The sequence below is a fragment of the Lepus europaeus genome, chromosome 6 (genome assembly GCF_033115175.1).
Source record: "Lepus europaeus isolate LE1 chromosome 6, mLepTim1.pri, whole genome shotgun sequence".
In the NCBI taxonomy this organism is placed as follows: domain Eukaryota; kingdom Metazoa; phylum Chordata; class Mammalia; order Lagomorpha; family Leporidae; genus Lepus; species Lepus europaeus.
This window is the reverse complement of record NC_084832.1, coordinates 61,363,549-61,507,727: the sequence shown is the minus strand read 5'-3', so window position 1 is coordinate 61,507,727 and position 144,179 is coordinate 61,363,549. Positions and strand designations below refer to the sequence as shown.

The window sequence follows — 144,179 nt, the reverse complement described above, 5'->3', positions numbered from 1 at the left end:
CGCAGTGCGCTGGCCGCAGCGCGCCGGCCACGGTGGCCATTGGAGGGTGAACCAACGGTAAAGGAAGACCTTTCTCTCTCTCTCTCTCACTGTCCAAAAAAAAGATTGATTTGAAAGTCGGAGTTAATGCAGAGAGGTCTTCCATCCGCTGGTTCACTCCCCAGATGGCCATAACAGCTGGAACTGCGCCAATCCGAACCAAGAGCCAGGAGCTTCTTCCGGGTCTCCCACGTGGGTGCAGGGGCCCAAGGACTTGGGCCATCTTCTGCTTTCCCAGGCCACAGCAGAGAGCTGGATCGGAAGAGGAGCAGTCGGGACTAGAACTAGCACTCATATGGGATGCTGGCACTGCAGGCAGCAGCTTTACCTGCTACACCACAGTGCCAGCCTCAAGAATAGATCTTTTCAGAATTCCCTCGAGTCAGTCAATCAGGTTTTCTGTGCAGAAAGCATAATGTGACCCCCTCTACTGTGTAACAAGAGTTTCATTTTGATGAAGTATAAATTGTATCATAGGATTCCATTCCAAATGTCCAAGGTTTAAACAAATAGGCATGAGTGTAGCTGTCTTCAGGAAAAGCACACCCCATACTTAGGATGCTAGATATGTGCAAATCACAGTGACCATGTTGGTACTTCATGGGAGTGGCCACAGGCTACAAGTATCAGACAGACCCCATGGGAACCTTCAGGGACGGCCTTAGGCACATCAAGTTTTTTGTTTTTTGTTTTTTTTTTTTTTTTTTTTTGGGGGGGGGGGGTTGACAGGCAGAGTTAGAGAGAAAGGTCTTCCTTCTGTTGGTGGTTCACCCCCAAATGGCCGCTACGGCTGGCCGAAGCCAGCAGCCAGGTACTTCCTCCTGGTCCCCATGCAGGTGCAGGGCCCAAGCACTTGGGCCATCCTCCACTGCCTTCCCAGGCCACAGCAGAGAGCTGGACTGGAAGAAGAGCAACCGGAACTAGAACCCGGGGTGCCAGCGCTACAGGCGGAGGATTAGCCTAGTAAGCCGCAGCACCGGCCTGGCACATCAAGTTTGAGTGCCATGCTCTGAAGCCTTGGATGACCTCTTCCCTCAAAAGGTTTTCCGTTTATAAGCCAGCACAGACAAAAAAGTGTAACAATAAATACAAAAGAGAATAAAATATGTAAGATGAATATATAGATGCCTTCTAATGAGCATTAATAGAGCAAGGATTGGGGGGGGGGGAGGAATTTTACATACTCTTCTAAGAAATGAAGTCCAGTCTCACTTTGCACTTACATAAACAGCTCCATACCCTCCCTCCAAAATCCTTTTGGTCTAGTGGCAAGCTCTGCGGTGCAGCAGGTTAAGCCACTGTTTGGGATGTCTGCATCCCATACTGGAATGCCAGTTATAGTTCTGGTTATTCCATTTCTAACTGCTTTCTGCTAAGGTATCTTGGGAAAGTGGCGGAAGGTGGCTTAAGTGCCACCTTCTGACACCCACATGGGAGACTTAATTTTGAGTTCTGGGCTCCTGGCTTTGGTCTTGCTCAGCCCTAGCTGTAGGGGGGTGTTTAGAGTGAATTAGCAAATGAAAGACTTTCTCCCTCTCCTCTCCTTGCACCTCCTTGCCCTGCCTTTCAATAAGCCCTTGGTTCTAAGTGTATGTCAGAATCTGGAATTTTTTTCTTTTGTACTTTAGAAGAGTTAACAGTATTTATATACCACATGTGATATTAGTACCAGTGAGGTCTGAAGCAGAACGCCGTAAGGCAAGCACATTTCTTTAGCAGGAGCCAGTGACACAGCGGGTTAAGCTGCTGCCTGCTGGCAGCCAGTTTGAGTCCTGGCTACTTCACTTCTAATCCAGCTCCCTGCTAATGTGCCTGGGAAGGCAGGGGAAGGTTCTCAAGTACTTGGGTCCCTGCCCCTCACAAGGGAGACCTTGATGGAATTCCAGGTTCTTGGCTTTAGCCTGGCTCCCTTGCCCATTGCGGCCATCTAGGGAGTGAAGCAGCAGATGGAAGATCTCTTTTTCTGTCTGTTCCTCTCTCTGTGTCATTCTTCCTTTCAAGTAAGTAAATAAAAATCTTTAAGATGTTTTTTTCTTTACTAAAGACATGTATATTCTATGACCCAGCCTTTTCACTCCCAGGTTATATCAAACAGAAATAAGTTCACATAAGCACTATGTGTAACTTCATAATTACACTGTGTGAGTGAAATTTATCTAATTCTACTGAATTGATTCCCATTAACATGTACTCATGGCAGTTTTATTTGTAATAGCCCTAAACTGGAAACAACCCAAATGAATATCAGCATTAGATTAGATAAGTTTTGGTGTATTTAAGCAATGGAATACTACACACACTGAAAATAAATGAGCTACAGCTACACAGCATGGATAAATATCTGAAAAACCAATGCTGAAAGTTGCTAGATACAAAAATGCATGTTTTATGATTCTACTTGGAGCAGACTGAACCACGAATTCATCTATGATGAGATGCTAGTGGTTACCTTTGGGGGAGGATATTCCAGAGGTGCTGGTAAAATGCTGACCTAGGTAGGATCACACAAGTGTGTTCATTTCATATTATAATGAACTAATAATTCACTAAGATCTTATGTGCATTGTTATACTCAATTTAAAAAGTTTTAAAAAGCCTGGCCACTTTAATTTACTATATGTTTTTATAATTTTATCCTTCAAGTAGATGTGAATCTTTACAGAGCCCCACGAGTGTGCCAGCTACTGTGCTAGGCATTGAAGGAGCCCCAAAGAGCCTTACTCATTTAGTAGAGCAGATTGCTTAATAAAGACTTCCTCGTTACAGTTTGCCTGTATTGTTAGAGGCCACATGAAATGAACTCTCGGGATAGAATAAGCCACTGAGCTCCTGGTGTTTCCACCATGGTTCTAACAACGACTGCTCCTGGCTGCTCACTTCTGGCTGCTTGCGTCAAGCAGCCAGACCCCCATACTCCTCACCTGCGATGGCTCCTGGAGGAAATGGCATGCACAGTAGCTGAGTGTGAGGGTCAGCTCTCAGGACCTCACAATACTCCTGTATTCTGACCTGCTGGCCCAATCCATCTCTCTGGTTCCAAAACCCTTGCACAACTCCTTACCCCTTTTAATTCTTCGCTCCAGTCCTTGCCCAGTGTGACATCCTTTGTTACTGAACTTGTGGGCCACTTCTTGTTTCTCCTTCCATTTGAACCAACTCCTTGGCACTGGCAGAGAGTCATTAAGGCAGTAGGCCTGCTGCCTACTCAGAAACTGTCCAGGAAATGTAAACTCTCCCATCCTAGGGTTCCTGTACCAGTGCTGAGACAAAGGGGGGAAGCTATGTGTGGCTGAGAGCACTTGGTTTTTTTCACAGGTGGCAAGCACAGCAGGGAAACAAAAGGCAGATGTGTGTGTCCCACAGTTCTCAAACTTGTGAGCTTAATGCATCTTCTTTCACAGACAAGTCAAGCCCTTCCTCATATAATCTGGAAGGCCAAAGTCCACCCAGCTACTCCTTCAAGGCAGGCAGAGCCAGAACTTGGCTTCTATTTGCTGGTTTTCCAACTGTGCTCCTCTCCTGCGGTTGCCGAGAACATCTTCCAAGAATGTCTCTTTCTCTGGATCCCAGGTATCTTGTTGGTGGTGCTTTGTGAGTCAGATTTCTCTAATTCTACTGATCTGATAAATCCAAATCCCACTAACAAAGCATCACTTCAGAGTATTCTTAAGTACTCATCATCATATAATTATGAATTTGTTTCAAAAAGTTCATGGAAATTATAAAAGATAAGTATTTTAGTGCAAAAAATTTTTGAAATCCAGCAACATGAGGGCCTTCATAAAGGTCATGGAAAATGCATATAATGAAAACAATGTGCATGATTTAAACATTTTTTACACCAAAATACATTTTTAATTCCATTTTCCACAAACTTTGAAGTACCCTCATAGGTGCATTTTAAAATACAGAATCCACTATAAGGTACATCTCACATACATAACATGCATGTTAATACCTTCCTCTGTAACATAGCAACTTGCCTTTCTCATTCCTTGCCATTAGTAAGCTGGCATTTGGATTTCAGGGTCCCCACCTAGCTGTGGACTGTGTGCACATTTTTAGCCAGGGCATTTCCTCTAGGCTTATTTCACACTCTGGCCCCTCCCTCCCTACACTACCATAGAAAATTTATGTCCACACAAATAACTGGAATGCAGCATTTCTACTTGTCTCATTCTAGTCCAGGAAAACAGGTAAGAAATACTAGATGGTCATTTTTCAATCATCCAGTATATACTGGGCATTTTGTTTCCAGTCACCCCTCTGGCTGCAGGGTACATAATATGAAAGGTCTTCCAAAAGACCTCTTTTCATTTTTAAGGAGGACAGAATCTACTGCTTCGCAGATGCCTCAGAAGTGAATTCGACCCATTAGAAATGTTATCAAGTTACACAAGAAGACAAGTGGGTGATGCAGGGAGAATACAAGCGTCTCAGTCACATGTCATTTTCAGCCTAGAGCCATAATAATTCAAAGGCCACCTGTGGAGTTGAGACACAGTGAAATCAGTCACCGTGTTTCCATTACTTCACGTCTGCCTGGGTGAGTCCAGGTGGCTTTTCAGAAGGAACACGTGAACTGAAGTGCCAACAACAGGTAAGGGTGTGGTCGAGGCAGATGTGTGGCTCATGGGCCAGAGGGCAGAAAACAGCATGGGACTCGAGGAAGCAGAACTATGCCTCGTGTGCAGGGCGTGAGAAAGGGAGGGGTACACTGGGAGAGCCCTCCTGTGTCAAGTTAGGGACTTTATCCGACAGCCAGTGTGGAACTTCTTTATAAAGAAGTCTGGGAAGACAAGAAACATAAACAGTCACTTAGGAATAATTTCAAAAATAAATTGGAGCATTAAGATGAAAGTTTTATGTTATGCGTATTTTGCCATAATGAAAGATCAAAATTAGTCAATTGGAGGTTTAAAGCTGCAGTAAGGGCTGGTGTTGTGGCACAGCAAAAGAAGAAGCCTCTGCCTGCAACCGCTGGTATCTCATATAAGCATGGGTTTGAGTCCTAGCCGTTTCGTCTCTGATCCAGCTCTCTGCTAATGTGCTGGGATGGCAGCAGAAGATGGCCTGAGTGCTTGGGCCCCTGCCACCCACCTGCAAGACTTGCATGGAGTTCCTGGATCCTGGCTTTGGCCTGGCCATTTGGGGACTCAACCACTAGAAGATTTCATTCTATGTGTGTCTCTCCTCTCTGTCACTATGCCTTTGAAATAAATAAAATAAAACTATTTTTTAAAGCTGCAGGAACAGTGTGGGGAAGACCTAGCTCAGGTGAGAGGTGGCTGGGACAACATGATAGGGGTGGATTCAGAGACACAAAAGGAACAGAGAGGCTAGGACAGTGACTGCCAGGCACGGGGAAGAGACCCAAATTGGAGCAATCCAGCAGATGCTGGAGGCTTTTCCTGAGAGGAAGTTGTTTGGAGCCTGAATTTCGAAGATGTAAAGTCTCAGGTATGAGGCCTGCTGTGCAGCTGGGTCTGGGACTTAGCAGCAAGGGCTGGGCTGTGGGTAACGTCTGGGAGATCATTAAAGAATAGTTGGCGGGGCCGGCGCTGTGGCGTAGCTGGTAAAGCCGTTGTCTGTGATGCCAGCATCCCACATGGGTGCTAGTTCCTGTCCCAGCTGCTCAGTTTCTGATCCAGCTCCCTGCTAATGGTGCCTGGGAAGAAGTGGAAGATGGCCCAAGTGCTTGAGCCCTTGCCCAAGCCTGGCAGACCTGGCTGAAGCTCCTGGCTTCGGTCTGGCCCAGTCCTGGCTGTTTGGCCATTTGGGGAGTGAACCAGCATTTGGAAGATCTCTTTCTCTGTCTCTCCTTCTCTCTCTGTAGCACTCCCTTTCAAATAAATAAATAATTTTTTTTTTTTTAAAGAATAGTTGGAAAGTGAATTACTTTGAAAAAATAGAGAACAGGAAGTATCAGGTCACACTGAAGTTGGGGAAAAGTTTGGTTTCGGCTACTTTGTTCCTTTTCGTCATGAATTTTTCTGGTAAATGAAATGAAGGTTTGCATATAAACTAATTAGGGGAAAGCAGCAGAGGCTGATGGCCCAAGTGCTTGGGCTCCTGCACCCACATGGGAGACCCAAAAGAAACTCCTGGCTCCTGGCTTTGGCCTGGCCTGACCCAGCTCTGGCCATTGCAGCCACTTGGGGAGTGAACTACCAAATGCAGGGTCGGTCTCTCTCTCTCTCTGCCTCTGCCTCTCTCTGTAACTCTGCCTTTCAAATAAATAAATGTTTTTAAAAAACTAATTAAGCAATATCATTATAGAGAATGTCAAATATTTAAAACATGTTAAGTAAAAAAATAAGGTAAATCTGGAATAGGAATTTGGTATTAAAGAAGTATGGCAGAATTAATTTATGCTATAACAGAAGTTGACACAAAGTTGATGTGAAAAATCTTTGGAGAAGCTTAAGTTCAGACAAGATTTTCATTTGATTCTGAGGTACATAAAATGGAAGTCATAATACATATCTCCCCAATTTTAATAAAAACTGCACTTTTAATAAAAACACAATGAACTGTCTCACTTCTCTTGGCCTAGCATCTCAGGTAGAAGCCTGGAAAATGTTCCCTACTGGCCTGTCCTGTTCTCTCTAGCTGCAAAGACTGTCACAATATTTTACCAAAAAACCATTTTTTAAATCAAAGCAGACAATCAACAAACATGATACACCCTACAACAGGCATACCGTGTCTGAATCTGAACTACGGTATTTGCATTGAGATTTCTATTTGAACTCAAATACTACGGCACATTCTGCTGCCCCTATTCCATGTGTGCTGGCAGTGACAACCTGCAGAGTAAATATCACAGACACACAGGGAAGGCCGATTAACGGCCCTATCTCTGCTTGTCATATACTCTGTGTCTGAAATACAGTCCAGTGACACATTCCAGGGAGGCTCTCAGGTGCTGACTGAAAGGGAGGTGGGTATGTTAGGCACTGCAAACAACTGGCAATCATATGCAACGTTTTAGATACAGTACAGTCGTTTTGAAGTGCAGGTATTTTTTCATCCCCTAACAGATATAATTTTTGTCTTTTAAAGGGAAAAAACCTCAGGAACTCTTCTTGTCGCTTAGAGATGGTTTCCTTTGTATCCTACCAGATGGTCCAAATCTTCTTTGAATGGATCATAGCCTTGTTCCTTCAAACAGCGCAGTGCCCAGAAAAGCTGATCTGGTGGAGGAAATTCTTCCCAAGGAACCCACTGCCAGCCTGGAAAAGAAAGGGTCCAAATCAATTAACTGAGCTAACAGGAAGCAAAAGGTACTTACTGTGGTGAGCTTGCCCAGATTTAGAAAAAAGTAACTGAATTTAAATGGGTTGTGTACTGATAAGTTGAGTTGCGTGGCCGTGTGAGTTCTAACTTGCATTTAGGATGACTATTTCCAGGGGACGGTGACTACTTAAACGCTGCGTTGTGTGAATATGAAGTTGTATTCACAGAGGTCACACTGGTGAAACCCAGCCCAAAACTTATTCAATGTTTGGGATTTGTCCAGAAATCTCCAGGTTGTCTGTGCACTCACTCATTTAATGTCTACAACCACCCACCTGAGGTGGTTGTTGCTCTCACAGTTGAGGAAGGGGCCCAGGCATTACACAACATGCCCAGGGCCCTGGAGCTCTAAGTGGAAGAACCAGGAACAAACCTAGCGGTCCGGTTGCTGATACCCCTCAGGATTCAAGCCTATTTGGTATATGTCTATTGCCTTGGTCTGCTGAGGCTGCTGGAACAGACTGGCATTTACTAGGATGCTTAGAGACCTTAGAAGCAATTTTTCTCACAGTTCTGGAGGGTGTGACTCCAAGAAGAAAAACTGGAAGACCTGGTGTCTACTGGGGGCCTGTTTACAGGTTCATGGACTGCCAAGCTTCTCTCTGCATGCTCATATGGTAGGGGTCTCTCCAGGGTCTCTCTCTTAAGAGCACTAATCCCATTCCTGAGGTTTCTGCCCTCAGAACCTTATCACCTCCCAATGCCCCCACCCACCAATACGATCCCCTGGGAGGCTAGGATTTTAACAGAGGAATTCTGGGGGGACACAAACATCCAGATCGTCACATAAACAAAGGGAAGCTACTTTTTTTGTAGGGCAGCACAAGGTACCATTCCTAGCAAGAGGCTCTCCCCAAAGAGAAATGCATTATTACAGACAGTTCTCTTACTTTCATTCTTTTCAGGTTCTACATTCTTTGGTTCTGAATCCCGAGTCACGTCCACCTCTCCTTTCATCAGTATAGTCACATAATGGTAATTCTCTTTTTCAACGAAAGAGTTCACAACCGAGGCAAAGCGAACATTGTTCAGGTGAAGGGCGGCTTCTTCCCAGGTTTCCCTCTGAGCACATTCTTCCCAGGTCTCACTAAAAACCAGAAATACATCAGTGTATTTAAGTCTATTCATATAATTTTTTTTGGCTATGAAATTCTTGGGTAGGAATTTTGAGGATAAAGCAAAAAGAACTATAATTAGTTCATGCCTTTTTTTAAAAAAAAAAAGAGATTTGTTTATTTGAAAGAGTTACAGAGAGGCAGAGAGAGAGAGAGAGAGCGAGAGAGAGATCTTCCATTCATTGATTCACTCCCCAGATGGCTACAACAGCCGGAGCTGCACCGATCTAAAGCCAGGAGCCAGGAGCTTCTTCTGGGTCTTCCACATGCAGGGGCCAAAGGACGTGGGCCATCTTCCACTGCTTTCCCAGGCCATAGCAAAGAGCTAGATTGGAAGTGGAGCAGCTGGGTCTTGAACCGGTGCCCATATGGATGCCAGCACTGCAGGTGATGGCTTTACTCACTACGCCACAGCCCACAGCCCACAGCGCCGGCACTGGTGCAAAATATTCTGAAATCCATGCACGTAAGGGGTCTTTTAAAAGTTCAAGGAAAATCTGTATTACAAAAGAACTAAATGGATTTCACTTTTTTGAACCAAAATAAACTTTTTTAAAAAAAAGATTTATTTATTTATTTGAAAGATTTATGGGGCTTCAGGAGTGGAGGGAGGGAGGGAGGGAGAGAGAGAGAGAGAGAGAAAGAGAAAGAGAAAGAGAAAGAGAAAGAGAAAGAGAAAGAGAAAGAGAAAGAGAGAGAGAGAGAGAATCTTCTATTTTATGGTTCACTCCCCAGACAACCACAACAGCTGGGGCTGGCCAGGCTAAAGGCAAAAGCCAGGAGCTTCTTTCACGTCTCCAATGTGGCATTTGAGCCATCCTCCATTGCTTCTCTCAAGCCATTAGCAGAGAGTGTGACTGAGAGTGGAGCAGCCAAGACTCAAACTGGCGCCCAGATGGGATGCTGGCATCACAGGTGGCAATTTAGTCTGCTATGTCACAATGCTGGCCCCAAATAAATTTATCCTTTAATTCCACTTTTCATAAACTTTTAGAATACCTTCATACAATCTAGCACTTAGTAAAAAGCTCATTAAAGTTCATTGGCTATGATCATTTAATATCTATGTCAAGACTTTACTACCTTCTTGTGTTATTAAGATAGCTATCTCTAGCCATTACTCTTGTAATTTATACATTTAACTGCTGCAACCACCAATCAACAAAATACAATATGTATAGCTATCTGGACAATTTTGTTGTTAAGAAACTTTATCAATTATAAACTGGCAGTTTATACTGATATGAAAATGATACATTTATTGATGCTTTTATAACTTCCAAAACCATTAAAAAAACTCACATGCTAAACGATCATAAGAATTCCATAGTTTATAAAAGGCAAAATCCAGGGGCCAGCACTATGGTGTAGCAGGTAAAGCCACCGCCTGCAGTGTTGGCATCCCATCGGGGCTCTGGTTCAAGTCCTGGCTGCTCTACTTCTGATCCAGCTCTCTGCTATATCCTGGGAAAGCAGTAGAGGATGGCCCATGTCCTTGGGCCCCTATACCTGTGTGGGAGACCCAGAAGAAGCTCCTGGCTTCTGGCTTCGGAGCAGCACAGCTCCGGCTGTTGCAGCCAACAGGGGAGTGAACCAGTAGATGCAAGACCTCTCTCTCTCTTTGCCTCTCCTACTCTCTGTGTAACTCTGACTTTCAAGTAAAACATATCTAAAAAAAAAAAAAAAAAGGCAAAATCTGATCAAAAGGCATTTAGAATCAAACCTCTAACTTTGACTACCAATAAGAAACATGTAGATTAGAAGGATATAGTGATAATGTGAGAAATTGTTCAGGACAAATGACCACATTCTTCAATAAATAAACGGCATAGGAAAAAAGGGGATGAAAAAGGGTTACTATCAGATTGAAAGACTTATAAACTTATCAATCAAATACAATATGTGCCCTTCCTTTGATCCTGATTGGTACAAAACACTAAAGACATTTTCCAGGTTCACTAATTGTGGCAAATAGTACAGACAGGATATCAGATGATACTAAAGAATTATGGGAAGGGGTGGGCATTTGGTGCAGTGGTTATACATCTCTGCTTGTCCCAGATTGTCTGGTTCAGATCTGGGCTACTCTGCTTCTGATGCGGCTTCCTGCTGCTGTTCACCCTGGGAGGCAGCAGTTGATGGATCAATTACTTGGGTCCCTGCCACCTACATGGGAGAGTGGATGGAGAGGAGTAATTTAAAAAGTAAGTCCAGGCCGGCGCTGTGGCACAGTGGGTTTAAGCCCTGGCCTGAAGAGCTGGCATCCCATATGGGCGACAGTTCTAGTCCCGGCTGCTCCTCTTCCCATCCAGCTCTCTGCTGTGGCCCGGGAAAGCAGTAGAAGATGGCCCAACCATTTGGGCCCCTGCACCTGCATGGGAGACCTGGAAGAAGCTCCTGGCTCCCGGCTTCGGATCAGCACAGCTCCGGCCGTTGTGGCCATCTGGGGCGTGAACCAGTGGATGGAAGACCTCTCTCTGTCTCTACCTCTCTCTGTAACTCTTTCAAATGAATAAAATAAATCTTTAAAAAAATAAAAATAAAAAGTAAGTCTACTAGAAATACAAAGATGGAAGTCTGCGATTTCCTTTAAACTTCTTAAAATAAGGCGTGCATGTGTGTGTCTGTTTTGGAAGGGAGGATGAGGCGGTCTGATGCAATGAGAACAAGCTCTGTGAGTGGGGCCCGAGGATTCACCACTTCCTCCACTTTCAGGTACATGTGAACATTTATATACCAAAGGAAGAACGCTCAGTCTGGATGCTTTTAGATGCTGATGTTGGTTTTAGCCTTGTTCTCATTCCAGAATCCATTTCCTAGCACAGGGCTCTCTGCACTGAATCTTAACTGTCCAGCTCCCTTTGTGGTCTGATGTATGATCAAACCAGAGTGCCAAGGCACAAACGAACCTTTAGAGTATTTTGCCCAGTCTCCATTTTCAGAATGTATCAACGCAGGCCCGGTGAGTTTCACTAGCCTGTTTGCTGGGTTAAGAGTGCAACACACACTACGCAGCCAGGACATCGGTGTGCATCTAGTCACAGGGAAACCTGCAAGTGTCTGACAACAACGGACTATTCCAGGTCTCTGAACACCCACTTTCCTCCTCTTGGGTGTAGGCACTAATGAAAAAAACATCTCAGAAACCAGCTCCCGGTTGAAGCCAAGCGCGGACAAAGCCCACAGGGCAGCGGGAAATGCTTCCTTACCCAGCACAGCGCCCTCTCCCGGTCGAGGGAAGGAACCGCGGGACCGCGCGAGAAACGACGCAGCGCCGGCGCGGACGTGCCCGCGCACAGGCCCACGCACGGCGCACGCACGGACGCACGAGCGCGGCGAGCTTGTCTTTCCCGCGCGTGTTCTCTGTGCTCTGGCGTTGGCCACTCGGTTGCTCACCCGAACTCCAGATGACCCCCAGGGAGCTGGAAACTGCCGGCTCCAAACGACCCTTTCCTCTTGCCCAGGAGGACGCATCGAGGATGCCGGCTGCTGGTCACCACTACGCCGACCCCGACCCCGGGCCGCTGCCCTCGCGGCTCCGCGACGGCCTTCATGGCGCGCGCGCAGGAGCGGCCGGGCCGCGGCAGGAAGTGACGTGTGCCGCGCGCCGCCCCGAGCGCTGTCCGAGCGCTGCCCGAGCTGGCGCGGGCGCCCGGCGGCGCATCGAGACGCTGCTCGGCTTTGCCGGCTGGGGCGCGGCTTGTGAAGCGCCGTGCCTCTTCCGAAGACGGCGTGCCGAGCAGGGCCGCTTATGTTGCACCTTGAACATTATCCACTCCCACAGTCTTCCAACCCCGCGTTTACGAGGCTTGCGCTCTTAAAACCCTCTGTGGGCTTGAGCGTTCTTTTTGCCCCGAATGACCGTCTCGGGCACCGTGAGCTCATTCGTACTGTAGCTCAAATCGGTGAGGTACCAGGGGCCGGGACAAATCGTATAGAAACATCCCAGTGTTAAAAACTGTGATTAAAGAGAGCTTACAGACGGCTTTGGGGACGAAATAAGGACCTGTCTGTAGGTTGTGCCGGCACGAGTTAGTGAAGAAAGATGATTTTTAGGCGTTGGCACACCATGCACCAAGTAGAATTTAAAAATGAAACACAAAGCCCAGCTGACTCTACGAGTTGTAAGTAAAATTAAGAACAAAAGGACTAGTTTCCGGATGGGGAGGATTGACTTTGTGTTAGAATAAGAATTAATTTTTACTTGTACCCTAGTAATACGCACATAATTTGAAAAGTCAAGTGGTGAAGAACTTCATTAAGAACAACCCTACCGAGATTGGCAGTTAAGACTCCTCCGTTTAGCATGGGAGTTTCTGGATTCGCTTCAGGCTCTGGCTCCTGACCCTGGCGTCTTGCTATTGTAGACCCTGGGAGGCAGATAATGGCTAAGTCGTTGGGTCCTTGGTACCCACTTTTGAGACCTGGGTGGAGTTTCCAACTCCCCCTTGGGGTCTTTGGGAGCAGCAGATGTGAGCGCTCACTCTATCGGTTTCTGTTACTCTTTAAAATACACAAGAGTCCTACATTCTAGCCTTGCTTCCAGAGTTAATCGCTTGTAACTCTTTGAACTGTTATTTCTGAAATTCACATACAGATTTCTAAGTAATTTGTTTATTTGCATGTTAGCAGTTCTAATATTTTTGGTAGCATATGTCTATATATCTATATCTATCTATCTATATACAATCATGTCTGCAAACAGGAGTAATTTGGTTTCCTTCCCCTTCCTGTTCTGATGCACTTTATTTTTTTCTCTTCTCTGGTTGCTGTGGCTAAGCTTGCTGATACCATATTGAATAAGAGTGGTAACAGTGAACAGCCTTGTCCTGTTCCTGATCTTAGAGGAAATGGTTTCAGCTTTTCCTTATTCAGTTATGATGTAGGCTGTGAGTTGGTCATATATAGCCTTTGTTGTGTTAAGGTTACATACCTTCTATACCTAATTTGAGGTTTTCTTTTAAAACCAGAAAGGGATATTGAATTTTATCGAATGCCTTTTTTTGCATCTATTAAGATGATCTTACACTTTTTATCCTCGTTTAGTTGATGTGATGTGTTTATGTATTGAGCGTATGTTGAACTATTCTTGTGTCCCTGGGATAAATGTCATTTGACCATGGTGTATAATCTTTTTTATGTGCTTTGGGTTCAATTTATTAATAATGTTGAGAATTTTTCTACCTATGTTCATCAGGGACATTGATCTATAGTTTTCTTTTGCTGTCAGGGCTTTGGTATCAGGGTAAAGCTTGCCTCACAGAATAAGTTTGGATGGGTTCCTGCCCTTTGAATATTAGAATAGTTTGAGAAGAATTGGTGTTACTTATTCTGTAAGAAGTTGGTAGAATTCAGCAATGAGATCATTTGGTCCTGGGCTTTACTGTGCTGGGAGACTTTGTATTACTGATTCAACCTTGTTATTTGTTGTTGGTCTGCTCAGGATTTCTCTGTCCTCGTGGTTCAATTTTGGCATATTATATGTGTCTAGAAATTTATCCATTTCTTTTTGCATTTTCTTGTTTGTTGGTGAGGCTGTTTGTAATAATCTCTAATGATTTCTGTAGTATTGGTTGTAATGTCATGTCTCCTCTAGTCCTTCTTATATGGGGCCTTCAAAAAGTTTATGGAAAATTATAAAAAAAGACATGGGTTTCAAATTTTTTTGCACTTTTAATTCCATTCTTCCATGAGCTTTTTGAATTGCGTTTGTATTCTTAAGGAAGAGATAAAGGTCTGAATTGAAAGTATATTGCCTTAATGTTAGAAATAAAATATTACATTGGTCTAATTCTTTGCATTCCTTCTATAACAAAGGCTAATTTGCACCCTGCCCTAAATTAACATGTTAGTTAAATATTAGCTTGTGATAGATAGAAGGAACTATTAGCCACATTTTTTTTTTTTTTTTTTTTTTTGCTATTCTGCCCTTTGGGAAGTGGAGTTTAATTTCCCTGCCTTTGAATCTGGGTTTCCTTTAGTGATACTCTGGGCCAACAGAATGTTACAGAAGTAATTAGATGTGATTTGTAAGGCTGGTTCATAAGAATCCTTATAGGTTTTCCCTAGTCTCAGACTACTCTAGGAATCCTGGCACCATGTGAAAAGTTTGATTATCCTACAGCTGTCGTATTGTAAGGAAGCTTAAGCTTGCCACCTGGAGAGGCCACACAAAGGGAGAGGGTCTCTTGACTATCACCAATTTTCCCAGCTATGCCCACAGTCAGATAAGTGAGTGAAGAAGCAGTTTTTGATGTTTCAGCCTAAGCAATTACAAGGGAAAGAACTGAAGACCTGGCAGACAAACTGAATTTAGAGACTGGCTACATAATGTGAGGGACCAAGTGCTAAATGTAAATGTGAGGGCCTTGTTAAAATAATTGTTCACAGAGTACTCTGATATGAGATGTTGTCATATCAAGTGACATCTTATCTAGTACATCAGATGCTTGCCCCTCTTTGAAGTATTTTAAGGATATTTCTTGGGAAATTTCACCCAGGGTGATTTTCCACACTTCTTTTATGTATGAGGGCAAGATAGCATGGTGGTTAGGAGTTCAGGGCCTGGGATTACATACTGGTTCTGTCACTAATTAACTGTATGACCTAAAATTATTATGCTCTCAAGATTTAACTTCTTTGTTTATAAAATGAGTGTTCTTGGGAAGATTCAACACTTAGAGTTTGGTACAAAGCAAGCAGTCAATAAATGTTAGCCATTGTAAAAATTAAAAAAAAAATTGTTCAGAGCTTGAAGGTGACATCAACAGAGAACCAAACTGGAAAGCAGAACTTTTATTGTTGAGTCAGCACAGCCATGATGCCACACCTGCTGCAGATATGTGACCTCTTTGAAGCCGTAGAAGCAAGCTCAAGTCTTTTGAGTCTCCTCAGGCATTGTAAACCAACATAAATTGTCCCTTCTGTGCCTTTACAGATAGTGGCAAGGACAGTCTTCCCAGTGGGCAGAGTTTTGGATGTTAACCTGACCATCCATTTTGTGTGAAGGAGAAATATCCCAAAGGTAGAGTAGACAGTTAGAATGCATATCCAGATGTCTTGGCTCACTGGGGGCCCTGAAAGGAAAAAGGAGGGTTGGAGACAAGGGGACCTGAGCTATGTTGGGTGACAGTTCTCTATGGGCCTCTCATGTTTCTTGGGAGAACAACAAGCTTTGCAAGGGTGGAAACACCACTGTCTATAACATACTATACTCATTGAATCAGAGACCTGTATGTGATGCTGCATCTCTAGTGTGAGGAATTTATACCTAGTGACATACCAGGAGACTGTCTTTCTGTTCCCCAAACTCTGGGCTCTCCCTGATTCCCAAAGGGGTGTACTCTCACATGGAGACATTGGAAAGCATTGTAGTGAATGAGAACCGTAGCAGCCTCCTGGGCACTTCGGTTTCCTTGTGTCTAGGGACCAGTTGGCAACTAAGTGAGTCTGATTATTGCCAAGAGTATTCTCTGACCCTCTTAGGAGGTGAGTTTGCTGTCATACAAAATGAGCAGGAAGGAATATGTATGGAATTCGGCTGACCCACTTCCATACCTCTTTTTTTGTTTTTTAAAGATTTATCTATTTGAAAGTCAGAGTTACACAGAGAGAGAAGGAGAGGTGCAGAGAGAGAGAGAGAGAGAGAGAGAGGTCTTCCATCCACTTGTTCACTCCCCAATTGGCTGCAATGGCCAGCGCTGCACTGATCTGGAGCCAGATGCCAGGAGCTTTCTTCGAGTCTCCCAGACAGGTGCAGGGGCCCTAGGGCTTGGGCCATCTTCTACTGCTTTCCCACACCATAGCAGAGAGTTGGATTGGAAGTAGAGCAGCTGGGACTCAAACCAGTGCCCACATGGGATGTGGCAGGTGGCAGCTTTACCCACTACACCACAGCACCGGCCCCTCCAAACCTCTTGAAATTTTCCTTGCACACCTGTGTTAAGAATGGGTAAGTGGGCCGGCACTGTGGCTTAACAGGCTAATCCTCCGCCTTGCGGCGCCAGCACACGGGGTTCTAGTCCCGGCTGGGGCACCGGATTCTATCCCGGTTGGCCCTCTTCCAGGCCAGCTCTCTGCTATGGCCCGGGAAGGCAGTGGAGGATGGCCCAAGTCCTTGGGCCCTGCACCCGCGTGGGAGACCAGGAGAAGGACCTGGCTCCTGGCTTCAGATCAGCAAGATGCACTGGCCGCAGCGGCCATTGGAGTGTGAACCAACGGCAAAAAGGAAGACCTTTCTCTTTGTCTCTCTCTCTCACTATCCACTCTGCCTGTCAAAAAAAAAAAAAAATTCAAAAAAAAAGATTTGACACATGATACAACCGGAATTAAACTTGAGGACGTTATAATAAGTGAAATAAACCAATCACAAGAGGAGAAATATTGTTGGATTCCACACCTATAGAGTACCTAAAATAGGCCAATTCATAGACACAGAGATTAGGATAGTGATTTCCAGGAGCTGGAATGAGGAAATGGAGAGTTAGTATTCAGTGAGTATAGAATTTAAACTGAGAAGGATGAAAGAATTCTGGATATGGATGTAGGTGATTGTTGGGCAACAGTGTTAATGTATTTAATGTTAAAGAATTGTATACTTGAAAATAGTGAATTTTCAGGGTGGACATTTGGTCTAGCAGTTAAGACTCCGGTTAAGATGCTTGCCGTTTTCTGTCAGAAATGCCCGAGTTCAAACCTGGCTCCTCTGCTAATGTTAAAAAAAGCAAACAAACAAACCTGGCTCCATATTTTGGAAAAGATTTATTTGTTTGAAAGGCAGAGTAGCAGATGCGTGAGGGGAGAGAGAAAGATCTTCCATCCCCTGGATCACTCCTCAAATGGCCACAGCAACCAAGTGTGGGGCCAGGACTAAGCCAGGACCCAAGAACTCCATCTGGGTCTCCCACATGGAGAGAAGTGGGTAACATTTCTGCTGCCTTCCCAGGCACAGTAGCAGAAAGCTGGATCAGAAGTGGAATAGCCAGGACTTGAGCTGGCACTCTGATATGGGACACTGGTGGTAGCTTAACCTGCTGTGCCACAGTGCTGGACTCATGGCTCCATTCTTGACTCCAGCTTCCTGCTGATGCAGACTCTGGGAGGCAATACTGATAGCCCAAGTGATTGGGTTCCTGCCACCCATGTGGGAGACCTGGACTAAGCTCTGGGCTCTTAGCTTCAGCCTGGCCCAGTCTTGGCAGTAGTGGGCATTTGAGGAGTAAAGTAGCATATGTTAATCTCTCCCCTCAACCACTGTGCACCAACTCCAAAGTAAATAAATAGAAAACTTCAAAAATGGTAATTTGTAAATGTTTTGTATATTTTACCTCATTGTAAGGACAGATTTTTAGGATGGAGAGGCTTGTATCTAGGTTCGACTCTGGAAAACAAGTAACTTGTCTGCCGGATGACCTTCTCCTACTCCTTGGGAGCCTAGCCAGTTCCTGGGGAGAAGGATAAAGGAATGTTTTTGATAAACAGGTGGGCATGCTTCGTGTCTCGTCTCTGGCCAAGATCCGAGCCGGACGCACTGCTTGCCTAAAATCTTGGCAATGAGCCACCTTTGTCCTTGGGGGCTTAATAGGGAGCCGGAGCAAGCCTCTGCTGCTGCTGTTTCATCCGGGGGGAACACGCAGTCAAGCTGAACGTTGAATGTGCCCATGATGATTACTGATGGTGTTTGGTTCTCAGTATGGATCCTTTTCCGGTGCTGTGTGAAGATTGCCTAGTGGTAAATTCCCAGGTTGAGTCCCCTACTCTTAGGGACTCCCCCCCCCCCCCCCCGCCGTTCTCTCTCTCTCCCTCCCTCTCTCTCTCTCTGTCTCTCTCTCTCTCTCCTGCTTCTTAAATTTCACTACTTAAATAAACTGCTTGTTTCTTAATATTACAAGGCTTGCAGTGTATTTCTTGCAGATCGAACTGAAAGTAACTAAGTCTGTGCACAGCAAACAGCTGAAAAATAATTTGCTGTCACACTCATTAACAACAACAACAACAACAAAGATTCATTGCCCAGACATGTGGACTGTGGCTAACTAAAAGTATCTATCTTATAGTCTCTTCAGGTTCACCTCTGTTTGAACTGTGGTCACGCTTATCTCACTGTGATCCTCATCCAGTGATTGTGGTCATCCTCAGAGTCAGCAGCACAAGCAGTTTCCACCCAGTGCAGACTTCCTCTGTTAGGTGATCTTTGCTCTAGAGCTCTTGGTTGGGTCTGCTATTTTCATGGCTTCCAGTCAGGTTGTAGTTTGACAGGGAACCTTTGTCCAATATTTCTGCCTTTTTCTCAACAATATTACTCTTCAAAAGAACTTTTGCACTCCCAACTCCATCTTCTTCAGGTGCCCATCCAATGCAATCTCCTTAAAGAGGTCTTCATTGTTTCCCTTAGAATTCTATGTAAACTAGAGTTCTCCTAATCCCCATCCTGCAGATTTCAACAGCATAATTATGTTGACTTTCTTTGTATTTTCACAATATAAAGTAAGGGATTCTTTCTTTGTTTATGTGTTTATTAGTTTATTATTTATTTCTCTCCTCAAGCCATGATACTATGAACTCTTTGATGACAGAAGCTGATTCCATCCTTTCAATATGGTCAACCTAAACAAAGTAAAGCAGCAGCAGATGGCCCAAGTGCTTGGGGGTGAACCAAGCAGTGGGTGGAAGATCTCTATCATTGCTCCTCTCTTTCTAACTCTGCCTTTCAAATAAATAAATAATAATTTTTTAAAGGGAGTCTTTGTTTCTCCTTACTAACTCACTTAATATTTTCTTCTGACTTGAGAATGTCATGTCCAGATAGAGACTGATCCTTCAGCCTGGGTCCTAGAATGAAAAGAAATATGAAGAAAGGCCACAGTCAACTCGCAACCCTAACATTGATACGAATGAGAAATAAACCACTGAGATGTTTGAGCCTGTTTGATATGCATCATGATCTAACTAAAGCAGGCTAATAAATTTTTTATATATAGAAGATCAATTTAGTATATATTAAGTAAAGATTTCAATGGTTTGCACCCTCACAGAAACACAAAGTGTAAAGTACTGTTTGAGTACTAGTTATAGCATTAATTCACATTGTACAACACATTAAGGACAGAGATCCTACATGAGGAGTAAGTGCACAGTGACTCCTGTTGTTGACTTAACAAATTGACACTCTTGTCTGTGGCATCAGTAATCCCCCTAGGCTCTTGTCATGAGTTGCCGAGGTTATGGAAGCCTTTAGGGTTCGCCAACTTCAATCTTATTCCAACAGGGTCATAGCCAAAGTGGAAGTTCTCTCCTCCCTTCAGAGAAAGGTACCTCCTTCTTTGATGGCCCGTTCCACTGGGATCTCAGTCGCAGAGATCTTTCATTTAGGTGTTTTTTTTTTTTTTTTTTTTTTTTTTTTTTTTTTTGCCAGAGTGTCTTGGCTTTCCATGCCTACAATACTCTCATGGGCTCTTCAGCCAGATCCAAATGCCTTAAGGGCTGATTCTGAGGCCAGAGTGTTGTTTAGGACATCTGCCATTCTATGAGTCTGCTGTGTATCCCGCTTCCCATGTTGGATCATTCTCTCCTTTTTAATTCTATCAGATAGTATTAGCAGACTTGTTTATGTGATCCCTTTGACTCTTAATTCTATCATTATGATCAACTGTGAACTGAAATTGATCACTTTGACTAGTGAGATGGCATTGATACATGCCACCTTGATGGGATTGAATTGGAATCCCCTGGCACGTTTCTAACTCTACCATTTGGGGCAAGTCAGATAGAGCATGTCCCAAATTGTACATCTCCTCCCTCTCTTATTCCCACTCTTATATTTAACAGGGATCAATTTTCAGTTAAATTTTAACACCTAAGAATAATTGTGTGTTAATTAAAGAGTTCAACCAGTAGTATTAAGTAGAAGAAAAGAAATACTAAAAGGGATAAAATAGTAAGTTGTTCCTCGACAGTCAGGACAAGGGCTGATCAAGTCATTGTTTCTCATAGTGTCCATTTCACTTCAACAGGTTTCCTTTTTGGTGCTCGGTTAGTTGTCACCAATCAGGGAGAACATATGATATTTGTCCCTTTGGGACTGGCTTATTTCACTCAGCATGATGTTTTCCAGATTCCTCCATTTTGTTGCAAATGACTGGATTTCATTGTTTTTGACTGCTGTATAGTATTCTATAGAGTACATGTCCCATAATTTCTTTATCCAGTCTACTGTTGATGGGCACTTAGGTTGATTCCAGGTCTTAGCTATTGTGAATTGAGCTGCAATAAACATTAAGGTGCAGACAGCTTTTTTGTTTGCCAATTTAATTTCCTTTGGGTAAATTCCAAGGAGTGGGATGGCTAGGTTGTATGGTAGGGTTATGTTCAGGTTTCTGAGGAATCTCCAGACTGACTTCCATAGTGGCTTAACCAGTTTGCATTCCCACCAACAGTGGGTTAGTGTCCCTTTTTCCACACTTGATCTTAGCCAAAAGGCTGAGAAGCGATAGTGTCCCTTTTCCCCCACATCCTCTCCAGCATCTGTTGTTGGTAGATTTCTGTATGTGAGCCATTCTAACCGGGGTGAGGTGAAACCTTATTGTGTTTTTGATTTGCATTTCCCTGATTGCTAGTGATCCTGAACATTTTTTCATGTGGCAGACTAATACATATTTCTGGTTCTTAGTCGTACTGAAACAGAATATGTCCTTGTAGACATCTCAACTAAAAAATTCTTGAAATTTCCTCTTTGAATTTCAAACTTTGAGGCTATTTGAAAACTGTAGTTACTTAGTTATTTCCACTCCAGGAGAATGTCTTGGTTAATTCCTAAAATGTCTTTCTCCCGTTATAAGCAACAAGCTTTCTTGAAGCCCTGAATCTTCCCTTTTATGTACTGTAGATGGCGTTTTGTGATAAATGTCAACATCAAATCACAAAGCTGGTGTTTTACATGTTTGGTTTTCCAACAACTTTCATTTTATTAAATGTGCTGTGTGTTAATTCACAAACACTGCATTGCCACTGAAATTATTAGAAATTGTTTCTTTTGAAGCTTTCCAATCCCTCTAGTTTGCAAGCAATTTTGCCCTAAAAATAACTATTGTGGGTTTGTGAGGAATTTAAAAGAGGCACAGTTTTTCTGTGCCTACAGTTTTTCTAAAAACTGAAGTCAGACATATTCCTCATATAAAATGCAGACATGAAGAAATGCACAGAGAAGAAAAAGTCAGTCTACCAGCCAGAGATATCTCTGTCAACATTATGTTGTGTTTCTTTCCAGTACTTCTCCTAAGATTAGCAAGCATCTTATCTAATCATGGCTGCTTCTTCCATATGAAACATAGGGTGGAGCCGGTGCTGTGGTGCAGTGGGTTAATACCCTGGCCTGAAGCGCTATATGGACACCAGTTCGAGACCCGGCTGCTCCACTTCTTATCCAGCTCTCTGCTGTGGCCTGGGAAAGCAGTAGAAGATGGCCTAAGTCTTTGGGGGTACCCAGAAGAAGCTCCTGGCTCCTGGCTTTGGATCAGCACAGCTCCGGCCATTGAGGCCAATAGGGTAGTGAACCATCAGTTGGAACACCTCTCTCTGTCTGCTTCTCCTCTCTCTCTGTGCAACTCTGACTTTCAAATAAATAAATAAATCTTTAAAAAAAAAAAAGAAACATAGAGTAAAATTAATTGGGGCCTGAACCTACCTTGAATTCCAGTGAGTACTAGTTATACCTTCTTCTGATAGCAGGCATTCTCTCACTCACTCTTTGTCTCCACTTCCACTATTTTAGTACTGCCCTGCCTGTGCTACAGTGCTTGAGAACTCACCTGGGAGGAGGCGTTCCAGGGTACCTTGCATTTCTGGAGCATTGAGTTCGGAAGTCAGGTGACCAGGGTACTTGTAAAAGTTCTCTTGAGAGAATAGACTTGAATTTATGTTGTGCTCCATATCTACCTTATTTCTACTTATGCAGATTTAAATGTGTAAAATTTCCCACCCATATCCCTTCTATACTAGAACTAGAGCAACAAGAAGTCTATTCTCATTTTTAACAAATATGTTCTAAAGACCTACTACCTGCTAGGGGTAGTGCTGGACCTTGAGGATAAAATAGTGACCAGGGCACCTATTCCATGTTTTTAGGTGTCTCTCAGTCTGCTGAGAAGACACAGTCTTATGTTTCCTTTTAGGTGAAAGAATATTCATTTATTAATTCTACCATATCCTTGGCTAATCCACAATCACCCTTTCTCTCCTTCCTTCCTTCCTTCCTTCCTTCCTTCCTTCCTTCCTTCCTTCCTTCCTTCCTTCCTTCCTTCCAAGATTTATTTGAAAGTCAGAGTTGCCGGCGCCGCGGCTCACTAGGCTAATCCTCCACCTTGCGGCGCCGGCACACCAGGTTCTAGTCCCGGTTGGGGCACCGGATTCTGTCCCAGTTGCCCCTCTTCCAGGCCAGCTCTCTGCTGTGGCCAGGGAGTGCAGTGGAGGATGGCCCAAGTGCTTGGGCCCTGCACCCCATGGGAGACCAGGAGAAGCACCTGGCTCCTGCCATCGGATCAGCGCGGTGCGCTGGCCGCAGCGCGCCAACCGCGGCGGCCATTGGAGGGTGAACCAACGGTAAAGGAAGACCTTTCTCTCTGTCTCTCTCTCACTGTCCACTCTGCCTGTCAAAAAATAAAAAAAAATTAAAAAAAAAAAAGAAAAAAAAAAAAGAAAGTCAGAGTTACACAGAGAGAGAAGGAAATGCAGAGAGAGAGAGGTCTTCCATCTGCTGGTTCACTTCCCAATTGGCTGCAACAGCTGGAGCGGTCCCAATCCAAAGCCAGGAACCCGGAGCTTCTTCTGGGTCTCCCATGCATGTGCAGGGGCCCAAGGACTTGGGCCATCTTCCACTGCTTTCCCAGGCCACAGCAGAGAGCTGGATTGGAAGTGGAGCAGCTGGGACTCAAACTGGCGCCCATATGGGATGCTGGTACTGCAGGTGGTGGCTTTACCCTCTACACCACAGCGCCAGACCGTCTCCCTGCCTATCCTTTCATCTCCTCTTAATTGATGTCTGCCTCTTCCTGAGACCAGCTCTTTCCTAGCCAGAGTCATAGCTGGCACCAGAGGGTGTGTTTGACAAATTGCCAGTCTTGTCATCATCTGAAACCACCCATCTACAAAGTAATGAATTTAAACGTCTGATCTGGGGCTAGCACTGTGGCATAGAGGGCAAAGCTACTGCCTGTGGCACCGACATCCAAAAAGGGTGCCAGTTCAAGTCCTGGCTGCTTTGCTTTCAATTCAGCTTCCTGCTGATGCACCTGGGAAAGCAGCACAGGATGGTGCAATGGCCACTGTGGCCATTTGGGGAGTGAACCAGCAGTTGGAAGAGCTCTCTCTGTGTCCCTCCCTCTCTCTCTTTGTTCAAATAAACAAGCAAAAAAAACCATTTTTATTTGCAATATTTGCAACTGTGCCTCCTCTCCCTACAGAACAAGCCAGATGCTGACACTGGGAGGATGGAAGCTGGGAGTGGGGAGGGTATGGGAAGAGGGCTGGGGCAGTGCCAATGATTAATGGGGGAAAAACAACCAGGACCCTAAAAAGGTGTTACTCTTACTACTTTATATGTCTTGGCTTTCCCAGCCTTGCTTGCCTGTTACTTGCTCTACTATTGTCTCACAATTTGTAGCATCACTAATATTGTTTGAAAAGTACTGTTTGGGGAATGTGTTCAGAGGTGGACCCACCACTCCACTTCCTCTAATTATTCTCCTGTCTTTCCTCTGCTTCCTGGGTAACCACTCTCGCTGTACTTGTTTTTCAGTCTCCTTGGGAAAGCCCACCCTGCAGTCAGCTGATAGTGCCCGCCCCCCACTTCCCTGGCCTGGAACTCCTTTTAATCTGTTAGGCTTCTCGTCTTGGATTCTGTGGTCTTTTATTTCAATATCATTCTCACCAAATACCCTAAACTTCTTTGACCTACTTCCACTTCCTCTTTGCAGTTTGGCAAAGTCCCAATCCTGACTGAGCAGCTTGGTATGCTCTCTCTGTGGTGCCCCTGAGCCTTTGAACCTGCCGGAGAAAAATTACACAATAGACCATCAGTGACCTCAGATGAGTTCTTCTTAACACAGCCCAGCAATCTTGCCTCATTTCTGTAAACCTGCTTTCCTGTACTCTGTGGTGAAAACTTCAAACCCACTCCACCTTCTTCAAATCTCTGAGTTCCTCCCTTTCTGCATTGTTTCTTATAGGTACTTTAATTCTGTTCCAAAGAGAGAATTCAAGCTTTTAGAGAGGAGTTCTTCAATTTATTCCCTCAGAACCTTTGCCCTACCTACTACTTCTATATATACTCTCTCAGTTTCCTTCTGTGGCCTTGTAACAGGTGTTCCTTGTCTCATTTAAGGTTAGTCCTTTCATTAGGGTTGCAGGATTCTTTCTATGCAGTTGAGAAGTATAGTCTATTATTTTATCTTTTTTTTCCCTCTTCTTATTTCACCTCTCCCACTCACCTGAATTTTTCAATCAAGTCTGAATCATACCCAGTTCTTTTCCATCTGAAAAACAAATAACAGAAAACAGAATAAAAAAAAAAAAAACGTAGGCCATGGTCCAGCTTTTAAACTGCTCTCATTGAGTGTGGTCTTCATCTACTGTTGAAATGAAAAAAAAAATATATATATATATATCTAGAACTGGCGGATGCTGAATATCAATTGCTTTTTGCTTCTGTACTGCGCCGCTTGCTCAATGACTTAATGCGGGCTGTCCAGCGTAATAAAGCGGGGGAGGATAATTGTACCTCCATGACAGGCTTCACAAACTCCAGGAAGACGGGCAGGCCCAATTCTTAGAAAATGAAACTTAGTAAATACTTCCTGAAATTAATGCTCTCCTACTTCCTTGTGTGACCACTTCCTTCTAAGACGCGTAGTCCCGGACTGCTGAGATGCACCAATAAAATGCTCACATTTAGGTAATTGACATATAAAAATAAGGAACTAGCATACGTGTGTAATGATGAATATACTTGTTTACTCAAGTGTATAAAAGCGCTGTGAAGGAGAGGGGCAGGGCTTCTCACCCTCGCACTGCACTATGTTGTATGTGTTGGTGGGGGCCCCAGCCAGCTGCAATAAAACAGTAAATCCTCTTGTCCTTGCATCTGTGACTGTCCTTTGTGGGTTAGTTGGGAAAGGTCTCGGATCCCATAATTCAACACTACAAAGTGCATATTTTCGTTTAACTCTTTCGTTGATGTGGATATTCAACTCATGTCAGCTTTTCCAATAGATGTCAATCTTGTGAGCAGCAACGCTGTTGGTTTTTGCTTGCCATTAAATCCACAATCCTAGAATAGAGTTGGCATTCAATCAGTAGTTATTTTTTGTTGAATTTCTTTATTAATTCAACACTTGATTTCCTACCAGCTACTAGGGACTAATTAATCACCAAAGATCAACAGCATAGACCTTGCCTTCAAGGAACTCAAGTCCAGAGAAGGACAGAGGTCAAACATTCCAGGGATTTCAATATAATGTGCTATGTGCTATGAGAGGTCATATTCAGCACAGTAGCTTTGGTCTCAGCCAAGGGGGAGTAGGGAATGGTGAGAGACAGAGGCAGTTGGCAAAGGGTTCCAAGAAGAGCTTCCAATTATATTGAGTCCTAAGAGTCAAATAGGAGGCAATGGAGTGAGTGATGGGAAACAAGAGGTGGCAGCACATGCACTGGCCAGTGCCATGACTTTTAACTCCTGTGAACTTTTAACTGAAAGTAATTCAGTGCATCTCCAGAGCATAGAAGGATGCAGGAGCTGGGAGATGAAGAGGTCTTGTATGCCAAGGAACCACCGAAGGTTGTGTTGGAAACAAACCATCCCTCTGAAGCTTTTATAATGTTGCATTTACTCTCATAACTATGGACTAAAGGGTGGCTGGAAGACTCTGAGGACAATCTTTTGGGTTCCCCTTTCACTGAACGTTTCCTTTGCATTCCTCTGGGGCATTACCAAATAGATGGTCTCAATGTGGTAATCAGGCTGCGGGCCATGTGTGTGATGACTATGCTTTCAGTTAATGCCCTGCATAATCTCACAGTCTTTGTAGAACTTTGACCTCAGCTTAATTTGTATAAGATATGTTGTTTCCATGTCTCTACTTAATAGAGAAGATCGGGATAGTATTCTAAGGAAAAACTAAATGTCTCCACAACCTGTCTGAGATGGTCTGTATAGGCACAGAGAATTTACTTAAGGTCAACAGGTTGACTTGATACCTAACTGGCAACATTAGAATGGCTTATTTCCAGGACAGACTATCAAATCTCAAGGTTTCTGTCTTTCAAAATTTATCAGATGTTCAAATCAGAAATAAATGATGGCCGGTGCCGCGGCTCAATAGGCTAATCCTCTGCCTGCGGCACTGGCACATTGGGTTCTAGTCCCACTTGGGGCGCCGGATTCTGTCCCGGTTGCTCCTCTTCCAGTCCAGCTCTCTGCTGTGGCCTGGGAAGGCAGTGGAGGATGGCCCAAGTCCTTGGGCCCTGCACCCTATGGGAGACCAGGAGAAGCACCTGGCTCCTGGCTTCGGATCAGCGCGGTGCGCCGGCTGCAGTGTGCAGGCCGCAGCGGCCATTGGAGGGTAAACCAACGGCACTGTCCACTCTGCCTGTCAAAAAAAAAAAAGAAAAGAAAAGAAAGAAATAAATGATGTTTTAAGGATCCAGTCTGTGGATGATGTTATTCTGGATGATTATTGCTAATGTCCTTTCACTATTCCTGATCCTGAATTATCTTTCCACTTCTCATTTTTTTTTTTTAAGATTTTATTTCTTTATTTGAGAGACAGAGTTACAGTAATGAGAAGGAGGGACAGAGAGAAAGGTCTTCCATCTGCTGGTTGGCTCCTCAAATGATGCAACAGCCAGAGCTGAGCTGATCTGAAGCCAGGAGCCAGGAGCTTCTTCCGGGTCTCCCACGTAGGTGCAGGGGCCCAAGTGCCTGATCCATCTTCCACTGCATTCCCAGGCCATAGCAGAGAGCTGGATTGGAAGAGGAGCAGCCAGGACTAGAACCGGTGCCTATATGGGATTGCAGCCCCACAGGTGGAGAATTAACCTACTGTGCCAAAGCGCCAGCACCCACTTCTCATTTCTTCTCTCCTCTTATATGCCATTTTGAATTCATGTTATATGTTTATGTGTATGTGTGTTTTTGTGCAGGTGCACATACATTTGTGTCCATGCACATTTGTAGCCACATGTGATTCAGAAATTCCCCTTCTAGTGTATATCCAAAAGGATTGACAGGCACTTTTACTTGTACATTGATGTCCATAACCACATCATTAGCAGTTACCAAGAGGTAGAGGCAATCCAAATGTCCTCCAACATGAATGGATCAATAAAATGAGGTCAACACTGTGGAATTTAACAATGATAAAACAAATTCTCTTAGTCAAAACCCTAATCAAAATGGAATAAGGGATTAGTCATAAAGGTGAATCCCTCATGCTTGCATTCCTGAAATCTTTATACAACTCTACCTGATAAGCAGAGCAAACAGAGCTTATCACAGAAAATTCTTCTGGACTATTGAATTTTAGATAAGCTACTTGGACCAGAACAATTGTCTACTGAAGGCTGTCTCCACCAATTAACAAATGTCAACTCTTGAAATGAGTCCCTTTGACCAATGAACTTTGTTCAAAGTAGTTTGTGTGGATTCCTTCTTTTCATCTTTCTATATTTTTAAAGATTTATTTATTTATTTGAAAATCAGAGGTACCCAGAGAGAGAGAGAGAGAGAGACAGAGAGAGAGAGATCTTCCCTCTGCTGGTTCACTCCACAGGTGACTAGAATGGCCAGGACTGGACCAATATGGGCTGCCAGTGTCACAGGCAATGGCTTCACTTGCTATACTACAACACCAGCCCCCTCTTTTCATCTTTAAAAAGTTTCCTTTTGTTTCACTTCCCTATTAATTCTTAATTAATTTTGTTTTGTTCTAGAAAGCCTGTCTCTGAGTGTCCTTTTTAAGGTTAATAATACAAACAATGGAATATTATTCAGCTTTAAAAAGGATTTTTCAATCTTTTTTTGTGATATGTACTGCAACATCGGTGGACATTTAAAACCTTATGTTCAGCGAGATAAACCAGATATAGAAGGACAAATATTGTATACTAAATGACATTCCTAAAGTAGGAGAATTCATAGAGACATAAAGTAGAATAGTGGATATCAGGGACTAGGTAAAGGGAGTGACAAGGAAGTATTCTATAATGGGTATTGAGTTTCAGTTTCGAATGATGAAAAAATTCTGGAGATGGATAGTGGTAATGGCTGATTGCACAATATCATGAATGTACTTAATGCCATTGGGTTATATACTTAAACATTGCTAAAATGGTGAGTTTTATGTTATATGTATTTTACTACAAAAATACTTGATTTAAACAAGAAAACAGTCAAAATAGATGTCTTTATGTAGCTTGCATTTTAACAGAAGGATAACAATGATAAGATACTCATACATAATTAAACTGTAAATATTATATAATGATAAGTGCTAAGGAAAAATATAAATGGGTATGGAAGATACAGTTTTAGAAGGGGCAGGCAAGAGAGGCTTCACAAAGCAGATGGTATTGGAATAAAGACTGGGAAAGATGAGACATTCTGTAATGTGTAGGGAAAGAGCATTGTGGGCAGAAACATTCCTGGCATGTTCCATGGGGAGGCCAGTGTTCTCCGATGGAATAAGCTAGGAGGAGTAATGGGAGATACAGCCATACTGACGATCAGGTCTAGACTCAAGGCTTTGTAGGCTATTTTCAAAGAATTTTGTTATTACCCTGACTCAGGCAGAGGAGTGATGTGATCTAATTCATGTTATAGTAGGCTCACTCTGGCTGCAGGGAGCAGGGAGGCCAGTTGGGAAACTGTTGCACTAACTCAGGTAAGTGATAAGGGTGGCTTGGATAAGAGTGGCATTAGTGCAAGTATTGGGAAGTGGTTGGATTTAGATAACAAACCTAGTAGAATTTGCTGATGGATTGGATGTGCAAGACGGTATGGGATATGAGTAACTAGAAAAATATAGTAGATTTTTTACTTTCAGGAGAAGCAGATTTGGGAAAGAAAATCAGGAGTTAAGTTTTAGAAAACCCATTAGACATGTAAGTGGAGATGCTGAATGGGTAGGGAGTAGTTGCTGAGTGTATGAGTTCAGAGTTCTGGGGCAAGAAAGTCTAAGTTGGAGATCTGAATTTGTATGCCAGGAGCATATGGGTAGTATATAAAACTAAGAGACTGAAAGAGATCACCAAGGGCATGAGTATATTCAGGAAAAAGAAGGGGTTCTAAGACTGATTTTTGGTTGGAGGGATGAGGAGTTATCAACAAAGGAAACTGAAGAGTGGCCAGAGAAGTAATGGAAAACCAGGGCAGTAGAATGTGCCAGAAACCAAGAGCAGGAAGTATCTCAAGATATCAAATATTGCTGAAAGGTGCAGGAAAGTGGGGACAGAGAAGTGGCCATTCAGTTTATCAGTGTGTAAATCAAAGCCACCTTGGTAGAAGCAGATTAAAGGACATGGAGGGAAGCTGGGGGGATTATCTGTGTGACTACAGTAATCATGAAGAATTAAGAATGAAACTGGACTGGGGAAGGAGCAGTGGACCTTAAGTGCTGCTGAAATCTTCAAGGAATCAGGGTGTTGATTCGAGGTAACATTAAGCTATTGTAATAAAAACAGTGAAGTGACTTCAAGAATAAGGATGCTTGTTTCTTTTTTACATAACAGTCTCAATGTGAGAGGTTGATGGAGTAGCTCTGATGCCTGGGATCTTCTAGGGACACTGGTCACATAGTTGCTCTGTTGTCTCCTTAAATATTGTCATGGTCTCTATAGAATAGTACTGAGCAGACTGCTGACATGTCTTGCCATATGTATCTTTTAAAGTTTTATTTATTTATTTGGAAGAGGTAGAGAGAGAGAGAGAGAGAGCGAGAAAGAGAGAAAGAAAGAGAATATGAATAATTCTCCAAGTGGCCACAATAGCCAGGACCAGGACTGGGCCATGTCAAGCAAGGAGCCAGGAGCTTCTTTCAGGTCTCCCATGTGGCTGGCAGGGGCCCACGTACTTGAGCCACCTTCCACTGCTTTCCCAGGTTCATTAGCAGGGAGCTGGATTGGAAGTGAAGCAAACTGGGATTCAAACCCATGCCCATATGGTTGCTGGCGTTGCAGGCGACGGCTTAACTTGTGCCATCACAACACTGGTCCTCAGCTTAGCCATCTTTGTGATGCAATTTTGCTTCGGTATTTCACTACCTTTGGAGAAAATCTCTCAAATTGTCAACACCACTCATGGACCAGGTTTTGAAATTCTCTCCGCTATGCTAAGGATCCTTTTAAATTTATTATGACATGGGATTTGAGGGTGAGGATCAACAGTTGACAAGCTACAGAAAAAGAAAGTATTGAAAAAGTTCACTCAAAATACGTATTAGGTTGGGGCCAGCGCTGTGGGTTAAAGCCCTGGCCTGAAGTGCCAGCATCCCATATGGGCGCTGGTTCGAGACCCGACTGCTGCTGCTCCACTTCCGATCCAGTTCCCTGCTATAGCCTGGGAAAGCAGCTGGGAAAGCAACTCCCACTGCACCCGCGTAGGAGACCCAAAGGAGGCTCCTGGCTCCTGGCTTCAGATCAGCACAGCTCCGGCTGTTGCAGCCAATTTGGGAGTGAACCAGCAGGTAGAAGACCTCTTTTTCTCTCTCTGCCTCTCCTCTCTCTGTAACTCTGACTTTCAAATAAATAATTAAATAAATCTTTTTAAAAAATACATATTATGTAAAAGCTATTCATGGGCATAAAAATTTTCTGCAGCAAAATAAACATCTTTTAATCCAATTTTTCTATAACTTTTTTGAAGTTTTCTTGCGTTGAGAAATAAGAGAGGGCCGGTGCCGCGGCTCAATAGGCTAATCCTCTGCCTGCGGCACACCAGGTTCTAGTCCTGGTCGGGGCACCGGATTCTGTCCCGGTTGCTCCTCTTCCAGGCCAGCTCTCTGCTGTGGCCCGGGAGTGCAGTGAGGATGGCCCAAGTGCTTGGGCCCTGCACCCACATGGGAGACCAGGAGAAGCACCTGGCTCCTGGCTTCGGATCAGCGTGGTGCGCCGGCCACAGCGCGCCGGCTGCAGCAGCCATTGGAGGGTGAACCAACGGTAAAGGAAGACCTTTCTCTCTCTCTCTCTCTCTCTCACTGTCCACTCTGCCTGTAAAAAAAAAAAAAAAGAAAAAAAAAAAAGAAAAAAAGAAAAGAAAAGAAAAAATAAATAAATAAGAGAAGTATGTCTTTATTCTATGGCTGATCAGAGTGGAAATGTGGTTTTCTGGGGGAGAATTCTGTACTCAGAAAGTCTGGTTTTGAATGCTAACTAGATCACTTATTAGCTAAGACTATGAGAAACTTATTCTAGGTAGCTCAAAGCATGTTCGCTTATATGAATGGCAAATAATGATAGCTTTATATAATGTGTTGAGTGTTGTAAAGATCAAATGATGTAATTAATGAGAAATCATGTTGTATGATGCTATATAAAAACAAAACTTTTTTGGTTATCAATACTTATAAGGATACTTAAAATATGCAAGAAAAATGGAATTAAAAGATAAATTTATTTTGGTGCAAAAAATTTTGAAATCCATGCAGTTTTTTCATATCATGCAATTTTTGAGAGCCCCCTGTGCAAGGATTTCCAAATTTCTGCACCAAAATAAACTTATCCTTTAATCCTGTTTTCCACGAAATTTATGAAGTAGTCTCATGTGGCTATGGGTTGAATAAATAGGCTACTTGTTTCAATAATAACTACTATAGGAATTAGTGGGATGATGTTCCTTGAGAAAGAAAATGTGCTAATGATACTTGTGTGTTGTGAAGAAAAGTCTGTAACTACTGCTCCTGCTTATAGAGGGATGGCTATACTGAGGTTTATCGATAGTTAGCTTGTGGATGTAAATGAATAGGGTAAAAGTGCTAATAGGCTTCTTGAACTGATAAATATAATTAGTGAAATTCATATTAATGACCAGGCTCATCCTTTGAGCTTATGCATCATTATTATCTGTTTTAGGATAAGTTGAACTAATCATTGCTGCTCAGATACTCATCAGTTGTTATTTAGACGGGTTGGAGATGGAAAAATGAGATTGAGGAAATATAACAATTAGGGCTATGATGGGTAAACCTATTATTGTATGGGTTATAAGGCAAATAAATTTTCATTCATTTCTTTTCTCATGGAATGTCATGATTGGTTAATTCTATGTCTTGGTGCTGGGCTTAGTGAATAGCTGTCTTAGGAGAATTTAAGTTGAAATAAGATTAATAATGCTTATATTATTGAAATGGTAATAAATCATGTTGATGTGTCTAGTTATGGCATTTCATTATGGAGAAGTTTTGGATACTCTTTAACTTAAAGGGTTAATGCTGTTTAGCTTCTCAATGGTCCTGTTGTGTAGATAATGATCGGTTTTTGGTATTTCAAAGGAACTAATTCAAGGACAATATGTATAAAGCTGTAATTTGACCCATAGATCTCAGAGCATCAGTCACAATATAAGCCAGGTAGAGTTGATGTGAGGGTTGCTTGGTGAAAGCATTCTTATAGTTTAACTAACATTTATAGCTTGAATAGTATTTCTTTATGCAATGTTTAATCTTGTGGCTTTCAAAGTGCAGTCCATAGACCTTTGGGGCCCGAGGTCTTTTGAAGGGGTCTATTAGGACAAAAATACTTCATAAGAATTCAAGGATATTTTTTGTTTTGTTTTTACATTGTGTTAATATTTGCATTAATGAGCAAAAGTGATGGTTGGGGTCCGTGTTAGCACAGTGATTAAGATGCTGCTTAACACTCTGGCCTCAGAATCAGCCCTTAAGGCATTTGGATCTGGCTGAAGAGCCTGTGAGAGTATTTTAGGCATGGAAAACCAAGACACTCTGGCAAAAAAAAAAAAAAAAAGAAGAAGACCTAAATGAAGGATCTCAGCGAGTGTGATACCAGTGGAAAGAACGGGGCCATCAAAGAAGGAAGTACCTTTCTCTGAAAGGAGGAGAGAACTTCCACTTTGACTATGACCCTGTGGGAATAAGATTGATGTCGGCGAACCCTAAAGACTTCCATAGCCTCGGCAACTCATGACTAGAGCCTAGGGAGATTACTGACACCATAAACAAGAGTGTTAAATTGTTAAATCAACATCAAGAGTCACTGTGTACTTACGTCTCATGTGGGATCTGTCCTTAATGGGTTGTCCAATGTGAAGTAATGATATAGCTAGTACTGAAACAGTATTTTTACACTTTGTGTTTATGTGTGGGTGCAAGCTGGTGAAATCTTTACTTAGTATATACTGAATCGATCTTCTGTATATAAAGATAATTGAAAATGAAAAAAAAAACTTGGTGTTAAATTAGAAATTACATAGAAAATTAATTTTTTAAAAAAATATCATGTAGGATCTCTGTCATTAATGTGCTGTACACTGTGATTTAATACTATAACTAGTACTCCAACAGTATTTTTTTACTTTGTGTTGCTATGTGAGGGCAAACTGTTGAAATCTTTATATATACTAAACTGATTTTCTGTATATAAAGAGAATTGAAAATGAATCTTGAAGTGAATGGAAGGGGAGAGGGAGCGGGAAAGGGGAGGGTTGTGGGTGGGAGGGAAGTTATGGGGGGGGGGAAGCCATTGTAATCCATAAGCTGTACTTTGGAAATTTATATTAATTAAATAAAAGATAAAAAAAAAAAAAAAGATGCTGCTTAAGATACCTGCATTCCATATCAGAGATCCTGGCGAGGGTCCTGGTTACTCGGCTTCCAATCCAGCTTCCTGGTAGTATAGACCCTGGGAGGCAGCAGATGCTGACTCAAGTACTTGGATCCCTGCCACCCTTGTGGGAGAACCAAACTGAGTTTCAGGCTCCTGGCTTCAGCCCTGGCTGTGCAGGCATTTGGAGAATGAACAAGCAAATGAAAGATATCTGTCTCTCTGCCTTTCAAGTAAGATGAAAATACATAAATAAAAAATTTAAAAAATCAGTGATGGGTAAAACTGCCAGAATTTAGCAAAAATCAAGATCATGATACTAAACCATAATGAATAATTATATTCTTCACCATAATGTGCATGTAGCTAACAACAAAGCACTTCAGTTTTACTTAAGATTATCTTTGGTAAAGCAGTAAAAGTAATGTCATGACATACCTATGAGTACACATTTTTTTAATATTCTGTGCCACAAAATAGGAAGTATTCATAAAGCACTTTTTATCTTCAACTGAGAAGATAATGGTTATCTTAAAGGAAAAGCAGTTGTGTGATTGAGTTTCAGATGAACTAGATGCTTTTGTCCTAGAACACAAACTGTGATTTTTAGAATTGGACATTTGATAGATATCATTTCAAAAATAAAGGAAATGAGCCTGTCATTTCAAGGTAAACAATTGGCACTATTTATTATCAAAATGGTACAATTCAAGCTTTCAAATAAACAGTGGAATTTTGGAAACCTTTTTATCTGCCACCCTGTGCTTGACAGCTTCCCAATACTTAACGAATTTTTTGGTGAAATGAGTGTTTGATATTAATGAATGTCATTCAAAAATTTTTCAGAATAAAATATGTCCACATTGGAAACAGCTACATATCTTAGAGAACTTTCCTAAGGATCAATATGAGCTGATACAAAAATCATACATGGAAAAAGATTGACTATTCATGATACCCCAGTGGACATTAAAGTGAAAAAGGATACAAAGTTTATTGATGTGATTTCAGAATCTACAATGTAGCAGATCTTTAAGAAAATACTCACTTGTCAAGTTTTGATATCAAATATCTATAATTAGCTGGGAGAATAATAAAAATGTCCCCTTCTTTTCCCTTCTTCATATAATTCAACCAAAACAGGCACTGCAACATACTGAATGCAGAGGCAGATATGAGAATTCAGCTATCTTTTATTTATAGCTCTTGATAATGAGCTCTGTGTGGTCTTCAATAGCTTGAATAAGAGTTGTAAACGATTTGAGAATTGCTGAGTTAAGCTGTTTTGCATTTCTAGTCTAGATACTTGCAAGGATTGCAACCTTTCCTCATTTGGAATTCTTAATGCTTAGCGGGACTTGAGCCAAAGAGTTGTGGCTTACACCAGATAGCACTGTTACTATTCATAGAAGAGAGAGTGGATATTTGAGTCTTCACTTCAGTGCCTTTCACTTAAGGTACTGATGGACCAAAGAGTGGAATATTCAGTCAACATAGATTGTAGTGAAAAGGTAGCCATCATCTACTTTAATAAGATTGATTTCAAGTCATAAAACTAGTTAAAACTGTGTTAAGGAGACTTTGCTTTCCTGAATAAAGGAAGAAGTTAAAGGCTCATTTAGAATCAGGATTTCTGTACAATTCTGATATCCCATACACTTAAGTATATGATCCACTTTGGATTAATTTTACTATAATGTGTGAGATGTTGATTAAGATTGGATTTGCTTGTTGAAGGATATCCAAGTGTTCTAACACCATATATTTAAAAGATTATCATTCTCTGTTGAGTTGCTTTTGCACCACTGTCAAAAATCTTATTATGTTCTTTCCCATTGACCTATGTGCTCTTTTCTCCAATAATATCACAAAGTCTTGATCACTGTAACTATACTTATGCAGTAAGCCTTGAAATCAAGTAGACTGTTTCTTTCTACTTTATTCTCTTTCAAAATTCTTAGCTACTCTATTTTCTTCTCCATATAATTTTAGAATATTATCTATATTCACAAAAATAATCTTGCTTTTTAATAGGAATTATACTACATGTATATATTAGAATATTAATTTGGGGAGAACTGACATCTTTACTATGTTGAGTCTTTTGATTTATGAACACGGTATGTATGTATCACTCTGCTTATTTATGTTCTTTGTTTCTTTTATCAGTGTTGTATAGTTTTCAGTATATAAGCACCAGACATGTTTTACTGGGTTACATCTAAGTGTCTCATGTTTCGAGCAATTGTAGGTGGTCTTGTATTTTTGTGTCCATACATTCACTGCCAGTGCATAGAAATACAATTGATTTCTGCATATTTCATATTTTTCTTGTATCCGGAGACCTTGGTGAACTCACATATCAATTCAAATTCTCTGTCTCCAATAATTTCCTTTATTCTGGATTACTTTGCCTGATATTGAATTAGGTACTCTTGCTTTATTTTGATTAATATTTTCATGACATATATTTTTGTTATCTTCTTCTAATCTGGCTACATCATTTTATTTGAAGTGATTTTCTTGTAGACAGCATATAGTTATGTTATATTTTTTAACTGACCCGCCAATTTGTCTTTTAATTGGTATGTTTAGACCACTTACGTTCCCCCCCCACACAAAACCTTTTATTTAAGGAATACAAACTTCATGCATTTCATAAGTACAACTATAGGAATATAGTGATTCTTCCCACCATAGCCTCCCTCCTACCCACTCTCTCCTCCTCCTCCCTCTCCCATTCCCAGTCCCATTCTCCACTAAGATCCATTTTCAATTAACTTTATACACAGAAGAGCAACTCTATACTAACTAAAGAGTTCAACAATTTGCACACACACACACACACGCACAACACAAAAACTGTTCCTCAGCAGTCGAGACAAGGGCTGTTCAAAGTCGTTGCATCTTGAAGTTAATTTCATTTTTTTAGAAACTTAATTAACTTTAAAGAAACACTCAAGAATGATATATCTTTTGCGAGTGCTGCGCTTAGACATAATACAACTCTTTGAGGACAGAGGTCCTGCATGGGAAGTAAGTGCACAGTAACTCCTGTTGTTAATTTAACAATTAACACTATAATGTATGATGTCAATGATCATCCAAGGCTCTTGACATGAGCTGGCTATGCTATGGAAACCTTTTGAATCCACAAACTCCATCAGTATTTAGACAAGGCTGTAAGCAAAGTAGAAATTCTTTCATCCCTCAGAGAAAAGTCCCTCCTTCTTTGGTGTCCACTTCTTTCCACTGGTAGACCACTTAAATTTAATGTAATTATTGACCTGTTAGGACTTGAGTCTGTCGTTTTCTTTTCTGTTTGTTCTCTGTGTTTTTAATTTCTGTTGTTATTTCCTTTTCTTTTGATGTTTTCTTTTTCTTTCTCCCTGTAGTTTAGTTGAACATGTTTTTAGACTTACATTTTAACTTATAGCATTTTTGAATGATTTTTGTTACAACATTTTAAAAATGGCTGTTCTTGGTATTATGCTATACATACATCACTTATCATAGACTAGTTGTGTCTTTTCAGGTTTTGTGAAGTATAGAAATCTTACCTCCTATGATGACCTTTACCCTCCCCTTTTAAATTTTTTTCTGTATATACTTAGACCTATACCTGGCAATGTTAGAGTTTTCACTTCAACCATCAATTTAGAAAACTCAAGAGATAATGTAAAGTCTGTTGTATTTACCCATTTTTTTTCTTACCACATTAATTTTACCTTCCTGGCGTTCCAAGGTTTCTTCTTTGATATTTTTCCTTCTGTTGAGAGAACTCCCTTTAGACCTTAAGAATCTGATTTGCTGGTGGCAAATTCTGTTTCTACTTCATTTGGAAATAGTTTGATTTCTCCTTCATTCCAGAAGGACATTTTCACCAGGAGTAAGATTTTGGGTTGATAGTTCTTTTGTTTTGCTCTTGAAAACTATTGTGCTACTTCCTACTGATGATGAATATGCTATCATTGAAATTGTTTTTACCCAACAGGTGGGAGTTATTTTTCTCTGACTGCTTTGAAGGTTTTTCTTTGTCTCAGTTTTAATAAATTTTATTGTGGTGCTTCTTGTGTAGATTTCTTTGAGTTTATCGTGTTTGGAATTTGCTGAATTTCTTAAATCTGCAGCTTTATGTCTCTTGCCAAATTTGGGATTTTTCCTGCGGTTCATTTCTTTGAGTACTTTCTTAGTCCTGCCCACTCTGTTCCTCTTCTCTCCTCTCCTCCCCTCTCTTACTTCCCCTCCCCTCCCCTCCCCTCCTATCCTCCCCTCTCTTACTTCTCCTCCCCTCCCCTCCCCTCCCCTCCCCTCCCCTCCAATCCTCCCCTCTCTTCTTACTTCTCCTCCCCTCCTCTCCTCTCCTCTCTTACTTCCCCTCCCCTCCCCTCCTCTCCTCTCTTCTCCTCTCCTCTCCTTTCGAAAAAGGGTTTATTTATTTATTTATTTGAAAACCTGAGTTGCACAGAGAGATATCTTCCATCTGTTGATTCACTCCCCAAATGGCCACATTATCCAGGGCTGGGCCAGGCTAAAGTCAGGAGCCAGGAACCAGGAGCTTCATCTGGATCTCCCACTTGGATGTCAGGGGCCCAAGTACTTGGCTTATCTTCTGCTGCTTTTCCCAGGCCGTTAGCTGGGAGCCGGATGGGAAGTGGTACAGCTGGCACACAAACCAGTGTCCATATGTGATGCTGGCGTTACAGGTGGTAGTATTAACTGCTACACCACAGCACTGTCCTCTATTTTTTTTCCTCTGGGATTTTGGTCCCAAGAATATTCAGCCTTTTCTGTTATAGTCCCATAGGTTTCTAAGACTTCATTCATTCATTTTCTCTCTGTTTTTAGATTGGGTAATTTCTACTGTTCTGTTTCCAACTCACTATGTCTTTTCTGTTCATCATTTCTACTGTTGATGCTATCACTTAGCTTCCTTACTTTACTTACTACATTTTTCACTTATAAAATTTGTATATGAGGCATTTGGCCCAGCTATTAAGATGCCACTTGGGATACCTATATCCAAGGTTTGAGTTCTTGTTTCACTCCTGACTCTACCTTCCTATTAATGCAGCAGGTAGTAGGTCAGGTAATTGGGTTCCTGCCCTGCCACCCATACAGGAAACCAAGATTGAGTTTCTGACTCCTGGCTTCAACTTGGCCCAATCCTGGCTGTTGTGGGCATTTAGGGGGTGACCTAGCAGATGAAAGATATCTTTCTGTCTGTCTCTGTCTCTTAGCCTTTGAAATAAATTTAAAAATTTTTTTAAAAATATAAAAATATTTTTGATCTTACTGATAGATATTTGTAAAGGCTTTCTTTTTTCACTTTTTATTTATTTTTTTAATTTATTTTTTAAGGAATACAAATTTCATAAGTACAACTTTAGGAATATAGTTATTCTTCCCACCATAACTGTCGTCCCACACACACTCCCACCCCTCCTGTAAAGGCTTTCAATTTTGTGTTTCAAGCATATTTATAATGATTTATTGAAACATTTTTGTTATGGCTGCTTTCAAAATTTTGTCAGATAACTTTAACATCAGTGTCATCTCAGTGTTGCATCTATTGATTGTCTTTTTTTTTCATTTAGTTTGAGATCCTTCTGTTTCTTTGTGTGATGTGTCACTGTGTATTGAAATGTGGGTATTTCTGTATTGTGTCAGGAGATTCTGGTCTTTTCTGAGCCTTCTATTTTCGCAATCTTCTGACACTGCCTTGGTAGGGGGAAGAAGAGCTGCTGCCCAGGTACTACCAGGTGGAGGTGCAAGTCCAGGGTTGCCTATTGACCTTCACTGACACCTCAGGTGTATGTGCAGGGCGCTCCTTGTTAGCTGGGTAGGGTGAGGGTTCCAGTTTCTGCTGACGTCATGGTGGGGTGGTTTGGTTACTGTTAGCCCTCTGCCGACACCACCTTAGAGGAGAAGTGCATCATTACTGATGGGGCTGGAGCCCAATCTCTCTCTGTGGTCTCCACTGGAGCCACGGGAGGAGGAGGCTCACTCTAGTCAGAGGGGATAAGATGCTCAGTGTCCTTCTTTGACACCACCTGTGCTAGGTTGTGGGAGTACTTATTTACGACCTTGCAAGGGTAGAAGTCTGGGCTCCACACTCCAACTCTGCTGGCAAGGAGTGGAGATGGGGTCATGGTTTTATCTGTGGCGTGTGGCCTGAGTGGAGCATTTGTTTTTGGTCTTCCCAGGTTGCACTTTTCTTAATCCTCCCACTAAAGAAAGCAGGTTTTCTTGCCCAACATTTCCCATTTGCTGGCTTTTTCTGCATCCATTCAGGGTAAGTAAGACAAAAAGAAAAGCCAGGGAACTCACTGCCTTGCTATTCCTTGGTTCCAGAGGTCTCTAGCTGGTCTGCCTTTCTCTCTCTTCCTATGTATCAGAGTTTTAAGTTTGTTTATATATATTGCTTAGAATTGTTAGTTGTACTAAGCGAAAGTAATAGGAGAAATTATGTCTATCCCCCCCTCACTGCGTTAACTTATTGTTTTACCCAAATTGTGTCAAAATGGGCCTTTTCATATTGACCTCTGTCAACTTTGACAGAGTCTTGTCATTCTTTGCCTCTTGCTCCTTTACCAACTACCCCCTTCCAATGAAACAGAGAGGAGAAGCAAGACAGAAGTGGTTGTCATCTCTGGGTGTTCGTTAGATAGTCTAGGGGAGCATCTACAGAATACTACTTTAGGTTTTATTCTAGACAATTGAATTTGATTCTTTGGTAATGAAATCTAAGAAAAGATAATTTTTAAAAAGCTTTAGAGGTAGGGCCGGCGCCGTGGCTCACTTGGCTAATCCTCTGCTGGCGGCGCCGGCATCCCATATGGGCGCCGGGTTCTAGTCCCAGCTGCTCCTCTTCCAGTCCAGCTCTCTGCTGTGTCCCAGGAGGGCAGTGGAGGATGGCCCAGGTGATTGGGCACCTGCACCCATGTGGGAGACCAGGAGGAAGCACCTGGATCCTGGCTTCAGATCGGCGTAGCTCCAGCCATAGCAGTCATTTGGGGGGTGAACCAATGGAAGGAAGACCTTTCTCTCTGTCTCTCTCTCTCACTGTCTAACTCTATCTGTCAAATTAAAAAAAAAAAAAAAAGCTTTAGAGATGATTGTAGGGTGCAGCCAGTGTTGAGAACCAGTGATGCAGTGAAACCAAGTTCATTTCATGTGTGCCATGTGTATGAGAAACATGATTCATCTTTCTACATTTGAACTTGAACTCTAGCATTAATTTTTCTTACATCAAGTACCAGAATTTCTATTAGTTGGAGATGTATGTTCTCCTCATCCTCCTCAGTTCCAGGAAATACACGTAGTGACAGATCAATGGGAAACATTTAGTTCTCGGTGGTGTTGCCTAACCAAGCTGGCAACTATTAACATGTCAATCTTCCTATGTGCTCTGGGTCACTGACCTTACAGGTTTACCCTTACGTTTCCCATCTGCTGGCTGTCTGTGCTCGTCTACATAACTCTCAAGGGTACTGGATACCCTTCCAGGTACTTCTAGCTCTGCTTTGTTCCCAGGGTACAAATCTTTGGAATATGATGCAGTTCCATCTACAGGTATGCCACAGGCTGCTAGAAATTTTGACTTATTCTGTGTCACTCATATGTCTAAAGGATTTTGAGATCTTGGTTCTCTCTCTAGTACTCTTTGTTCTAGATTTCCAAATCTCTCTAGGGGTGAACTTGCCCTTGGCCCTAGACACAATGGCCTTGGAGAGTATAAAGCACAGGGATCCTTCTCAAGGGACCATGACTAAATGTCCTGATTTTTTTCCCCCACTCTCCTCTCTCCATCCTCTTTAGGGGTGAAGTTAATTCTAGTGAAGGTTCCTTAAGTCCTCTGGGCTTTGACTTTGGAAGCTCAAAGTTCAGTCTCTTGCAAATTCAAAACCCTAGCATTTGTAATATACAGGATGTCCTCTGCTAGCCTGCTCATCCTTTCCTTTAGCTGATGAATCCTGCGAATTAGGTTGATTGAAAGATAAGGGGCTAAAGAAAATAAGAGGGTACAAATGTCAGTTATAATCTGAATTTCTCATCCTGTCCCCCAGAATTGGGTTAAAAAGCTATACTGCAGCAATCAGATAAAAGCTATGACACCAGGCAAGTTACTTGCATTTCTGAGCTTCAATTTCTCTTCTATAAAATGTAGACTTATCCCCAGGGTACAAAGGATTGCTAAGAAAATTTATGTAGGGGCTGGAGTTGTGGCATAGTGGGCTAAGTCTCCACCTGAGGCACCAGCATCCCATACGGTTGCTGGTTTGTGTCCCGGCTGCTTCTCTTCTGATCCAGCTCTGCTATGGCCTGGGAAAGCAGTGGAAGATGGCCCAAGTGCTCGGGGCCCCATACCCCCATGGGAGCCCCAGAAGAGGCTCCTGGCTCTGCTTCGGCCCAGCTCTGGCTGTTACTGCCATCTGGAGAGTGAACCAGTGGATGGAAGACCTCTATCTCTCCCTCTCTCTGTAACTCTGTTTCTCAAATAAATAAATAAAATCTTAAAAAATGTAGATGAATCTGCTACTACACTAAATGTTTAATAAGTGGCTATTTTTCTCAGCTCATGATAGAAGTAAGCAAGCAGATATAGTGAATGTTGTTTCTTTAGCATTTTGTACTTTGTGCAGTAAACAATAGGACACTTAGCTAAAGACTGTCTCTAGGCGTTGCAAAGTGGAGGGTATAAACACAATGATTTTGAAGGAGTAGGATGCAAAGCCTTCTCCTCCACAAGAAATGTCTTCTTCTCCCGCCCCCCACCCCACTCTCCTAGGAGGCTGAGGTAGAGGAAGTGGGACACTAAAAATCAAAGAGTGGGGATTCCATTGTTTGTGAAGAACACATCTCTGTCTCTTCCCCCTCTTTCTCTCATACAGCTGCCCCCACTGCCTCAGCATCAGTTCTACTTATCTTTTTTTTTTTTTTTTTTTTTTTTTACTTTTTGACAGGCAGAGTGGACAGTGAGAGAGAGAGACAGAGAGAAAGGTCTTCCTTTTGCCGTTGGTTCACCCTTCCAATGGCCGCCGCTGCGGCCGGCGCACTGCGCTGTTCCGAAGGCAGGAGCCAGTTGCTTATCCTGGTCTCCCATGGGGTGCAGGGCCCAAGCACCTGGGTCATCCTCCACTGCACTCCCTGGCCACAGCAGAGAGCTGGCCTGGAAGAGGGGCAACCGGGATAGAATCCGGCGCCCCGACTGGGACTAGAACCCGGTGTGCCGGCACCACTAGGTGGAGGATTAGCCTGTTGAGCCACAGTGCCGGCCTCATCAGTTCCACTTATCACGATTCTGCTGTCCTCTGCTGCTCACTGCTAGTTCCTAAGGTCCTCATATATAAAGGTGGCAAAAATTTTTGCTGTGAAAAAAGTAGCTTCTGGGTAAAGCAGTTTCAGGTTTTTTTTTTTTTTTTGAGGATTTATTTGGAAGGCAGAGTCACAGAGACAGAAGGAGAGACAGAGAGTGAGAAAGATCTTCCATCTGTTGGTTCACTTCCCAAATCCCAAATGTCTGCAGTGGCCGGGGATGGGGCAGGCTGAAACTAGGAGCCAGGAACCAGGAGCTTCTTCTGATCTCCCATGTGGGTGCAGGGGCCCAAGCAATTGGGCCGTTCTCTGCTGCTTTCCCAGACACATTAGCAGGAAGCTGGATAGGAAACGAAGCAGCCAGAACCAGTGCCCAAAAGGGGTGCTGGCACTGCAGGCAGCAGCTCAACCCACTACACCACAGCGCCGGCTTTGCAATTTCAGTTGGGAAGGCTGGCTGCCTAATGCCATAATAAGGTCAGCAGGTGCGAGGCCCATCTTCATTTTACCTTACTGAATTCTTTTACTGAGATATCAAGAGGTTCAGAGTCTTAGTCTGGGTTTACTTATGCGTCCTTTAAATATCTGCTCTTGAACTCACAAGGTTGTGATTACTCAATCACTGTCTTTATTATCAACCAAAAAAGAGTCTGCTAGACAGTAAGTACACCTGATTCATTTTTAAAAATTATTTATTTATTTATATGATAGGCAGAGTTACAGAGAGAGGGAGAGACAGAGAGAAAGATCTTCCATCTGCTGGTTCACTCCCCAAATGGCTGCAACGGCAGGAACTGGGTTGATCCGAAATCAAGAGCCAGGAGCTTCTTCCGGGTCTTGGGTCTCCCACGAGGGTGCAGAAGCCCACCCACTTGGGCCATTTTCCTCTATTTTCCCAGAAGAGGAGCAGCCGGGACTCGAACTGGCGCCCATATGGGATGCCAGCTCTGGAGACAGAGGCTTAGTCCACTACACCACAGCACTGGCTCCCACTTACTCATATTTGATGGGATAGGAGCTCTCAACAGAAGAGGACAGATGGCATCCTGGATTTACAACCAGACTGTTTAGATCTTTATCTGACTGGCTATGATGGGCAGTAGGAGGGCAGAGCAAGGGAACCTGCACTACCAAAGTCTGCTTCTCCCTTCCCTGTTTCTAACGCAGCAGAATGTCAGTCAGTGATGAAAGGGCCTTGAGGTCACTCCTCCACACAATGCAAATGAGAGGTCCACAGGAAGGTCCTGCCCTTAAGATCTTAGAGAACTGCCCAAAGCCCCTTTTCATTTCCTCAACCAACAGGCTGTCAAAGCTTCGTGTCCAGAGCCAGACTCCCAGTCACTTTTCCAGCGGTCAGACTCCCAGTCACTTTTCCAGCGGTCATTTTATGACGGGACACTCGTCATCTCGGAGTTTTCAATGCTCAGTGCGCTCAACTGATTCACCCAGAGCCCTCCACACCTCGTGTGGAGCCTGGGGATGGCGTATTAACAAACCTCCCCAGTGATGCCCATTTTACAGATGAGGCTACTGAGCTCAGAGATCACACACGTGGCAGAGCTGGTCACCTTTACATCGTCATTAGCTAGTTCTTGTCGTTTCCTGGTCGCAGGTCAGATGTTGAGACTGCGCTGCAAGTCCCAAAGATCAAGGTTTGTTGTCTCAGCCTGGCGTCGGCCCGGCAGAGCTCGCCCTACCGGCGAGGGCGGTCTGGCCGCGGCGGAGTTAATCCAAGGCTCCGCCCCCGACCGGGGGGGGGGGGGGCGTGTGTGCGTCGGGAGCCTCGGCGCCGCCGGCCGCGCCGCGCTTCTGCGCCTGCGCCGGGCGCTGAGGGGACGGGGTCGGACTCAGAAATGGCGGCCTCCATGTTCTACAGCCGGCTGTTGGCCGCCGCCACCCTTAGGAGCCACCGGCCCCGGACGGCGTTGCGGGCCGCCGCCCAGGTATTGCTGCCCAGCCCGTTCTCGTCTCGAGGGTCGGCAGGAGAAAGGGCGAGGTGGGACATCTGGCTCCTGTGGGCGAGGTGGGAGGGGACTCGGGGCCCGGCTCGGGGTCACTTCGCAGGCGGTGACATTTCCTGGGTGCTGTGCTGGGCTCGCGGGCGGCTTGCCCGGGAGTACTGCCCGCCAGGACTGCGAGCAGGACCGGGTTCGCGTCACTCTGCTCCGGCTCTCAGTCCTCGAGAAGGCCTTGGGGGCCCGGGCGGCGGCCGCTCTCTGTTTCCCAGGGGACGGTGGGGAGCGGGTGGGCTCCCTGTGGAGGTGAAGGGGTCGAAGCAGTTGCCGCGGCGGGCGCCGCGCCGGGCGCCCCGGGCTCAGGCTTCCGCGGCCCCTCTTCGGGCAGGGGGAATGCCCTTCATGCGTACTTTGCTGTCTTGAGAGCTGTCACAGATGGGAATGGCTTCTAGGTCCCGCAGTGCCTGCTGACCCGCCTTTAACGGGGGCGGCAGGAAGGTTTCCCCCTCCCCGGAGTAGCTGGGCGCTGTTCTGTTTGTTAACAGTGGTAATCCGATCATGCTTCTGAGCTTACCACTTGGGGAAGTAAGAAAGCGAGCATTCCGATTGCTTCATTGTTGGATAGATGATAGCGTACCGGCCACCGGTTTTTCTGTAGTTGCTTTGATTTTGAGTAGTGTCTGTCAGAAGTCGTGTTAAGAGCTTTACGTGTAGCCTGTCACTAGGCTTTTCAGCCATGCTGTGAGGGAGTCATGATACCGCACCATTGATGAAGATGGGAGAGAACAAGTGATTGAGGATAGGTAAGAGTAGGTGAGGTAAAGCTGAGGTTAATTCAGAGCTTTCTGGTTCCAAAGCCCATGTGCTTGAGTCAGCTCTGCAAGAACACAAACGTGGCCCTCTTCCCAGTGTTGTCTTAAAGAACTGTGGGCCTGCATGATTGGCTTCCGAAATTTTGTTATGTTCTGAAGTAACTCCTCAGACGTTCCATCAAGTCTTTAATTTTATTTACTTTTTAAGTGTTAAAGCTGCTGATACTTTCAGGCTAGGGGCAGTGAGTTCCATGGTTTTTGTTTCCTAATACTGGAAGTGATATCTGTCTCTGTATCTTGAACTTACTGATAGGAATCTTAAAAGGTGCTGTCTAGTTTTTAGAAAATGAGGATTTTGTGAACAAACATGTTTTCATTCTTTTTTTTTGACAGGCAGAGTGGATAGTGAGAGAGAGAGACAGAGAGAAAGGTCTTCCTTTTTGTGGTTGGTTCACCCTCCAATGGCCGCTGCGGCCAGCGCATCTCGCTGATCTGAAGCCAGGAGCCAGGTTCTTCTCCTGGTCTCCCATGCGGGTGCAGGGCCCAAGGACCTGGGCCATCCTCCACTGCCTTCCCGGGCCATAGCAGAGAGCTGGCCTGGAAGAGGGGCAACTGGGATAGAATCTGGCGCCCCGACTGGGACTAGAACCCTGTGTGCTGGCGCCGCAAGGCGGAGGATTAGCCTGTTAAGCCACAGCGCCGGCCACATGTTTTCATTCTGATAATAATCTTTATCCTTTGGAAATTTCTAACTTTTGTTTTTGTATTAAATGCGCAATATATTGTCTTAACAACAGCTGCCTCTTTTTTGCAGCTTTAGTGTTTGGAAGGAGCTTATTCTAACCACTTGGTTTTGTACTTGGGCACACAGAGGTGCATGGAGAAATTTGTTCAAGGTCACACGTTGAGTTTAACAATTCTCTCCAACACTTTGTTTAGTGCCCTGACCCTCTTCCAGTTTCTCTGTATCTTTCATGTAGATGGTTCAGGTTATGAGTGGATTAAACAGTTAAGAGATTTCCTTGGTTGCTCTCAATCACACTCTCCAGCGACTATATTCTTTCACTTTGAATATTTATTTTTTAATTAAAAATACATTCATTTGAAAGAGAGAGAGAGAGAGATAGAGAGAGATCTCTTTCAATTTACCATCCCCTGGTTCACTCCCTAATACAACAGCTGGGACAGGACCAAGCTGAAGCCAGAAGCCAGAACTCCATCTATGTCTCTTATGTGGCAGGGGCCCAAGTGCTTGAACCATCATTTACTGGTTCCCAGGTCCATTAGCAGGGAGCAGGGTTGGAAGTGGAGTAGCTGGGACTCAGTATGGAATGGGAGTGTCCCAAGTGGCGGCTTAACCTGCGCCACAACATTCACTCTAGTAATAAATACTGTTTAAATCAAGTTTGTAATTGGGTAGGCGATGGTATGGAGACTTAGCCAGGAATTGATAGCTGATGTTATTCTAAGTTACAACTCCTGATGGTGTAAGGATAGAATTATCAAAATACTTCAGACACTAAAAAAACAAACAAACAAAAACCTTCAAAGAGTTATAAAAGCTATCAGCATTACCTTATGTATTCTAATTCTTTTTTAAATAGAGTATTTGAAAGAACAAAAAAACGTCCTTAAGGAATTTGTGTCATTGATTTATCCTCAGGTATTTTTTTCCCCCAAATAGTTATTTGAGAGGCAGAGATGCAGAGACAGCGCCCTTATCTACTGATTTACTTCCCAGATGCTCCCAGTGGCCCCTGACTAGGACTGAAACTGAGAGCTAAGAACTAAATCTAGTTCTCGCTTGTAGATGGCAGGTTCCCAAGCATTTGAGCCATCACCTGCTGCCTTCCAGGGTCTGCATTAACAAGAAACTGGAGTTAGGAGCTGGAGCTGAGAATTAAACTCAGGTGCCTTTGATGTGGGAAGTGGATGTCTTAACTGGTAGGCTACATGCTGTTTTTGTTGGGGAGGGAATTTTTTTTTCATTTATTAAACTTTTATTTAATGAATATAAATTTCCAAAGTACAGCTTATGGGTTACAATGGCTTACCCCCTCCCATAACTTCCCTCCCGCCCACAACCCTCCCCTTTCCCGCTCCCTTTCCCCTCCCATTCACTTCAAGATTCATTTTCAATTCTCTTTATATACAGAAGATCAGTTTAGTATATATTAGGTAAAGATTTCAACAGTTTGCCCCATATAGCAACACAAAGTGAAAAAACTACCATTGGAGTACTAGTTATAGCATTAAATAACAGTGTACAACACATTAAAGACAGAGATCCTACATAATATTTTTTAAAAATTAATTAATTTTCTATGCCATTTCCAATTTAACACCAGGTTGGTTTTTTTCATTTTCAATTATCTTTATATACAGAAGATCGCTTCAGTATATAATTAGTAAACACCTCATCAGTTTGTACCCACACAGAAACACAAAGTATAAAAATACTGTTTCAGTACTAGTTATAGCATCACTTCACATTAGACAACACATTGAGGACAGATCCCACATGGGGTGTAAGTACACAGTGACTCCTGTTGCTGACTTAACAATTTGACACTCCTGTTCATGGCGTCAGTAATCTCCCTAGGCTCTAGTCATGAGTTGTCAGGGCTATGGAAGCCTTTAGAGTTCGCTGACTTTGATCTTATTCCGATAGGGTCATAGTCAAAGTGGAAGTTCTCTCCTCCCTTCAGAGAAAGGTACCTCCTTCTTTGATGGCCCCGTTCTTTCCACTGGGATCTCACTCACAGAGATCTTTCATTTAGGTCTTTTTTTTTTTTTCCATGGTATCTTGGCTTTCCATGCCTACAATACTCTCATGGGCTCTTCAGCCAGATCCAAATGCCTTAAGGGCTGATTCTGAGGCCAGAGTGTTGCTTAGGACATCTGCCATTCTATGAGTCTGCTGTATATCCCGCTTCCCATGTTGGATCCTTCTCTCCCTTTTCGATTCTATCAGTTAGTATTAGCAGACACTTGTCTTATTTGTGTGATCCCTTTGACTCTTAGACCTATCAGAGCCATCAATTGTGAGCTGAAATTGATCACTTGGGAGGGAATATTTTTAACTGATAGAAATGTTCCAGCAGTAATACAGTGAGCATATGTATTGCTTTGTCCTAAATTTAACATTTTGCCACATATGCTTTATCTTTAAAAACTTAACAGCATAGGCTGGCGCCGCGGCTCAATAGGCTAATCCTCCGCCTAGCGGCGCCGGCACACTGGGTTCTAGTCCCGGTCGGGGCGCCAGATTCTGTCCCGGTTGCCCCTCTTCCAGGCCAGCTCTCTGTGTGGCCAGGGAGTGCAGTGGGGGATGGCCCAAGTGCTTGGGCCCTGCACCCCATGTTAGACCAGGAGAAGCACCTGGCTCCTGCCTTTGGATCAGCATGGTGTGCTGGCCACAGTGCGCTGGCCATGGCAGCCATTGGAGGGTGAACCAATGGCAAAGGAAGACCTTTCTCTCTCTCTCACTGTCCACTCTACCTGTCAAATAAATAAATAAATAAAAACTTAACAGCATATATATGTATTTTATTTATTTATTTATTTTTTTGACAGGCAGAGTGGACAGTGAGAGAGAGACAGAGAGAAAGGTCTTCCTTTGCCGTTGGTTCACCCTCCAATGGCCGCCGTGGTAGCGCGCTGCGGCCGGCGCACCGCGCTGATCCGATGGCAGGAGCCAGGTGCTTCTCCTGGTCTCCCATGGGGTGCAGGGCCCAAGGACTTGGGCCATCCTCCACTGCACTCCCTGGCCACAGCAGAGAGCTGGCCTGGAAGAGGGGCAACCGGGACAGGATCGGTGCCCCGACCGGGACTAGAACCCGGTGTGCCGGCACCACTAGGTGGAGGATTAGCCTAGTGAGCCGCGGCACCGGCCTATTTTATTTATTTTTAAAGATGTATTTATTTACTTGAGAGGCATAGAGAGAGGGAGAGAGAAAGGGAGGTCCTCCATTCACTGGTTCCCTCTCCAAATGGCCACAATGGCTGGAGCTGAGCTGATCTGAAGCCGGGGGCTTCTTCCAGGTCTCCCAAGTGCTTGGGCCATCTTTTGCTTTCCCCAGGCCACCAGCAGTGAGCCAGATCGTAAGTAGAGCAGCCAGGATTTGAACCATCACTCATATGGGATGTTGGCACAACAGGTAGATGCTTAACCCACTGTGCCACAGTGCTGGCCGCCATGTGTGTTTATTTATACATGTAGATATATATATAAAATCACGTGTATTATTTATTTTTGCTGAACCATTTGAGAATAAGTTGCAGGCATCATTGCACTTCGGTCCTAGATATTTCAGCATTTATTTTTAAGAATGAGGACATCCTCTCAAGTAACCACAATATAATAATCATACTTAGGAAATTTATCATTGATATAACACAAATATCTGATTTACACTCAGATTTAAATTTCTGTCCCCAAAGTTTGCTTTTATAGCTGTTAGATATATTTTTATTCTTTAAAACTATTTATTTCAGATACAGAGGGCACGAGCAAGTGTGTGCACCAGACTGAACCTGTTCCAATCTACTGGTGCACTCCTCAGATGCCTGCAACAATCCTGGTTTCCCATGTGGCTGTTACCACTGACTCCCAGGAACTAGAGCTGGGCATGGAATCCAGATTCTCTGGTGTGGACATCTTAACTGGAATCTTAATGACTAGGCCAAATACCTGGTGTTCTGTTTATCTTTTTGAAAGAGTGAGAGAGAGAGAGAGAGAGAGAGAGAGAAATATTGGTCTTCCTTTTGCTGGTTTGCTTCCCAAATGTCCACAATAGCTGTGGATGGGCCAGGCCAAAGCTAGGAGCTAGGAACTCCATCTGGGTCTCATATGCATAGCAGGGACCTAAGTACTTGAACCATTATCTGCTGCCTATCAAGTTGCATATTATCAGGAAGCTGGATAGTAGGTGAAGGTGGGACTTTATTCAAGTGTTCTAATAAGGGATAGGGGAATTCTAAGTGATGGCTTAACTTGCTAGACCACAATGCCCCCTACTCCCCTACCCCTAGATTTTTTTTTTTGAAACTGAGATCATGCCTCTGGTTTTTTTTTTTTTTTTTTTTTTTTTCCTGATCTATTCAGCTAATTAGGTGCTTCCTAAATACTTTATTGCTATTGACCTTGTGCTTTTATATATATTTCAGTTGTTTATTTACATGTCTATGAACTGTGTGACTAGGACTAAGTTGGCTTTAATCTTTCAACTTCACCAATGTAGTCTAGTACATAGGCATTAAAAAGTTATTTGAGGGGCCAGCATTGTGGTACAATGGGTTAAGCTGCTGCATGTGATGCCAGCAACTCATATGGGTGCTGGTTTGTGTCCTGGCTGCTTTGCTTCTGGTCCAGCTTCCTGCTAATGCCAGTGGGAAAGCAGTGGAAGATGGCTCAAGTACTTGGGCCCCTACACCCACGTGGAGGACCTGGGTGAGTGCCAGGCTCTTGATTTAGGCCTGGCTCAGTCCCAGCCCTGGCTTTTGTAGCCAACTGGGGAGTAAACCAGCAAACAGAAGATTTTTCTCTCTCTCCCTCTAACTCTCCCTTTCAAATAAATAAATAAATAAACCTTAAAAACAAACAATCAAACATGTTGAGTGTATGACTATTTTTCCAGGTATGCTGGGTATTCCTCTCTTGTTAAATTTTGAGATATAATCTATGAATTATACAACTTAAGTGGAGAGCTGGATTAATTTTTGCATATGTATGCACCTGAGGTAGCCACCATTCAAATCAAGATATACGGTGTCTTCAGCCCTCAGAAGATTATCATGTCCTTCCTTTGTCAGTACTCACCAACTGTATATAGCCGCTAATTCTGACTTCTACTACCATAGGGTAATTTTGACTGATTGTGAACAAAATAAAATAAATCATACATTTTATTTTTTTAAAGATTTATATATATATTTATTTTTAAAGATTTATTTATTTACTTATTTGAAAGTCAGAGTTACGCAGAGAAAGGAGAAGCAGAGAGAGAGGTCTTCCATCTGATGGTTCACTCCCCATTGGCCACAACGGCCGGAGCTGCACCGATCTGAAGCCAGGAGCCAGGAGTTTCTATCGGGTAGAGGGACTCGAGGACTTGGGCCATCTTCTACTGCTTTCCCAGGCCACAGCAGAGAGTTGGATCAGAAGTGGAGCAGCTTGGTCTCGAACGGGCGCCTATATGGGATGCCAGCGCTTCAGGCCAAGGTGTTAACCCACTGTGCTGGCCCCTATTTATTTACTTGAAAGTTAGAGTTACACAGAGAAAGGAGAGGCAGAGAGGAGAGAGAGAGTCTTCCATCGCCGGTTCACTCCCCAGTTGGCTGCAAGGGCCAGAGCTGCGCTGATCCGAAGCCAGGAGCCAGGAGTTTCTTCCAGGTCTTGCACGTGGGTTCAGGGGCCCAAGGATTTGGGCCATCTTCTACTGCTCTCCCAGGCCATAGCAGAGACTCGATCGTAAGTGGAGCAGCCAGGATTCAAACTGGCGCCCATGTGGGATGCCAGCACTGCAGGCAGCGGCTTTACCCACTACACCACAGTGCAGGTCCCAGAAATCGTAAGTTTTCTTGTGTCTGGTTTCTTCCTCTCAACATGTTTGTGAGATTAATCCATTGGTATACAAGTAATATTTTTGTTGTTGCTCTGTAGTACCCTATTGTATGAATATACCATAACTTATCCATTCTCTTGATAGGTGGTCAGGCCATTTGTGTTTTGTTACAAATAAGCTTGCCATAGACTTTGTTATATATGCCTCTGGTAGCCATAAGGATTCATTTCTATTGATGTGCACTCTTATTATTGTGGCCCTGCCACGGAAAACTGAGTCTAGCCCTTGTACTATTTTTCTCTTTCAGCAGTGAGATGTAAGTTGGTAGGGGGAAATCTTATTTTTGTTTCCTGCATCTTTTTCTAAGAGTAATTCTAACTCATCTCTACTTAGGGGCAAATAGGTTTTTGTTTTTTCCCTCTTCTACTGTACAAAATAGCTCTCACTCTCATCCTTTATTTTCTACCTTTTCATTCTCTCTCACCACTGTCTGACATGCATTTATCATCGGTGCCCTCAACACCTCATGCACCCCCCCCCCCCCCACTGGCCCATAAAATACACACTAGAATCTAAGCTTTAGAGGGTAAGGTTATTTTGTTGGGCTCACTGCTCTTATTTCTAGTGCTCAATATATATTTGATTGATTAAATGAATGTTCTGTATAGATTGAAAAGGCGAAGAATTTCTTGAAAACTTTTGTAGTCTAGTTGTGCAGGGCAAACACCTGTGTGTAAAGGAGGTACCAGTTAAAGGAAACATTTACAAGGAATGCATTAAAACTGATATTTCAGGTCAGTTCTCTGAACTGGGATTTTCAGATTATGAGGTGGAAGTTGTGTGAAAGTGGTCCTTGGGTCCACACCTATGGAAAAATGAAGGCTGGAGAATTGAGGAGAGGGAGAAGGAGGACTGTAGGGCAGTTGCAATAGACATCTGCCATTCCTTTGGGACACCTGGAACTAGGATGGTCCTCTTAATTGTCCCAAATTGGGATGAAATGACAGGCTTATATCTCTTCTATTCCCATTATATCTCTTCTATCCCCATTGACAACAGTGCTGCCAATGAGAAAGAGATGTGACTTGGGGCAAGAAAATGCTCATGATAGGACTCAGCTAACCTTGTCAGCAACCAGCATTCCCAGCAGCTGGGACTAAAGGGAGCATCTGGGCACTGTACTGCACCATTTGCTATAGTTGAAACCAGGGTTTTGAGTCTTGAGTATGTGAAAGTGTAATGGCATTGCGTCATTGAATTAGCACACACCCACTGCCAAGTGATTTGTTAGCTGCAGGAGGAATGGTAGAAGAAACTCTGAAGGATTTTCGGTTTAGTGGAAACAATGAGATTGGTTTTAGATCTGTTGAATTTGAGAGGTAGAAATGTCCTATAGGTGATTGGAGATGTGATAATGAAGTGGCAAATGTAAGATAAGGGCTAGAGATGACAAGAAAATACTCAAAACTACAAGGGTAACGTTTGATACTTGGTAGATTAGCTTTTAGTTTTATTATGTACTTCACGTACTTTGGATGTTATGTTTTGATCATTTAAGTGTAACCCTTTTGTTATCATTATGAAGATGCTTATTCTATGTAAACAAAGTATTTTGAGGAGATGTTTTTAAGAAGAGTGACTGCCAAATCACTGTAATATATAAATGTGTCTCAAATTTCTCTAGGTTCTTGGAAGTTCTGGATTGTTTAATAATCATGGACTCCAAGTACAGCAGCAGCAGCAAAGGAATCTTTCACTACACGAATACATGAGTATGGAATTGTTGCAAGAAGCTGGTGTATCCGTTCCCAAAGGATTTGTGGCAAAGTCACCAGATGAAGCTTATGCAATTGCCAAAAAATTAGGTACTAAATTAAGAAAAACTTATGACACCTTGACATGAGAATTCTGATGTGAACTTTTTTTTAATTTTTTATTTTTTTTAAACTTTTATTTAATGAATATAAATTTCCAAAGTACCGCTTATGGATTACAGTGGCTCCCCCCCCCCATAACTTCCCTCCCACCCACAACCCTCCCCTTTCCTGCTCCCTCTCCCCTTCCATTCACATCAAGATTCATTTTCAATTCTCTTTATATACAGAAGATCAGTTTAGTATATATTAAGTAAAGATTTCAACAGTTTGCCCTCACATAGCAACACCAAGTGAAAAATACTGTTGGAATACTAGTTATAGCATTAAATCACAATGTGCAGCACATTAAGGACAGAGATCCTACATGATATTTTTTTAAGAATTGATTAATTTTCTATGCAATGTCCAATTTAAAAAACCAAGTTTTTTTTTTTCATTTTCAATTACCTTTATATACAGAAGATCGATTCAGTATATACTAAGTAAAGATTTCATCAGTTTGCACCCATACATAAACACAAGGTGTAAAAATACTGTTTCAGTACTAGTTATAGCATTACTTCACATTGGACAACACATTGAGGACAGATCCCACATGGGGTGTAAGTACACAGTGACTCCTGTTGTTGATTTAACAAATTGACACTCTTGTCTATGGCATCAGTAATCCCCCTAGGCTCTTGTCATGAGTTGCCGAGGCTATGGAAGCCTTTAGGGTTCGCCAACTTCGATCTTATTCCGACAGGGTCATAGTCAAAGTGGAAGTTCTCTCCTCCCTTCAGAGAAAGGTACCTCCTTCTTTGATGGCCCCGTTCTTTCCACTGGGATCTCACTCACAGAGATCTTTCATTTAGGTCTTTTTTTTTTTTTTGCCAGAGTGTCTTGGTTTTCCATGCCTAAAATACTCTCATGGGCTTTTCAGCCGGATCCGAATGCCTTAAGGGATGATTCTGAGGCCAGAGTGTTATTTAGGACATCTGTCATTCTATGAGTCTGCTGTGTCTCCCACTTCCCATGTTGGATCGTTCTCTCCCTTTTTGGTTCTATCAGTTAGTATGAGCAGACACTAGTCTTGTTTGTGTGATCCCTTTGACTCTTAGACCAATCAGTGTGATCAATTGTGAACTGAAGTTGATCACTTGGACTAATGAGATGGCATTGATACATGCCACCTTGATGGGATTGTATTGGAATCCCCTGGCACGTTTCTAACTCTGCCATTTGGGGCAAGTCCGATTGAGCATGCTCCAAATTGTATGATGTGAACTTTTTGTTTGATGACAAGTTTTAGCTTTTTTTGGCAGGGGAGTACACAGAGACAGGGACAAAGAAAAGGAGCTTCCATTGGTTAGTTTACTCTCCAAATGCCTGCAGTGTCCTGTTAGCCAGGAGCCAGGAATAGATCCAGGTTTTCCATGTGGGGGCCAGGAAACCAATTACTTGAGCTGTAACCTTTGCATCCCAGGTGTACATTAGCAGAAAGCCAAAGTCAGTAGCCAGAGATGGGTATGGAACTCAGGTACTCCATGTGGGAAGCAAGCGTTTCAACTGCTATGCTAAATACTTGTCTCTGACTTTTATTTAAAAAAAAAAATTTGCTTAGAAGAGAAGGCAAAAACTTTATGATTGTTGAAATTCTAAAATTATTAGGAGATGATTGTGAGTTTCTATAGTGCTAATGGCTTGCAAATCACTTATATTGTCATTAGGGAAGCTCTAGTTCTGGTTTTAGTTGGACTGTAATTATAGGGAAGGAAATTTTATTTGCTACCATAATCCTGTGGGTGGCAAGAGAAACTGAGTCAGTGTGGGGTCTGGGGCCTCTAAGCCCTATAGTTGGTGACTCCCCTGAAATAGCTTTGGCCTCTCTCCCCAGTATTCCCTACAAATGCTAATCATCTTCTCTATGTGTCGTAATGTGAAAAGTTTGGAAATGCTGTTCTGTTGTGTATAATTGAGGTTACAAATTGAAGTATGGTTATAAAGAAATCTAGTTCTAATGTTTTCAGAGACCATGAGAGTATGCTAAAATGAAGGTTGGTGAGCTGTGATCATGGAGAAGTTCATAGATTGGACTTTCAAAGAGTTGGTTGTTAAGCATAGAGAAGTGAAGCAATTATAATTTGGGGTCAATTCTAAGAGCAAATTATCATGTCTTATAGTTCAAGGAAATATGATTTCAGTAAGGCAGGTGGCAGAGTTTTTATAATTTCCTTATTGACGTTAGGAAGATAGTTTGAGTTTTAGTATAATGAAGGGAGAATCTCTGTCTCTGAAAAAACATGTAAATTAATGATTGTCAGCCTGGAAGGAGATTTGTAATGACTTTAGTATGTAGGATTTTACGTTCTCTTTTCTTTTCAATATTTTATTAGTTAGATGACTATATACAAGGAATGTTTAAAATGTTTGTGAAAGACTAAAGCTAGGAGGGATAGTGAATGTCTTTTAAAGAGAAGGTTGGCGGCCGTTCGCCGCGGCTCACTAGGCTAATCCTCCGCCTACGGCACCGGCACACCAGGTTCTAGTCCCGGTTGGGGCGCTGGTTCTGTCCCGGTTGCTTCTCTTCCAGTCCAGCTCTCTACTGTGGCCCAGGAAGGCAGTGGAGGATGGCCCAAGTGCTTGGGCCCTGCACCCGCATGGGAGACCAGGAGGAAGCACCTGGCTCCTGGCTTCGGATTGGCGCAGCCCTCCGGCTGTAGCGACCATTTTGGGGTTGAACCAACGGAAGACCTTTCTCTCTCTCACTGTCTAACTCTGCCTGTCAAACAACAACAACAACAACAACAACAACAACAAAAAACAGGGGTGAGATCCAAAAAAAAATCTTATCTGATGAGAGGCAAGTGCCAAGTTTAATAAAACTGTAAGCTCTGTGAGGGCAGATAGGAATCTTTTGCTCATTGTTATAGCTACAGAGCCAGAAGTTTTTGGTATGCAGATGAATCAGTAGTCCTCATAACAAGAGTGCTCAATAATGTATGTTAGGCAAGAGGACTTTCTGTTCTGATAGATGGACAGTATAAATCAGAATCAGTACTGGTAATATCCTCCAAGTGATGGCATATTTCTATTCAAAATAATGTTTATAACTCAAATTTTTACAAAAGCAAGTATACATTTAAGAGGGGAGATTTAGAAAGGTGCTTGAGTCTCTCTTTTATACTTTTAATACCTTCCAAGCTACTCGATGTTTAAAGTGTCAAGAAATTGTTAAATTATTTTCAGTATACCCTAAGAAATGGTTTAATATGGGTGGCTAATTTTCTAACTTGTGGATCTTGTAGACAGTGAATGTTCCAGTGTTCTAACCTAGAAAATCTACATACATAGAATGCCTCATTTTTTGACATGTGAATAAACAAGACTTTATAACAACTCTTAGTAAGTATGTTGAATAACAAGATGTGTGTTTTAAGCTGCTATATGCTTCATATCTAATAGAAGTGCTTTTCTTCTAGGCTCAAAAGATGTTGTGATAAAGGCACAGGTTTTAGCTGGTGGTAGAGGAAAAGGAACATTTGAAAGTGGCCTCAAAGGAGGAGTAAAGATTGTTTTCTCGTAAGTCTTTTTTTTTTTTTTTTTTCAAGAAAAATCTTCAATATTGAAAATTGAGTAAAGATTGCATTTTTAAAAATTATTTCTAAAGTTTTATTTGAAAGAGAGAGATGACACACTTAGATCTTCCATATGCAACAGCTGGGGCTGGGCCAGGCCAAAGCCAGGAATCTGGAACTCAATTTGGGTCTCCCACATGGGTGGCCAGAGACTCAAGGGCTTGAGCCATCATTTGCTGCCTTCTAGGGGATGCATTAGCAGGAAGCTGGAATCAGAAGCAGAGCCAGGAGAAGAACTTAGGCACTCTGATCCAGGATGCTAGTGTCCCAAGCAGTGTTTTAACTGCTGTGCCAAAGATTGAATTTTTCTTTAATTTTTAATTGACAGTAACTGTGCATGTTTATGGGGTTCAGTATGATGTTTTCACACATTTGTACATTGTATAATGATTAATTTAGGATATTGAGATTATAATCTCAAGCATTTATCATTTCTTTGTGATGAGAACATTGAAAATCCTCCTGTAACTATTTTGAATTATATGATACAATATTGTTAACTAGAAAGCAGCCTTGTTTGTAATAAACACCAGAACATGTTCTTGTCTTGATCTCTTACTTTTCCTTGCCCCCTCCCTAATCTCTTACTCTTCTCAGTTTCTAGTAACCTCTATTCTGTGTGAGCCCAGCTATTTTAGATTCTACATTTGAGTGAAATCATGTTGTATTTGTAAAGTTTGATTATGAAAGTGTTGAGAATACTGAGATTTAAATATTGAGATATTATTATATAGATTTGTTTTTCTCAATTGGAGGGGAAAATAGTTTGAATTCTTTTTTATTTTAATTTTAGTCCAGAAGAAGCAAAAGCTGTTTCTTCACAAATGATTGGGAAAAAGTTGTTTACCAAGCAAACTGGAGAAAAGGGCAGAATATGCAATCAAGTTTTGATCTGTGAGCGAAAATATCCCAGAAGAGAATACTACTTTGCAATAGCAATGGAAAGGTCATTTCAAGTGAGTAATTTGTAGACATGCTATATTAAGGATGTATTTATGAAAATTAATTTCAAAGTTGATTACTATTTCTATTTATGTGGAAAAGATGAATAAAATAAAATTTAGAATTTCGTGTATGTCAAGAGCATATTTATGTCTTTTTTAAAAGAGTTTATTTAAGGTATACAAATTCCATGTATTTCCTATATACAGATTCAGGAACATAGAGATCTTTTCCACCCATACTCCTGCCCACACTCCCGCCTTTCTTCATCCTCCCTCTCCTTTTCATATGTTAATTTTTACAAAGATCAGTTTTCAGCATACTTTATATTCATAATTAACTTTACACTAAGTAAAGACTTCAACAAGTAATGTGAATTTAAAAAAAAAAAAAAACACTGTTCCTCAGAAGTTGAGGCAAGGACTATAAACAATCATTGAATCACAAAATATCAATTTCACTTATATACATTACCTATTAGGTATTCTATTAGTTACCACAGCTCAGGGAAAACATCCGGTGTTCGTCTTTAGGACTGGCTAATTTTACTAAGTATTATGGTTTTCTTTTTTTTTTTTTTTTTTTTTTTGACAGGCAGAGTGGACAGTGAGAGAGAGAGACAGAGAGAAAGGTCTTCCTTTTGCCATTGGTTCACCCTCCAATGGCCGCCGCGGTAGCGCGCTGCGGCCGGCGCACCGCGCTGTTCCGATGGCAGGAGCCAGGTGCTTCTCCTGGTCTCCCATGGGGTGCAGGACCCAAGGACTTGGGCCATCCTCCACTGCACTCCCTAGCCACAGCAGAGAGCTGGCCTGGAAGAGGGGCAACCGGGACAGGATCGGTGCCCCGACCGGGACTAGAACCCGGTGTGCCAGCGCCGCAAGGCGGAGGATTAGCCTAGTGAGCCGCGGCGCCGGCATAAGTATTATGGTTTTCGTTGCATCTATTTTGTTCCAAATGAAATAATTTAATTTTTTATTTTTTTACCACTGAGTAGTAGTATTCCATATTGTATATATACCATAATTTCTTTATTTTATTTAATTTTTAAAATTGTTTTATTTTATTTATTTGACAGAGTTACAGAGAAAGGCAGAAGCAGAGTGAGAGGTCTTCCTCTACTGTTTATTCTTTAGCTGGCTGCAATGGCTTGAGCAGAGCTGATCTGAATCCAAGAGCCAGGAGCTTCTTTCGGGTCTCCCTTGTGGGTGCAGGAGACTAAGGATTTGGGCCACCTTCTGCTGCTTCCCTAGACCCTAGCAGAAAGCTGGATCAGAAGTGGAGCAGCTGGAACACGAACCAGCGCCCACATGGGGTGTTGGTGCCACAGGCCAAGTCTTTAACCCACTGTGCCATAGCACTAGCCCTATAATTTCTTTATCCAGTCTTTAGTTGATAGACATCTGGGTTGATTTCATATGTTAGCTACTGTGAATTGAACTGCAGTAAACATGGGGATACAGATCACTCATGTGCTAATTTTGTTTCTTTTGGGTACATTCCCAGGAGTGTGATTGCTGTGTCATATGGTAGGTCTATATTCAGATTTCTGAGGTATCAACATACTGTCTTCCACAGTGGCTGTACCAGTTTACATTCCCATCAAAAGTGGATTAGGGTACTTTTTTATCTACATCCTTGACAGCATTGGTTGTTTGTTGATTTCTGTATGAGAACCCTTCTACTGGGGTGAGGTGAAACCTCATTGTGGTTTTGATTTGCATTTCCTTGATGGTTAGTGATCCAGAGCATTTTTTCATGTGTCTGTTGGCCATTTAAGTTTCCTCTATGGAAAAATTCCTGTTCCGGTCTTTGCCCACTTCTTAACTGAATTGTTGTTTTGTTTTTGAGGTTCTTAAGACCTTTATAGATTTTGGATATTAATCCTTTATCAGTTGTGTAGTTTGCAAATATTTTCTTCTATCCCATTCTGCCATTCAACTGTTCACTTTGCTGAGTGTTTCTTTTTGTAGTGCAGAAGCTTGTTAGCTTGATGTAGTGCCATTTGTCAATTGTGGCTTTGATTGCCTATGCCTCTGGGGTCTTTTCCAAGAAGTCTGCCTATGCCAGTGTCTTACAGACTTTCCCCAATGTTCTCTAGTAATTTGATGGTATCAGATCAGAAATTTAGGTCCTTGGGGGCCAGCACTGTGATATAGCGAGTAAAACCACTGCCTACTTTGCCGGCATCCTCTGTGGGCACTGGTTCAAGTCCTGGCTGCTCCACTTCCGATCCAGCTCTCTGCTGTGTCCTGGGAAGGCAGTAGAAGATGGCCCAAGTCCTTGGACCTCTGCACCCACACGGGAGACCTGGAAGAAGCTCCTGGCTTTGGATCAGTGTAACATCAGCTGTTGTGGCTAATTAGGGAGTGAACCAGTGTATACAAAATCTTTCTCTCTGCCTCTCCTTCTCTCTGGTAACTCTTTCAAATAAATAAATTAAATCTTGAAAAAAATTTAGGTCCTTGATCCATTTTCAGTAGATTTTTGTATAAGGTGTAAGGTAGGAGTCTAGTTTCATACTTCTGCATGTAGAGATCCAGTTTTCCCAACACCATTTGTTGAAGAGACTATCCTTGCTCCAGTGATTGATTTTAACCCTTGTGTCAAAGATGAGATGGTTGTAGATTGTGGATTGATTTCTGAAGTTTCTGATAATTTATCTACATGTCTATTTTTTGCCAGTACCAGGCTGTTTTGATTATAACTGTCCTGTCCTATATGTCTTGAAATCAGGTATTGTGAAGCCTCCAGCTTTCCTTTTCTCTTATATGATTGCTTTAGCTATCCAGGGCTCTTTTGTTTCCATATGAATTTTAACATTGTTCTTTCTTGTTCTTTCTAGATCTGAGAAGAATGTCATGGGTATTTTAATTGGGATTGCATTACTTTGTAAACTGCTTTCAGTAGTATGGACATTTTGATGATATTCTTCCAATCCATGAACAAGGAAATTTTTTCCATTTTTTTGTGTTCTCTTTCTTTCTTTAATGTTTTGTAATTTTCATCATAGAGATCTTCGACATCCTTGGTTAAATTTATTCCAAGGTATTTGATTTTTTTTTGGTAGCTATTGGGAATGGGATTGATCTTAGAAATTTTTCTCAACCATGTCATTGTCTGTGTATACAAAGGCTTTTGATTTTTGTGTATTAATTTTATATCCTGAAACTTTACCAAACTCTTTTAGTGTAGTCTTTTGATCCCCTATATACATAAACATGTCATCTACAAATAGGGATAGATTGACTTCCTCCTTCCCAATTTATATCCCTTTGATTTCTTTTTCTTCACTAATGGTTCTGGCTAAAACTTGAATAGCAGTGGTGAGAGTGGACATCCTGTCTGGTTCCAGATCCTAGTGGGAATTCTTCTAACTTCCTCATTCAATAAGATGCTCACTGTAGGTTTGTCATGAATTACCTTGATTGTATTGAAGAATGTTCCTTCTATACCAGTTTGCTTAAAGTTTTCATCATGAAAGACTGTATGTTTTATCAGATGCTCTCTCTGCATATATTGAGGTAATCATGGTTTTTGTTTTTCAGTTTCTTAATATGACATATCACATTGATTTGCAAATGTTGAACCATCCCTGTATACCAGGAATGAATCCCACTTGGTCCAAATGAATGATCTTTCTGATGTGATATTGGTTTTGATTAGGTAGTATTTTGTTGAGGATTTTTGCACTTATGTTCATCAGGGATATTGGTCTATAGTTCTCTTTGTTGTTTCTTTTTCAGGTTTAGGAATTAGGGAAATGCTGACTTCATAGAAGGAGTTTGGAAGAATTCCCTCCTTTTCAATTGTTTTGAATAGCTTGAGAAGAAATGGAATTAGTTCTTTAAAGTTTGGTAGAATCCAGGAGTGAAATCATCTGATTCTGGGCTTTTCTTTCTTGGGAGAGGCTTTATTACTGATTCAATTTCCATCTTGGTTATTGGTCTGGTTTTCTTTGTCTTGATGACTTAAGTTTGGTAGATTGTATGTGTGCAGGAGTCTATCCATTTCTTCTAGATTTTCCAATTTGTTGGCATACAGCTCTGTGTAGTAATTCCTGATGATTCTTTTTATTTTTGTGGTATCTGTTATTACATTTTCTTTTTCGTCTCTGATTTTATTTATTAGGGTCTTCCTCTCATTTTTGGTTTTTGGGCCAGTGGTGCATCAATTTTGTTTATTTTTTCAAAAACCAGCTCTTCATTTCACTGATCTTTTGTATTTTATTGTTTCAATTTTGTTTGTTTATTCTCTAATTTTAATTATTTCTTTCCTCCTAATTTTGGGTTTGCTTTGCTATTTTTCTAGGTCCTTGAGACACATTGATAGCTCACTCATTTGGTGCCTTTCCAATTTTTTTTTTTTTGACAGCTAGAGTTATAGACAGTGAGAGAGAGAGAGAGAGAGAAAGAAGGGTCTTCCTTCTGTTGGTTCACTCCCCAAATGGCCACTACAGCCAGCACTGTGCCAATCCGAAGTCAGGAGCCAGGTGCTCCTCCATGGTCTCCCATGCAGGTGCAGGGGCCCAAGCACTTGGGCCATCCTCCACTGCCCTCACGGGCCGTAGCAGAGAGCTGGATTGGAAGAGGAGCAACGAGGACTAGAACCTGGTGCCCATATGGGATGCCAGCTCTGCAGGCAGAGGATTAACCAAGTGAGCCACGACGCTGGCCCCTCCAATTTCTTGATGTAGGCACTAAATGCTGTAAACTTTCCTCTTAACACTGCTTTGGCTGTGTCGCCTAAGTTTTGATATGTTGTATTGTCATCTTCATTCATTTTCAGAAAATTTTTTTTAAAGATTTATTTATTTATTTGAAAGTCAGAGCTACACAGAGAGGAGAGGGATGGAGAGAGGGAGAGAGGGAGAGAACCATCCACTGGTTCACTCCCCAGATAGCTGCAATGGCCGGAGCTGCACCAATCCAAGGCCAGGAGCCAGGAGCTTTTTCCAGGTCTCCTTCATGGGTGCAGGGGCCCAAGGACTTGGGGCATCTTCTATTGCTTTCCCAGACCATAGCAGAGAGCTTGATCGGAAGTGGAGCAGCCAGGACTCGAACCAGTGCCCATATGGGATGCCAGCACTGCAGGCGGTGGCTTTACCTGCTACGCCACAGCACTGGCCCCCATCCAGAAATGTTTTTATTTCTCTTTTCATATCTTCAATGACTCACTATTCATTCAGGAGCATATTATTCGTTTCCCATTTGTTTGCGTATGTTTTTGAGATTCTTGAGTTGTTCATTTCCAGCTCATTCCATTGTGTTCTGAAAGGATGCATATTATTATTTTCATTTTTTGAATTTGCTGAGACTTGCTTTATGGCCTTACATGTGGTCCCTCCTAGAGAAGTTCCATGCACTGATGAAAAGAATGTGTAGTCTGTAACTGAGAGATGAAAAGTTGTGTAGATATCAGTTGGGTTCATTTGTTCCATAGTGTCGATTAGGTTTGTTGTTTCTTTGTTGATTTTTGTCTAGTTGATCTGTCCATTGATGAAAGTGGGGTGTTGAAGTCCCCCATTACTATCATATTGGAGTCTACATCTCCCTTTAGATCCATTTCATTTAATTTTATTTATTTTTTTGAAAAAATATTTTATTTACTTAGAGAGAGAGAGAGAGACAGGGAGAGACAGAGAGAAAGGTCTTCCATCTGCTGTTTCACACTGCAAATGGCTGCAGTTGCCAGAGCTGGGCCAATTCAAAGCCAGGAGCCTGGAGCCTTTCAGGGTCTTCCACGGCATAGGTCCAACAATATGGTTTTAAAGAGGATGATGTGGACCGGCGCCGTGGCTCACTTGACTAATCCTCAGCCTGTGGCGCCGGCATCCCATATGGGCGCCGGGTTCTAGTCCCGGCTGTTCCTCTTCCAGTCTAGCTCTCTGCTGTGGCCCGGGAGGGCAGTGGAGGATGGCCCAGGTGACTGGGCCCTGCACCTGTGTCAGAGACCAGGAAGAAGTCCCTTGCTCTTGGGTTCCGATCGGTGTAGCTCCGGCCGTGGCGGCCATTTGGGGGGTGAACCAACGGAAGGAAGCCCTTTCTCTCTGTCTCTTCCTCTCACTATTTGTAACTCTTACCTGTCAAATTAAAAACAAAACAAAACAAAAAACAAACAAAAAAACAGCAAGGATGATGCTAGCTCTTCTCACTTTATGAAATCTAAAATTCAGGCATTGAACATGAGGCATCAGGTGCAGAGAAATCCTTTTGTAGATATGGTGCTTGAAGAGAGCATTGATGCTCATTTTAAATTATAATTAGTTTTTAAGTGTGCTAGATTTTATGAGTTGAATCTGTAAGCCAGTATTTTTGAAGCTTGCTGGGTAATTGTATATAATTTGCAATAATGCCTTGCGGCGCCGGCACACTGGGTTCTAGTCCCGGATGGGGTGCCGGATTCTGTCCCGGTTGCCCCTCTTCCAGGCCAGCTCTCTGCTATGGCCCGGGAGTGCAGTCGAGGATGGCCCAAGTGCTTGGGCCCTGTACCCCATGGAGACCAGGAGAAGCACCTGGCTCCTGCCTTCGGATCAGCGCGGTGTACCGGCCGCAGTGTGCCGGCCGCGGTGGTCGTTGGAGGGTGAACCAACGGCAAAAGAAAACCTTTCTCTCTGTCTCTCTCTCACTGTCCACTCTGCCTGTCCAAAAAAAAAAAAAAAAAAAAAAAATTAAAATAACAAATGTAAAGGGTTATGAAACAGAGAACAACTTTTTTTAAAAGATTTATTTATTTATTTGAAAGTCAGTTACACAGAGAAAGGAGAGGCAGAGAGTGAGAGAGGTCTTCCATCCGCTGGTTCACTCCCCAGATGGCCACAATGGCCAGAGCTGTGCTGATCTGAAGCCAGGAGCCAGGAGCTTCCTCCGCGTCTCCTACGTGGGTGCAGTGGCCCAAGGACCTTGGCCATCTTCTGCTGCTTTCCCAGGCCATAGCAGAGAGCTGGATTGGAAATGGAGCAGCTGGGAATAGAACTGGCGCCCATGTGGGATGCAGATGCTTTAGGCCAGGTCGTTAACCCACTGTGCCATAGCACCGGCCCCAGAACAACTTTTTAAAAAGATCAATTTTCTATATTGTGATTTTTTTTCTAGAAATGTTTATTTTTTTTAATGTTTTTTTTTCTTTCCATTTTTTTTTAAACTTTTATTTAATAAATATAAATTTCAAAATACAACTTTTGTGTTATAGCGGCATTTCCCCTCATAACCTCCCTCCCACCTGCAACCATCCCCACGCCCTCTCCCATCCCATTTTTCATCAAGATTCATTTTCAATGATCTTTATATGCAAAAGATCAACTTGATATATACTAAGTAAAGATTTCAACAGTTTGCAACCACACAGATACACAAAGTATAAAGTACTATTTGAGTAATAGTTTTACTATTAATTCGCATAGTACAAGACATTAAAGGACAGAGATCCTACATGGGGAGCAAGTGTACAGTAACTCCTGTTGATTTAACAATTAACACTCTTATTTATGACATCAGTAATCACCTGAGGCTCTTGTCATGAGCTGTCAAGGCTATGGAAGCCTTTTGAGTTTGCCAACTCTGACCTTATTTATATGAGGCCATAATCAAAGTGGAAGTTCTCCCTTCAGAGAAAGGTACCTCCTCCTCTGATGGCCCGTTCTTTCCTCTGGGATCTCACTAACACATCTTTCATTTAGGTCTTTTTTTTTTTTTTTGCCAGAATGTCTTGGCTTTCCATGCCTAAGAAACTCTCATCAGCTTTTTAGCCAAATTGGAATGCCTTAAGGGCTGATTCTGAGGCCAGAGTTCTAGCAGTGTTTAAAGCTAAAAATTGTCTTTTGCAACTTTTAATTTTTACAAGAAAGTATTTCATTTTATTTTATTTTATTTTATTTTTTTGACAGAGTGGACAGTGAGAAAGAGAGACAGAGAGAAGGTCTTCCTTTGCCATTGGTTCACCCTCCAATGGCCGCCGCGGCTGGCACGCTGTGGCCGGCGCACCGCGCTGATCCATCCGATGGTAGGAGCCAGGTGCTTCTCCTGGTCTCCCATGGGGTGCAGGGCCCAAGCACTTGGGCCATCCCCCACTGCATTCCCTGGCCACAGCAGAGAGCTGGCCTGGAAGAGGGGCAACCGGGACAGAATCTGGCACCCTGACCGGGACTAGAACCCGGTGTGCCGGTGCCGCAAGGCGGAGGATTAGCCTAGTGAGCTGCGGCACCAGCCCAAGAAAGTATTTCTTAAGGTGTAACACTAGATGGTAGTAAAAATCCACACAGAAAAATGTGATAAAAATATTATTTGATTCTTAAGTGATCCCTTTACCTCTATAGGTTTTTCTATGTAGTACAGTTTAGTTTTATGTTGTTTTAAAAATCTGATGACATTACCACACAAATTTGCATAAACTATATTTTTACACATTTATTCTTACTGTTTTCATTTATTTTACATATCATCATGTATCTTTTTTTTTTTTTTCTTCTTTGACAGGCAGAGTGGATAGTGAGAGGGAGACAGAGAGAAAGGTCTTCCTTTTTGCCATTGGTTCACCCTCCAATGGCTGCTGCGGCCAGCGCATCTCGCTGATCCAAAGCCAGGAGCCAGGTGCCCCTCCTGGTCTCCCAGGCAGGTGCAGGGCCCAAGCACTTGGGCCATCCTCCACTGCACTCCCGGGCCACAGCAGAGAGCTGGCCCGGAAGAGGGGCAACCTGGACAGAATCCGGTGCCCCGACCAGGACTAGAACCCAGTGTGCTGGCACCGCAAGGCGGAGGATTAGCCTGTTGAGCCACGGCGCCGGCCTCAATACAGTATTAATACATGGACAAGTAGAGATTTATCAAGGATGCATTCAAAAAGAAATATGGTGCCGGCCGTATCATTTTGTTTTGTTCTTTATTTTTTTTAGATTATTTATTTGAAAGCCCAAGTGACAGAGATCTTCCATCCAGTGGTTCATTCCTCAAATGGCACAATAGCCAGGACAGGGCTGGGCTGAAGCCAGGAGCCTGGAACTCTATCTAAGTCTCCTATACATGTGGCAGGGGCTCAAGTACTTGGAGTATGTCCTTCATTGCTTTTCCCAGGCACATTTGCAAGGAGTTGGGTCAGAAGTGGAGCAGCCAGCAGTCAAACTGGTATTCCAGTATGGCATGCTTAGGTCACATGGGGCAGCTTAACAATGCCAGTCCCAGTTTTGTACTTTCTGTTGCAGTCAGAAGCAAGGTGTAACTGCTCAAATTGAAATGAGTCCTATTGATAGTAACTCACTTTTATAATAGTAAATGTAGCAAACTGTGTTTGTACTTAGTAAGACTTGCTAGAGCATTTGTGAAAATGATTAAATTTGAATTCATTTTCAGAGCCTGAATTTTCAGAGAGCTATTTGACTCTTATGGAGGAAAAAATAATTTAATTTCAACTGCAAAAGTGATACATGATTGTAATAATTGTAACTAAAAATGCCATAATACTAGACGAACTGTTCAAAGACATAATGTTCTTCGGTGTTATCACACTAGACCAGTTAGAGTTGGTTGATGTTAGTTTTTAGAGAATAGTCTGCTTTTTTTGGGAATCCCTGTGGACAAGTCTGATACACAACAGAAAAATCAGTGAAGTATTTAAGCATTTTTGATTTAATTAATGTTTGTATGTAGACGTTAATTCATCATTAGAAACTGCTTTTTCTTTGTTTTTGGTAGATGTATCATAGACTCTACTGGTCTTTTTTTAGTACCTGTCACATAAGGATACCTAGGCCAGCTGCTACCCTGGGATAGGTGTGTTTTAAAATCAGTTTAAGTACCTTCTGTGTTTGATGCTTATTAAATCAGTTTTTTTTTTTTAAGAGATTTATTTTATTTATTTGAAAGAGTTACAGAAAGAGGAAGAGACAGAAAGAGAGTAAGGTCTTCCATCCGCTGGTTCACTACCCAAATGGCCCTAACTGCTGGAGCTGAGCTGATCCAAAGCCAGGAGCGAGGAGCTTCTTCCAGGTATCCCATGTAGGGTTCAGGAGCCTAAAGACTTGGGCCATCCTCTGCTGCTTTCACAGGCACGTTAGCAGGAACCTCGATCAGAAGTAGAGCATCCAGGACTTGAACTGGCGCCCATATAGGATGTCAGCCCTGCAGGCTAGGGCTTTTACCTGCTGTGCCTGCCTCTAAATCAGATTTCTTAACATTTGCCTAATGAATGTTTAATAGGTACATTTGGGCTGAGACAAATGTTTCTTAACAAATCACATGTGGTACTTTATTTTTCTAGTTAAACATTGCAGTCTGCTGAGAATGCGTGTTGCATTTAATTGTCAATTTTTTACTTTCTCTGAAATAGATATAAAGTATACTTACTGTAAGAATTCCAAATTTAATTTAGCATGATTTTATTTATTTATTTTTAAAGTCATGAGTCATCAGGATTTTTTTTTTTTTTTTTTTTTTGGACAGGCAGAGTGGACAGTGAGAGACAGAGAGAAAGGTCTTCCTTTACCATTGTTTCACCCTCCAATAGCCGGCGCAGCCAGCGCGCCGCGCTGATCCGAAGCCAGGAGCCAGGTGCCTCTCCTGGTCTCCCATGGGGAGCAGGGCCCAACCACTTGGGCCATCCTCCACTGCACTCCTGGGCCATAGTAGAGAGCTGGCCTGGAAGAGGGGCAACCGGGACAGAATCTGGTGCCCTGACCAGGACTAGAACCCAGTGTGCTGGCGCCGCAGGCAGAGGATTAGCCTATTGAGCTGTGGCACCAGCCAGGATTTTTTTTAAAGATTTATTTTATTTATTTGAAAAACAGTTACAGAGAGAGAGAGAGAGAGAGATCGATCTTCCATCTGCTGGCTCACTTCCCGAGAGAGAGAGAGAGAGAGAGAGATCGATCTTCCATCTGCTGGCTCACTTCCCAAATGGTTGCAACAGCCAGAACTGAGCTGATCCAAAGCCAGGGGACAAGAGCTGTTTCCGGGTCTTCCACATGGGTGCAGGTGCCTGAGGATATCTTTTGCTACTTTCCCAGATGCATTAGCAGGGAGCTGGATCAGAAGTAGAGCAGCCAAGACTTGAACTGGTGCTCATGTGGGATGCCAGGGCTTTATCCTGCTGTACTACAGCAGTGGCCCCAATTTTATTTTTTAGAAAGGATTTATTTTATTTATTTGAAGGGCAGAGTTAACAGAGAGAGGGGGTAAGGGAGGGAGGTCTTCCATCTGCTGGTTCACTTCCCAAATGACTGCAATGGCTATGGCTGGACTAGTCCAAAGTCAGGAGCTACTTTGTAGTCTCCCATGTGGTTGCAAGGGCCCAAGCATTTGGCTTTCCCAGAGTCATTAACTGGGAGCCAAATTGGAAATGGAGCAGCTGGGGCTCAAGCTGGTGCCCACATAGGATGCTGGCACTGCAGGTGGTGGCTTAACCTAATACGCTGCAATGCTGGCCCTATGATTTTATATTTTTAAACAGATCTTTATTATATTAAGTTGTTGCTTTCTCATGTACATTTAAACTCAAACATATTTTAAAGCAAAATTTTATATAAAATCAATAAAAGAAGAGGAATTTAAGGTATGGAAATGAAAATATGAACAGTATTAACTTTTTTGAAACTACAGCTACTTGCTAGAAGTTAAATTGTTCTGAAAGTTTATTACCAAAATTTAAAAGTTAAACCAACTTACGTGAACAGGAAACAACTATTCAGGGCCAGCTCTGTGGCGCAGTAGGTTAAAGCCCTGGCCTGAAGCACCGGCATCCCATATAGGCACTGGTTTGAGTCCCTGCTGCTCTACTTCCGATCCAGCTCTCTGCTATGGCCTGGGAAAGCAGTGGAAAATGGCCCAACTGTTTGGACCCCTACACGCGCATGGGAGACCCGAAAGAAACTCCTGGCTTCAGATCAGCGCAGCTCCGGCCATTGTAGCCATCTGGGGAGTGAACCAGAGGATGATGAAAGAGCTCTCTCTTTGTCTCTACCTTTCTCTGTAACTCTTTGAAATAAATAAAAAATCTTTAAAAAAAAAAAAAAAGGAAACAGCTGTTCATTCTGCCGCATTGACCAAATGCAAAGCTGTAGTCATTGCTTCAGCTGACCTCTGTTTGCTCATTCAGGTGGTTCCTTTTTCAGTTACTTGTCAGATTAGTACAAATAAAGTCTCTTTATTTAGTATCATTTCATATATTTTTTTCTAGGCCTTATCCCAGTTTATAGACAACTCTTAGAGACTTAATTGCTCTTTTAGTCAAACTTAATTTCCGTACCCATCCCTAGGTGCAGCCTTCTCTGTGGCTCTTCTTTTACCAGTTATTTACACAAAAAGAAAAGGAAAATATAGCTTAAATAAAATGTACAAATGCTTTAAAAGTTTGTTGGTCTTTACCTCTTCTGTTACATTTTGTAGTTATTTCTAGATTTAATTTATATTCTACTTCAGTAGCATGAGAGTAATTGTGCAGGCTCTTCTTAAATCTGAGTATTTTCCTGCTCTTTGGATCTTCATAAATGCTTATGATTGTGAACTACCTCACTAGAGAGGAAATGAAGAACATCTTTTTATTGGAAATTTATAGAGGTCCTTAAAATTAGACTATAATTTCAAATGTTTCTCCTTGCTTAGATCTGCTAGTGTTTTCTCCCTTAGTCTTAGAAGATTCAATGATTCTCTTCTTAAAAAAATTTTTTATATGTGTGTTGAGATGAGTTCTATCACAAAGTACCTGGAATTAGGCCAAACTTCAGAGGTTAAGGGCACAGTCCTGTATATGACTGCCCTTATTTCAGATACCATTCTGAAGTTTAGGGTCCCCATATCACCCTTAAAAATTTGGATGCTTCCACTATCCCTTTATGTTTGATAATGCCTTAGAACTGTTCACAGGAACATGCTACACTTAATGATTGTAGTTTGGTTACAGCTCAAGAACACAAATCAGAAGCAGCCAAGTGGAAAGACAAATAGTGTGGGGTCTAGAAGGTCTAGAAGACACAGGAAGCTTCCATTGTTCTCAGGGATGTGCCGCTCTCCTGGCATCTTGATGCATGACACAGCAGAGTATTGCCAACTGAAGTTTTTTTTTTTTTTTAAATTATTATAGAAAACATTTAATGGTACCCATTTTTTAATGTACTGAACAATAATGTTAACTACATGCATGTTTTGTGTCACAGATTTTTAAAACTTTTTAATCTTGTAAGACTGAAACTATAAATACTGAACAATATCATTCCCTTGTCACCTAGCCATTCTTCCTAGGACTTTGACTTTTTTTTTTTTGAAGATTTATTTATTTGCTTGAAAGGCAGAGTTACGTAGAGGTGGAGGGTGGGGTGGGGGGGGTCTTCCATCTGCTGGTTCACTTCCCAGATGGCTGCAATGGCTGGAGCTGTGCTGATCCGGAGCCAGGAGCTTCTTCCAGGTCTCCCATGTTGGTGCAGAGGCCCAAGCACTTGGGCAATCTTCTACTGCTTTCCTATGCCATAGGTGAGAGTGGGATTATAAGTGCAACAGCCCGGACATGAACCTGAGCCCATATGGGATGCTGGCACTGCAGGCAGCAGCTTTACCCCCCTATGTCACAGCGTTGGCTCCAGTTTGACTGTTTAGAGATCTCATAAGTGGGAGCATGTGGTATTTGTCCTTTAGTGACTGGCTTATTTCACTCAGCAGAATGCCTTCAAAGTTCATCCATGATTTAGCATGTGTTAGATTTTCCTTTCTAAAGAGTGAGAAATACTCAATTGTATGTGTGTATCACATTTTCTTTATCCATTCATTCTTTAGTGGAACCTCTACAGTGTTACCAATAGTGATACACCATTTTACATTCCAGTTTTGGTCAGTGGCACATACTTTCTGTATATCTGTTCTCACCAACACGTTTTTTGTTTCATATTTACATTTTTAGCTATTTATTTGAGAGGCAGAATAAGAGAGGAAAGAGCTTCTATCCATCCACTGGTTCACTCCCCAAATGCCGACAGTAGCCAGGATTGTGCTGGGCTAAAGCTGGTAGCCAACAATTCAATAATCTAGGTCTCCCGCATAGGTGGCAGTGATGTCACCCAGCTAACTTGAGCCATCATGTGCTGCCTCCCATGGTATGTTGATAGCAGGAAGCTAGAGTCAGGAGCTAGAACTGGGTATCCAACCCAGGCACTCCCATATAGGATGTGGACATGTAGACGTCTTTAACCTGTGGCTAAACCACTAGGCCAAATGCCAGTCTTTTTCTTTTCTTTTTTTTTTCTCTTGATACTGGCCATCCTAAAGGACCTGAGTTGATAAATATCTCATTATGGTTTTGATTCACATTTCCCTAATATTAATGAAATTGAGTATTTTTTAAATGCTTTTTGGCCATTTGTATATCTTCTTTGGGAGAATGGTCCATTTAAGTTCTTGGCCTATTTTTAAAAATACTAATTTCAGAAGGAGGGAGGGAGACAAAAAAGAGGGAGAGAGTGTATAAAGAGAGAGTGTTCACGAGGCTGGCCCCGTGGCTCACTTGGTTAATCCTCTGCCTGCAGTGCCAGCATCCCATATGGGTGCCGGATTCTAGTGCCGGCTGCTTCTCTTCCAGTCCAGCTCTCTGCTGTGGCCTGGGAGGGCAGTGGAGGATGGCCCAAGTGCTTGGGACCCTGCACCCGCATGGGAGACCAGGAGGAAGCACCTGGCTCCTGGCTTCGGATTGGCGCAGTTCCAGCTGTAGCGGCCATTTTGGGGGTGAACCAACGGAAGGAAGATCTTTCTCTCTGTCTCTCTCACTGTCTATAACTCTGCCTGTCAAATAAGTAAAAAATAAAATGACTGTTCCCTTCTACTATGTTCAGTCCCCAAAAGCTCTCAGCCACTAAGGGGCCCAAGCGGGGAACTCACTCCAGGTCTTCATATAATTGGCAGAAACCCAACTACTTGAACCATTACAGATGCCTCTCAGGAAGGTAGAAACTGAAGGTGCAGCTAGAAGTCAAACCCAGGCACTCTGATGTGGGAAGTGGGTATCCTAATTGGCTTAACCACTAGGCCAAATACCTACTCTATTTTGTCCATTTTTAAATTGGACTGTATGGTTTGCAAATATTTTCTCCCTTTCTGTAGATTTCTTTTTCACTTTGTTGAATGTTTCCTTTGCTGCACAGAAGTATTTAAGTTTGGTGTGGTCACATTTGTCTTGTCACATTTGACTCTTATTGCCTGTGCTTTTGGTGTTGGATGTAAGAAATTGCTAAACCTAGTGTCATGAAGTTTTCTTCTGGGAGTTTTATTGTTTCAGGTCTTACATTTAGATCTTTAACACATTGTGAGTTAATTTAAGATAACGAGGTCAGGGTCCAACCTCATCCTTCTACATGTAGATATTCTATTTTCCCAGTACCATCTGTTCTCCATTGGTAGCTTTGGCACTTTTGTTGAAGAATATTTAAGCATATAAATGAAGAATTATTTCTATGCCCTCTATTCCATTGGTTTATATGTCTGTATTTACGAGAATACATTATTTTTTTGCTTACTATAACTTTGTAATATGGCTTGAGATCAGGAACTGTGAGGTTGTTTTGGCTTTTCTGGGTTCTTTAAGATTACATGTGAATTTTAGAGTGTTCTTTTTCTCTTGCAAAAAAAACTGCCATTGGGACTTTAAAGGATTGCATTGTATCTAAAGATTGCTTCGGATAGTATGTACATTTTAACAGTATTATGTATCCTACTTCGTGAACCCAAGAAGTCTTTTTTGTGTTTTGTGTGTTGTCTTTAATTTCTGCCAGCAGTGTTTTTTAGTTGTCAGTGCATAAATCTTTCAGCTACTTGGTTACATTTACTCTTAAGCATTTTGTTCTTTTTTACGTTACTGTAAATGAGATTTCTTTTCCTCTATTTCCTTTTCTGGTTGTTCATCGTTAGTGTATTGGAATGCAATTGAGTTTTTTGTTGATTTAGTATCCTACAGTTGCTCTGACCTTGTTTAACATTTGGGTGTGTATGTGTGTGTGTGTAGTCTTAAGGGTTTTCTAGGTCATCTTGTCTGTGGTCAAAGGTAGACTTTTTCTTTTTCTCTATAGATCCTTTCTCTTTTTCTTATCTAATTACTATGGCTGGGACTTCTAACTCTATGTTGAATGGAAGTGGCAAAAATGGATATCCTTGCTTTTTTGCTGATGATAGAGGAAAAGTTTTCAGTTTTTGGCATTTGAGTATGATGTGGGCTACAGGCTTTTTATGTTTGACCTCTCATATATTGAGGTAATTTCTATTCTAGTTTTTTTTAGCATCATGAAAGGGTGTTGAATTTTGTCAAGTGCTTTTTCTATATCAATTGTGATGATTGTAAATTTTGTTCTTCATTCTGTTAATGTGGTATATTACATTGATTTTTGTATAGTGGGCAATCTGCACCACAGAAATAAATTCTGCTTGGTTTTTTTCTTTTCTTAAAGATTTATTTATTTGAAAGAGTTACACAGAGAGAGGAGAGGCAGAGAGAGAGAAGGGTCTTATATCCGATGGTTCACTCTCCAATTGGCCGCAACGGCTGAAACTGTGCTGATCTGAAGGCAGGAGCCAGGAACTTCTTCCAGGTCTCCCACGCTGCTGCAGGGGCTCAAGGACTTGGGCCATCTTCTACTACTTTTTTAGGCCATAGCGGAGAGCTGGATCGGAAGAGGAGCAGCTGGGACTCGAACTGGTGCCCATATAGGATGCTGGCACTGCAGGTCATGGCTTTACCCACTACGCCACAGCGCCAGCCCCTCTGCTTGGTCTTGATGTATAATCCTTTCTATATGTTGTTGAAGTTAGTTTGCTAGTATTTTGTTGAGGATTTTTATGACATTATTCATCAAGAGATCAGCCTGTAGTTTTCTTGTGCTTTGTCTGATTTTGGTTTCAAGGTAATGCTGGCTTCCATGGAAGAATGAAAAGGTTTCCATTCTTTTCATTTTTTCAACAAGTTTGAGAGGGTTGATATTAATTCTTACTGATATGTTTGGTAGATTTCTTCTGTGAAGCCATCTGGTCCTGAGCTTTTCTATCCTTGGAGGTTTTTGTTTACTGATTCAGTCTCGTTACTAGTTAGAAATCTGTTCAGGTTTTTTCCTCTCTCCATGATTCAATATTAGTTGGTTGTTGGGGCCAGCATTGTGGTATAGCAGGTAAAGCTGCAGTCTGTGATGCTGGCATCCTATGTGGGAACCAGGTCAAGTCCCACCTGTTCTACTTTTAATCCAGCTCCCTGCTAATGGGCTGGGAAAAGCAGGGGAGGATGGCCTAGGCAAGGTACCTGCCACTCATGTGGGAGATCTGGATGAAGCTCTTGGCTGGCTCAGCCCTGGCTGTTTTGATCATCTGGGGAATGAACCAATGACTGGGAGTACTCTCTCTCTGTGGCTCTTTACTTTCAAAATAAATAAGTAACTTTCAAAAAAAGAAATCTTGGTAGGTTGTCATGTTTCTAGAAATTTATCCATTTCTTCTAAGTTGTCTAATTTTTGGTGTTTAATTGTTCACAGTGATCTCTTAGGATCCACTGTTTCTGTGGTATCAGTTGTAATGTCTTTCATTTTTTATTTTTGTCATTTGATGTTTTTTCTTAGTCCTATTGAGTTTGGCAATTTTACTGATATTTTTAGTGAGCTCTTAATTTTGTCATTGTGTCTGTAATTTTTCTCTTCTTGATTTCTTTTTTTTTATACTCTAATCTCTATGATTTCCTTCCTTTTGGTAATTTTGGGTTTATTCTTTTTTTAGTTCTTTATGGCATAAATAAGTAGCTGAGTGCTTTTTCTCAATGTTCATGAGTGTGTTGGCTCCTTTCCAGGCTACTGGAAGTTTTCTGGTGCTTTCAAAAATTTCTGTGCTCTTGTTCTCACAAACCCCTAATACTCAAGGAATGCTGGTTTCCCATCAGCACTCAAATGAGACAGAAACTAGTTAGTTCCTAGGACAGCTCTGTGAAAAGCTGAAATGTTGGACATACGTTCCACTCTTCTGTTTCCCTCCCATATGTTCCACTCTTCTGTTTCCCTCCCAAGGAAGAAGGCTTGCCTTTTCTTAATCCCAAACTATGTCAATTTGGGAGGGCTGCTGTGGATGAAAAGATGACTTTTCATACCAGTTTCAGTGTGGGTGTTCTTGGCTTTGAGCATTCTTGGGGCACTGCTACTTTTCCTGATTGGTTGCTGCCATTGACATTGAAGGCTTTTTGGACTGCATATTGTTAAGTTGGTGTTTTGCTGGGGAACGAGGTCTTAAGCTTCCTGTTTTACTATTTACTGACTCAGTGTCCAGAATTTTTACTGGGATTTTGTGATGGAGATATCTTTGTTTGAATTCTTGGCAGTTTAACTGACCTGATCCTCAGGCCCTTTTCTACCATGTAGATTGGGCTGATTATCACATGGCTGAAAGCCTCAACCATCTCATCCTATTATTCTTTCTGGCAGGGCCTCTGGCTACCTGAGTCACATCTGTAGCATAATGTATCTAGGTGCTCACCATGAGTCTCCTAGTTAGAATACCTTAAAGGGCAGTTGGAGGATTTAGAAGTGACTTCCTATACACTGAAGATAAAGACCAACCAAATTCTTTGTTACACTTCTTTGTTGAAATATAATGATATAGTACACAATCTCTTTTCCCTAGATAATAGTTAATTCTCTCTCTCTCTCTTTTGTTTTTTTGACAGGCAGAGTGGACAGTGAGAGAGAGAGAGAGAGAGACAGAGAGAAAGGTCTTCCTTTTGCCGTTGGTTCACCCCCCAATGGCCGCTGTGGCCGGCCGGCGCACCGCGCTGATCCGAAGCCAGGAGCCAGGTGCTTATCCTGGTCTCCCATGTGGGTGCAGGGCCCAAGCACTTGGGCCATCCTCCACTGCACTCCCAGGCCACAGCAGAGAGCTAGACTGGAAGAGAGGCAACTGGGACAGAATCCAGCGCCCCGACCAGGACTAGAACCCAGTGTGCCGGTGCCGCAAGGCGGAGGATTAGCCTATTGAGCCGCGGCACTGGCCAATTAATTCTCTTAAGAAGTGATAGATTTTCTTCTTTTGGTTATTGTTTAAACTATATGAAGAACTGTTTTGTTCTCCAAACAGTAATGAATGCAACACTTTGAGGGAACTGTAAAAAACTGGTGGAAGAATAAAATAAAAATAAGTTTATTTTTTGTACAAAAATTTTTTAGAATTCATGCAGTTTTTTGCTATACATTTCCATGAACAACTTTTTATAATGAATTCAAATCTGATGATTTAAAATTTTTTTACTTATTTGAAAGACAGACACATATATACACAGATATCTTCCACCTCCTGATTTACTCAATGAATATTCACCACAGCCTAATCTGGGCCAGGCTGAAGCCAGAAACCCAGTACTTAGTCCCACATAGGTGGTCACAACCCAAGTTCCTGAGCCAACACCAGTGCCTCTCATGGTGCACATTTGCAAGAACTTAGAATTGGAGGCAGAGCCGGGACGGAACCCAGACACTGATTTGAGATGTAGATATCCCAAGTGGCATCTTAACTGCTGCACCATATACTCACCCCTTCCATGAACTCCCATGAACACCTCATATTCCTTTAAATTACCTTAAACGAATATGCTACTGAAACAGTTAGGATAGAAAATTGAAATTAGTCTTTAAATTTTTCTTTTTTAAAAATGAAAGTCATATTCTTTTTCTGAGTATAAAAGAGAAATGTTATCTTCTTAGAATTTTGTCTATGAAATACATGAAATCTATTCTCTTTATATTAATAAAAATTTAAAAAAGCTAAAAGGGGGCCGGCATTGTGGCATAGCAAGTTAAGCTTCTGCCTGTGACTTTGGCATCCTATATGGCTGCCAGTTTGAGACCTGGCTACTCTACTTCCCATCCAGCTCCCTGCTAAAGCACCTGGGAAAGCAATGGAAGATGGCTCAGGCTCAGGCTTAGGCCCCTGCAACCATGTGCGGAAAAACTTGAGCTTCTTAGCTTCAACCTGGCCCAGCCCCAGCCGTTGGGGCCATTTGGGGAGTGAATGAGCAGATGGGAGATAACCTCTCTCTCTTTCTCTCTTTTTCCTCCTTTCTCTGTAACTCTACCCTTCAAACAAATTTAAAAAAAAAGAAAGGAAGAGGAAAAAAATGTTTTTTGGTAAAAAATTATTTTGGAAAACAGTCACATTTAAACTAACAGAAGTCTTTTCATATTCATATTTCTCACTTTTGTTTTTGTTTGTGTCAATAGTGGACACATTTAAACTCACTTATGTTAAAAAAACCACTTTTGTTAGGGGCCGCCACTGTGGCTTAACAGGTAAAGCCCCTGCCTGCAGTTCCAGGATTCCCGTGTGGGTGCTGGTTAGAGTCCCGGCTGCTCCACTTTCGATTCAGCTCTCTGATATAATCTGGGAAAGCAATAGAAGATGGCCCATGTCCTTGGGCCCCTGTACCCGCGTGGCAGACCCAGAAGAAGTTCCTGGCTTTGGATTGGTGCAGCTCCAGCTGTTGCGGCCAACTGGGGAGTGAACCATCGGATGGAAGACCTCTCTCTTTCTCTGCCTCTCCTCTCTCTGTGTAACTCTGACCTTCAAATAAATAAATACATCTTTTGAAAAAACACTTTTGTTAATATCATCTAGGCCTTTGCATAGTTTTTTTCCTACATAACCCTACATATACATAACTCATTATATAACCTACTAGAGTTCATTATCTTCTGATGTTGTTAATCTTTAGTAATATGGTTTTATTATTTCCCTGTTTTTGCATGTTAAGATTATTCCCAGCTTTGCATAAGTTAGCAACTCTATTGGATTTTTTGTTTTAAATTTTTTTCTTTATTGATTTTAAAGTATTAAAAAGTTTGTGACTTCATTATTAGTGCTGTTTACTATCTGTATTGTTCATTATAATAGCCAGAGCTGTTCTTTCAAGGCAGTTAACATTCCTTTGTATTGACTTATAGTAGCCTGGAGCTTGGAAAATCTGGAACTTTTCCCCTTGATTTTCTCTTTCAAAATATCAAGTCTGTTTATATGGTTGTCAATATTTGTGCTTTAAGCCAGCAGTGGGGGTATGTCTGCCTGGTGTGCCATATAAAACCCATGAAATCATTTGGTCTGGTTCCTGTCAAAGCAGCCTCAGGCAGGACTCAAAATTCAGTAAATCTATAGCAGGCTAATTCTTTTTTATTTATTTATTTATTTAATTTTATTTTTTGACAGGCAGAGTGGACAGTGAGAGAGAGAGAGAAAGGTCTTCCTTTTGCCGTTGGTTCACCCTCCAATGGCCGCCGCGGCCGGCGTGCTGCGGCTGGCGCACCGCGCTGATTCGATGGCAGGAGCCAGGTGCTTATCCTGGTCTTCCATGTGGGTGCAGGGCCCAAGTACTTGGGCCATCCTCCACTGCACTCCCGGGCCATAGCAGAGAGCTGGTGTGGAAGAGGGGCAACTGGGACAGAATCCGGTGCCCCGATCGGGACTAGAACCCGGTGTGTCAGCACCGCAGGCGGAGGATTTAGCCTATTGAGCCGCGGCGCCGGCCAGCAGGCTAATTCTTAAGTTGATCATTTTGTATGACCTGTAATTGATGTTGTAGATATCTAAATGGTCCTTGACAGAAAAGAGGTTCCCCACCCCCTGCTTAAGAATAATACTTTATGGCCGGCGCCGCGGCTCACTAGGCTAATCCTCTGCCTTGTGGCGCCGGCACACCGGGTTCTAGTCTCGGTCGGGGCACTGATCCTGTCCCGATGCCCCTTTTCCAGGCCAGCTCTCTGCTGTGGCCACGGAGTGCAGTGGAGGATGGCCCAAGTCCTTGGGCCCTGCACCCTATGGGAGACCAGGAGAAGCACCTGGCTCCTGCCATCGGATCAGCGCGGTGCGCCGGCTGCAGCGCACCTACTGTGGCGGCCATTGGGGGGTGAACCAACGGCAAAAGGAAGACCTTTCTCTCTGTCTCTCTCACTGTCCACTCTGCCTGTCAAAAATTAAAAAAAAAAAAAAGAATAATACTTTATGTTTCTTATAAAAAATGTACAGGTTATATTTCTTGTATGTAGTCAAATTTACTTACTTGGAATAAGATTTTGTGTGTATTTTTGAATTTTTTTTCCTTCACAGCTATACCATAATCTTCCTCTTCTTTTTTATGCTTTTTCCATTGTTCCAGTTGGGCATTTGTATTAACGTGAAGAGATTGAGGACAAAATTTAAAGTAAATTTTAAAATAGAGATGGGGAATAATGGATACTTCAGTTTCACAGTGTGCATAGATAGGTTTTAAAATTTTATTGATGGGTCTAAAATGAAATCTAGATGTTTTGGATGTTTCCCTTCTTGTCTAGGGTCCTGTATTAATAGGAAGTTCACAAGGTGGTGTCAACATTGAAGATGTTGCTGCTGAGACTCCTGATGCGATAGTTAAAGAACCTATTGATATTGTAGAAGGAATCAAAAAGGAACAAGCTGTCCGGGTATGTTATATTCTGAAAAATTTTGAATTTATGTTTAGAGCATTATAATACTCAAGAAAGATTAATTAACTTTATTTAAGTGAACTTATTGTCAAAATGTAAAAAAAATTTGAGTGTCAAGACAATGTAATATCTTTAAAATTGTGACTTTTGGGGGTATCTATAATATCTATATCCTCTAAATATTTCAGAATCTATCTTTAACTGTTTTTAAAATGACTTTAAAAATGTCATTATACCATTATCATATCTTGTATAATTTATAGTAATTCCTTACTATCATCACTTTTCAGTCATTCAAATTTCCCTACTTGTCTCAAATTATTTTCTTTATATATAATTTGTCTGAGTCAGGATCCATACAAGGTCATTACTGTTGGTTAATATATCTCATAGATCTTTTTCTAATTTATAGGTTTCCCTTTTCTTGCTGTCTTTATCCTTTTTTTTCCCTATATATTTGTTGAAGAGATTGGGATGATTGTTATCATTACTCATAGTCTAGATTTTATATTTCCTTGGTATAATTTAAAATATTCCTGTTTCCCCTTTATTTCCTGTAAATTGTATAGAATGATAGAGACAGGGTCTTATATTTATCTATGATAGGTCATTGGTTTTACGTTTTGAGGGTTTATGGATGACACTTTTTAGTATCTAATGAATGCTTTGAAATTTCTCTCAGTGTATACACAGATAATAGTACAGTTTGACTATAATTTGATTGGTTTTCAGTACTGTTCTTTCCCCCTCTACCATTAGCTAAAAAACAAAACAAAACAAACAAACAAACAATCAAACAAACAAAAAAAACCATTAAATTAGATACTGCGTCTTGTAAAGTTGCTTGATAATATTTGTGATGCTGCTCCTGAATTAAACTACTTAGTTTGGATGTAAAATGACTAAGTCTACTTGAATATTAAAATTTGAATAAAATGAAACATCTGTTAGTGAGAAAACTATGTCAGAATAAGTTGTGTTGAGGTACAACAAGAGCAAGAATCTTGTGCAAAGGTTTAATGGAAGTAGAGAAACTCCCCTTAGTAGGAAAATGAATATCATAAATGCTTAATTTGCTTAGAGATTTGATTTATTAGGTAGTTATGTGAGAGTGATGACTAGGGAGTAAAATTTAGATGAGGAAGAAAATATGTGATTTAGAAGAATACTTGAAGGAGTAATCCAAGATTACAGCATCTTGAACAGTGCACAGAGACAGTGCCTAGCACAGTGCTTGACAAGTTAGTATCATACAGCATTGATCAGAATTCTGCAGTTCTTAAATTTTTATGCTGAAAAATAGGGTAAACCTTTAGTAATGAAACAGTACTTTACTATTTATTTGAAATAGTTCTCTCTCTCTCTCTTTTTTTAAGGTTATTTATTTATTTGAAAATAAGAATTAGAGGGAGAGGCAGATGTTCCATCTGTTGGTTCACTTCACAAATGGCTGCAAAGACCAGGGCTGAACCAAGCACATGGGTGCAGGGGCCCAACAGTTGGGTCATCTTCAGCTGCTTTCTCAGGTGCATTGGCAGGGAGCTGGATGAGAAGTACAGCATCCAGGACTTGAACTGGTGTCCATATGGGATACTGGCACTGCAATTGGTCACTTAATCTATGCCATGGCGCTAGTCCCCTTGAAATAGTTCTTAATCAGTTCTTAGTCAAAGTTTACATGCATTCCTTAGCTTGATCTTTTAGTTTCTTTGTTGAAATTTGACTCTTTGCAAAAATTATATTCATTTTGCAGTGTATTAGTCCATTTTTTATTACTTTGACTAGAATACCTGAGAGGAGGTTTTTTGGGAAAGTAATGTTTAAGTTCAGGAGATTACAGTTCAGGATTGGGTTGGCCCCATAGTCTAGCATTTGTGGAGACATGGGAGCTGGGAAGCAGAGAGACAGAGAACCTAGGCTGAACTTGAACTCAAAATAGATAACCCTGTGGCAAGGATGCTCTCGAGGATGTACCCCAAATGATCGAAAGACCTCCCAATGCCCTTATCTTTCAGATGCCACCATTAGATCAAAAGTCCACCCTTAGTCAATCAACCATTAACAATAAGACAAGGATTTAAACTGCTGAATAAGTTTTGGGGAGATGAATCCTTTTCAACCCATCAAAGAATTTAAAATTTTCTGTTACTAAGAACCAAAAGAATGTATTGTAGTTTTAGCAGTTGAGAAAAGAAGAAAGAATTCTCCATTGTGTTCCTGTGCAGTGGCAGCACTGTTAGAGTAACCATATAGACTTGTGTATCCTTTGTACCAGTGGTTCAGAATTGCTGGTGGAACTTTGAAATTGATAGATGCCTGGTCCACTGTAGAGCTTGTGAACTAAAACTTCTAGATTGGGACCTTGATATTGTACTGCTTAAAAAGCTCTACAGTTATCACTAATTAGGATTCTCTGTTCAAGACTACAGACTCCTCTATTAGATTAAAAGCTCAAATAGCTGTGTCTTTTGGGCCCAGCACAGTGTGTGGCTTAAAATAGGTGTTCAGTAGATTTTTGAATGAATGGGATAATACTTGTGGACGTCGTATGTATTCTCATTGCTTAGTGGACATTCTTCATAAATTTTGGGACCATTGGGATTATCAACCCTCCCTCTTGTGTAGTTTAAGTAAATATAAGTATCTTTCAGTTTAGGTTGGCTCTGTCGCTTAGATGTAGTAGAGGCAATAGAATAAATATTGGAACTGAAATCCAGATGCTTGGCATATCACTTCACCTGTCTGAATCTCTTTCCCTGTGAAATAGGTATAATATTTACCTTGTGAGGACTCTGAATAAAACACTTTGTTTAACATTTATGAGTAGTAGCTGCTAGTGATTAATATTTGATTACAAACAACTCATGCTTGTCATTTAAGTGATAAACTATACTTTTTTCTTTGCAATATCTTAATGTTGATTGGATATATGCAAACTTGCTATAATAAAAAGACGAATTGCTTTCAGCTTGCACAGAAGATGGGATTTCCACCTAACATTGTGGATTCTGCAGCAGAAAACATGGTCAAGCTTTACAACCTTTTTCTGAAATATGATGCAACCATGGTAGAAATAAATCCAATGGTGGAAGATTCAGATGGAGCTGGTAAAGTATCTTCTTCTATCAGTCATTGATTTACATTTATCCATGTATCAGATGTCTCATTAAGGCAGTTGAAGTGAACTGTTTCTTGTTTTGAAGCTTACTTTATAATAGAATGAATGTGAACAAAAATTAAAGAGACCCATTAATATAGTCACCTTACTAGAATATGTGTATGTATTTATGTGTGTATACAAGGGAGTTGAATTGCACTGTCCAATAAGGTGGCCATCTGTGGCTTTTAAATTAATTGAAATTATGTAAGGGTGGGTGTTTGGCACAGTGGGTAAGCCAACACTCAGGATACCTGCTTTATGTATCATAGTGCCTGGGTTTGAATACTGGTTCTGCTTCCAGTTCCAGCTTGCTGCTGATATAGTATGCACTGGGAGGCAGCAGGTGATGGCTCAAGTACTTGGGTAACTGCCACTCACATGGCTCTGGATTTAGTAATGGGCTCTTGGCTTCAGCCTGGCCCAGCCCCAGCTGTTGCAGGATAGAACTCTGTCTCTCTACCTTGCAAATAAAGAAAAATAAATAAATAAAAATAATATTTTTAAAAAGAGGGAAAATAATTATTCAAGATATAAAAATTTTCTTCCTCAGTCTGTTCACATTTCCTGTGCTGAGTAGCCACAGGCAGGGTATTTCCACCATTGCATAAGGTTCTGTAGAATAGGGTTTAGATTATGTAGTGTGATGGGAAGGAAATAACAGTAATATTGGGGAATTAGCCATCTATTTCTCCATGAGTTTTAGGCTTTAGAGGCATGATGGCTCTTTATGATTCAAAGGACATACTTAGATTTTAGGTATTAAAATAGTTTAGCTACTAGAGAAGATTAACTTGTCATTTTGAAAGCTTTCCTTTTCCAGCCAGTTAAAAACTAGATCAGATTTAAACCATTGTGTGTTTTTAAAAATTTAAGATGGTTGGTTCTATTTTGATTTTTCTCACTATTTTGTATTAACTGTAGATTATTTGATTTTGTTTCATTGTTTGTTAGAACAATATTATTGTTCTAAACTCAGACAGTTCTAATATTAATCATTTGTAGTCTACTTTTCACTTTTAATTATCAAAGAAATAAAAATTCCATTGGGCATTTATTTGGTAATGCAAAGAATTACTGCATTGTTTCATGATAATAGAGGTAGTTGATAAAACTGAATATAGTTTATAAAATGTTTACTGTTGTATTGGAGTTAATCTCATTCAAGCCAATAATGAAATGGTATTATGTTTTAGTTTTCAGTTTTTTTTTTTTTTTTTTTTTTAAAGGCAGAGTTAGTGAGAGAAACAGGGAGAAAGGTCTTCCTTCCGTTGGTTCACCCCCAAAATGGTTGCTACGGCCAGCATGCTGTGCTGATCCGAAGCCAGGAGCCAGGTGCTTCTCCTGGTCTCCCATGCGGGTGCAGGGCCCAAGTACTTGGGCCATCCTCCACTGCCTTCCCGGGCCTCAGCAGAGAGCTGGACTGGAAGAGGAGCAACCGGGACAGAACCGGCGCCCCAACTGGGACTAGAACCCGGGGTGCCGGCACTGCAGGTGGAGGATTAGCCTAGTGAGCCGTGGCGCCAGCCATAGTTTTCAGTTCTTTGACTAGTTATATTGAGAATTGTTCATGTTTATTTGGCACGTTTTCTTTCTACCTGAATTTACTATATATGTCCTTTGCTACCTATGTTAGTTTCTTATGGCTCCTGTAATAACTTTAGATGACTTAAAACTTCTCTGACAGTTCTGGAGAAGTTCAAAATCAGTATTACATGAATTCAAGATGTCAGCAGGGCCTGAGACTTTAGGGAAGAACAACTTCCTTACCTCTTCTAACTTCTAGTGATTTCTTTGGCCTGCGAACACTTCATTCCAACTTCAGCCTCTGTGGCCACATTGTCAACTCTTCTGCATATGTCTATTTTCCCCCTGCTTCTGTCTTTTTAGGACATGTGTGATGTCATTTAAGACCCAGCTAGATAATCCTGCATTTTCGGTTCCTCTCAAAATCCTTAATCACATCTGCAAAATTTTTACCATATAAAGCAATATTCACAGGTTCTCTGAATTAGGACCTATTAAACTAATTTGATGAGGCCTTTGTTTTTTTTTTTAATATTATTTATGTGGTTCAAAGATCATAACGAAATACATTTCCATAGTTTTTCTCAAAAATTTTTCTTTCCATTCACATTTACTCCTCTTCCCTCTCTCTTCAGTTTTTGGTTTCTTGTTTTTTTCATGTTTTATTTTTAAAAAGTTTTTATTTCAGCATAGTTTTTATTTTATAACTTTATTTTACAAGTAAAAACACATAAAATATGTTCTTAGCTATCTCCCTACAGAAAGATTTTATATTGTATACATCTTGTTTTATCATGATATATTCTGATGATCTCTCCATGTATATGGGCTGTTCTATTAAGGATGCTAACCTCTTGTTTGACATTTGACAAATGTCTTTCTGAGTTTGTCCATTATTTAAGTCTCTTAATCAGCCAAGATTTTACTGTAGGTGTACTTTTTTTCAGTTTTTCTAATCGTTAAAGTAGTATTTGCCCACTGATGTTTGGTCCCTTCTATCATACTCAAATATCTGATCCCATGGATCTGATACTTTCATTTTTTAAAATGACTTACTTATTTGAAAGTTGGGGGAGAGAAAGAGAGAGATATGTATCTTTTTTAAAAAAAGATTTATTTATTTGAAAGAGTTACACAAAGAGAGAAGGAGAGGCAGAGAGAGAAAGAGAGAGAGGTCTTCCATCTGCTGGTTCATTCCCCATTTGGCTGCAGTGGCTGGAGCTGAACTGATCCGAAGTCAGGAGCCAGGAGTGTCTTCTGGGTCTCCCACATGGGTGCAGGGCCCCAAGGTCTTGGGCCATCTTCTACTGCTTTCCCAGGCCATAGCAGAGAGCTGGACCCGAAGTGGAGTAGCCAGGACTCGAACTGGCACCCATATGGGATGCCGGCACTGCAGGCAGTGGCTTTACCTGCTATACCATAGCACTGGCCCCGAGATGCTTTGATCTGCTGGTTCACCCTCTAGTTGGCCACAATGGCTAGGTCTAGGCCAGGCTGAAGGCAAGAATCAGGAGCTGCTTCTGGGTATCCCATGTGGGTACAGGGGCCCAAGTACTTGGGCCATTTCCTGCTACTTTTCCTAGGCCATTAGCAAGGATCTGGATTGGAGGTTGAGCAGCCAGGACATGAGCTGGTGCCCATATGGGATGCCAGCGATGCAGGCTGCAGCTAAATCTGCTTGTGCCACAACACTGACCACATACTTTTTTTTTTTTTTCTCTTAAAGGGAATGTTGGTGTCTTGGTTATCTTTTTAAAATTTTATTTTTTACTTATTTGAAAGGCAGAGAGAGAGATACTTCATCAGCTGGTTCACTCCTCAAATACTCAGAACAGCTAGAGCTGAGCAAGTGCAAAGCTAGGAGAGTAGAACTCAGTTTGAGTTTTCCCCATGGGTGGCAGGGACCTAAGGACTTGAGCCATCACACTGCCTCTCAGAGTATATGTTATCAGGAAACTGGAATTGGAAGCAGAGCTATGACTTGAACCCAAGCATTCTGATATGAAATGCAGGATATTCCAAGTGGTGTCTTAAAGGCTATACCGGAGGCCTGTTCTTGGTCATTTTTGTATCAATAATTTTTTTAATCATTAAAGTTCGTAAAGAGGTTGATTTACTTTACAGTTTTGGAGGCTGAAAGTCCAAACAGCATAATTTCAGTTTTAGTGAGGATCCCTTGAATCATATATGGTGGAAGATGACATCATCAGTTTTTCTGTAGAAGAAAGTTATGCCATTTACAACAATAGGGATGAACCTGGAAAACATTATTTTAAGCGAAATAAGATACAGAAAGATAAATGCTACATGATTTCACATATATGTGGACCCTAAAAATGTTGAACTTGTAGAAACAGAATAGAGGTGGTTACCAGGGTTAGAGGATGGAGGGAGTTGGAAGATGTTGATCAGAGTTGGAAGATTTGAGTTATAAATTTGGAGATCTAATGAATAGTATGGTAACTATAGATAATGAAATTTGCTGGAAAAAATATCTTAAGTATTCTTACCGCAATAAGGTAACTGTTAGGTGCCAGATTATTAACTTTATTGTAGTAACTTGACTGTAGTAATCAGTTAATTAACTTGATTGTGATATATGTTATACATATACATATATGAGAATGCCATATAGTATACCTTAAATTTATATAATTTTTTTAAAAAGTTTATTTATTTGAAAGAACAACACAGTGGGAAACAGAGATAGTGATCTTAACTTTCTCTGGTTCGCCACTCAAATGGCCACAAGAGCTAGATCTGGGTCAGGCTGAAGTTGGGAGCCAAGTTCTCTAACCTGATTTCCCATGTGTATGTTAGGGACCGAAGTACTTGGGCCATCTTCCACTGCCTTCCCAGGAATATCAGCAGGAAGCTGGTTTGGAAGTGGAGTAGCTGGGACTCGAACTGGCATTCTGTAATACTGGATGCCAGTGTCATGAGTGGTAGCTTAACCTGCTACTTGCAAGGAACCCTCAACCAAAGCCAGTGGACCAGTGCTCTCATGTGAACGTTTTATACGCACAGTTCCCTCAAAACCATCATTCCTGCTTTAGGTACTTGGATATCAAATTACAAATGCCTATTCATAAGTAACCTTTAAAATCGTTTTACAGATTTCAAAACAAATTATGCTGGAGTTTTACTGGAATTGTTCAAATCTTATAAATTATTTAGGAAAGATTAGCATCTTTGTGGTCAATTTTGTTTTAACTAGAAATACGTTATTTTTCTTTCTTTTTTTCAAAGATTTATTTATTTGAAAGAGTTACAGAGAGAGAGGTAGAACCAGAGAGAGAGAAAGGTCTTCTGTCTATTGGTTCACTCCCCAAATGACTGCAACGGCTGTAGCTGAGCTGATCCAAAGCCAAGAGCCAGAAGCTTCTTCTGGGTCTTGCACATGAGTATAAGGATCCCAGAACTTGGACCATGTTCTACTGCTTTCCCAGGTCATAGCAGAGAGCTGGATTGGAAATGGAGCAGCCGAAACTTGAACCGGCACTCATATGGGATGCTGGCCCTACAGGCTGGGGCTTTAACTCACTGTGCCACAGCACTGGCACCCATTATTTTTCTATGTATGTGAATATTCGTTTATATATTTTAAAATTTTATTTTAATAATTTCAGTATTTTCTTTAGGTATTATATTTCTTCCTTGATATGTATGTAAAGATATATTTTTGGTTGTTATTTTGAATATGCTATTTTCTGGCTTTATATTCTCATTAGTTATGGCAAGTGTAGAGACTTTTCATTTTATTCTTCATTTACAGATTTTGAATTCTATCCTATTGTATTTTTCTTAGCCTTTAGAAAATATTTCTACTGTGTTTCAGTTTACCACCATGGTTTGGTTTCTCAGTTTTTTTCTTTGAAAATTTTGAATTTTAAGCTTACAAAAGAAGCATTCTGAACATACTTTTGTTTCCTCTGGTCAATTTTTTAAAATCCATTTAGTGTCCTGTATTTAACAAAAATTCAGCAATTACTTTGTGCCAGGTACTGTTGTAAGTACTTTCACAAATATTTCATATAGGTACTACTATTGTCCTTATTTTGTGGGTTAGGAAATTATCAGGAGGTTAAGTAACTTGCCCAGGACACACATAGCTCGTGGTAAAGCCTGGCTTTGAAGCCAAAAGCAACCAGCTTCAAAACTTGTGCTGTGTGGTTGTCTGCAAGAGATGTTTTTGATAGGGAGTAGTATGTTGATGATGTTGGCGTAGGAAGTAGGAAGAGATTAGAATTGGGGTAAACATTTAAGAAGCTGTAACTGTAAGCCAATTCTGAGGCACCCTGACCTCAGAATGAGCTCTTCAGGCATTCTGGTCTGGCTGAAAAGCCCATGAGAGCATTTCAGTCATGGATAGCCAAGACACTGTGGCAAAAAATGTTCTACATGAAGGACCTTGGTGGGCGAGACCCCAGCGAAAAGAAGTGGTCATCAAAGAAGGAGGTACTTAGCTCTGAAGGGAGGAGAGAACTTCTACTTTGCTTATGGCCTTGTCTAAGTATTGACAGAGTTTGTGGATTCAAAAGGCTTCCATAAGCCTAGGCAGCTCATGTCAAGAGCCTCGGGTGATCACTGACTTCATACATAAGAGTGTTAATTGTTAAATTAACAACAACAGTCTCTGTGCACTAACTCCCCATGCAGGACTTCTGTCCTTATAGAGTTGTATAATTATATTTAAGTGCTCACAAAAGATGTATCATTCTTAGGTGCCTCTTTAAAGTTAATTACATTTTTTTAAAAAAAAAAAGTAAAATTAACTTCCATTGCAATAACTTTGAATAGCTCTTGTCTCAACTGTTGAACAGTTTTTTTGTTTTGTTTTTCATGCAAATTGTTGAACCCTTTACTTAGTATCGAGTTGGTTTTCTGTGTATAAAGTTAATTGAAAATAGATCTTAGTGGAGCATGGGACTGGCAATAGGAGAGGGAAGAGGAAGAGGGGTGGGAGGAATCACTATATCCCTAAAGTTGTACTTATGAAATGCATGAAGTTTGTATTCCTTAAATAGAAAATTTCTTGGGGGGAGGGGAGTTAAAAAAAACAAAACAACAACAAAAAGAAGATAACAAAAGCAGTAGGAATGAAAAAGAGAGGGCTTGTATCAATGAATCTAAATTCAGGCTTTATTAACAGCTGTGTTTTCCCCAGTACTTCTTTTATACATTTTCAGTGGAAACTTTAGGCCAATATAGAGTATGTAGTTATAAATATTATAGTTGGTAAGTTTAATTTATTCAGTATGATGGGTGATAAGTTTCCTCAGCTTAATCACTGCTTACTGTGAATACAGTACTGACTTTTTCCCCTATTATTTTTTGTGGCGTCTACTGACTGTGGGGACTGCGTATTCCCTTGTGTCAGTGTGTGTGTGTGTGTGTGTGAATACTTCAGCTTCTCAGTAGTGAGGAAATTAAGGGGATCTCTGGGAGCTTGTGGCCCCAGGTCACTGGGGGCAAAGGTGTGCCGTGGCTGAGGCTGGGCAGCTGTGGGGACAATGCTTGGACACTGGAACTGGCCTGGGCCAGTCTTTTACCACAGGAAACACCACTCATGTCAGATCCCAGGGTGAAGAAAAGGGGGAGCTTTGAGGCCCGAGTCTCTTGGCCCCAATGGCACGGTAGTGTCCCAGAGCCCTGTGGGAAAGATTGAGATGAACACTATAGGAACCAGAGTCTTTCTTGAGAAAGGGAAGGTGAGATGTGAAAGTGTTAACCCGAATGTGGGGCTGAGATCTCTTGAGGCTGCCAGGCTCACAGCCATCCTCATTGACTGTCTCTGGATATCCAGCAGACCCCTTTGAAGAGCCTGGCTTGAAACTCTGTCAGAAATGTCCAGTACCTCTTCCTGGTTTGGCAAAAGGCCTAGCTGGGCTCTTCTCTTGCTGTCTAGAGGATGTCTCAAGAGGTGTTCTAAGCAGAATGTAAAACATCTGCCTCCCAGCCTGCTTTTTAATTTTGATACAGAAGAACTGGCACTGTGGCACAGCGGGTTAAAGCCTTGGTCTGCAGTGCTGCCATCTCATGTGGGCGCCAGTTTGAGTCCTGGCTGCTGCACTTCCAATCCAGCTTTGTGCTATGATCTGGGAAAGCAGTGGAAGATGGCCCAAGTTCTTGGGCCCCTGCACCTGTGTGGGAGACCCGGAAGAAGCTCCTGGCTCTTGGCTTTGGATTGGCACAGTTCCGGCCATCACTACCATCTGGGGAGTGAACCAGCAGATGGAAGAACTCTCTACCTCTACCCCTCTACCCCTACCTCTCTGTAACTCCGCCTTTCAAATAAATTAATTTAAAAAAAGGCAATGATGGCAGCATTTGTGGAACCAGTTGTTTAAAAAATTTCATTTGATACAGAAATAAAATAGTACAAGGGACTTCTATATATACTTAGCATTGCCTACTGTTTTCCATTTTGCTCTGTTTGTTTTAGTATTCTCTTTCATTTTTGTATTTGTAATTCTCTTATCCAACCTGGTTTTCATTATATTCTGTATACTTATTCATTTACTCATGTATTTCTGATGTTCTGTTACACACATAGATGAAGGTTTCTCAATATTGGCACTATTGACATTTTGGAATGGATGAATATTTGTTATATGGAGCTATCCTGTGCATCATAGTATGATTAATAGAGTGTTTACCTAGTATCAATTAGATGCCAGTCCAACAACAGGACAACAAAAAAATGCCTTAAAACATTGCTAGGTGCCTCCTGGGGACAAAATTGCCTTCAGTTGAGAATCACTGCTGTAGATCCAAGTTTCCACATTGAGCCTGAAGAACTCCGTGTAGCATTTCTCTTAGTGTAGGTCTTGTAGTGATGGATTTGTTTCCATTTGCCTGAAAATTCCTTTCTTCCTTTTGAAATTCTTTGTTACTAGATTCTGGCTTGATATATTTTTATCCAGCTTCAGATCACTGACCTATTACCAGTCTGCTATTAAGGACATTCAGTGAACTTTTCCATTTAAGATACTTTCTAGTTCTAGATTTTCCTTTTGGTTTCTTTTTACTTTTATTCTCTGCAAATATGACCTATCTGTTCATTTAGTATGACCCTATTTCCCCTTAAGTCCTTAGACATACTTAAAGTCATTGTTTTGCAGTCATACTCCAAATGTGTCATCTTGGATTTGGTTTTACTTGCCTGCTTTTTCTCTTTATTAGTGGTCAAATTTTGCTGTTTGTTTATAGATCTAATAATTTTAAAAATTCTATTCTGTACATTTTGGGAGATAGAGTGTGTAGATACTCTGAATTCTTTTGTCTTCTTTTGAAAGAATACTGATTTTTGCTATTATTGATAATTAGCAGGACACCAAACTTTGTCTTCTGGCTTCGGCAACAACTGAAACTGCTTCTTTCTTTAAGATTTATTCATTTATTTATTTGACTGGCAGAGTGACAGAGGGAGAGACACAGAGAGATCTTCTGATTCATTCCCCTCATAGCCTGCAACTTCTGAGGCTGGTCTAGGCCAGAGCCCAAAACTCCATCCTGGTCCCCCACAAGGGAAGCAGGGGCCCAAATATTTGGGCCATCTTTTGCTGCCTTCCCAGGAACATAAGCAAGAAGCTGGATTGGAAGCAGAGCAGCCAGAACTTGAACTGGCACTCTGATAGGTGATGCCGGCTTTGCCTTAACCTGCAGTGCCACAGTACCAGCCCTTGCTTGCTTCTTTTTGCCTTCTGTCTGTTCAGGAGCTGCAAAGAGAATGTGGCAATTAACTTGGAGTGAGGAAGGTCTAGAGTAGTGAAAGGTGAAGTCTCAGAGGTAGGTTTTTTTTTTTTTTTTTTTTGAAGATTGATTTATTTATCTGAAAGGCAGAGTTAGAGAGAGAGGGAGAGGGAGAGAGAGGTCTTCTATCCTCTGGTTCACTCCTCAGATGGCCATAACAGCCAGAACTGTGTCAATCTGAAGCCAGGAGCCAGGAACAACTTCTGGGTCTCCGTTGCAGGTACAGGGGCCCAAGTACTTGGGCCATCTTCCACTGCTTTCCCAGGCCATAGCAGAGAGATGGATCAGAAGTGGAGAAGATGGGATTCAAACCAGTGCCCATATGGGATGCCAGCACTGCATACAGCAGCTTTACCTGCTACACTACAGTGCTGGCCCGAGAGGTGGTTTTTTAAGAACCGTTTTGGTAAAGTGCTAGAGATTATATCCTGAATGGAATGGCTAAAAGAGAAAATTGCAGGAGAATAATTTGGTATAAGGACTTTCAGGTACAGAATTTGGCAGTTAATAAGTACATTAGACTTTTTGGGCCAAATTTTGGTATTGAGTGCTGCTATTTTTTTCTCTTTGTTCTTTCTTTCCCCTCTTTTCTTCTATCATTGAAAAATGTGAAACCCATTCTTAACTCACAGGCTATTTAAAGATAGGTAAAAGCCAAATGTAGCCCATGGGTCATAGTTTGCTGATCTTTTTATGCAGACAAGTCTTTCAAGTAGTTTTGCTATACAAGAAGCAAAGAGTAGGAGGAAGTAGGAACAAAAAAATCTTTTTCTATTTTTAGGGGGAAGGTGACAATATTTTTGTAAATCAGTGGGATTTAGCTGATGGGAGGAATTTATACTGTAGGGAAGACAGAATTGCTGAAGCAGTATCTTTGAGTAGATGAGAGGGGCTAGGATCTGGCATCTAATTGGAAGGGTTAGCTAGAAGCATGGACAGTTAATTCTTTTTTTTTTTTTTTTTAAAGATTTTATTATTTTTTTGAGAGGCAGAGTTACAGACAGTGAGAGGGAGAGACAGAGAGAGAGAGCTTCCATCTGCTGGATCCCTGCCCAAATGGCTGAAACAGCCAGAGCTGGCCTGATCCAAAGCCAGGAGCTTGGAGCTTCTTCCAGGTCTCCCACAGCAGGTACAGGAGCTCAAGCACTTGGGCCATCTTCGAGGTACAGCCTGGACTAGAACCAGTACCTACATGGGATGCTGGTGCCACAGGCAGAGGATTAACCTGTGCCACAGCGCTGGCCTGGACAGTTAATTTTTGATAATTTTTTAAGAATTTAAAACTGTTTTGAGGCCGGCGCCGCGGCTCACTAGGCTAATCCTCCGCCTTGCTGCGCCGGCACACCGGGTTCTAGTCCCGGTCAGGGCACCGATCCTGTCCCGGTTGCCCCTCTTCCAGGCCAGCTCTCTGCTGTGGCCAGGGAGTGCAGTGGAGGATGGCCCAAGTGCTTGGGCCCTGCACCCCATGGGAGACCAGGAGAAGCACCTGGCTCCTGCCATCGGAACAGTGCGGTGCGCCGGCCGCAGCGCGCCAACCGTGGTGGCCATTGGAGGGTGAACCAATGGCAAAAAGAAAGACCTTTCTCTCTGTCTCCCTCTACTGTCCACTCTGCCTGTCAAAAAACAAAAACAAACAAAAAACCACTGTTTTAAAAGATTTACTTAAAAGGCAGAGAGATTGATCTTGTGGTTAGCAAGGCTCTATGTACCTGACCATCTTCTGCTGTCTTCCCAGGTGCATTAGCAGGAAGCTGGATCAGAGGTAGAACAGCTAGGAATCCAGTACACACTGATTTCCAATGCCAGCATTGTAGATAATGACTTTACCTGCTGTACTACAATGCTGGACCCATAAAAATTTAAAATGTATTTGAGGTTCTTTTCTTCCTGCTTTTTTAGTGCCTAATATGGATGTATAATCAGTAACTTCAGTGAGGCAGTTTTAATTTCCAAATATTCTTTTTGAAGAAATAATTTGAATTTATTATGACCCTAAATTGAAGTACTTTTAATAAGTAATAAAATTAATATGTTCTCCCACTATTCTAAACAGTGTTTATTTTGCTAGTTTATTTTATCTGTCTTGAAATTAAGATACATTTTTTTTTCCCTTCAAAGTGCTGTGTATGGATGCAAAGATTAATTTTGACTCTAATTCAGCATATCGCCAAAAGAAAATCTTTGATCTCCAGGACTGGACCCAGGAAGATGAAAGGGACAAAGATGCAGCTAAGGCAGATCTCAACTACATTGGTCTCGATGGAAATATAGGCTGCCTAGGTACCATGTGTTTTCTGTTGGGATTCACTAAGCTTAATACATTTTCTCTCCATTTGTTGGTAACACAAATCATTTTTCCTTCTTGATAGTAAATGGTGCAGGTTTGGCTATGGCCACAATGGATATAATAAAGCTTCATGGAGGGACTCCAGCCAACTTTCTTGATGTTGGTGGTGGTGCCACAGTCCATCAAGTAACAGAAGCATTTAAGCTTATCACTTCAGATAAAAAGGTAAGACAGTGCTTGTGTTTAGAGTTTGAGTGGTGAGAAGTAAATTGATTAATAACTAAATATGATTGTTACACTGGGCGAGCATTAAAATTTAAAAGACCTCAATAGTTTGGAAAAAGCATTTGAAGTCAATGCATTAAAAGTTAACAGAGAAAAAGAATAAGTTGATTTATAAATTAAGGGAAACTTATGAACATGAAATGTGACTTGGAAAACAAGATGAAGAACATTATATGGTATTAGAAAATAGTATAATTGGGAGTGATGATCTGGCATGGAGCCATTCGTATGGAAAAAATTCCTGGAGGTGTTAGTTGACCACAAATGCCCAGGAATTAGGAAGAGATAATAAAGCTGCAAAGAAGAAAATAAAAAGTTATCTTTAATTCTATCCAGAAGTAACTTTTTTATGTGAGACACACAAATACACATGCACACACAAACATAAAGCTCCTATTTGTTGCTGATTCACATCCCAAATGCCCGTAATGGCCAGGATTGGAGCCAGGAACCAGGAACTCTGTCTGGATCTATTACATTGGTGGCAGGAACCCATTGACTTGAACCATCAGTGCTGCCTTCTGGGGTTTGCATTAGCAAGAAGGTAGAGTCAGAAGTCCGAACTGGGAGTTGAGCTCAGGCACTCTGTGGTGGGGTGGTGAAGTCTTAACCACGAGGCTAAACAACTGCTCCCAGAGATAACTGTATTTGCTATGGATTTGCCTTACATGTTACATAAAAACAACTTTAAGATATAATTTACCGGAGCCAGTGCCATGGCTCACTTGGTTAATCCTCTGCCTGCGGCGCTGGCATCCCATGTGGGCACTGGATTCTAGTCCTGGTTGCTCCTCTTACAGTCCAGCTCTCTGCTGTGGTCCAGGAAGGCAGTGGAGGATGGCCCAAGTGCTTGGGCACCTACACCTGCGTGGGAGACTAGGAACAAGCACCTGGCTCCTGGCTTCGGATCGGCGTAGCTCTGGCTGTAGCGGCCATTTGGGGGTGAACCAACGGAAGGAAGACCTTTCTCTCTCTCGCTCTCTCGCTGTCTAACTATCTGTCAAAAAAAAAAAAAAAAAAAGTATAATTTACCTACCATACAGTTAACCCATTTGTACCTATATCTTTTAATGAATTTTCAGTCTTTTGGGGGGACGGGGAGGGAGGCTGACACTTCCTAGCATTTTGTGCCCATTAAAATTCTCTTCCAAAGCAATCATCTTAATGTTTGCATAATCTATCTTATAGATATGCCGTAATTTAGAACTATGAATTTATAAATTGTTATAAAAATACAAGGAATGTGAAGCATCTTAATCCAAAAGACATACACATTATTATTCATTAGATAGTTATTAAGGTGTATTTCTTCTGTGTGGCCAGGTGAGTTTTGTAAGGCTTATGGAAAAGTAAGATAAGGGCCGCCCTGGAGTTAGTCTTAGTGAATTTAGACTGAGAATTCCTCACTGTTAAGGATCATATCTTAATTATTGTTGCCTTTCCTAGTGACTGGTAGAATGCCCAATGCATATGTAGGTCATTAGTATTATTGGCGATGCTGGAAATGTACATTTTTATTTGTGATAATAGACCATAGAATTTTAAAATATAAACTTATTTCACTTCCTTTTCCTTTAAGCTTATAGACTCATTTGCCATATTCATTAATTTTACAATTATTTCCCTTAATTATTCAAAGGAATAGATTCCATTGGAGCTGTATTTCTATAGCTTCTTTTGGTATAAAGTATAAAAGCAGAATATTAAAGACTGACTTTAATTATCAGTTGAATATTTACTAAGGTAAATTAGAACTTTGTTCATTTTTATAAGTATGGCTTTTAGAATCCTGGTGTGAGAATGGAGAATAGAATATAAAGAGCTTCAGTTCAGGGCGCAGATATGATGGATGATAGAGCTGAAACAGAACAGGAGCTCATGGGGACAATGTGGACTGTATTGAAGGAGCTATTATCTATTATTATCTAATATCTAATATTATCTATTAATGTTGGTTTGAGTTGGACTTCGGGCTTGAACTTGGGAATACATGAATCTTTCCCTTAAGATATTTATAGTATAAATAGGGTGGTAAACAGAATGTAGTACTATAAAAGAAGACAGGTCTAGTAACTGTGTTACTAGTAACGGCTCACTAGGCTAATCCTCCGCCTGCGGCGCCGGCACCCCAGGTTCTAGTCCCGGTCGGGGCGCTGGATTCTGTCCCAGTTGCTCTTCTTCCAGTCCAGCTCTCTGCTGTGGCCCGGGAAGGCAGTGGAGGATGGCCCAGGTCCTTCGGCTCTGCACCTGCATGGGAGACCAGGAGAAGCACCTGGCTCCTGGCTTTGGATCAGTGCAGCGCGCTGGCTGTAGCGGCCACTTAGGGGGAAAAAGGAAGACCTTTCTCTCTGTCTCTCTCTCTCTCACTGTCTAACTCTGCCTGTCAAAAAAAAAAAAAAAAAAAAAAAAAAAAAAAGAATTAACTGACAGATGGGAACAGATCAGTAAAGCGAGAGCCTCGAAGAGTTTTGAGAAGTAAGGCATTGGGCAGCAATGTCAGAGGCTATAGGAATGATCAAGCAGAATGGGAACTGAAAGAGATGATTGGGAGCCTTTGTAAGAATGGTAGAGGACAGGGGTCGAATTGAGTTGTGATGGGGAATTGGGGAGTGGAGCCATCCAGCAGAGATGACTCTGAGGATGTTTTTCTATGACAGCATGGAAGGACATAGGGCTGTCAGCTGAAGGGAAGTGGGGTTGAGAGAGCTTTGTGATGTGTTTCAGTGCTCATTTTTTGAAAAGGCCAAGGAAATGAGCTGTTTCTCAATATAGGAAGAGAAGAGATTTGAAGATGAAGAGAATGAGGGTAGTAAAAGATTTGGAGGAGACACCATACTGTAATTAGGCAGAGAAACAAAAGTAATCAGGTAACAAGGTTAGCTTTGGAGAGGACGTTATTTCTTTTCTGAGGTGTTACTGGGGAAAGGAAGATTATAGATTAAAAGGCAGCTTCTGTGCAATAGTAGGCTTAAGAACAGAGTTTAAGGTTGGGATAGACTTTTAAAAAATTTTTTTTTTTAGAAATCAATATTTTTTCTTTTTTAAGATTTATTTATTTGAAAGAGTTACACATAGAGAGAAGGAGAGGCAGAGAGAGAAGGCTTCCATCCTCTGGTTCACTTCCCAATTGGCTGCAGCTGAACCTGCACTGATCTGAAACCAGGAACTAGGAGCTTCCAGGTCTCCCATGTGGATGCAGGGGCCCCAGGACTTGGGCCGTCTTATTCTGCTTTCCCAGGCCATAGCAGAGAGCTGGATTGAAGTGGAGCAGCCGGGACTAGAACCGACACTTGTATAGAATGCCGGCACTGCAGGCAGTGGCCCAGGGTAGACTGTTAACGGAGAATATAACTGCATTTTTTGTTGCTCTCCAGTTTATTATTGATAGTGTTTCAGGTTTTTCATTTTAAAAAATATTTGCATTTTTGCATTTTCTTCAAGTTGAAATGTGTAAACTATGACTGACATCATCCAAAGATGTATTGCTTGAACTAGGCTGTGAGAGGACTGGATATGACAGAATTAAGCAGCAAGGTTACTATAATTGAATAACTCAGCCATAGGTTCCAGGCAGTACAGTGAAGAAAATCAGACTGATTGAGAACTGATAGACTGGGAGATTAGAAAAGTTTCAAGGGACTAGAGGCTTTTAAGAGGAAAACATTGGATTTGATGGAGTTACAAGCGAAAGGCATTAACGGTGAAAAGGGAGGATGCTAAGCAAAGACTCATTTGGTTTTCTGGAGACATTCATTTTGGTCACATACAGGATTTATTGGCATAAATTAGTTGAAATGGATTAGAGGTGAAGGTGGCTTGGTAGAGACTGAGTAACTTTAAGGCTGCAGTGTTAATGTCTTGTGAACTTTGATGCTCTCTGGAATGAGTGGGGAAGCAGGGAGGTAAGAGAGGTGCGAATGTCTACAGTGAGTATTCTAGATCTAGAAAAGATAGTGGAAAGGAAAGTGTAGAATAGCTAATGTGTCTCAACAGTGTCTCAACAATTCATACATGGCATTGGCAGAAAGTATTTTAATGGGGCCTTGAAGTTAGATGGCGAAAGTTGCCTGTAGTCAGAGTCCACTGGCTTAGGAGCTCCTGCCATCTTAGAACCTTCCTGGCTGTCCTAAGGGGAACAGTATTTTGGTTTACCCATAACCCATTTTTTACCTTACTCCTTGAGAAGTTCTTAAATAGTGGAACAAACTAAGCCTACCTTTTTTTTTTTTTTTTTTTTTAAATTTTTGGAAAAGATAGATCACTAATTCCTGTCAGTGTGATAGTGAAAGAATGTTGACTTAAACAGGCCCTGAGCCTTGGCGGTAAAGTGTAACTAGGAGTGGGTCTCCAGGGGAAGTTGAGGGTCTAGTTTGTGTGAAAAGTTGGTTGCATTGGTGGGTTAAACAAAGAGAACATGGATTATAAACACTAAGTTAGAAATCTTGCCTGTGACATTGTCTACAGGTTGCATATCCCTAATCTGAAATAAAAACTGCAAAATCTGAAATTTGTTAAGTACTGACATGACATTTTAAATGAAAATTCTAGACCTGACCTCATGTGATGTGTCACAGTCAAAATGCAAGTCCACTAAAAATACTGTATAAGATTATCTTCAAGGCCTTATATGTACCTTATATGGAGCTTAAATGAATTTTTAAAAAAGATTTATTCATTTGAAAGGTAGAGTTACAGAGAGGCAGAGGCAGAGAAAGAGAAAGGTAAAGGTCTTCTATCTGCCAGTTCACTCCCCAAATGGCTGCAATGGCTGGAGCTGGGCCTAAGCCAGGAGCCGGGAGCTTCTTCTGGGTCTCCCACGTGAGTGCAGGAGCCCAAGCACTTGGATCATCTTCCACTGCTTTCCCAGGCCATAGAGAGAGCTGGCTTGGAAGTGGAGCAGCCAGGTCTAAAACTGGTGCCCATATGATGCCAGCACTGCAGACTGTGGTTTTACCTGCTACACTGCAGCAGCTTCACTTAAATGAATTTTATGTTTAGGCTTGGATCCCATTCCCATATCTCATTATATATATATATATATATATATATATATATATATATATTCCAAAATTCTAAAGTCTGAGATATACAGTACTTTTTTTTTTTTTTTAAAGATTTATTTATTTAATTTGAAAGGCAGAGTTACAAAGAGAAAGGGAAAGAGAGAGAGCAGGCTTCCATCCTCTGCTTCACTCCCCAAATGGCTGCAATGGCCAGAGCTGAGCCAATCTGAAGCCCGGAGCCAGGAGCTTCTTCCAGGCCTTCCACATGGGTGCAGAGGCCCAAATACTTGGGCCGTGTTACGCTGCTTTTCCAGGCACATTAGTAAGGAGCTGGATCAGAAGTGGAGCAACCAGGACTTGAACTGGTGCCCATATGGGATCCTGGCACTGCAGGCGGCGGCTTTACCTGATATGTCACAGTGCCGGCTCTGATACTTTTTGTCTCAAGCAGTTTGGATAAGGAATACTCAACCCGTATTAATAATCTAAGTCATGTTGGAGAATGCATGTGTTTAACATAAAAAAATGGAATTAAGAGACCTTATTCATATGGAATATAGTAGAAAAGACAATCTGAACCAGGTTTTAAAATTACCCCAGGAGGTGGAAGTAAGTTCTAGTGGTCAGTGGACACACAGCAATAGTGAGAACTGGAAGAGGGCGTTGTAGTTTGGTCTGAAAATGTTTCCATGAAATTCATTTTTGTCAGAGGCACAGATACTATTTGTTGGGATGGAAGAACAAGTGCTCATTCTTTTTCAGTTTTAATCTATCAAAACCATTTTTTTTTTTTTTTTTTTTTTTGCGCAGGTACTAGCCATTCTGGTTAACATTTTTGGAGGAATCATGCGATGTGATGTTATTGCACAAGGTATAGTCATGGCAGTAAAAGATTTGGAAATTAAAATACCTGTTGTGGTACGATTACAAGGTGAGTATAAAAGATAAGTTATAATTGTTCCTATCTGCTTGAAAGTTCTTAATTCCAAGTAGTTCAGTACATCATCATCAAAATACAGTTTTCAAATAGCTGTGTCTTTTAAATGAAAGCATCATATAATAAAAATTTTTAAACTGATTTTAAATAATTTCTAACATGGGGCAGAAATGTTCTTGGTTTTGGTTGGTATAATTTGGTGTAATTTTTAATTATTGTGATTCGTTTGAAATTCTTACTTTGCTGAATTCTGTGGATATGGAATTTAAACCTCTATATTTTCTTTAGTTTAGGAACATTTATGCTAAATGATGTAATTTTTCCTGTGTTGAAGTTTCATGCTTGTAATGTGTTATAACAAACATCTTAAATGCTTTTGTATGTATATTTAAAACTTACATATTTCTGTTTTCATAAATTGTTTCTAGGTACACGGGTTGATGATGCTAAGGCACTGATAGCAGACAGTGGACTTAAAATTCTTGCTTGTGATGATTTGGATGAAGCTGCTAGAATGGTAAGTGGGCTATGTTAAAGACAAATTTTTAGTGTCTACAGTCTTTATATAATTTTCTAAAATTGTCTATTAATTTTGCTAATAGTGCTTCAGCTAAATGTTAGGAGTATAATGAACTGAAAAAAAAAATACCACAGTTGGTAAAGTACAGTAAGACAAACTTTGTTCAGGGGACTATTTGTGTAGGTATGGAGAATAAATACCAGATTTTACATTAGGGCAGAAAGGAAAAGTGGGAATTTATGGCCAAGGAGCAGAGTAGGGGGTCAAAAGATAGAAAATTACTATGAAAAAAAGAAACAGATCCATGTTGAAATTGTCTTGATAGTCTCATTTTTTTTCTAGAGTCTCTGCTAAGTGTTCTCTGCATTGCAGTTGACTAATAGGTGACTATATTCCTTAATCTGTAGGTTCCCTCTTGTTTTTTAAAAAAGTTCTTTTCTGCAGTTTATTTATTGAAAAATCTTGGTTGAGGGTCCTGTAGAATTTCCTGTGGTCTGGATTTTAGTAACTGTATTTCTGCAACATTATTTGTTTAGTGTGTTCCTTTGCCATTTGTGTTTCCTGTAAACTGAGAGCTTAGTCTACATACTTGGCCGTATTCATATTTGATTTTGGGGGAGGAGGGGACAAGAGTATTCTATAGTTGATGTTGTCTAATTTCATAAGTAAGTTTATAATGTCTGATTTATGCCTTTTTGTAGTGTTAGCAGCCATAGCTTAGAATCAATCCAAGTATTTTGTTTATGGTTTGCAAAGTATGATATTCTAATTAGATCATTTTTCATTTATCATATGGAGTACTTGAAAAAATAACCTGCTTTGGATCAACAGTTATTACAATCATGTGTGTTTTGCATAAAGAAAAAAGGATATTTACTTGATTGTTTTTTTTGTATAGTTTTCAAAATAATAAGTTTTGTTATGTCCTAAAAAAGGTGACCCAGGCCTTCATGTTTTCTGTAGTTTCTTCCTTTACTTTTGTTTTCAAGAGGTTACGTGTCTCGGGGGCCGGCGCCGTGGCTCACTTGGTTAATCCTCTGCCTGCGGTGCCAGCATCCCATATGGGTGCTGGGTTCTAGTCCCATTTGCTCCTCTTCCAGTCCAGCTCTCTGCTGGCCCAGGAGGGCAGTGGAGGATGGCCCAAGTGCTTGGGCACCTGCACCGGCATGGGAGGCTGGGAGAAAGCACCCGGTTCCTGGCTTCGGATCGGCGCAGTGCGCCGGCCGTAGCGGCCATTTGTGGGGTGAACCAATGGAAGGAAGACCTTTCTCTTTGTCTCTCTCTCTGTCTATAACTCTGCCTGTCAAATAAAAAAAATTTTTAAAAAAAGAGGTTATGTGTGTGTCTAGTTCATGTGTACAGGAGTGCATGTGTACTCCACTGGTATGTTATTTATTTTTAAGGTAGCCACATTTTAATTTATAAAAAAATACATTTGAAAGACAAAGAGGGGGAGGGAGAGAGGGAGAAGAGAACGAGTGATTGATTCCATGCTTTGGTTCACTCCAAATGTCTTTAACAGCTGAGGGTGGGCCACACCAAATCCAGGAGCCAGGAACTCACTCTGGGTCTCCCACTTGAGTGGCAGAAACCCAAGTATCTGGACCCTCACCTGCTGCCTTCTGGGGTGTGCATTATCAGGATACTGGAGTGGGAAGTGGGACTTGAATACAGGCCCTGTGATGGTGAATGTGGGCGTCTTCAGCACTGTGCCAAATGCCCACTCCTAGCATGCTTATTTGACCTCATGGAGTTAAACATATTCAGAGTGGTTCAGTCCATGTTAGTTACTGTTACTGATTCAGATGGTTCCATCTTTGGTCAGGGGGAACCTCTTCAAGTTGATTATCAAGTCTTTCTGACATGCCTTCTGGCTTACTTTCTGCTATGATGAAATTTTTCAGGATCACCTTTACAGTCTTGGCTAAGATCAAGGATGAGTCAGTCTTTATTTAGAGACCATAATGCAGGCTTTTTGGGTACCCATGCTTACTGGGTTGGTTATTGTTTCTGTGCTTTTTATGTGGCAACTCCAGGAAAATGCCTATGTTTTTAAAGAGATAAATATGTGAGTATATGCCAAAATTTCTAGTGCAAATCCAGGAATACAAATTGTTTCTTATCTGACATCTGTTTCTTCTTTCTCCCACAATGTCATAGTTGTTCATTTGCTTTGCTCCTCAGTACAGAAATGACAGTTTTAAAAGATTTACTTATTTGAAAGAGTTAGAGAGGGAGTGACAGAGAGATCGTCCATTTGCTGGTTCACTCTCCATATGGCCACAATGGCTGGGGCTGGGCCAGACCAAAGCCAGGAGCCTGGAGTTCATCTGGGTCTCCTCTGTGGGTGGCAGGGGCCCAGATACTTGGGCCATTTTCACTGCTTTTCCCAGGCCATCAGCAGGGAGCTGGATCAGAAGTGGAAACAGCTGAGATACAAACTGGTGTCTAAATGGGATGCCAGCATTTCAGGTAATGGCTTTACCACCATGCCACAACGCTGGCCCTGAAATGACTGTTTTGAAATAAGAATATTGACTACATGATTACAGAAATTAGTTTCAGAATTATATCTGCAATCTTTTAGAATATTTTCCACAACTGGATTTAAAAAATCATGTGAAGTAGTTCATGGAATGTTTTGCCTCAGCATGATACAGTTTCATTTTTTAAAAGAGGTTTCTTTCCCCCACCTGCCCCTGAAAACTTTTTGTTTTATATTATATATTTACATGGTTCCAAAGTCAAAACTATAAAACAGAGTATATTCAAAGAACTAGCTTTTGTATTCATTCCTCTTCCCTACAGGAAACCACGTTTTAAAAAGCTTCTGGTGTATCCTATTTTTAAAGAAACATAATCACATTGAATGCATATATGTAGTATATGTGTGTCCCTCCTGTCTCCTACTTTAGATGAGTAGTAGCATATTGTACTTTATTTTGTTTCTTATGTATCTCACTCTCTTGTAGATACAGAGAAGTTTCTAGGTAGTAACTTTTTTTTATTTAGTAAATATAAATTTCCAAAGTACAGTTTATGGATTACAGTGGCTCCCCCCTCCCCATAATTTCCTCCCACTTGCACCCCTCCCATCTCCTGCTCCCTCTCCCATACTGTTCACATCAAGATTCATTTTCAATTATCTTTATATACAGAAGATTGATTTAAAAATATGGAACGCTGTGCGAATTTGCGTGTCATCCTTGCGCAGGGGCCATGCTAATCTTCTCTGTATCGTTCCAATTTTAGTATATGTGCTGCCGAAGTGAGCACGGTAGTAACTCTTGATTGTCTCTCATCTGTGTTTGCAAACATTTCATAGAATACTCTTTGAGGCTTTTATATTTTAATGATAGACTTTTTTTAAAGAAAAATTTACTTACTTATTTGAAAGACAGAGTTACAGAGAGAGAGGGAGAGAAAAAGAGAGATCTTCCGTCTGTGGATTCACTCCCCAAATGGCCACAATGGCCAGGGCTGGGCTAGGCCAAAGCCAGGAGCCAGGAGCTGCTTCCAGGTCTCCTACTTGGGTGCAGGGGCCCAAGCGCTTGGACCATCATCTGTTGCTTTCTTAGAATAACCTTAGCAAGAACTGGATCTGAAGTGAAGCAGCTGGTACCTGAACCAGTGTCCATAGAGGATGCTGGTGTTGAAGGTGGCAGCTTAACCTGCTATACCACAATACTGGCCCCTATAAAATAGACTCTTGAGATTTTCTTAGTTAATGTGATGTCACTTTGCAAGAATAATAAAATATCTATGTTTTTCTTTGGGAAATTTTCTAGTAGGAAACAAAATTTAAATAGTTTGGAGACAGGAATTTATACTTAACACAAAGGTAAAAATTAAAAGTTTTGAGAAAGGGAATGGTAGGGAGAAAATATTTCAGAAAGCCTGCTTTTACTTTGAGATGTAGGGTAAATTGGAGAGGGGTGGGAATGTGGGTAGATAAGGTAGGGCAAGGTAATGAATAAATAGATAATAAATATTTTATTTCTTTTTTTTTTTTTTTAATTTTTTGACAGGCAGAGTGGATAGTGAGAGAGAGAGAGACAGAGAAAGGTCTTCCTGTTGCCGTTGGTTCACCCTCCAATGGCCGCCGCGGCTGGCGCTGCGACCTGCGCATCGCGCTAATCCGATGGCAGGAGCCAGGTGCTTCTCCTGGTCTCCCATGGGGTGCAGGGCCCAAGGACTTGGGCCATCCTCCACTGCACTCCCTGGCCACAGCAGAGAGCTGGCCTGGAAGAGGGGCAACCGGGACAGGATCGGTGCCCCGACCGGGACTAGAACCCGGTGTGCCGGCGCCGCAAGGCGGAGGATTAGCCTAGTGAGCCGCGGCGCCGGCCGATAATAAATCTTTTCCAAAAATATGCATATTGGGCTGGCACTGTGGTACAGAGGATAAAAACCATGACCTGCAGTGCTGGCATCCCATATGAGTGCTGGTTCTAATCCTGGCTGCTCCACTTCTGATCCAGTTCCCTGCTAATGCACCTGGCAAAGCAGTGGGAGATGACCGAAGTCCCTGGAGCCCTGCACCCATGTGGGAAACCCAAAGAAGCTTCTGAGTCTGGCTTCCAGTTGGCCCAGCTCCGGTCATTGTGGCCATTTGGGGAGTGAACCAACAGATGGAAGATCTCTCTCTTTCTATAACTCTGCCTTTCAAATAAATAAATAAATCTTAAAAATGTGCATATTTACAATGAAGCCTTGAATTAAGAAAAATTTGGTGGCCATGGATAGGCAGAAGAATTAGTAGGACCTTGCTCAAATAGAACACAAGAGATAAAAGTGAATAGTTGATTTAAGTTGTGACTACAGTGCTTTTTACAGACTGGCAGATTGTGGAAGTCATGGTAGTGTTATATGTGACAACAACAATGATGATATTAGCAATTGCTGCTTATTTGTTGTTGTTAGAGTGCTGAACTGTTTTCTTTAAGGATATCTCATTTAATATGAGTTTGGTAATAGTATTTCTGTGTTTACAGAGGAGGAAATGGGCTAGATAAGTTAACTTACTCACAGTTGTATAGCATAAGCATCAGAGTGGGAATTTGAATGTGAGATGCCTGACTTCCAGGGCTTTTCCTAGCAACCATGTTGGGAAAAGAGAAGCTGAACTTGTTTTTTGGGTTTAGACATGTCTGCTTTGTATTATATGCATTATATGGTAACAGGTGGATATTCTTAGATTGTAGAGGGCTTTGGAATTCACACTGGCAATTTTGATCTTACTGTCAGAAAGTAAAATATTATCTTCTAAACTCAGACTCCTATGCCTATATTTATTATAAGTTAAGATTGTACCCTTTTTTCAAAGTAAACTTTGATTTAGATACACTTTGAATTGTGAGATAGCCAATAAAGACACAATTTCTGTCATTAAGATGAGCAAAATTATGTGATGAAAATTAGGTTGTATATATGTACACATTTATATATCTTAAAAAGTGTTTAGTTGAAGTGTGGGGTTATGAAGAGTGTAAGACTTCACCATCCTTTGGGATTGTCAATTGCTTGAAAGGATTTATAACAATGTCAGAGGAGCCCAGATGCTTTAAATTGGAAAGACTATAATTTTACATTCTCCTTTAGTTCTGAATTTACTTTTTTGTGAAAATTAACATAAATAATACTTTATTATTTATATATAAATTATATATATTATATATAATTATCATGTTTGTATATTAATTATTTATACATATATAAATGCTTTGTTATTTCCTTTCAGGTTGTAAAGCTGTCTGAAATAGTGACTTTAGCCAAGCAAGCCCATGTGGATGTCAAATTTCAGTTACCAATTTGATCTGGGAACCCAGTGAAATGGCTGAAGGTCTTAAATGTGTTACAGTTGTTAAGAATACTGTGTTCTGTGTTATTGTTCTTTTTAATGTGTGGAGATTGTAATTACCATCTAGCCACACGAACTTTTAAAAATATTTGGTCTGCATTCTGTTCCCAATGGACTGTTTGTACAAAGAATGTTTAATGCAGGTTTCTGGTTTCTTTTCTTGCAGCTGTCCTTTTTTGCTTCTACAGAATGTCACTTGCAATATGCCTGTTTATTATTGTTGTATACAAAATTCTTCATGGATAAAATTCCTATAAATATAATATTAAGATAAAGCTTTATTCTTTAGGGTTAAAATATATCTCATTAGTGAAGCAGTGTATTAAAACAATGTTTTTTATAAGATGTGTTTATCTTTAGCATAAAATAAGTAATAAATGTATCAATCACTATTTATAAACAGAGCTTTCAAACACTCCTCAGAATGTTATTTTAAGTATTTCAGTGAAGTAACATGTTAATTTTTGAACATTGTTTTAATCATTATAAAACATGGATAACTGCAAGTCTTCATGATTCTGTGGTATTAAGAAACACTTGTAGGTTTGTATTACATAAGGCACATTTACTAAGGAGATAATAGACAAAATTAAGAATGTCAAGTTAATAAAAATCTCCCAATGTGATTTGGATTTATGGTTTTCTTTTAGTTTTTATTTATTTTGTTTTTGAAGTAGAAGGTGATATGTTCATTGTTGTAGTAAAGAGGTTTAAGGAATCAATTTATAGGTCATACACTTGGATATATACAACAGTAGATATTTTGAAGCTACATGGGTTATTTACTTTGAAATTCTGCTTATGTGTGTCCATCTGGTACATCCTCTAAAGAAAACACATTGTCCTTATATGTATATATGTTTACATATGAAGGTACTCCAAAAAGTTTGCTTAGTATTTCAAAGAGAACATAATAGAGACTATTGATAGTACATACAGATTATCCCCAAACTTAGTGGTTTTTCAGGCAACATTTATTATCTTCTAGTTTGTGCGGGTCAGAAATTTGGGAATAGCTTATACGGGGATATTTCTGGTGCTGCCATCATTGGCTCTCACACAAGGCTGATGGCCAGAGTCCTCAGTTTCTCATCATGTGGATCTATCCATATGGCTTGCTAAGATGTCCCTGTGACATGGCAGCTGGCTTCACCTGAGCGTGTGATCCAAGAGAACGAGGAGAAAGCCATGGTGCCCTTTGTTCTGATCTCATTGTCACTTCTGCCACGCTTTATTTTTAAATATTTATTTATTTATTTGGAAGAGTTACACAGAGAGAGGAGAAGCAGAGAGAGAGAGAGGTCTTCTATCTGCTGGTGCACTCTCCAATTAGCTGCAACCACTGGAGCTGTGCCGATCCGAAGCCAGGAGGCAGGAGCGTCTTCCAGGTCTCCCACACAAAACAAGGGGCCCAAGGACTTGGGCCATCCTTTGCCGCTTTCCCAGGCCACAGCAGAGAGCTGGATCAGAAGTGGAGCAGCTGGGACTTGAACTGGCGTCCATATCGGATGCTGGCACTGCAGGTGGCGGCCTCACCCTCTACGCCACAGCTCCAGCTCCCACACTTTTTTAAAAACGAGTGTTTTAAGTCTACAGAAGGAGGGAAATCAAGTCACACTTCTTGAAGGGGAAAGTGTTGAAGAATTTATTAACATATTTAAAACTATCACAACCTGGAACCAGAATTGTGGCATAGTGGGTTGGGCTGCCACTTGAAATGCCATATGGCCTATTTGAGTCCCCCCTGCTCCACTTCGCATCTAGCTGTTTGCTAGTGAGTCTGGGAAAGCAGCAGAAGATGGCTCAAGTATTCAGGCCCCTGCAACCCCCGTGGGAGATGTGAATGAAACTCCTGATTCCTAGCTTCAGCCTGGCCCTGGCCATTGAGACCATCTGGGGAGTGAATCAGCAGATGGAAGATATTTCTCTGTATAACTCTGCCTTTCAAATAAAAAATTAAAAAAAGCAAAAACTATCACAACTCATGTTGGGAGGCTGAGAGAAAACAGTTTATCCTGAGTCAACTCGGAGATTAGTAATTGCTAGGACTGGGGTAGTAACCTGGATCTTGGACTTTGAAAGACTGCTCATGCTTGCACTGCTGAGAGGAGTGCACCTTGGCTTCAAACCTTGTGTGTGACATGGTCTCAGGAAGACTTAACATTGTAAGAAAGATCTTCAGAAAGTTCGTGGAAAACATGCTTGTCTGTCATCCAACCTCATTCCCTACACACACATAACACTTCTGAATATTCTTTATGCAGGTCTAATATTTCCTCCCCTGCCTGCTTTATATGTGGGGGTGGGCGGGAGGAACCTGCTTTAACATTGAGATTCTCTGATTCACAGGTAGTTGAGTAGATCCATGTATACTACTACAGTTTCTGCAGACTGTAACCAGTTCTGACTCCTATAGGAATGTTACTGTCACAAAGCCTAGGATACTAAGTCTGCTTGATACTGGTACTTTTAGCAGATAGGTGTGTTAAGGGGAAAACAAAAAAGAAGAAACCAGCCTCACAACTTCAGCAAGAGTAAGCTATTAATATTTTGGTGAGTTTTTTCCATCTTGCAAAGAATTCTATTAAGGGACATTTTCAAATCATGAGTGTGAGTGCTAGTGAGGCGGGTGTAAGGGCTGTAATCAGGCTCATGCTCTCTTGGTCATGTTGAAATGTAAAGGGATAAGAGTCCTGCGGTAAAATCAATTTTCAGATTTCCGTAATTTAATGTGTAGTGGTAGAAAACAAATTTATAGCTTTGAAGTATAAAATGAGAGAAGGCAGAAGGTTGGCAAACCAATTTTTGCTTAAGTTTAAAACTTGATTTAAAAGCAGGTGAAAGTGATAGAGGCAGGCAGAGAGGATAAATTGATTAGGTTTGTGAGCTGGAAGATCATGCCTTCACCACGCCCTGTGTGATCTTATTCCCCCTACCTGACCCCACCTGTATGCCCACCTACCAATCAGATTACAGAACCACTCCCCTTTGGAAGTGGATAAAAGGCCTGGAACGTCCCAAAGTTGCTCTCTTTGCCTTCGCTTCTCTGCTCCTGCTAAGCTGCTGTGGCTGCTCATAACCAAAGGCTCGGTGCACGTGGGTCTTGGCCTGCTCTCTGCTCGGTATGGACCCCAGCTTAATTTCCAGACTTTTCTTTCTCCCTTAGATTAAAGCCCTCACTCTCCATGCGTTTCTCTCACTAAATAAAAAGCTTAAAAACTTACCATTGCTGCTTGGTTTATTTGAGCCAGTATTCAGAATTCTTATCGGAATTGTGGCAAGAACCTGCACAGCTTATTAATTTCACAAATATTAATAAGCAAAACAGTTTCAAAAGTGAAGGGATAGGCCGGTGCCGTGGCTCAACAGGCTAATCCTCCGCCTTGCAGCGCCGGCACACCAGGTTCTAGTCCCGGTTGGGGCACCGGATTCTGTCCCGGTTGCCCCTCTTCCAGGCCAGCTCTCTGCTGTGGCCAGGGAGTGCAGTGGAGGATGGCCCAAGTCCTTGGGCCCTGCACCCCATGGGAGACCAGGAGAAGCACCTGGCTCCTGCCATCGGATCAGTGCGGTTCACTGGCTGCAGCGCGCCAGCCGCGGCGGCCATTGGAGGGTGAACCAACGGCAAAGGAAGACCTTTCTCTCTGTCTCTCTCTCTCACTGTCCACTCTGCCTGTCTTAAAAAAAAAAAAAGTGAAGGGATAAAGCAGTAATGTTGATTGAAAAATTGGGAGTCCAGAGTGCAGGCCTCAAGTGGGGGAGAAAGAGCAATGAGTGTGTCTGCTCTCTCTCTACAGATAAGCACAAGACAGGAGCAGAGGCATCAGCTCTACTTGCCTCCCCCAGCCTTTTCCCTTTCTGACCCACTCTGTTCCTGAACAGTTTCCACCTTTAAAATCAACTCATTTTTTGCATCGTTACCCCCCCCCCAAAAAAAAAAAAAAGAGGAGGCTGTCTAATAAGGCAGAAGAAACTGGATAATAAAGCGGTGTGTCTGGGGCACCAGGATTGGACCCCAGAGTGTTCTCAGGGTTAAAGTCGTGGCCCCTTTGTTCTTTTTCACCTGGCCTGTTCAACTTCCTCTTCCATGCTAAAGCAATTTCAGGGCCTTTGTTTTTCACAGTTGCCTCCCAAGGAGAAAGACCCTGGTCGGCTTTTTGTTCTTTGACTTTCCTTCTGATTTGCATTTCTCCACTCCTGTGTATACATTCTTTTTCTGTCTCTTGCCTTCCTTTCTCTGGTAGTGGCGAGGAAGGCCACCCCCACCTGTGTGTTGTCCCTTCTGACTGGCTGTGCAGTAAGCAGGAAACATTTATTCAGTACGCAATCGGTGAGACCACAGGGAAAACGGAGTGGCTGAACTTCCCAGCGCCCAGTAGTCAGTCTGCTGCCTATAGGGGTTTGATTTACATTGTGTCACCTCCGCTGCCTCTCATTCCATCAAAAGCTTTCGGCTTTTGCCTTCAGATTCCCTATACAAAGAAGCATGGACTCCTGGACTCCTGGACTTACCCTATCTGGTAGGCAGCGTAAGGGCCGCCTCAAATATTTATTCCTGCCTGTGTTTATGTTACCTTATGTAGGGTCCTTGTAGCATAGGGAGATTATTGTGGGTTTCCCTTTAGGCCCAATCTAATCACATGAGGTCTTAAAAGCAGAGAACGTTCATCTGGAGTCATGACAGAGTTTGCAGAAGGGGGCATGAGATTCCAAGCACAAGAAGAATTCAAGGCCCCATTACTGTCTGAAATACTGGGGAATGGGGACTAGGGGAGACTCATGCACAAGGGCCAGAGAGACCATTATCTGAGCATGGCTGTCAGCTCACAAGAGCAAGGAAATGGAGATCTTGGTGTAAACACAAGGATTTTGCTAACAATTTCAGGACGTTTGGAGCAGATCTTTCTGGGACCCTCCTGATGAAAGCGCAGCCAGCTGACAACTTGGTGTTGATTTTACGATTAAGCACACAAAGCAGCCAAGCCTATCTGGAGTTCTTTCCTACAGGACTGTGAGACAATAAATTTGTGTTAAGCTGCAAAATTGCTGATAATTTGTTATGGTAGCAATAAGAAACTTAGTATGTTACCATATCCATATTACTGTAGATAAATATGCCAGCTGTTGGCAGATTATCTTTTTGAAAAATTAAGAGCATCTTTTAAAAATTGGAAATTTAAAAATTTCTAATCTGTCACTGATTCTTTCTTTCTCTTTTTAAAATACTCATTCATTTATTTGAGAAGCCAAGCAACCGAGAGGGAGAACCAGATCTTCTAGCAGCTGGTTCACTCCCTAACTAGCTGCAACAGCCAGGGTCAAAGCCAAGAGTTAAGAACTTAAAAAAAAAAAATTTATTTATTTGAAAGGTACAGTTAGGGAGACACAGAGATCTTCCATCCACTGGTTCACCCCCAAGATGGCCATAGTGGCTGGAGCTGGGCCAGTCCAAAGCAAGGAGCTTCTTCCTGGTCTCCCACAGGGGTGCAGGGGCCCAAGCACTTGGGCCGTCCTCTGCCGCTTTTCCAAGCACATCATCACGGAGCTGGATCAAAGTGGAGCAGCTAGGACTCCCAACTGGCACCTGTCTGGGATGCCAGCATTGCAGGTAGCAGGTTAACCTGTTAAGCCACAATGCTGACCCCAAGAACCAGGAACTTCTTCCAGGTCTTCCACATGGGTGCAGGGGCCCAAGCATTTGGGCCATCCTCTGCTGCCTTTCCAGGCATGTTAACTGGAAGCTGGATCAAAAGCAGAGCAGCCAGGACTTGAAGAGGAGCTCTGTTTTGGGGATACGGGTACTGCAAGCAGCACCTTGAACTGCACCACAATGCTGGCCCTCACAAACTGATTTTTTAATAAAATACAATAAAAACAATTACTAGAAAAAGGAAATTTGAAAAGGCATACCCAAGGATAAGCCCCAATTCTTCTATTTGTTTTGGTTGAATAGCATAAAATTTCCTTTCAAATTGATGTAAAATTTTCTAAATACTTACCCTTAAATATCCCTGTATCTCTTGGAGCTGTTTGTGGATGGGCATCAGTCTGCAGATCCCATTCTGAGTAGCACTGAAGAAAGCACACTGGATTCGTGAGGCTGCCAACATACAAACTGGAAGTAGGCTGTGAACAAAGAGGCGAGGCTCAGCATCGAATGGTTTGTAGTCAACATATTGGTACTGTTTTGTAAATCCATGAAGCAATTGCCATTAATCAGAAAAGCCATATGACATGTGTGCCCCAGAGTGTAGTCAACACTAACGCAGTAACACGGAAATCAGTAATAGGCTTAGCAAGTTGGAGGATGCATTGAAAGGGCTGAGCTTCCTGGGCTGGTTTGTTGCTGATTAAACGGTAACATCTGTTAATGTCTTTGGTAGGAGTTGGCTGACCACCAGTGGAGGTGCTGTAGTTGCAATTGAGGTTGGCAGTTCCAGAGTGGCAGGATGAGCAGGTAGCAAGAAGGAATCGAGAAAAGCTGGACTCCTTCATGCTTGTTCCTGTGATTAGTACCCAAAGCAGGAAAGCATCTTTTTAAAATTCTGGTTTTGATATATATGTTTGATGAAATGAGCATGATTTTAAGCAAACAGACTGTTGCTTAGTAGAAATGGTACATATTATGAAAATAAGAAAAAAATCCTCATACTGGAAGGATACAAAATGGTACAAAAAGAAGTGCAAATCACCTCAGTGCCAGCACCCAGAGATAGCTCCTGTCAGCTCTACTGTCAGTACACATGCTTCTGGTCTTCCATACCCACAAGCATGTGGACACACATATATGAATGTGCTCCTGTGTCAATAGGGTCACGCGACATAATGTTCTGTAGTCTGCTTTTCTGCAGGAAAAGATATCTTTCCCTGGTGTCAGATTCTGGCCTATGTGATTTTTAATAACTGCTCATGCAAGAGCATGTACCATATTTTACTTAACCCAGTCTTGTATCTGTTGGCATTTGGTTTCTGCATTTTAAGAGTTGAAGGCACTGGTGCCTATGGTTTTCAGCATGGGGATCATTTTTTTCCATAGGATGAAAACCTATAAGTGGAATTGCTGTATAAGAGCATAGCTGTATTTGGGGTTGACATTTTGGCACAGTGGGTTAAACAACTGCCTGCAATGCTGGCATCTCACGTCAGACCACATGTGAGTGCTGGCCACTCTGCTTCCTCTCCAGCTTCTTGGTAATGCATCTGGGAAGGCAGCTGATGATGACCCAAGTACTTGGGGCCCTGCCACCATGTGGAAGACCAGGACCAAGTTACCATCATCTCCTGGCTTTGGCCAGGCCAGGCTCAGCCATTTGGGGAGTGAACCAGCAATGAAAGATCTCTCTCTGTCCCACTTTGTTGCTGTCCCTTTCAAATAAGTAAATAAATTAACTTTTTTTTTTTTTTTTAAAAGCATAGCTGTACTAGAACATCATGGCAGTTGCGGAACTATCTGTAATTCTTACTCTGCCATTCCCAGTGCATACCACTACTTCACCTTCGCAGCACTACATTGCCTGTTCCAGTGGGTGAAAGCTATGACATTACTGCTTAATGTTTATTAAGTTTTCTTTTGTTTTCCGGGCATTTGTGGAAGATAGCTTATGAGACTTATGCATGTTTTTTGACTTTTTCTGTTGATTCTTCATTCTTACTGAGAACTTTTTTTTAGAAAGCTTTTATTTAATGAATACTAATTTCATAGGTACAACTTTTAGGAATATAGTGGTCTTCTCCCCATTCCCGCCCTCCCACCTCCACTCCCATCCCATCTCCTACTCTCTCTCCCATTCCATTCTTCATTAAGGTACTAAGAACTTTTTTCATATTTGAGATAGCATTAGTCAAACATTAGTTTGGTGATTTACCACTTTTTTTAAAAAAGAGTTTTATTTATTTATTTGAAAGAGTTACACAGAGAGAAGAGAGACAGAGAGAAAGAGAGAGAAAGGTCTTCTATCCGCTGGTTCACTCCCCAGTTGGCCGCAATGATCAGAACTACGCCAATCCGAAGCCAGGAGCCAGGAGCTTCTTCTGGGTCTCCCACGAAGGTGAAGGGCCCAAGGACTTGGGCCATCTTCTACTGCTTTCCCAGGCCACAGCAGGAGCTGGATCGTAAGTGGAGCAGCTGGGCCTCGAACTGGCGCCCATATGGGATGCCGGCGTCCCAGGCCAGGGCGTTAATCCACTGCGCCACAGCATTGGCCTGATTTACCACTTTTACCAGTTTGTGTCTGGAGTGCTATGACCCTTGAAGTGAGCCAGTGTTGAGCGGGATCTTTTTAAGTAATGCATTTTCCTTTCTCTGGGAGGGATGCTGAAAAGGAACAGCCAAATGAACAGTTTGAATCAATTTGGTCACGGCGGTTTTTTTTTTTTTTTCCAAATCATGTCTGCCAACTGGGACGCAGGCATCTCAAGTAGGCATCTTTTTTATTTATTTATTTATTTTTATTTGACAGAGTTAGAGAGAGAGACAGAGAGAAAGGTCTTCCTTCTGTTGGTTCACTCCCCAAATGGCCGCTACGGCCGGCGCACTGCGCCGATCCGAAGCTAGGAGCCAGGCTCTTCTCCCTGGTCTTCCATGCAGGTGCAGGGGCCCAAGCACTTGGGCCATCCTCCACTGCCCTCCCGGGCCACAGCAGAGAGCTGGACTGGAAGAGGAGCAACCGGGACTAGAACCTGGCGCTCATATTGGATGCCAGCACCGCAGGTGGAGGATTAACCAAGTGAGCCACGGTGCCGGCCCACGGCATTCTTAAAAATTGTGATTCAGTGCAGTTGGTCTGAGCTGTTTTATTATGAGCCAACTGAAGCATTTTTAAAATTAACACACAATATTGACGCATGCAGTGTGGCCCTCTAATCCATATGCGACTATATAGTATACTGATCAAACGAGGGGAATCAGCTTCTCCGCCTCCCTTCACCTCCCCGTGTTTGGAGGCTTTGGATTCCTCTCTCATCACCATGGAACAAAACAAAAAGCCTTGGACTGCATGTACACTGGCTGCGGGTTCCCTGAGTTAGTCTAAAGCACTGGGCCTCTGCGGACCCTTGTGGAGACCATTCGCTCACAGGGAGCTAAGTCTGACTGTCTCCCAGTGCTGCTGATGTTCAGAGCCTGTTATGGCTCCTTCCCTGCTGTCTAGGTTCTGCCCTTCGATGCCTGTTCTTATGTACTTGACTATACCCCAAGTCCAGTTGCTTCACTGAGCATTAATATCACAGTAGGCAAAGATTATTTTTGTGATAAAGGACTTGATCTTGATATTGTCACAGCAGTGCTAAGTAATTTAACTTCTGTTACTACCACCCAGCCTGCTTACTTGAGCAGTATCTGACAGCCAGCATTTGGGGCCCTTGTGAGTGAAATGCTATGTGAAACAAGTCCATTGTTTTAAAAATTTCCTTAGTAAGAAGGCTAATTGGATTATAGGCTGTTTCTGAGGTGAGTAAGTTCCATTTTAAAAAGCCAAAGCAGGGGCCAGCGCTGTGTCATAGTGGGTAAAGCCTCCGCCTGTGGTGCCTGCCTTCCATATGGGTGTTGGTTCAGATCCTGGCTGCTCCTCTTCTGATCCAGCTCTCTGCTATGGCCTGGGAAAGCAGTAGAAGATGGCCCAAATGCTTGGGCCCCTGCGCCCACGTGGGAGACCCAGAAGAAGCTCCTGGTTCCTGGCTTCGGATCAACCCATTTCCACCTGTTGCAGCCATTTGGGGGAGTGAACCAGTAGATGGAAGATCTCTCTCTCTCCTCTCTCTCTCCTGGCTCTGTCTCTCTGTAACTCTGCCTTTCAAATAAATAAATCAATCTTAAAAAAAGCTAAAACAAAACCAAAGGATCCACTATTTCTCAATCCAGTGCCATCAGTTATCTCATACCTTAGAGAGAAATCAGTTACCTAAGTCAATAATCCTGTGAGGTCAGTGGCAATTAAATATGGGTCAGGAAATGGTAAACACAGTGCAGGCCAGAGCCCGTGTGTGATGTTAGCAGTGTTTGCCTCAGCTGATCAGGTGTGCTGTACTCACCTGCTTTTTAAAAATGTGTGTGGCAGGGACAAAAAGTTCCCACCCATGCCCTCTTTTGGCTGTTATTTTTATTTCCTTTCACGGGAGATCTGACCTCAGGATACATAACAAGTCTTTTGAATTCCCGTTAAGCACAGAGCATCTTTGGGTGGAAAGAAGTCTCCATAACGCTGGTGGGAAAGGTCCAGAAAGACAAAATTGGAGCCACCAAATAGTAGACTGTCTTTAATGAAAGCTGCCTAAATTCATGTTCATAGTTTGACTTGATTTCTTTGCTCTGTTCAGCCTGCCTGCCAGTGTAAGTGCCTGTAAAAAGAAGAACACAGTTAACATTGCCCAGACTGCTTCATTAGTCTGCAGCCTCTGGGCTCATTGTGAAATCTGAAGATGAGCCAGCATAGGCCGGTAAATGTTTCCTGCAAAGAACTGGAAGCTGAGTCTTCCCCGGACTTTCGTGAACACTTTTGACCTCAATTTCTATGAAATATGCTGTTATTGCTTTTTTATTTTTTAATTTTTTATTTCATAAATGTGAATTTACAAAGTGCAACTTTTGTATTGGTGTGGCTGCCCCCCCAACCTCCCTCCCTCCCGTGGCCCTCCCCTCTCCCTCTCCCATCCCGCCCTTTATCGAGTTTCATTTTCAATTACCTTCATCTACTGAAGATCAACTTAGTATATACTAAGCAAGGATTTCAACAGGCTGCCCTCACACAACCGCACAAGGTATAGGGTATTGTTCGACTAGTAGTGTTGTTTTTAAGTTTCATAGTAAAACACATTAAGGACAGAGATCCTACGTGGGGAGCATGTACCCAGTGACTCCCATTGTTGATTTAACAATTGGCACTCTTATTTATGACATCAGCAATCACCCGAGACTCTTGCTATGAGCTGTCTAGGCTATGGAAGCCCCTTGAGTTCACCGACTCTGAACTTGTTTAGTCAAGGCCATATCACAGTGAAGGTTCCTTCCTCCCTTCAGAGAAAGGCGCCTCTCTCCTTGATGGCCTGTTTCTTCTGCTGGGGTCTTGTTCACCAGGATCTTTCATTTAGATTGTGTTTTGCCACCGTGTGATGGCTTTCCATGCCTGTGAGACTCTCATGGACCTTTTAGCCAGATCCGAATGCCCCAAGGGTTGATTCTGAGACAGGAGTGCTGTTTTGGGCGTTTGCCATTCTATGAGTCTGCTGTGTGTCCTGCTTCCCCCGCAGGATCATTCTCTCCCTTTTAATTCTATCCTTCATTATTTGCTTACACTGGTCTTATTTGTGAAATCTCTTCGACACATACCCTATCTTTTTGATCGGTTGTGTATTTATACTTATCACTTTGCCAAGTGCGCTGGCATTGGTACCTGAATATGCTGTTATTACAAGTGCATTCATCTTTATGCAGATGCAATTGCCTCATTTTTAATTGTTTATCAAATGGGAACACTTGATAAAAATTAACAGCTAAAAGGATTGCCAGGTGCTTTTATGAGAGATTCCATGATTCTAGAATTCTTTGAAGTGGATCTACTTCCAGGATTCACTCATTTCCTTTAACAACTATTAATTGAGCCTCTCCTATGTGCCACATAATGAACCAGGGAGACACTGGTCTACAGTGAGAAATAAGAGATACCATGCCTCCTCCCTAGAGCTTATAATACAATAGGGGAAGTAGACATTGAGCGGTTAAGTCCAAAGAAGCATGTGAATAAACATGCAACCATGAATTGTGAACAAAGATAAGAAAAGGCACATGATTTAGTAATGATCAGATATAAATTTCAGTTCAGTTCAATTTTTGAACATCTGCTTTGTACCAGGTACTGTGCTCAGTATTAGCGAAACAGGGATGAGTAGGAAAAGATTCTTGTTCTCAGATACACTTGAAACTATACCTGAAAAACACCCACTTCCTTCTCGTCAACTCTCATTTGATTTTTTGAGTTGGTGTGGGTAGGTTTGGCTATTTAACCTGCTGCTCATCCCACACTTAGCATTTAACAGTGATATAGGGCTTTCTGGTGTGCGTTTGTCTTAGGATGTAGAATCAGCCTGATGAATTTATGAATTTGGTGTGAAGAAAATAAATAAATGATTTTGGTCTTTGAGGTCAGAACTGAGCAGCTGAGCTGTTGAACTGACTCAGAGGCAGCAAAACTGAGAATTATTGTTGAACATTTATCCTAAGATTATAGACTTAAATTCAAAGTGATCATGATGTAGGCAGGGAGGTCGCAAGAGCAAGAGGAGCTGAGGTTGACAGTCCCGGCCTGCAGCAGCCCTGTATGGCCTGAAGCATAGCAACACACTCCACCGGAAGGCCACATGGTCCAGTACATGGCAATACAGCCCAGTGAGGCTAGATGGCCCAGCACATGGCAACATGACTCACAACTCATGGTGTGACAGCTCTGCCCAGCCTGTCTGGAAGCCCTGGCTGGCCCCCAGGACAGCCCAGTCTGCTCCATCCAAACCCTCTTTGCACACTGCCCAAACTACTCCCCTCCTTTTCCCAAGTACTGGAAACCACAAGTTCCATTATGCGGCAAACTTAGAACCAACTTGAAATCTCAAATTCGACTTCAGGCTGTGTCCCCTCCATGACCTTTATGTCATTAAAATGTCATCATAAAATGAGCATGGCTGACACTCTCACTGCCATAAAACATCTGGCACCATGATACTTCTGAGATTTCTAAGAAAGGGTAAGGGGATGGATGGCACTCACGCCCCCTGCCTCCAACTCCACCCATTTTGAATATTCAATTATTCCCCCATTCCAGACACCGCTACCTATGCCTCCAGATAGTATTAAAGATTGAAGCTATTCTCTCTCAAGCTTGCTGGTGCTTACTCCTTGAGTGTGATTTTCTTTCAATAAATATTGCTCCTCTGCCTACCATTATCTCTGTCTCTTCCTTCAGTTCCTCCTGGGATGGAGAGAAGTAACTGGACGAGACCTAACAGGGGGCCAGCACACAGCAATCACAAGGTATGCTCCTTTTCTTGTTCATCATATCTGGATATGTTCTGTGTGTGCAGCCTTACTATCGGCAAGGGTTACATCAAGAACTAAAACAGGAACACCTCTCTGTCCTCATGGAGCTTGCCTTATGATCCCAGTGAATATCGAAGCCTCTACTGATAGTTGGTCATTTCTCATTCCCTTACTGGGAGTCTGTCCATTTTCAAACAGCTCTAAATGTTGGACACATTTTATTATATTGATTCCAAACCTGTTCCCCTGTAGCTCTCACTGGCTAGTCTGACTGAAGTTCTGTCTTCGAACCTCTCTGGAAATAGCTCATCTCTTGCAGTAGTCAGCTTTTTGTTACTACAACAAAATACCTGGCTACTTGTGAGTGAAAGGGGTTTATTTTGGTTCATGGTTCTGGAGGTTCACAATCCGAGGTGGGGGGACCATTGGTTGGTTTGGTCTCTGGTGAGAGTGGCCAGTGGTACTGGTGAGTGGGTGGAAGAAGGATCACAAGGTAAGCCAGCGAGCAAAGAGAGCAGCGAGGCCGGACTCAGCCATTTATAACCAACCTTCTGGGGAGAACCGCTTCACCAAGGCTTGCCTCCAATGGCCCAAGGACCTCCCACCAGGCCACACCTCCTTAATGCCATAATAAATTAGGTTCCCACTCCTTTAGTACCATTAACTTAGGATTTTGGGGTTTAAAGTCCTACATGAGTTTGGAAGCCAAATCATGTTTGAACCAGAGCATGCAGTCTTTCAACTATTTGAAAAATACTCAGGTTTCTTTAAATACTATTTTATCACATGACACACATTTGATAGGAAATATGTGTAGATACTTGAGTACATGGATATAATTTAATACCAAAAAGCAAATGCACCCTGATTTTGCTTTTTGTGTGTATTTGTCCTTTGGCTCTCATAATTCCTGAAATACAAATATATTAACCATCTCTCTACCCATGGTTTAAATGAAAACTTGCCCTTCCACGTGTTCAGTTATTTTGTGCTAGGGCAATCCTGTGTGGCAGGTATCTCACCGGATGAGGACACTGAGATGCAAAGGTTAAGTGAGTTAACCAAGGTCTCCGAGTGCTTCTGCCTTCAAATTCCATGTTTTTCATGCAACACTACTGCACAGCATACCGCACTGTATTACTCTATACGTTGCTGGTTTTACAGTGGAAGTGATGTTAACTTTTAGAATATTCTACCAGTTGTTAGCAGCTGCTGGAAGAATGCTGAGCTCCAGCTAGGGAGGCTCCCCTGCTAAATGTTAGGAGAGCAGTTATGTTAGAGCCATCCCTGGGAGCATCTACCATGCCTTTCCACTCTGTGCTGTGTTTCAGTTTTTCCTCTTCCCCTCTTGCCTCTGTTTGCTTACCTTTCCTCTCTGTTCTCTGTTTTCCTTTATGTCATTTTCTGGTGCTTATACATAGACTTGAATCACATGGGCCAGAGAGGTTGGTGACTTCAGAACTAAAGCACTGGGGGCCGGTGCTGTGGTGTAATGGGTTAAATGGCTGCCCGCAGTGCTGGCATCCCCTATGGGCACCTGTTTAAGTCCCAGCTGCTCCGCTTCTGATCCAGCTCTCTGCTATGGCCCGGGGAAAGCAGTGGAAGATAGCCCAAGTCCTTGGGCTCCCGCAATCACTTGGGAGACCAGGAAGAAGCTCCTGGCCCCTGGCTTTGGCCTGGCCCAGCCCTGGCAGTTGCAGCCATTTGTGAGGGTGAACCAGCAGATGGAAGATCTTGCTCTCTCTCATTCTCTATTTCCCCCTCTTTCTCTGTAAATCTGTCTTTCAATGAAATAAAATACATCTTCAAAAGAGAGAAACAAACAAAAGAGAACTAAAGCGTTTTCTGTCATTGGGAGTGGAAGCTAGGCTCCAAAAACCTCTGACTCCGCAGAGGAGGTAGAATTTGCTAAAGCCCCAAAGTGTATTTAGAGAGCATTGTTCCAACAATAAATTTTCACACCCCATTTTAGAAGGCCAGAAAAAAACACACAAAAGAAAATACACTACTTGGTTAATTAGAGCAAAGCTGGGGTGAGGACGAGTTCAGGACCCAAATGCCACATGGGGAGGGGGTGGTGCATTTATAATCCAGAAAAGCTGTTAGCACTGCACTGCGTAGGAGTAGGGAGAGCACCAGACCTTACCGGAAGGAACGTGCCACGGACTCACTAGAGGTGGCCGATTCACAGGAGTAGCTCACTCCTCGATTCATGAGGATAAGAAATCCCTTCTGTCTCTGGCCAAAAGGAACTCAAGTAGTTCACTGCTGCTGTAATCAACAAAGACTACGTGTCTGGGTGGTGAATAGCTATGGGAAATGTGATTTGTGCTTGAAGTGTGCTTCCATGTGTCTATAAACTGTCACCTTAGGGCAATACTCCTTACTAAGCGGCTTTATCCCTTCCTAGGCAAGACAGTACTGGCACCAGTAATTAGCCGCTTTTTCTCACATGGAAATCTCAGTCAACCTGAATGACAGCAGATATTTCCCTTTCTCACATCAAACCATGTATTCATTACTGCGTAAAGGGCGTTTCGCTGCTTCCTCCCGTGACCCCTAAGATCCAGCTGCGGGGCTTCTGCAGCAAGGGTTGTGCCTTTGAGAGCTGGAGTTGCCGCCTCCTCTCTACTGTGTTTTATAGATGAGCTTTATTTATACTCTCCATTTGACCAAAGGACTATCGGTACTTTCCCACAAAGACACACAAATCAGCTTGGCTGGACAAAGGGCCAGGGGGGAAAAGGGACTCCTTTTTAGACTGTAGTTTCCACAATGATATCAGATATTCAAGTCTTTTTTAATTATATATGTTTAAAATTTTTTATTTATTTGGGGTGGGGGAAGAAAGAGAAGCGAGAGTGATTGAGAGAGAAAGAGACAGAGCTCCCATCAATTGGTTCACTCCTCAGATGCCCACAAAATGGCAGTCAAACCTGGGAGCCAGGGACTCATTCCAAGTCTCCCATGGAGGTGGCAGGGACCCAATTACTTGAATCTCCCTGGGTGTGCATTAGAAGGAAGCTAGAAATGGGAGAAGAGCCAGGACTTGAAACCAGGGACTCCTGTGTGAGATGTGGGCACCTCACAAGTGGTGTCTTAGTTACTAGGTCAAATTCCGTCTGGATTTAACTCTGCATTGGGTTTACTCCTGAGGGTGTGGGACTCACTGTTAGCTGAACACTTTCTCTAGAATCTCACTCCCTGTGGCCCACGCAGCTGGCTGCAGAGTCGAGAACCTGTTTCCGATGCAGAGAGCACATCTTCCGGATATGCTGGGGCCTTGAAACAATAGTTCTTAGCCTCAGTAATAGATTAGAATCACCTGGGGAGCTTCTAAGATGTTTTGATGCCAGGACCCTTGACTAAATTAGATTCTTTGAGCATGAAGTCTTGGCATTGGCAATGTTAAGATCTCCAGGTGATTCTAATGTGCATTGAAGTTAACTTCACGGATCAGAGATGGAGCTGGGAATGGTCTGGCTTAACTTTATAGGCCTCCAAGGACACAAGAAATTTCCTGTGATACAAATAGTCAGAAGGTTCAACCCAGAAGGGAGTGGAGGAGACGGAGAGCTCGTGGAAAGTGAGAGAGCAGCGGTATTTGGGAGGGAGAATTGGAAAGAGAGGAGCCCCAAGGCTCTTCAGAGTGGCTGCAGAGCGCTGACCCTGTGCTCACTGAGCCTTTGTCTCAAGTGTGCTCCATTAGTTCCACTTCTTGAAATCCCTCAGGTCCGCACGTTATCTAAAAATTGAAATAGTTCCTATTTGGAGTGCTCCAAAGTGGCTTTTGCCAGTGTGTGGGGAGAGGGCAAAGATATTTCCCCAAATACACACTTGAGGGAGTTCCCATGTGCTTGCACTAACCGGGGGCTACTCTGAGGGCCATGGGTGTGGGGGCAAGCGGCAGCTCCTGCTTCTCTTCTGCGTCCTTCCACAGCACTCTCGATTCCCATCGGCAGAGAGTCCGCGGTCCCTGAGCTGCAGTCACCACAGTCGTGCTGACGTCCACACCACACATGTGGGGCCTTGTCAGGTACCCTGCATGGCAAGTACTTCTTGTCCTGTTACCCAGTGTTTGACCAGTTGTAGCTGACTACATGCAAGGAGAATTAGGAAAAAAAAAATAGAATGTTTTTTCACTTGAACCCCTTTGCAGGATTGTGTAAACCACATTGTCCAGAGGTGGATCCCAAGACCAACCTCTTTGACGCACATCCTCAGCCAAGCAAGGGCCTGGGCTGCCCGTCTCCTGTTGAAGTAGGCAGGCATACAGGTTAAGATCTATTAGGTTTGTGAGCTGGAAGACCAAACCTTTGCCACGCCCCTGAGTGACCTCATGCGCTGCCTGGCCACACCTGGGTGCCCACCAGCCAATCAGGTTAATTAACCACTCCCCTTTGGAAGTGGGTTAAAAGCCTGGGACACGATGTGTACGGCCCTTCTCTTCTTTGCCCTGGCCTCTAGCCAGGAGGGCACTTGCAGTAGCCCTGTGCCTCCAGGGCACGTGGCCTTCAGGCCACCCGCCCTAGGCTTCCTGGCCTAGATGCTCCTCCACGTGGCTGGTTCCTGGTACTCGGTATGAACCCAGATTTACCTCTCTCTCTCTTTGATAAAGCTCTCACTCTCCTACCCATCTTTCTCACTAAATAAAAGCTTAAAATGTACCATGCTGCCTCGTTTATTTATGCTGGTATTTAGAATTCTCTAAATATTAGGCAAGAACCCTCTCGGGCTTATTACTATTGAGGATTTATTAATAAGCACATGGTGATGTCGCATGGCACCCCAAATTCCAGTAACATAGTGGCACCGCAGATGGCACTTCTGGGGAACGTTAAAGGACCACATTTTGATATATATTTTAGGGGGCCATTTCCGATATCCCTGTCACAGGAGGAGGTTAACATCGGGGTGGGAGGTTGCTTTGCTCTGCTCTGCTGTCCTATTTATCTTATGCAGTCTTTGGTGCAGGATGTCAATTAACACGACAAAGGTAATTTTAGCTGACTTTATCTCTTCATGACTCATTATTTTTACTTGAGTGTAGGAAGTTGCTTTTCACATCAGGTCCAATTTGAAGGCCATTTTCTTCAGTTTACATCTGTAAAAGCCCTCTCATGACCTTTCTGCTTGCCAAGAAAAAAAGTTTCCTGAGTAACATCAGCAAATCCACTCTTATTACAATCAGTCCTGTTTAAGATCAGTGCTGGCCCACGGTAGCACTATTTAGGTAAGTGTGACTGCAAAAGAAAAACAGAAATGATGTGTAAGATTGCAAGTGCAGCATCTTAGAGAAATGGTTCGTTTTCTGATGTTTTTAGAGCAGAAGCCAATGCTGTGATGTGATTTCTGAGGGAAGCTCACTCCTCATCCTGCCACCGGAAGTTCCTGTGCATCTTGTGCTGGCTTATTCAGTTCAGTTCTCAGTAGGAAGTGTCAAAAGATAGGCACACACTAGAGGAAGGTCTTCGATAGGTGCCTCGTTGGAATTATTGCGAAAGTTTAGGTAGAAGTCAAGAAAATAGTGCAGGTACAATGACCATGGTCATGTCTTTGAAAGAGCATTTTGTTATAAAAGGCAGGCCTGGTCTGCATTGTTTCAGAAACATATCTCTATAACATACCAATGGGGTAGAAATAGAAATCAGACATATCTCAGTGAGGACTGTCCATAAAGTTTGTGAGCTTATTCCTTGTCTTCTGCAAGTGTGGTTGTGGGGCTACCTGTTCTGGGTAGGTGTCCAGTACTCTCTCAATGAGCACCCAGTGTTTTTTTGCAATGCTGAAGAGGATATGCTGATTTAAAATGTTTTGATTTAAGGAGGAAGTCTTGAGTCCTTTCCCGTCATAAAATGTGGGCTAAAATGTTAGGCTCTGGATAAATCTACCAGAGGTAAATTTTACAAATGCAGAATGTTATGAAATGAGGATTGTTTGGGCAGCTACTCGGTGCAGTTGTTAAATTGCTGATTGTGATGCCCACAGCCCATATCGGAGTGCCTGAGCGAGTCCTGGCTCCTCTGCTTCTGACTCAGCTTCCTATTAATGTGCCCGGGAGGCAGTAGGTGATGGCTAAGGTACTTGGGTCCCTGCCACCCACATGGGAGACCTCAATGGAATTCCTGGTTCTTGGCTTCCACCTGGCACAATCCTGGCTGTTGTGGGCACGTAAGGAGTAAACCAGATCTCTCTGGGTTGGTCTAGCTATCTCACTCTTCTCTCTGCCTTTCAAATAAAGTGAAAATAAATAAATGGAAATACAATTTTTAAAAAAGATGATCTTATTTTTTTAAAAAATATAGGTTATTGCTTACAAATCTTTGGAAACACAAATGCTGCTTTAATCCTGAGTTGCAGACGCACATGCACAATTTCCAGCAAGCACTGTAGATGGAGCAATTTCTCTGGTCTTCACTCAGCCTCGGAGAAGGGAGTTAGCTCAGTTCTGGTGTTAGGAAATCCTGGGAATCCTAAGCCAAGAGATGTCAAACCGATAAGCTTTTTGAGATTGAGGTGCTGTGTTCAAACTTAGTATCTGTTTCTTCGTTTTCTGAAAATGCCATTTAGATATAGGTGACATGAAACCAATGAGTTCAAGGTGCTAAATCAGATGTGTGTTTGAGACAGTCCAGGGAATTGTTGTTTTATTCCAATAAAGAGACCGGAAGGAGAAGCTTCCCACCTGTCTCCTGACAGCTAGGAGGCCCCCCTCCCACCTGCCCAGAACCTGATAAGCCTTTTGGTCTCTTAGGAACTTTCTTATTTACAACTTACCACTGGCAAACGTCCACACTTACTGTTCATCATTCAATAAATGCAAACAAGACAACAATTGCTGTTATTTGATTCATACAGAAGGTTTAGTTTGGGCACCCTCAGTTTGCCATTCCCTCCCCCTTCTTCTTCTTCTTTTTTTTTTTTTCAAACAAAAAGAAGTATGTAACTTATGTGTATTTGTGAAAAAAAAAGTTTTAAAATATTTATTTGAAAGGCAGAGAGACAGAGAAGAGAGACAGAGATGGAGATCGTCCATCTGCTGGTTCACTCTGCAAATGCCTGCAACAGGCAGGGCAGAGCTGGGCCAGGTTGAAGGCAGAAGCCAGAAACTACATTTTGGTCTCACATGTGGGTAGCAGGGGCTTTTAACACTTGAGCCATTATCTGCTGCCTCTCAGAGTACCCATTAGCCGGAAGCTGGATTGGAAGCAGAGGAGATGGGACTTGAACCCAAGCACTCTGATATGGAATAAGGGCATCTCAGGTAGTGTCTAAACTGCTGTGCCAAGTGCTCATCCTGAAAATAAATTTTTGAAGGCATGAGATGCTCTAGTGAAATGCCATGAGTTGGCAGGCTGAATAGCTTAGGAAAACCTCTGTGTCAGCAAAACATTCATTATGAGGAAAGAACTCCTAGTCCCATTATTGTTTGATGTTCAAAATAAGGTTAGAACTATTCAGTGTTTAAGTGTACCAGGCCCTGTATGAGGTGCTTCTTTGCCCCTTCCCCTTTTTTGGTTTAATCTTCTCAGGGACACCATTGTCGCTTGCCCAAGATTGCACAGCTGGTAGTTAATGGAGCTGGATGCTATGATTCCCAAGCTGATGTTTTCCCCTTTGTCAAAGGATTGGTTAAGTTAGGCCACGTGGTAGATGCCCCGGATTGTCCTCCATCCCTTTTCTCTTAGTTTCTTCTTTGTCCCATCCATTCGTCTGGTTGTAGTAGGAGCTGTCATGTTCAACATGCCCTTGACCTCCCACATGTTTGTTTAGTATGTAGCATTTGACCCAAGCTAGACCATTCAGTCCCTTTCCTGAGATTTTAAGTTTGGGAGTAAAAGCTGGATATAGACTTCTTGTTGGGCGCATGAATTGGAATGTATAAATCTTGGGAGTAGTGGTGGCTGCCTCCTACCTTGTTACTACAAAGGTAGAGGAAGCTGGTCTGGAGTAACAAAGAAGACCACAGCAGGAGCACAGAGATAAGCAAGAAGGAGTGAAACAGAGAGAAGCTTCCAGATTTTCTACATGTCTCTAGCTGTGGGCTCATGGTTGTTTCTGTTTCTGTTTTTAAATTTATTTGAAAGGCAGAGTGGAAGAGAGACAGAGAGAGAAAATCTGGGGCAGACTGAAGCCAGGAGCCAGGAACTGGTCTCCTACATGGTTGGCAGGGGCCTAAGCAATTGGGCCATTCTTCGCTGCCTTCCCGGGCTTATTAACACGAAGCTGGATTGGAAGCAGGACAACCAGGACTCCAACTGTGGCTCTGATATGGGATGTCAATATCTTCATCAAAAGTGGCGGTTTAACTGCACCGCGGTGGGGACCCCATGAGCACGCTGTGTGGATTCCTGTCTTTGAAGTTCGTAAGACGTTCCCAATATGGGGAGCAGGCGTTCCGGAAGCCTGGCTATGAGCTTCTACACAGTGACTTTGTTCTGGTCCCTTCTGCAAGGTGTCCGGCACATAACAAATCTTCCCAGGCAGATGAATCCATTAATTCACAAAGCTTTTATTGGGATTTCGCTCCCAGGCGAGGTTCCCTGGTCCCAACAGAGCAGGGGCTGGGGGAGTTGCGCATCAGAGGTTGGGAGGGTCCCTTTTATAGATACAGGGCGTGGGGGTTAAAGGTTGAGGCGGGTCTGATCCTCATTGGTTGACCTTTAGGCACCCATAGGGACCTTGACAAGGACTTTTCTTCCCTGGAAGTGCAGGTAGGGACTCTCCATTCCCGGAAGTATAGGCCTTCCCTCCTTGCGGATCCCAAAGTTACCACCTCCACATATGTGTGTCAGTGCTGGAGCTTCATGTTCCCAACAAATAGACCTTGACTGGCACCTGCTAGGTCACTGTCCACCCCTGGTGTAGGCTCTTTTTTAGGGGAAAGGGAAGAAAAGTCCTGCCTCAGAAAAGCAGAAACCACTCTGTGCTTGGACTTTATTTGTTCCATTAAAATGTCCTTAATTCTAATGTTTTGATCTCTTGGTTGCCTAGGGAAGGAGAAGAGCTTCTGGCAGTGAAGCTTTGATTAATCTCTGACCAAGAGATAGCAAGTCCACAGTGAGGGAAACTGGAAACTTAGTTTCAGCCTCTTACTACCCTGGTAGGATCTCCTTAGGCAACTGACCTTGAGAAAGGTTTGTAATTACGCTGTGAAACAGAGGTAATAAGCATGCCTACCTTATGAAGCTGTGGTGAGTAGTAAATAAGGTCTCATTTGTAAAATACTTTGTCTAGAGCATGACATAAATAATTATTTATTTTAAAAATTTTCATTATTTTTGAGGGGCAGAGAAACAGAGAAAGAGACAGATTATATATGTATGTATGCATCTATCTATCTATCTGTCTGTCTATCTATCAGAGCTCACATCCACTGGCTCACTCCCCATTGCTCTCAACAGGCAGGGCTAAGCCAGACTGAATCCAGGAGTCCGGAACTCCATCCGAGTCTCCCACATGGGTGGCAGGGACCCAAGTACTTGAGCCAAAACCAGCTGTCTTCTAGTGTGCATGTTAGCAGGGAGCTGGAATTGGGAGTGGAGCTGAGACTCAAACCCACGGCCATGGGCATCTTCAGCAGCATCTCAGAAGGATGACAATGTTGTTTGCAGGGTTTATTGTTTGCTTGCAGGGTTTCAGTTATGATTTCTGAGTTCTGAGCTGTCTTCTGCTCTGACCTACATTATGTCTATATAGGGGTGGGTGTTGTGGTGCAGTGGCTTAACTCATGTCAGAATCCTGGATTCAAGTCTCATGTCCGTTTCCTATCTAGCTTTCTGCTAATACACACCGTGCGAGGCAGCAAGTGATGACTCAAGTATTCCTGCTACCCATGTGGGAGACCCAGGTGGAGTACCTGGCTCCTGGCTTCGGCTTGGCCCAGTTCTGGCTGTTACAGGAATTTGGAGAGTGAATAAGTGGTTTTCTCTCTTTCTCTCTCTCTCTCAATATTTCAAATAAATAAAAATATATAAACCTTGAAAAATGTTATACGTATAATGTCGTTGGACATTATTTTGTAGCTATGCAATACTATATGACTATGCCACAGTTGTTACCCATTGTATTGTTGACGTATGTTAGGGTCCTGTCTGGTGCTTGCCCATTGTGATCAAGTGCTTTCTAGAGGAGATGGACATACTTGCAGTAGAATCCCTGGGGCATGGAACAGGGTTAGCTTTGGTGGCTTTGGCCCAGTTGTTTTCCTGAGCCTCACTGGAGACTTGTTGATCTCTAACCTTGGTCTCAGCAAGTGTAAGATCCCTCAGCTTCCTCACAGAGGTGGGGAGGGGCAGGATGGCAGCTCAGCTACAAGATCTGTGGGGACTTGGCGGGGATTTCAGGAGCAACTTGGCCTTCACTGACAGCCATCAAAGGTCAGACAGTGTCAGGCAGGTGGCCGCTGAACTTTGTGAGACAGCCAAGACCCAGAGAAGTGCCGCGTTCCATCCAGGCCAGGCCAGGAGAGAGCTCCCTCGGCTCCATCCCAAGCTCAGTGTGGGAACTGATGAATCAGCAGATCTTAATCTAATTCTGGACAGACTTGCAGGGAGAACTTGATCCGATTCTGGACAGACCAGCATGGAGGTGCTTGGTTTCAGCTGTAAATGCTGCAGGAAAGGAGTCCTCCCTGGGACTGGGGAGGCAGGTTCCAGTGACCTAGCTGACCCTCACATTAGCAATTCCAGCAGGTGAGTTGTCACTTGCTGGTTGTCTGGGCTTCTTCCTGACATTTTTCTAAAACTGATGGTTTAACTCTGATGATGACATCTCTGCCAAACGTGGGAACGGACATTTGTTCTGATACTTAGTTTTCACAGCTACCATCATTTCTTTTTTGAATAAGATATTTTAGCTCTTTTCACTGCACATATTTATTTTTCCAACTGTTCTCATTTGCCAAACAGAAGCTTTACAAAGTGTCTTGGAATTTGTAATGGCTAACACTTTTAAAAATGAATTTGGTTTTATAAGTGAAGCTGACACAATATCATTTCTCAGATAAATTAAGTCCCCAGCTTTGCTGTTGCCTGAACAATTTGTACCCTAGATCATTTTGCTGTTTACATCAATTTCCTCTAGGTCAGTTCCCTGTCGAGTTCTCTTCCTTCAGGGAAGGATACATGGAACTTCCCCCTGACAAACAGACATCGAGTTTGTGTAACTAGATCAGAATCAGAAATTTTGGTTGTTTTTCCTTGTCAGTATCTTTTGAAAAGGTTTCTATTTAGTATTGTTCCAGGGAGCTGTGTTCATGTGTGTTGAAGTCAGAGTGTCTGGGTTTACATCCTGGGTCTTAGTCCGTTTTCTGTTGCTGTTAACAAAATGCTGGAGAATGAGTGATTTTATGAGTGAATTATGGAAAGAGATGTATCAGCTCTTGGTTCTGGAGCATGGGAAGTTCCACATTGTGGCGCTGGCCTCTGCCCAGCCTCTTGTGAGGGCCTCATGGCCGAAGGTCGCGCTGAGTATATTGAGGAAGAGGCAAAACATGGGGGTAACCCTGCGTCATAACCACAGGCTCCCGTGGCCCTCAAGGCTCCTGAGTGATAGCACTGATCTATGGACAAGGGCTCTGCCTCATGATCCAAACATCTACAATAGGCCCCATCTCCCAGTACGCGGGGAATCGCAATCACATTTCATTGGGAGCTGCACAGGGGAAAAACTATATTCAACCATTGCTTCCTGTGTTTGCCAACTCTAGTTTTGGAAATCTCTGGGAAAACTGGAATACCAGGAAGGCATATCCCAAGACACTGCTAGGTGACATAATATGACACTGCTATGTTGATGTAATAAACATGAAATGCAAATAATTTCTGTTTTTTAAACAATGATTTATTTGTTAGAGAGTGTTAGTGAGAGAGAGAGAGATCTTTCATATACTGGTCTGCTCCTCGAATGGCTACAACAGCCAAGGCTGGGCCAGGCCCAAGCTAGGAGCTGGGAACTCAGTCCGAGTCTTTCATGTGGTTATGTGACTGGCAGGGTCATCGCCTTGTGCCTTCCAAGGTCTGCTTTAGCAGGAAGCTGAAGTCAGGAGCCAGAGCTGAGACTTGTACCCAAGTACTCTAATATGGATGGATGTGGGCACCTTAACTGGTGTCTGAACTGCTAGACCAGATGCCTGGTCCAGGACTTGTTATTTTGATATTCACAAAATATTTATATATTACGTTGAAATTGTTGGGAAGTTGTATGATGTGGATAATATAGTTGTGTCAGTTCAGAGTTTATTCAACACTGACAAAGACTGAGGACATACTGTATCATCAGGAGCTGTTCTAGGCAAGCAGCAGGTGCCTCCTCACTTAAAGGTGAAAGAAAATTTATGAGCACTTGTTGGGTAACTTAGGAAATCTCCAGAAGGGTCAGAGCCGGAGCATCCTGCAAAGTCAGGCTGCAGAACTGGTCCTGGGGAGACACTAATGCCCGTGCCGTCGGGGACAGGTTCTACCACTGACACAGGGACGCTTCTGATGATCCCTGTTGACTGTGGCTGCTGCTGCAGCTTCTGTCCTGGCTGCTCCTGCAAGCTGCACTGCCTGTCATCTGGCTGGATTTGCACAGTCCCAGTTCCTGCATACGCACCTGCAGCAAGTATACCCAGCAAGTTTACCCAGAGAATGCTAGGAAAGCAAGGAGCTAGTGTTCCCACCTCTGTAGTGAGAAATGGGTTTTACCTCATGGCCTGCATTGCTAGAGCTAGTAACAAAGTCCCCCAGATTGGGTGGCAGCCACACTCAGCATTTTCACAGGCTTCTGCAGCCAGAAGTCTGAGATCCAGGTGTCAGCAAGGCCCCGCCCCATCTGGTGGTGCTGGGGAAGGCGCTGCCCAGGCCTCTCTCCAACCTCCTCTCATTCCTTGGCTGGTGGCAGCAGAGTGCCAGTCCTCCCATGGCATCTACCCCCCGTGCCTATCTCCAAACTTCCCCTTTTAATAAAAAACACTGCTTGCTCGGATCGGGGCCCACCCTGCTCCTGTATGACTTCACTGGAACCAGTTACAACTGCTAAGACCTTGCTTCCAAATAAGGCCACGTGCTGAGATGCTGGGGTTGGCACTTCTACCTACGAGCTGAATTTTCCTGGAGACACAGCTCAACACGTAACACCTCTGAAGATGGGAGACTCCTCAATGCCAAAACGGAAGGAGGAGTCTTTATCTTAAATTTGGAAAACAGTATTTCTAACCTGGACACCTTGATCACTTACTGTTGGTGATAGTCACAATCTCATGTGGGCTAAAGATTGGTCTGTGTGTATGTGAAAAACTGAAGCCGTAGTAGCATTTCCAGAGCAGAAAAGAACCTGAGAGATGGGCCCGATCCTTGCTTTCTTCCAGAGAAAAAGTACAGAGGTTCAAGGTTGCGCAGCAAAGATAGAGCAAGACCCCAGAGAGGCCTTGTGCAGAGAGCTCTTCTCCACAGTACACACAGTGTCTGTTAGGTGCTCCTTGAACCAATGGCTTGCTTTCAGGATGAAACACCGGCTTTGCATTTACACAGATCCCAGCCCCTGCTTCTGGCTCCAAGAGCCTTGTTCCCAGAGCACCTGACACCTACTGCTGTCTTTTTGGGCAAGAGCCAGGTGAAGGTTGGCAGGCAGCAGTTTGGCCTGAGGTTGCTCTGCAGATTTGACAGTCCAGGCTGTGAGGCAGAGTTGAATTAAGGGAAATACAGAACCAGTCCCTGGAAGTGACTGTCAGCTTTTCCTGAGGCGAGAGGACCCTGGGAGCCCACGCCGTGGGCTTTCTCTGTTGGATAAGGGCAGGCAGGGCATTTCAGATACTTACCGGAAAAATGGAAGTAAAAGATCCTTTGATTTTGGTGCAAACATTTTTGAAATTTTATATATGAGAACCCTTTATAAAGTTCATGCAAAGTGCATATTATGAAAAAACTATGCTTTTCAAACTTCTTTGTGCCAAAAATAAACTTATTTTTTATTTTTTTCTAAAGATTTATTTATTTATTTGAAAGTCACAGTCACACACAGAGAGAAGGAGAGGCAGAGAGAGAGAGAGAGAGAGAGAGAGAGAGAGAGAGGTCTTCCATCCTCTGGTTCACTCCCCAATTGGTCACAATGGCTGGAGCTGCGCCGATCTGAAGCCAGGAGCCAGGCGCTTCTTCCAGGTCTCCCATGCCGGTGCAGGGGACCAAAGCACTTAGGCCATCCTCCACTGGCCTCCCAGGCCACAGCAGAGAGCTGGATCTGAAGTGGAGCAGCCAGGACTCTAACCAGTGTCCATATGGGATGCCGGCACTGCAGGCGGGGGCTTTACCCACTACGCCACAGTGCTGGCCTTTAAATAAACTTATTTTTAAGCTCTATTTTCTGGGTCCAGCACTGTTTCGCAACAGATTAAAGCCACTGCTCCACTTCTGATCCAGCTCCCTGCTAATGTGCCTATTCTTCAGACCGCTGATTGTAGTCTTAATAAAAGAAGCTGTTCCAATGACAGACACTGGGACTCTAAAAAATTATTTATTTTTATTTTATTTTAAAGGGTAGAGGAGAGATCTTCCATTCATTCATTCAATCTCCGAATGTCTGCAACAGCTGGAGCTAGGCCAGGCTGAAGCCAGGAGTCTGGAAGTCAATCTTAGTCCCCAACATGAGTGGCAGGGCCCCAAGTACTTGAGCCCCCACCTGCTGCTTTCCAGGGTGTGCATTGGTAGGAAGCTGGAATCAGAAGTGCAGCTGGGACTTGAACACAGGCACTTTGATACGGGATGGGGGTGTCCCCAGCAGTGTCGTAACTGCCTGCCAGCATTTGGAAGGTTATATAGTGCATTTTCCATCTTCCGTTGTCTTCTCCTACGAGCTAGGGAATTTCCCACAGGGAGCAGTCCCAGTTTTGTCCCTGCAGGGAGGAATAAGCCAAGTGTGTGGATTCTTCACATGCTAATGTTGGCTAATTAGACACTCTAGAAGAGACTCCCGAAGTGCGACCCAGGTGACTCCAATCCACACATGACAGGGGAAGAGCTTTTGCTTTTGTGGCTGAGGTTAGATTTTTTGATAGACCTTCCTTTTGTCCCTGCCTTCTCAAATCCCATGACCTTGGAGAACTAGATGTGTTTTGCCAACACCTCTCGTCGTGACTGGCATTCAGTCAATGTTTGTTCTGTTGAACTGGTTCTCATTAGTCACGGCACAGAGTCTAGGTGACTTGGCTGAACATCAAAAGAACCCAAAGGGCATTTTGAGGCTTCCTGTTGAGTAGGTCTTCTTTCTGGACAACTAAGTCATTTATTTATTTTTTATTTGAGAGGCAGACACACACACACACACACAGCCCACCTGTTTGTTTACTCCTCCAAATTCACACAAATTCTGGCTGTGGCCAGAACCAGAGCTAGGATGGCAGTCCAGGTCTCTCTCAAAGGTGACAGGGACCCAGTTTCTTGGTCTACCACCTTCTATCTCTCAGGGTCTCCATTATCAGAAAGCTGGGGTCCGGAGCCACAGAAGGGAGTTGTACCTAGGTACTTTGATGTGGATGCTGGTGTCTTAACCAGTGAGCCAAACACCTGCTCCCAATTTCAATTTTTAATAGCTGGTCTGTTAGCATGTGTACTAGTTCACCAGGGCTGATGTAAAGCAGTATCACAGCCTGCATGGCGTGGACAGCAGGAGTTTGTTTTCTGATGGTTCTGGAGTCTGGAGGTCCATGGTCAAGGTGTTAGCTGGGGTGGTCTCTGCAGAGGCTGCCTTCCTTGGCTTGCAAGTGGCCGCCTTGCCATGTCTCCCATGGTTCCCCCCATGTGTGCCCACTGCTTACCTTCTTCTTTTTGGGCTGAACTTTCCTCTTACAAGGACAGACACCATGCAGACTGCATTAGGGCTCCCTCGTCTGACCTCATTTAACCTTAGTTACTCTTTAAAGCATCCTGTCTCCAAATGCAGTCACATTCCAGGTGCTGCCGACTAGGGGTTCAGCATTCGGGGGGACCTCAAAAAACTAGTGAAGAATGGAATGAAAAGTTTGTTTTGCTGCAAATAACTTTGTTTTTTTGAAGTTTCATTTTATTTATTTTTTGAGAAAGCTTTTATTTAATAAATACGAATTTCATAGGTGCAGCTTTAGGACAATAGTGGTTCTTCTTCCCATACCCGACCATCAACCCCCACTCCTGTCCCACCTCCTACTCCCTCTCCCATCCCATTCTTCATTAAGATTCATTTTTAATTATCTTTATATACAGAAGACCAGCTCTACACTAAGTAAAGATTTCAACAGTTTGCACCCACACAGACACACAAAGTATGAAGTACTGTTTGAAGACTAGTTTTACCATTAATTCTCATAGCACAACTCATTAAGGGCAGAGATCCTACATGGGGAGCAAGTGTACAGTGACTCCTGTTGTTGATTAAACAACTGACGCTCTTATTTATGATGTAGTTTTAAAGAGGCACGTTTACTACAGCAATGAAAACCCAGCAACATCATCCCGTTTTCCCTTGCACCCTGGGGTAGGCCAGTTTCCAGGACGTGGTAGATATTCAGGATGTACTTCTGGAATGAGTGGAATGGCAAACTTCCAGGCCGCCCCTCGACACCTTTCCTGCTCGATGTAGGCTGACGGATGGCTTACCGCTGCTGAGTGTTGAGGACGGGCCCTGACTGCTGCCCTGCAGACTTAGAGGCGAGTACTTCATGTCTTCATCCATTCATCACTGCAAGTGTCTTTCAAGCAGCTACAGCAGGTCAGGCGTTGGACAGCAGCACAGCGCCCTCCATCTTCTCCAGGAGTTCAGAGCCAGGGATTTGTCATTTCCAGCTGACCTCAGAGATGTGGGAGAATACACTCGGCCTCATCGTGCCTGCTACACACTAGGCTCTTCCGGTTTTGGGAATCCGTTCGTTTGGCTCGTGCGTTTCTAAGACCTTGAATGAACACCGTGGTGTCCCGGTGCGAAGTGTCAGCAGAGAATTAAAGGCTGACTGACACGTCCCTCTGTGACAGGCCTTCACATGATGGCACATCCCTTGCGCTCGTCTGCCCTCTCCAGCTCATCACAGCTGCAACATCCTTCACTCTTCTCTGTTTTGGAAAAAAAAAAGACTGCAAGTCTTTTCACAATGGCCTTGCAATCATTACCCACATTCTCAAATTAATATGTCAGGTATTAAAGATAGCATTTCCATTATGGTTTTGGGGAGTGATGGATCTGGTGCCAAGAGCCTTTATTGGCTGTGAGACTGTTAGAATGATGGAATTCTCAGTGTGTGACCAGGAAGCTGAGGGTGGGCTGGGAAGGGAGGGAAGAGAGGAAGAGCGTGGACTCGGCCTTGGAGAAGCGACAGCAGCAATGACTGAATCTATCTACACCGACGGCTAGATTTACACACAGATACAGTCCTTGGCTTTGTGGGTTTTTCCCTCAGTAGTGTGCCATGTACACAATACAGTAGAGCCACTTTTATGTAGTTGGAAGAACATCCTAAAAACATATCAAATTAAATACTTTTATGTAAAAAAATCTATGTTGAAAAGGAGATAGAGGCCCACACTATAAATTACAGAGGAAAGTGAACATTCATAATTCTTATTTATTATTGGGGTAAAATATACCTAATGTAGTGTTTATTATTTTAACCACTCAGTGCACAATTTAATGGCATGCAGAACGTTCACAAGGTCGTGTAACTGTTCCCACTGTTGACACCTGTGACTTTTCACCATCCCCAACAAAACTCTGCATCCCTTAACCAATACCCTCCTCCGGGCAAGTCTCTGCTGACCCTTATTCCATCTCCGTCTTTGTGAATTTGGCTTTGTAGGTGCCTCACATAAGTAAAATTAAACGATGTTTTTCTTTTGGCATTGACTTATTACACTTAGTATGATGTCTTCAAGATTCAGCCGTGTTGTAGCCTGTGTCAGAACTTCTTTCCTTTTTAAGGCAGAATAATCTTCTGTTATACGATGGATGGTCCGCATTTTGTTTATCCGTTCATCTGTTGGTAGACACCAGGGTGAGTTTCACCTTTTGCCTGTCATGAATAATGCTGCTAGAATCACAGGTGCACAGATATCTCTTTGAGTCTTTGAGGTTTTGGAGAGATACTTAGGAGAGGAATAGCTGTGCAGTTCTTCTCAGCTTCCCACCTTCTGAGCTTGCAGGCTGTGTGGAGGAGCCCCCTTCCTCCTGAGACATCACTTGCTTCCAACTGCAGCAGGAAGCATCGATTTGGGGTGCTGTCCCTGCTGCGTCTCTGGCAGTCTCTATGACACCCAATACCCTTCCACCGCACTTCCTTTGCTGCTTAAGTCAGCCAGAGTTGTTTTTGTTTCTTGCAGTGCAAACCTTGACAGTTTTTCACACTTTCCTGTTCTCTAGCCCAGCAGTTCATCAATTTGTCATCAATTTCCTGTGCATTCCTCTGGATAATTCTCTATTTTTTTCTTATTTGATTTTTTAATGGACTTCACTTCTTGGAGCAGTTTTCATACCAAAACTGAGTGGAAGATGGAGATTTTTTTCCATAGACCTTCCCCCACACGCGCATAGCTTCCCCTGTTGTCAACAGCCTCAATGAGAGTGGTGTGTTTCTTACTGTTGATGAACCTACATTTGACACAAAATTCTCCTCCAGGGTCCATTGTTTACATTAAGGTTCACTCTACTTTTTTTTTTTCTTTTAAGATTTACTTTATTTGTGTGAAAGGCAGAGTGACAGAGAGAAAGAGGGAGAGACAAAGAGAGAAAGAGACCGTCCATCTACTGGTTAATTCCCCAATAAGTGGGGCTGGGCTGGGTCGAAGCCAGGAGCCTGGAACTCCAGCTGGGTCTCCCATGTGGGTGTCAAGGACCCAAGCACTTGGGCCATCTTCTGCTGCTTTCCTGGGCACATTAGTAGGGAGCTGGATCAGAAGTGGTGCAGGGGCCAGCGTGGTGGTATAACAGGTAAAGCTGTTGCCTGTGACACTGGCATCCCATCTGGATGCTGGTTGGAGTCTTGGTTGCTCCACTTCTGATCCAACTCCCTGCTAATGCACATGGGAAAATCAGTAGAAGATGGCCCAGGGGCTTGGGCCCCTGTTACCCATGTGGGAGACCCAGAGGAGGCTCCTGGCTCCTGGCTCCTGGCTTTGGCTTGGCTCAGCCCCAGCTGTTGTGGCCATTTGGGGAGTGAACCAGTGGATGGAAGATCTTTTTCTCTGTCTCTCTGTAATACTGACTTTCAAATAAATGAAATAAATCTGAAAAAGATGGAGCATCTGGGACTCAAACTGATGTTCCCATCTGGGATGCCAGCTGTTGCTGGGGCCAGCTTAACCTGCTGCACCAGATGCTGGCACCTGATTCACTCTTGGTGTTGCATGTTCTGTGGGTTTGGACAAATGCAGAATAACCTGTATCTACCATTATAGTATCAGACACAGCATTTTCAACCTTAAATATCCTCTGCGTTCCACCTATTCATCCCTACCCCTCACCCTTGGAAACCACTGATCTTTGTGTTGTCTCCATAATTTCTCTTTTTCTAGAATGTCAGGTAGTTGGAAAATTATCATATGTGAATTTTTCAGATTGGGTTTTTTCTCTCAGTAAGATGCATTTATGTTTCATGACTTTTCATGTCTTTCCAGGGCTTGACAGCTCATTTCTTTTAGTGCTGAAAAATATTTTCATTGACTGGGTGTGCCACGGTTTGTTTATATATTCACCCACTGAAGGACATCTTCATTGCATCCAAGTTTTGATAACTATGAGTAAAACTGCTATATACATCTGCGTGTAGGTTTTTGTGTAGATATAAGATTTCAACTCCTTTGGATAATTACTAAGAAGCAGGATGACTGGATGGTATGGCAAGGATATTTTAGTTTTATAAGAAACTGCCAAATTATTTTCTAAAGTGTCTGTGCCATTTCTTATTCCCACCAGTAGGGAGTGAGTGTTCCTGTTACTCCAGCTCCTCGCCAGCACTTGACACTGTCAGTGTTCTGGACTTTGGCCATATGGAGAGGTATGTGGTAGCATCTTTTAATTTTTGAACATGGAGAAGAACGTGTATGATTGGCTCATTTACTAGCACTCACTTGAGACTGGAGCCTTGAGAATGTAGATCATGGGCTGCAAATGTTAACTTAGTAATTTTCTAGTATCTGTGCTTGGAGTTGGACCGGAGACAGACATCACTGCTGCTGTGGGCTTTCTGGTGAATTGAAAGGTGATTGTGAGGTGCTTTGCAAAAAGTTCAGCAGGCAAGGGCAAGAAATGAACAAGATGGGGCTCCAAGTACCATGTCAGAGCCAAGAGCCTGAGAAAACCGACAACTGGAGAGATGGATTTTGGTGCTGAATTCTGTGATGTCTTCCTCCAACCAAGTCGGGTGCATTACTGCAGAAATCCTTCATTTTTAACCTTTAAGTCTGAGTGGGTTAGGATCAGAGTGGTGTTGGCTTGGGTCCTATGCACCTACATAAGGATTGTTGCATTCTAGTATTCTCTCTAAGGTAGCTGGGACTTTGCCTTGCTCTAGACCACCCAATGGGCTTTGGTCTGGGACAGAAAAAGGAATAGAAAGGGGGATTTGTTTCTTGAAAAGGCTACTCTTGCTATAGTGTGGGAAGCCGCTAGAAGGGAGCCTCGGATTGATGTGGGGGCTCAGTTAGGAGGCGGCTGCAGTCCCCAGGTGAGCTAGAGTGACAGTCTGGATGGAGATGGAAGGATGGCAGTGGACAGCTGTGGGAGACTCAGGAGAGTTTAGGAAGGAAAGCCATCAGGGCATGATGGAGGATTCAGAGAGGGGGATGTTAAGGAGGCTCCCCGGTTTCTGGTCATGCAGATGGATGCATGGTGGGCTATTCACACAGATGAGGACCCCACCCAGACCTGGGCCAGGCCTGGTGGGGGCCCGATGACCACTCAGAGAAGAAACCGCCCTCACAGCAGAAGACGTGCCCCTGAATTGTTGAATTGATCAATCGCTTGCGAACTTAATGACGCTCTAGAAATGATCCTAACCACATGGTCTGTTCCCCATGGCTGTGGTAGAGTAAAGGAGTTTTTTGAGTGTGAAGCACTGAGCATGGAGCCTTATCACTCTCATAACTATTTCTGAGTGGTACAAAAATGCCCCTTCTAGTTATTGTCTTGTGAGAAACGAGACAGTTCTGTTCTGTTGGCCCCAGACTGTAGACTACCAGTGGTTGGGGAACAGTCTAGTTTTGTTTACCAGTATCTCATCAATGTTAACTCCACTTTAGGAAAGGAGTTTTTAAGGATCCTTTACCCACCCATTCTCATTGGGAATAGACTCAATTACACTAAACATTCATCATAAAAAAAAAAAAAACAACTACACACAACATTTTTCTTGTTTTGCTTTCTGACATTAAATTGGAGATCTATCTCTGTGGGGTATTTCAAGCCCCAATCACTTGAATATATTTTTATCTGCATCCATTTCCTGCAGTAAACTTATTTCAGATTCAAGAAACCAAAAAAAAAAAAAAAGGAAAAAAAGCAAATTTACATTATTCCTATCTCTGTTACTTAATCTCCAGGAGAAATCAGCCCAATTTAACTATTCTAACCAATTTAGCTCCTTCCAAAAACATCCACTGAGGAAAGCATGTTGGGATCCAGTCAAAACAACTCAGGCAACAGGAAGGCATTAAGGTTTAGAAGCCACTTTAAGAAACAAACAGCAAAACCCAATCCTCAAATCAGAAAATCTCCAAATTGCAACCAACTCCTCTCTTCTGTTTCCTCTGTCTCTCTGTCTCTCTCTCTGTCTCTGTCTCTGTCTCTCTCTCTCTCTCTCTCTCTCTCACACACACACACACACACACATACACACACACACAGTGTCTTTCCTGAGTTGGCTGGCATGTGGCATCTCTGACTACTTGTCCTGCTGCTTGTCAGAAGCTTCAGTTCTGCTCACAGCGACTTCTGGGGACTTCAGTGGTGGGCAGAAGCAGCAAACTGCTCGGATACCTTGGTTGGCCTCTCCAGGGCCCTTGCATGTCACTACAGCTCTCCCTGTGCGCTGATGCCTG

General features: G+C 42.4%; 2 protein-coding genes and 1 non-coding gene across 3 annotated transcripts; 1 reads left to right on the top strand and 2 right to left on the bottom strand.

Annotated features, from left to right (window-relative positions):
* Nucleotides 1–6,366: 6,366 nt before the first annotated feature.
* On the bottom strand, nucleotides 6,367–12,025 carry NUDT15 (nudix hydrolase 15). The gene is made up of 3 exons (XM_062194183.1): nucleotides 11,850–12,025; nucleotides 8,229–8,425; nucleotides 6,367–7,274 (listed from the first exon to the last, which is right to left on the bottom strand). Exons 1-3 carry the CDS (start codon nucleotides 12,005–12,007, stop codon nucleotides 7,135–7,137), a joined length of 495 nt encoding a protein of 164 aa, XP_062050167.1. The 5' UTR covers nucleotides 12,008–12,025; the 3' UTR covers nucleotides 6,367–7,134.
* Nucleotides 12,026–45,407: 33,382 nt separating this feature from the next.
* SUCLA2 (succinate-CoA ligase ADP-forming subunit beta) lies at nucleotides 45,408–109,756 on the top strand. Its single transcript, XM_062194182.1, has 11 exons — nucleotides 45,408–45,538; nucleotides 54,613–54,793; nucleotides 58,267–58,366; nucleotides 59,216–59,378; nucleotides 81,662–81,790; nucleotides 84,762–84,900; nucleotides 96,351–96,512; nucleotides 96,602–96,744; nucleotides 102,618–102,738; nucleotides 103,173–103,261; nucleotides 109,005–109,756. Exons 1-11 carry the CDS (start codon nucleotides 45,449–45,451, stop codon nucleotides 109,077–109,079), a joined length of 1,392 nt encoding a protein of 463 aa, XP_062050166.1. The 5' UTR covers nucleotides 45,408–45,448; the 3' UTR covers nucleotides 109,080–109,756.
* LOC133762619 (U6 spliceosomal RNA) lies at nucleotides 106,434–106,540 on the bottom strand. The gene has a single exon (XR_009866293.1). It is a non-coding gene; the product is annotated as a U6 spliceosomal RNA (small nuclear RNA).
* Nucleotides 109,757–144,179: the final 34,423 nt, after the last annotated feature.

Excerpts from the sequence above, each read along its gene's own strand:
- NUDT15 (XM_062194183.1), bottom strand. The coding sequence starts at position 12,007 with ATGAAGGCCGTCGCGGAGCCGCGAGGGCAGCGGCCCGGGGTCGGGGTC. Across the intron at positions 8,426-11,849 it reads GGGGGTCATCTGGAGTTCGG|TGAGACCTGGGAAGAATGTG; the intron begins GTGAGCAACCGA and ends TCTGGTTTTTAG. Across the intron at positions 7,275-8,228 it reads AGAACCTGAAAAGAATGAAA|GCTGGCAGTGGGTTCCTTGG; the intron begins GTAAGAGAACTG and ends TTTCTTTTCCAG.
- SUCLA2 (XM_062194182.1), top strand. The coding sequence starts at position 45,449 with ATGGCGGCCTCCATGTTCTACAGCCGGCTGTTGGCCGCCGCCACCCTT. Across the intron at positions 96,513-96,601 it reads TGGAAATATAGGCTGCCTAG|TAAATGGTGCAGGTTTGGCT; the intron begins GTACCATGTGTT and ends CCTTCTTGATAG. Across the intron at positions 103,262-109,004 it reads TGGATGAAGCTGCTAGAATG|GTTGTAAAGCTGTCTGAAAT; the intron begins GTAAGTGGGCTA and ends ATTTCCTTTCAG.